Consider the following 127,591-nt stretch of genomic DNA (forward strand, 5'->3'; position numbering starts at 1 on the left):
TGTCTGAAATGACGATGTACAAGTCTCTTCCAAGCATCAGCGCGGACACTGACCCACTGGCATGGTGGAAAATGCATGCTGATGAAATGCCTCTTCTGGCAAATGTGGCCAGAAAGTATCTTTGTGTCCCTGCCACGAGTGTACCTTCGGAGAGGATGTTTAGTACAAGTGGACACATTCTCTCACCTCAGCGGTCAAGAATGAGCCCTGAAAATCTCAACATGCTTACATTTCTTCATCATAACCTGACCTGAAAAAAAGCAGAGAAATGCATGCTGCTATGATAATCTCAGGAAAATATTAACAAACATGACCCTGCACATTTTTCTCTCCCATATTAAAGAGGAAGGACAGTTTGGTTTATTGTTGTCTAATATAAAGAGAAATAACTTATTCCTTATTTTGTTCAAATGGGAGATGTGCAGCTTTATTTTTATTTTTATTCCAAAAGGTAGATTCATACTTCCATAAAGTTTTCTTATTTTCATAAAAAAAAGTTTGTTACAATAAACCATGTTCAACCAAAAAACATATCTGTTTTCATTCATTTAAGGGTCATTGTAGCTGATGATTATAATAATAATGATAGTTTAATATCGTATACCGTGAAACCGTGAAACCGTGATATTTTCTGAGACGATTATCATACCGTGAAAATCTCATACCGTTACAACCCTAGAAAGAAGTGCTGCATTTTATCATTTAAACGTGACTTTTCATGAAAATTCTATAATCCAAGATGGCCGCCACTATATGACGTCATAATATGCTAATTAGATGGGAAAATGTAATCCCTACATAAACTTTGGGTCATCCTTAATATTTCTCTAATTTACAGAAAGTCTCTATCTTTTATCACTTTTAAGCCTTTTGAAATTAAGACGTCAAAATCGAACGTTTTAGGAAAAAACCTCTGGCGCCTAAAGGGTTAACCCCTGACAATAGCTATGTAGGATAGATTGAGAAAACTAACGTTACCATTACCTCACTGGATTGAGATTGTATTTTACTATTACCCCAATCATATCCACACAAACAGAAACCAATGAACAAACAATGTTTTATTTAGCACATACTATGATAATTATTTCATATTCACTTACCATTAGATTTTTTGAAGACTGTGGTTAAAATAACGGACGCGCTCTGTCGTCGAAGGAGAAAGGAGCGGGAAGAAGCTGCTTTTGGGCAGATAAGACCATAAAATTAGATAATTTTACACCAATTAGAAAAAAAAAACAATAAATAATACTTGATATTTTGTTTAGGTGATTTAAAATAGTTCTATGTATGCACAATTACCGTCGATTTCAGTCAGAATTTCAGTGAAAACGCAGCAATCCTGTCAGCAAACACCTCGAAACTACATTTGGAAAAAAACAAAAACAAACAAAAATACTTTATTCATCAACAAGTTCGGATAACTCATCCTGTTATGTTATGATAATTAAAAATTGTTCAATTAGTGCAAACGTACCATTTTACTTCTTGTCAGGCTCTCGTAAAACTTGACATCGCTCGTCAGTCGTGCGCTCGTCCCCGCGGGAGGCGGGAGAAACTGAAGGAGGGGGAGGGGAAGAAAAGTGTCGATTCCAGAGAAATCGTCGATTCAATGGCTTCTATAATTGAGAATCTACTCCATCTACTGAAGTCACTGTAAGCCAAGGCATGTCGTGCGTGACATGACTAATATTGGGAGAATTTCCCCAATTACTAAACTAACTATTACCACCATAACACTAAGAGTTTGTTCAATTCTGTTCTCCAAGAAGACTCATTCTCTGATTCATTCGGTGACTCTTTCCGTAGATTACAGCATTATTACACCAGTAGGTGCAACCAGTGGGTTTCTCAGTATCATGAGGGAATTCTTAGAATAAATGTAATTGGTTCGTTTCAAACGCACATGGAACAAATTTACAGAATCATTTCAAATACATATTAGGACGTAATAATTACTTAACTGATCAGTGTTACTTGTGTTTTTAAACAACAAGGAATATGTGAACATGGGGGCATTTATAACACTAAATGAGATTACAAAGTGTATTAATTTTAAAATGCTTACATAAAATAGAATAAAAGAGATTCATGTCTAACAAGATACCTTGACATTTCCTAGCAATAGTGTAAATGATTCACTGCATTGATTATTATAATACACTTCACTGTTTTTTTCTTAAGAATCAATAAAATCATTATGGATTTACTCCAATGCCAGGTCCCATGAGATGCAGAATCCTTTTATAATATAAATAACCCTTTGGCGCTACAAAGAATCTTTTGTACAATGAAAAGGTTTCATTGATGCTATGGTTCTTCATGGGATCATATAGCCCAACAAAGAACCATTTAAGAGCCTTTATTTTAAAGAGTGCAATACTTATCAATCTGAGGTAAAAACACAGGGTTGGTTTTCCCGGGCAGAGTTTGACCTCTTGCATTGTCAGTCTTCGATTAGGCCTGTATTTTAAGGTTAATTGATCCACCAGGACGTCCAATTGTGGCTAAAACTATTCTCTTTAATCTCCCTTAAACCAGTATGTTGATTTTTTAACTAAATCGTTTGTTCACTTGTACTATCTTCTATTAGAGATTCTACCAACTTCATCAATAACATTTCTGTGTTACATGATTTACCTGAAACGTCTTTATTATTAACTTTGGATATGAGAAGTCTATACTAACATCTCACATGAGACAGGGCTTAGGAATGTGATTTTACCACAGTAACTGTAGCTCAATCCTGTTAGTAAAAGCCCACTGACCACATCACTTACCATTTTTTTACAATAGTAAACATAGTTTTACTGTGGTATTTGTAGTTAATGCACAGTAACACAACACTTACCATGGTTTTACCACAAATATATTCAAAGAATGTTATATTGTGAGTAAATAAGGTTTAAGTTTGTAACATTTAACATTGTAATCACAACGAGAGAACTGGACATTTTCATGTTTTCTTTTTAAACATAACCAATGTAAACTGTCTTAGATTCAGCAGGGGAAAATAATGTAGTTAAACAAAAATGACAAAATAATGTAGTTAAACAAAAATGACAAGAAAATAATATGATAAGACTTAACCAACTAACAGTGAACGATCTCTTATCTCTCAAAGTTATGAACAAACGTTATTAACGTTAATATAATGTTCGTTCAAAGTTATCTGGTCTTTAATAACGTTCTCAAAAACGTTACAACATTATTTATACATCGTTCATGCGTTTATTCTGAGACATTTTAGTTAAGCGTTAATTTGTTAAAATGTTTTAAATGTTACTCCTTGTTTCAGAACGTTCAGAAAACATTAAAAAGTAACGTTCCCATAACGTTTGAAGAATTACACAATGGAATGTTCCATTAATGTTCATATAACTAAGAAAATTGAATTGTTTTGAACATTCAGGGAACATTCAGAAATAACTTCATGTGAATTTCAGCAAAAACATATTTTTGTTATGGTTTGTTTTGTCAGAACTGGTAATGTTTGTGAGTTGCATGGACTTGAAGTGCCCTTGGTCTGAAATGCCCCAGAATGCACTGCTTATTGAGCAAATCCACGTTTTAAAGCTTTGGTCTGTGATTTGCTGACCAGCTGCTGAGTTGAGTTTTTATGCCGGGAGCCAGGGGCCGTTTCACCGCTGATTACACTACTAAAGAGGAACAATACGCTCACGTGTCACTAATGCCATGCGCTCAGAGAATGGGACGTGAAGCACAGATGAGGAGCTGCTCTCGCTGTCATCAGAGTCTCATTAATAAGCCTGCTGTTTTCATGCTTGCCCAGTGTTACATTTCATTTTGATCCATAATTCATTCTTAATAAAAGGGTCCAATATAAACCCCAGACATTTTTTACGATGGAGACTGTAAATCACAGAATATCATTTGCTAGATCACTTAGGTTTCTAATAGGCTGTATATTTTTACTTTTTGGATATATTATGATTTGTTATTTGCTGAATGTATGTCTAGTGAGCGAGCGCACCTTTCATCAGTTCTGCTGGAAAAGGTCTTTGCATGAGCTTGCGTTTCTAGTCTCATGCGTTCGCATGAAGATATACCTTAAAGGGGACCTAGTATTCAAAATTCACTTTTAATGGTGTTTGAACAAATGTGTGTTGGCAGTGTGTGTACACAACAGCCCTATGATGATCCATCCACTCTTCTTTTTTCAATCATCATTAATCATCAGTGTCTGAGATCAAACCGTTTGCAGATTGTAGCTTTTGTGGCCCCGCCCACAACTGCTGATGGACTCCACCCTATTAGCATAGGCCCCACCCACAACTGCTGATGGACTCCACCCTATTAGCATAGGACCCACCCACAACTGCTGATGGGCTCCACCCTATTAGCATAGGCCCCACCCACAACTGCTGATGGACTCCACTCTATTAGCATAGGCCCCGCCCATAACTGCTGATGGACTCCACCCTATGAGCATAGGCCCAGCCCACAACTGCTGACGGACTCCACCCGATTGGCATAGGCCCCGCCCACAACTGCTGACTGACTCCACCCTATTAGCACAGGCCCCGCCCACAACTGCTGACTGACTCCGCCCTATTCGCATAGGCCGCACCCACAACTGCTGACGGACTCCGCCCTATTAGCACAGGTCCCACCCACGACTGCTGACGGACTCCACCCTGTTAGCATAGGCCCCGCCCTCAGTGAGCTGTTCACAGTCCGCCATGTTTATCTCCTCTCCAGAGCGTTTAACAGCAGCGTTCAAGTAAGACATGTATTCTTATTAAAGCTACTAAAGTTATTCAGTCGAGAGCAGTGAGTGATTTTCTGTTTTCTTTTGTTTGATTCATATTAACAGCAGATATAGCAGTAGGTTCTGTATATTACACTGCTGTCACTTTAATACACCGATACATACATACACATGCGATTGTGCCATATTATATCTGAGTGAAACGCTTCTAGAACAAGAGCAAGTGTGGGCGGAGCTTGATTTAGTCCGCGGGGAATTGATTTGATGGTTGTGGTTTGCTATTGGCTGATCTCATGTGAGTGACAGGTTACCAGTAAACTCGTCATCAGAGAAGGCTGCATCCAACATCACATACATACTTCCCTACTATACACATATTGTAAAAAAGATTATTATGTCTGAATTCACAATATAAAACAGTACTTTTCCTTTTACTATCCAATGAGAAGTTGTGAACGACAGTAAAGAGACACAACTGATGCAACATGGCGGATGTAGTACGTATGGATTATTCATACTACACATATTCACATAGAACATTAAAAAACGGTTAATATTGATTTCATGGGTACTTTAAGGTAAAAAAAAAATCGTAGTTATCATAATTAGGGGTAATATCAGTATTATTAGTTTTTTTATTTAACCTTAAGGAACGTGATTGCCAAGATGGATACACAGTACCAAATAAAATGAACAATGCACAAATACTTTCAGGTCAGATCAGATAACTGTCGCCTTATATTGTAAAATGTTTTTTGAAAGAACTAAAAAAAAATTAAAATCGAAAAGTAAGAGGAACGTGATATTTTTTCTTTCGAATATGACAAATAAATAAAAAGTCTCAAATTTCAATGTAATTGTACAGTGGGTGAACAAGAGCTGTAGCTCTCCTTTTATACGCAGGACAGTCACGTGGTGTCGCGGCCTAGCGTTGCCACGCCCCGCTACGCGTGCGTACGTGCGCGCTCACGTTCAACGCGTGGTTCTTTCACATTGCCGTAAGTAGGGAAGGCTAGTCCGTCGTTTTAAAGGTTCCAGGGGTTCTTTTACATGTTTTAATTGAGATTCGCCACTCTGCGTCTTAGACTGAAGCCCGTTTGGTCTAGGGGTGGAGTGGAGAGTGCGAGAGGCTCCCGCTGGAAGCACACACATCGTTCGCTGATCATTGCGGTGGATTTGAGGGGTGTTTGTTAGAGGAGAAATGGCCACTGAGGTGGAGACTCTCCTGCCGAACAACTCGCTGCTCAAGCCGGAGGAGCTCGAGCACCAGGCCGGCGGAGACGGAGGGTTTGTGGGGAAGGAGCAGAGCCTGAAACGGGCGAAGGACGAGAGCAACAGCCAGGCGAAGGAGAACCTGGAGCAGGAGAGCGAAGACGACGCGTGTAAGACGGAGTTCACGGAGGCTCCGCCGCCCAAGGTGAACCCGTGGACGAAGAAGATGAGCGGCGTCAACGGACAAGCGCTGCACGGTCTGTACCTGTGTGTGTGTGTGTGTGTGTGTGTGGTTTAACACAACAAACCGTTGGCAACGAGCGAGTTCATCATCATGAGGCACATCTGTGAGGGAACATGTTGATTAATAACGTCAACAGAAGGTTCTGGGCTTTAATAATGCTCTCCAAACGTAACCCTCATGTGGCCGTTAAAAACGTTTCAGTTGGACTTTTATCTAACGGTTTTTTAATTATTTAAATGTTGCAAGTTGTTTCAGAACGTGAAAATGTAACATTCCCACAATGGAACGTTCCCTCAAAACATCCAGAAATACCGTTTTCATGAGTTGATGGGAAGCTGGTTTTGTCCGCTGGGATGTCAGATGATGTTTATCGTGTTTCTCACACACATGACAGCAGATTGTAAGCACTAAGTTAGTAGGCCTCGAATCTGCTCCAGGACTCGTTCATTCAACTCGTACATGAGTGCATTGATATGATGCCAAACAAACCATATTTTTTTAAAATTATAGTCGCAGATGAGACGCAAAATGTCTTGTTGTTCTTCACCTTCATCGCTTTTCCGAACAAATGGCTATCGGGTTAGCATTAGCATTAGCGGCCTGTGGGGCTCGAGCTCGTCTGACAGGCCGGCGCGGATGCCGCTGTACTGTACATCAGCTGCAAACAAAATCACGATTATTTATCGTTTTACGTGATGTTGTCAGACTAGATGAGATGCATTTGTTTACAGTGTTATATTGCAATCGCTGAGCGTGTGATTATCCGCTTTATGCTATGGCACGACACGTGTGAGATCCACGTGTTTGTCACGAACTCGCTCGGATTCGCGTAAACGCGTTTTTAAACGCATATCTTGTTAAATGCTGTGTTTTATGAATGGCGCTCGTGACAGTTTGCCTCTCCCGTGGTGTTTAATGCACGTGCGTGCGCCAGTCCGGCTGTTAGCCGTTAGCAGTTAGCTACTGATCACTCCTCTTTTATTAATATTCATATGCTCGATTGACACACGGACGGGATCGCGAGCATGGCATCGTCGCAGTGCTGGTGTTCATCAGCAGAGATGATGTAATGAAGGGCTCGTGGAGCTGCTATCAATCCCAGAGTTCCCCTGGATGAAGGCAACGTGGTGTGTGCCATGTGATCACGTGCGCGGATAGATGCGAGTCACTGCTCTGCTTCCAGTGTGTTTATGGGCTTCCCAAGCTAATGAAGCTAATGCATGAGGACAATTAGCGAAGGCCGACTGATCAATGTTGCTGTAGACTCATGACAGCTGACTACCACTGTTCCCCGGTCAGAGATCAGTCCACTGAGAGCTGGCCAGTGCTGTACTGTACATGCTGAATCAGGACTGATGGGAGAATTCAGTCATTTGCATGGATTGAATGAATGTCATGATTCTATACATGTCACGATACTGAACTCACCATACGATATTATTGCGATACTCCAAGACATATGATAAAAGGTTAATAACAAATGTACTGTTGATTAAAATGCTAAATTTGATATTACATTGTGTGTGTAAATGAATAGTCTTGGACTTGGTGCTGAAACCCAAAGCACAGGACAATAGAGACGCCAGAATAACAATATTCATGATTCTGAAGCTGAAAATACTGAATTATTGTAGATGAATATGCTTGATCTCTGTCACTGACTAGATATATTTATAATAATGTAGGACACTTTTTACACAAATATTCCCCCATTGCATTATTATACTTTATATTCAACATTATATATAGTAGTTTAATGCAGTACTGACACAAAAACTATGAAAACTTGCATTTTTTTATTTTGGGTGAACTATCCACGATACATATTGTTGAATTTTTTTTTTTTATTGCGTATTGTTACACCACACAATACATTAAAGGCAAAATATATATTAATATGCAACTTTTTTTAAGGTAAATTATTGAATGCCATCCTTCCTCTAGACTCTAGACAGCAGTCCCTGACTGAGACCGTAAACGGCATCAGGATGTTAAATAACAGAGACTGGGACTCTTCTCATGCGCTGGGTTTTATTCTAGACACTGTGGTATGTGCTGTTTCTGTCAGCTGGGGTCGGGGGTCGCTGGAGCTTTAACCATTACAAATTCAATTCCAATAAGGTATAAAAAAAAAACATGCAAAACATGTAAAAAATCTTATTGCAAAACATGTAATTATAACTGAATATCATGAACAGAAATCCACAGGCTGAAGAACACAAGGAGCGTTTGCCTGTGGTTTAAAAACACCGTAGAAGAACAACTAGCCTAATATAAACTTCAGGCATTATTAAAGACAAGTAAACACTGAGTAATTAAACAAGAACAAACAAAAAAATTAGCAATGGCTACAAATAGACACAGCTGAACAAAAGATTGGATTGAAATAAACAGTGTTTTCAGGTTCAGAAACTGTAATGAAATGTAAAATAACACTGCACTTTATAAATAATATACATTACAAATATAGTTGCTAAAGTTATTAAGTCAAGAACAGCGAGTGAATTTTCCCTGTCTTTTGTTGTTTGATTACTGTTATTATAGAGCAGGAATATTACTGTTATTATACAGCGGGAATATTACTGTTATTATACAGCGGGAATATTACTGTTATTATACAGCGGGAATATTACTGTTATTATACAGCGGGAATATTACTGTTATTATAGAGCGGAAATATTACTGTTATTATAGAGCGGGAATATTACTGTTATTATACAGCGGGAATATTACTGTTATTATACAGCGGGAATATTACTGTTATTATAGAGCGGAAATATTACTGTTATTATAGAGCGGAAATATTACTGTTATTATAGAGCGGGAATATTACTGTTATTATACAGCGGGAATATTACTGTTATTATACAGCGGGAATATTACTGTTATTATACAGCGGGAATATTACTGTTATTATACAGCGGGAATATTACACAGCGGGAATATTACTGTTATTATAGAGCGGGAATATTACTGTTATTATACAGCGGGAATATTACTGTTATTATACAGCGGGAATATTACTGTTATTATACAGCGGAAATATTACTGTTATTATAGAGCGGGAATATTACTGTTATTATACAGCGGGAATATTACTGTTATTATACAGCGGGAATATTACTGTTATTATACAGCGGGAATATTACTGTTATTATACAGCGGAAATATTACTGTTATTATAGAGCGGGAATATTACTGTTATTATACAGCGGGAATATTACTGTTATTATAGAGCGGAAATATTACTGTTATTATACAGCGGGAATATTACTGTTATTATACAGCGGGAATATTACTGTTATTATACAGCGGAAATATTACTGTTATTATAGAGCGGAAATATTACTGTTATTATAGAGCGGGAATATTACTGTTATTATACAGCGGGAATATTACTGTTATTATACAGCGGGAATATTACTGTTATTATACAGCGGGAATATTACTGTTATTATAGATCAGGAATATTACTGTTATTATAGAGCGAGAATATTACTGTTATTATAGAGCGAGAATATTACTGTTATTATAGAGCGAGAATATTACTGTTATTATAGAGCAGGAATATTACTGTTATTATAGAGCAGGAATATTATAGGGCTGCTCGATTATGGAAAAAATCATAATCACGATTATTTTGGTCAGTATTGAAATCACGATTATGTAACACGATTTTTTCACAAGTCTTTGGGAACGTGTTGCATTTATTAAAAAGACACCGTTCAACAATTCTTAAATCAAAATTTGAACATTGATTGTACTTTTTGAACTATTAAAATAAATAATATAACAGATAATTTCAGTGAGTATTTTAATAATTCCCGCAGGTCTACCACTTATAATGCGGGAAATTACCCCACAAACATTGATTCACTTTAAGCCTGTAGATTGTATGAGTCGCCTAAATTAATCCACACAGATTATAAAATCAAATCAATCATTTTAAAACTTTTGAAAAGATGTAATTTCACAAACCGCGTGAGTGTTAGCGGCGCTGCGTCTCTCTCTCTCTGTCTCTAACATGCACTGGACAAAGCAAATGCTGAAACTACAGTCTCGCGTTCAGGAGTCGAGACATGACGGGGCATTCACTTGCACAATCGGGCCAGCATTGCATCATAACTAAAGTTGATCATTTTCACTTCTTTTTAAGTCTTATCAGTTTAAACATTCGAGCTGAGAGAGTTTACGGCTTCGGGAGGGGCGGGTCATTCAGAAAACAAGACACAATAAGAGCGTTCTTTCAAAACAGAACATGGCAAAATAATCGTTTTTACTCGATTGTACCATTTTGGTGATCGCTGGGAGCCGAAGTCGAAATTCAATTAATTGCACAGCCCTAGAATATTAGGCTACTGTCCCTTTAAGAGCTGCACGGGTCCAATACACTGATACACATGAGAACAGAAAACCGTGCACAAGTCGTCTTGCGCTTCAATGGTTTAAAGTCATCTTAAATGCTCACAAAGGAATCGATAAGAGGAATCAACATTATTATTAACAAGTATTCGATTCCAGAATTGTAATAAATGTTCGATTCCCAGCCCTACTCTCAGCAAAGTGTTCTGAGTGTGAAACGGTGGGCTTCCGCGCTCTAACACAGCGCTAACCGGGCGTCACTCACACTTCATTACATAAATAAGCATATTGTGCAAAACTCAATGCTAAAGACCTTTGTGGTGTTCTGTGACGTGTGCGTTATGAAACTGATGGGCTTCCAGACTTTAGGTAATGAATGAGAAACACTGTAGCAATAGACCCTTCTCTGAGAGGACTGAGTTCAGAGCACACGTGTGTGTGTGTGTGTGTGTATGTGTGTGTGTGTGTGTGTGTGTGTGTGTGGGCTCTTACAGCTGGAACAGACTCAAATCACACAAAGCAAGTTACCAGTAATCCTGTTCACACAAACAGCATATGACCCTGATGAACATTCTTGGCCAAAACTTATACTAGTATTTGTTTTTCGATGACTATCAGTTCATAATCAGTCATAATCCTAGACACAACTTCATAAAGTTATTTACTGAAGCTTGTTTCGGGTCTCTAACCTTATTTCATTGAGAGCTTGGCTACTTTTTAAAAATGCAAAACTTAAATCTCTTAAATAATGTTAACCATATCAGAGAAACCATTCTTTATGGAAAACATGACTTTGCATATTAGACTGGTTGTAACTATAGATGTTTCTATAGATCACGGTTATTACGGTATTGTTCAAATGTGCTGGAAATGTTCAAAAGTACTGATACTACACTGATAATAATTTCTCTAAGTTTTATGTCGACAGCCAACCAACAGCTTTGCTTAGCACATTTATTAGCTTTTGTTGATCAAATGCAGTGAATGCTGTAGTCCACTAGTTTGATCACAGCGAGAGCGAGTGCAGGACCAGTGTCTCGACTCTCACGAGCTCTTGAAGTGACTCAGCTAAAGGGTTGCATAATTTGATTTCATCAGAGAATATATTCAGAGAAAATCATCTTCTGAAAAGCGTGAGTTGAAACGCATCACATGGCATGAGTTTTAAACGGTGTTCACCAAAATATTTTGACGATTGGTGTTTTTAATGTGGCTTTGCATCACAGGAACTTCTGTGAATCGAACAGAGATTCTCTTGTTGTGTGTTTGTGCCAGGCCGTACTTATATAAACCTTTCAGACGTATGTTTATTGCTCTTTCTCCACTCTAAAGTGTGCATGTTCTGCTTGTCTGAAATGTTACTCCTAGTGTCATTTGTTTTAGAATAATAATGTTTCCATAAGTGTGTAATTCAGCTTATTTGACCTGTCTTTAATTGTCATGCTCTTTTGCTTCTCCAGAGCATTCTGGTCCCACAAAGGTCGTGAAGGCGGGGAACACGCGGTCGAGGCGCGGGGGAAAGGTGAGTGCGTTCACTTGAGTCTCTCTACAGGAGCAGGACTGTTTGACCCACACTGGTTTACAGGTTTGCAACATTACATTCATTGAAGAAAATGCCTTGTAAAGACTGAAGGTCCATTCAGGCCAAGAGCGATCACTGTATCGGCACACACACCTGCGCTCTGGAGCGATCACTGTATCGGCACACACACCTGCGCTCTGGAGCGATCACTGTATCGGCACACACACCTGCGCTCTGGAGCGATCACTGTATCGGCACACACACCTGCGCTCTGGAGCGATCACTGTATCGGCACACACACCTGCGCACGACAGCGGTCTGGAGCGATCACTGTATCGGCACACACACCTGCGCTCTGGAGCGATCACTATATCGGCACACACACCTGCGCTCTGGAGCGATCACTGTATCGGCACACACACCTGCGCTCTGGAGCGATCACTGTATCGGCACACACACCTGCGCTCTGGAGCGATCACTGTATCGGCACACACACCTGCGCTCTGGAGCGATCACTGTATCGGCACACACACCTGCGCACGACAGCGGTCTGGAGCGATCACTGTATCGGCACACACACCTGCGCTCTGGAGCGATCACTGTATCGGCACACACACCTGCGCTCACACACCTGCGCTCTGGAGCGATCACTGTATCGGCACACACACCTGCGCTCTGGAGCGATCACTGTATCGGCACACACACCTGCGCTCTGGAGCGATCACTGTATCGGCACACACACCTGCGCTCACACACCTGCGCTCTGGAGCGATCACTGTATCGGCACACACACCTGCGCTCTGGAGCGATCACTGTATCGGCACACACACCTGCGCTCTGGAGCGATCACTGTATCGGCACACACACCTGCGCTCACACACCTGCGCTCTGGAGCGATCACTGTATCGGCACACACACCTGCGCTCTGGAGCGATCACTGTATCGGCACACACACCTGCGCTCTGGAGCGATCACTGTATCGGCACACACACCTGCGCTCTGGAGCGATCACTGTATCGGCACACACACCTGCGCTCTGGAGCGATCACTGTATCGGCACACACACCTGCGCACGACAGCGCTCTGGAGAGTCTAAGCGCTGCAGTTTATCGGCTGATGCTTTAAATGCTCGAGCTCCTCAAAGTTGGAAGGATTCTGATTGGCTGTCACTGTATTTATCGCTCATCAGCTGAAGAAAATGACTCTGGAAGTGACTCCAGCGATGTGTGGCGCTAGTTGAGGTGTGGAATCTGCTATTCTTGTACATTTAGAGCGATTTTAACAACTAGGCCTATATCGTTATCATCCTTGGTTTGAATGGGCCTTAGGGCTGTTTTAGGGGTGCAACGGATCAGCTTACCCCCACGGCTCGACACGCGTGATTCGCGGATTAACTGCTGAATTTAACATCACAGAGTGAAAGTTTATCATTTGGATGTGTTTTGTCTTGACAGTTTACACATTTAAACGCGTAAGAAGAGGCGATATCAGGACTGGCACGTTCAGACAGCGCTCGAACACCGAATTCATTCCTATTTCTTGCGTTTCCTTGCTCTAGAACGGACACATGCACACTAAATACCCGTCTACATATCCGTCTAGGCAAGTTTTCCCTCAGTTCTGTCAGAAGTGAACAGTTGAGAAAGAAACCGGATGTGTGTCGGTTTCTTCGGTCTTAAAGGGACGGCAGACTAATATTCCTGCTGTCGTCTGCCATTAATGTTAATAAAACAACAAAATACAGCTGTAACAAAGATGAACCTATATTTAATTTCTACAGTGAACAAATAGTGTTATTTGACATTTAGGGGTAATTATTCATTTTTATATATGAATACTACTGTTAGACTTTGTAACTTTTAGTATTCATCTCTGCTTGTAATTTGTGTATTATTTCTAATATTGTTTTTAATAATAATGTTTGAACTTTATCAGTCAGGCTAGCAGTTTCTGCTGGGGTATTGAAGTACTTTAAGTAAGCTTTAAGTAATAAATGAAAAGCAAAGTCCCCCCCCCCCCCCCCCCCCATATATAGTTTTTTGGTTTTATTTGCTGATCCGAAAAACGATCCGTAGCTCAAAAACCGTAAACGATCTGCACCGTGCGTTGTGTGATCCGTTGCACCACTACCTGTCTCACACCGCATGTTAAAGTAGTGTGTGTTTCTCAGATGCCCACAGCAATAAGAGTAGAGAATCAGCTCAAGGTCTTTATTAGCAGAGAAAATTACACGAAACGCAGCACAATGGACTCATCCGAACACTGTGTTCAGTTAATCTGACTGAGTCCAGATTATTCATATTCACGCACGTTTAGATGTAAATGTGGTCGTTCTCCTCACATAAATGAGATTTCGTGCCAATAGATGTGATTAGATTGATACTCAGTGTGTCGAACTCTAATACGATAAGCATGTTAGTAGTGTCCTCGTGTCTGTGAGTGTGTCAGCGTGAGGCGAGTCTGCTGTGGTGTTTACGCAGTTGCGTTGTGTGTGTGTGTGAGCTGCTGTCTAACGGGCTTAACGCTCATGTCGTTGAAGGTGGGGGATTTCGGAGACACGAACAACTGGCCGACGCCGGGAGAGATCGCCACCAAGGAGGTTCAGGTAAGAGCGCGCTAAGCTGGGTCTCTGCTCTTCTCCATCTATACCTCATCAAAGCTCAATCCTGACGTTACAGGGTTCGCACACGGTGCTTAGAGTGCTTGAGTTTGACTTTTGGAAATGTAAGTCCTGAAAAACCCTTGAAAACAGACAATTTTATGAAGAAGTCCTTAAAGTGCTTGAGTTATAGAAAGACAATATGTGGGAAATTTATTTCAAATTTTGATAATCTTTTCACACAAAATTAAAACTGCAGTTTTCTTGGCTATGAGTGTGATATTGCTCATAAATATCAAGTGTGTGATACCGCTTTCCTTCTTCAGCTCGATCATATATTCATGGGTCAAAGAATCAGTTTGAAAGAGGAAAGCGATATCTTTGTCATAGTGTCTTTTCAGTGGTTAAAGTTCCTATAGTCAGTGCAACTGCTGCACTTTATTTGTACCATTTAGTTTTAATTGTTTATTTTATCCATTTACCTTTTTTAGAATTTAAAAGATAATCAAGAAAGATATTGTTTGATAAATCTCTGATTGTAGTCCTTGAAAAAAAACTAAAAAGTAGTGCTTAAAGTCCTTTGATTTTACAGTATCTGTGCGAACCCTGAACTTAGTGCCTGTTTTAGGCTACAACATGTGCAAAATATTGTCCTTTAGGGGGAAGATTCATCATTAAAATTGGCTTTATAAAGACGGTTTCCTTTTCATACAGAGCCCATCTAGTGTAAAGTCAGACGAGTTTGTGAAAATGCCACATGATTGTTTTTACTCCTCTTGATGGACATGTCAGGTTGTGAAGAAGTCAACGGTCAAACGCGAGTCCAAGGGAAAGAGGGAGAATGAAGAGAGCAAAGAAAACCTTAAAGCCAAATCGGACGACTCTGGAGAAGAGAAGAACACTGACGAGGAGTCGCAGAAAAACGGACACAAAAAGAGAGGTGTTTAACACCAGATCCTTTACTAGAGCGTGAGAGGGAGGAAGTGAACGCTCTTACTGTTTCTTGTATCGATTTCAAAGGAGTAGTTCACTTCAGAATGAACATTTCCTGATAATCTACTCTCCCCCTCGTCATCCCAGATGTTCATGTCTTTCTTTCTTCAGTGGAAAAGAAATGAAGGTTTTTGAGGAAAACACTCCAGGATGTTCCTCCATATAGTGTCTTCAATGGGGTCCAACGGGTCGAAGGTCCAGATGTGAGTTTCAGTGCAGCTTCAAAGTCTCGACACGATCCAGCCGAGGAATAAGAGTCTCATCTAGACAAACCAGCGGACATTTTATAACTAAATACACATTTATATACTTTTAACCCACAAATGCTGGTCTTGCACTAGCTGTGATGCGACACACATTACGCAATCAGGTTGAAAGATGCTTTGAAGCTGCACTGAAACTCACATCTGGACCTTCGACCCGTTGGACCCCATTGAAGACACTATATGGAGGAACATCCTGGAGTGTTCTCCTCAAAAACCTTCATTTCTTTTCCACTGAAGAAAGAAAGACATGAACATCTTGGATGACGAGGGGGAGAGTGAATTATCAGGAGATTAATTCTGAGATGAGCTAATCCTTAAAGATGTGTTATGAAATGAATGTGTGTAAAAAACTAATGATGATGGTGATGATGTTGTAGGAAATAAGCACAAGTGGGTTCCTCTAATGATCGAGGTGAAGTCTGAAGGTCCGCGCGAGCGCTCGGCCTCTCGGAACAACACGCGCCAGTTTGACGCTCATCGAATCCCCCCCGGCAGCAGGAACGACCTGAGAGGTACGCACTCGCTTTCACTGGGTTACGTCCTGGCCACATCTGATGCAGTGAGACACGAACAGCCACTACACATGATCAAACACACCTTTACCTTTGTGGACAACATTATAAATGCACACGTTAAGTTTATGTGCAACATGCATGTAGCGGAAACATGCGTGCATATTAATGCATATAATACAAGACAAACAACAAATGAAGATTAAAACAATATATATTTGCAATTCAATCATGTTTCGCACTTGTTTGATCTTGTCTGCTTACATTAAAGTCAGCATGAAATAAAACCGCATCTATTCGCGAAAAGCAAATTATAGATCTTATTGTGAACAATTCATCTGTGCGTGCGTGTCATTTTCGTAAAGTTTGATCGGCGTCAGTCGTCTCTCCAGTGACGTGTTCTGGATTCTCCAATCATGCAGTCCGGCTTTAGCTCCGCCCCTGCAAGCGGGCGCTCATCTGCATACACTTTAAAGAGCCACGCCCACATCTCAACATCCAAACCCTTCCCTATATTTATTCTTTTCTGATAATCTGTTACATTCAGATCTATGTCACAAAGAAAGAAAAGATCTGACGCCACTTCCTTTTCATTGCGGCTTTAATTTCACATTATTTGATTTTTGCAACCGCATAGCAACCACACTGAGTACCTTAGCAACTGTATAGCAACACCCCATCAACAACCCAGAATACCCTACCAACCACATAGCAACCACCCTTGGTACCTTAGCAACGCCCTAGCAACCACCCAAAATACCCTAGGAACACCATAGCAACCACCCTGAGTACCTTAGCAACCACATAACACCTTAGTAACCACTCAGAATACCTTAGCAACCGCATAGCAACCCCTTAGCAACCAGTCAGAGTAGCCCATTAGACTCATTTAATATTTTATTTATCTATCTATCTATCTGATGTATATCTATCTGTCCATCTAATGTTTCTGATATCTATCTATCTATCTACCTATCTGGCTTTTAAAACTACTAAACTTAAACTGTTTCAAACTGAAAACCTTTTAAAGCTACTTCAAACTTTCTGGCTTGGCTTTTTCAAGCAAACTTAGTTTGTCTACAAACTTCTTTTATCTTGTATGATATGCACACCCACTATCTAGATGCACACTAGTATAAACTATACTTTCAGCTCTGGAGAGCCGCTGCCAGTCAGCCAGTTGTACTGTACCCTAAATGATCCCTTCATGGGGCATTTGAAAGAGAGACAGTCTTCAGAGAATAGGACATAGGGATGATCACTACATAATCAAGCTCCCTGCTCCCAGACTACCAGAACTCCTGACGACACTGGTGTCAGTGACAGGCACACCAACAGCTCTTCTGATGTGTGTGTGTGTGTGTGTTTGCAGATTGGCACAGTGGGAAGTACGATCAGGAGTTGAGGGATGACCATGACGAGGTGTCGAGTGTGAAGAGCGAGGGCGCGCCGTACAGAGCCGGTGGCCGGGGCCGAGGCCGGGGTCGGGGACGAGGAAGAGGACGAGGAAGAGGCAGAGGTAACAAACTCTTCCTGCATCTGCCATTGATTGAGCAAACACTGAGTCCAGGCTCAAAGTCACGCTCGCAGAACATTACAGCACTCACTAAACCAGCAGTGCTTCAGTCGCTCTGCCATTAGCATTAGGGCTGGGTATCGTTTGGGTTTTAATGATTCCGATTCTTATCGATTCCTAATTTCAGTTCCAATTAGGTAAAAAAAAACTTGGATATCATTCACATTTAGTCTTATTGCAAAACATGTAATTGTATCTGAATATCATGAACAAAATCAACAGGCTAAAGAACAGTTGTACAAGGAACGTTTGCCTGTGGAAAAACAACTAGCCTAACTAATATACATTTCAAGCATTATACACTCAGTAATTAAAAAAGAACAAATAAAAAAAAATTAGCAGAAATTAGCAATCGCAACAAATGGATACAACTGAACAAAGATATGATTGAAATAGTGTTTTAAGATTTTCAGGTTCAGAAACTGTAATCAAATGTAAAATAACACATACTTTATACATAAAAAATACATAACAAATATAGTTACAGCTATTCAGTCAAGAACAGCGAGTACATTTTCTGTCTTTTGTTGTTTAATCACTGTTATTATAGAGCAGGAATATTAGTGTTATAGAGACAGCAGCAGGAATATTAACTTTAACTTTAATGTCCCCAGGGGGAAATTCTTTTCCACAGCACTGCACTTGTTTAACACACACAACAATATAATACAAATTTCATTATGACTTGAATTAGTGTTATTATAGAGACAGCAATAGGAATATTAGGCTGCTGTCACTTTAAGAGCTGCACGGATCCAATATACTGATACATATGAACACAGAAAACAGAGTCTCTCGCGCTTGAATGGTTTAAAGTCAAAATGAAATGCTCACAAAGGAATCAATAAGAGGAACCCAGCCCTAATTATGATTTTAGGGGTCGACCAGTATGGGTTTTTTTGATGGGCGATGCTTATATCGTTGAGCAGGGAGACCGATATATTATATTACATTTCATTTAAAGATAAAAACACCTGCAAACAATTGCTGAAGTTACATTTATATTAATATTACATATATTTACTAAAATAGAACAGGCTCACATTCATCAAACATCAAAAACACTTTAATGTCCTCAATCTCCACTGCAGCGTCAGCTCTTTTCTCTCAGTGTCTGAAACACTTCCATCGAGGATTCAGTCTCTCTAAGCCCCGCCTCTCTGAGAGCTGCTCTGCTGTGATTGGTCAGAAAGCAAACGCTCATTATCATATCTGAATCTCAGCTCTTGATCACAGTGATACGAACAGTGACGATGGCGTGGGTTTTACCGTATCAATCTCAGAAAATAGCGTCTTCTCCACATGAACAACACGAACCAAACTCTTCCAGTCTCAGACACACTACAGTGTTTGAGGGCGGGGCTTAGAATCGCTGCTCAGCCAGTCAAGACCATAAACTGGAATTATGCAAATTAGTCACAAACCTACACAGGTTGAACAGGAAGTGAGACTGAATTGAGAACTTAATTTATCTGCAGTTTGACCTTTGAAACTTTAGACCTTCTACATCCACAAACAGCTCCATTATACACTACACGGGGGTCATTTCTCAAAGCGTAATGAGGGCACTTTAATCACGTGTTCCTGCTTGATTGTCCTGTTGTTGTCTCCTCAGGTCATTATGACTACTACTACGGCTATAAAGGCTTTGATGGGAAGGATGGAGCCTGTGGGCAGAAGTTCAACAGCACCGTGACGTACTATTATGACAACATGAGCAGTAATGACTTGTACACTGTGGACCATGACCTGCTCAAGGACTACATCAAGAGGCAGATGTGAGTAACACCGTCCGGCGAGAGGAATAGATGTGTTTGCATCTGCGTTTGTGCATGTGACAGCTCTAAAGCAATGTCAGAGCCGACAATATTCATCATCTGTACAGTGCCGGAATAACTCGACAGCTAGAGACACGCAGAGGGGAAATCGTGTGTGTGTGTGAATACTTCAGCAATTATGACGTGTGATTACTAGTGCTGGGTTTATCGCATCCAGTTTTACATAATAAATGTGTGTGGACTGTGTATAGGAATTATTTTGTATATATAAATACACACACATTCATGTATAGTTAAGAAATATTTGTATGTATATACTGTATATATTTATACTAATTTATATCTAAATATTTTATATACAAATAACATTTTTCTTAAATATATATGTGTGTGTATTTATATATACTAAATTATACACAGTACACACACATATATTATGTAAACACACACTTTTATTTTGGATGTGATTTAATCGTTGCCCAGCACTAGTAATTAGTGATGCAAACGAATCATTTGTAATAGAGCTGCACGACTCTGGGTACATTGAGGATCACGGTTATTTTGTTTAAAATAGAGATCATGATTCAGGATGGACAACTAAACAAAATAACATGTAATTTACTAGAGGTTCTGACAAAATGTTAATTGCTGCAGTCTATTTAAAAAATATTTAAGTTGAATTATTGCTTTTTAAAAAGTTGGATTGAGCGAATGATTCAACGACTCACTCATAAAGACTTCGTTCCATTAGTGGACGAATCAGCGTTCTCGAGCGAGTCTGGCCTAATGTTTGTGTCCGCACTCGTTTGTGTGAGCTGTGAGAAACCACATGAACAAACACTGATTGACAGGAATTATGATTTAGTGATTAGGTCATGTAGTGATGGTGCTTGTTAAGCTTCGAAACCAGTCACTTGATCTCAGGAGACGAGGCTTCATGATGTCATTACCGTTTCGAAGAGTTTCAGGGGTTCGCCACTAGGGGGCGATGATCTCCATGACCCCTGAACCCCTGGACCCCTGGACCTGTGTCTAAATACATTTTTATAAATGTGGATGGACATTTAATGACACATTTGTATAGGGACATCCCGCGTGACGTCACGCCATTTGGAGCAGCCATTTTGACGGAATAGAAAATGCTAAACCGCCGGTGATACTCATAGACAGTATAAACAGAGACGGGCTCTGGTATAAACTACATTGATACTGCAGCTCGTCGCGATATTCTATCATGCCCGAGCGATGCTGTGCAGTTGGATGCGATCAGATACGTGATCATACAAAAGGAATAGGCCTATCTTTATACCGTATCCCGAAAGAAACAAAACGGAGAAACAAGTGGTTGGCGGCAATATACAGGCAAAACGCTGATGGTGGTGCTTGGCTTCCAACTGTTTGTGATATAAGGTACAAGAAGAAAAATGTAAACAAATAATAAAAGTGCTTGTAAAATATACAATAAAGTTGAGATGAAATTATACAAGGTTACTTGACTTTTTACGTCTATTCAGTTTTTGTAACATGTCCATGACAACCGATAGCCTGCTTTTGTATGCTTTTAATGAAGCTCTGGTGTAGCGTGATGGGAAGTGAATAAGGTAACGTCAGCTGTAAATGTCACCGAACTCAATGTCAGGAAGTTTTTCTACACATTAAATGCCTGTAAAAAGAACTTGCGGTGCTTCATATGGATCTATGATTCCTATCTTCCTCTTGTATACTTGATATATATTTTTGTGATGCTAATAAGTGCGATGACATGACGTGAAGAGTTAGCTGAAGCTAATAATAGTGGTGGGGGAAAACTCGATTCTGTTCAGTATCGAGATATTTTGCGCACGCAATTATATCAATACTGTAGCGCAAAGTATTGCAATATTTAGGCTAATTATAAAACAATTATACTAATAATTATATTATTAGTATAATAATATACTCCCTAATATATTACCCACCCCTAATAATAGATCTATTGCCATTAGACAGTCCATAGACAGTATAGCCAATGTGAGTAGCTGACGGATGTATACCGTCAAAATGGCTGACACACGGCTAGGGGTCACGTGACTGGGAGATCCCTATAATAAAGAAAAGAGTTAGTTAAGTCTCTTATCGGTCTGATTTAATAAAATAACACGCATTATAGAGGCACTTCATATTTAGTGGTATTAGATGAGATATATATTTTTGTTTAATTGTGTTTAATAGATTACACCTTTAATAAAACATCTGCAATTGTTTTGTAAAAGTTGTTTTTAATGCATGTTTTTACACTGCTCTGACCAGCGCTATAGGCGCTTCGGAAGCAGTCGGTTCAGCTCCGCTAGGCTGTGTGTTTCTCCCCGGTGTTGAGGTGCTGTGTGTGTTTCTCCCCGGTGTTGAGGTGCTGTGTGTGTTTCTCCCCGGTGTTGAGGTGCTGTGTGTGTTTCTCCCCGGTGTTGAGGTGCTGTGTGTGTTTCTCACCGGTGTTGAGGTGCTGTGTGTGTTTCTCACCGGTGTTGAGGTGCTGTGTGTGTTTCTCCCCGGTGTTGAGCTGCTGTGTGTGTTTCTCACTGGTGTTGAGGTGCTGTGTGTGTTTCTCACCGGTGTTGAGGTGCTGTGTGTGTTTCTCACTGGTGTTGAGGTGCTGTGTGTGTTTCTCACCGGTGTTGAGGTGCTGTGTGTGTTTCTCACCGGTGTTGAGGTGCTGTGTGTGTTTCTCACCGGTGTTGAGGTGCTGTGTGTGTTTCTCACCGGTGTTGAGGTGCTGTGTGTGTTTCTCACCGGTGTTGAGGTGCTGTGTGTGTTTCTCACCGGTGTTGAGGTGCTGCGTGTGTTTCTCACTGGTGTTGAGGTGCTGCGTGTGTTTCTCCCTGGTGTTGAGGTGCTGTGTGTGTTTCTCACCGGTGTTGAGGTGCTGTGTGTGTTTCTCACCGGTGTTGAGGTGCTGTGTGTGTTTCTCACTGGTGTTGAGGTGCTGTGTGTGTTTCTCACCGGTGTTGAGGTGCTGTGTGTTTCTCACCGGTGTTGAGGTGCTGTGTGTGTTTCTCACTGGTGTTGAGGTGCTGTGTGTGTTTCTCCCCGGTGTTGAGGTGCTGTGTGTGTTTCTCCCCGGTGTTGAGCTGCTGTGTGTGTTTCTCACCGGTGTTGAGGTGCTGTGTGTGTTTCTCCCCGGTGTTGAGGTGCTGTGTGTGTTTCTCACCGGTGTTGAGGTGCTGCGTGTGTTTCTCACCGGTGTTGAGATGCTGTGTGTGTTTCTCACCGGTGTTGAGCTGCTGCGTGTGTTTCTCCCCGGTGTTGAGGTGCTGTGTGTGTTTCTCCCCGGTGTTGAGGTGCTGTGTGTGTTTCTCACCGGTGTTGAGGTGCTGTGTGTGTTTCTCACCGGTGTTGAGCTGCTGTGTGTGTTTCTCACCGGTGTTGAGGTGCTGTGTGTGTTTCTCACCGGTGTTGAGGTGCTGTGTGTGTTTCTCCCCGGTGTTGAGGTGCTGTGTGTGTTTCTCCCCGGTGTTGAGCTGCTGTGTGTGTTTCTCACCGGTGTTGAGGTGCTGTGTGTGTTTCTCCCCGGTGTTGAGGTGCTGTGTGTGTTTCTCACCGGTGTTGAGATGCTGCGTGTGTTTCTCACCGGTGTTGAGATGCTGTGTGTGTTTCTCACCGGTGTTGAGCTGCTGCGTGTGTTTCTCCCCGGTGTTGAGGTGCTGTGTGTTTCTCACCGGTGTTGAGGTGCTGTGTGTGTTTCTCACCGGTGTTGAGCTGCTGTGTGTGTTTCTCACCGGTGTTGAGCTGCTGCGTGTGTTTCTCACCGGTGTTGAGCTGCTGCGTGTGTTTCTCCCCGGTGTTGAGCTGCTGTGTGTGTTTCTCACCGGTGTTGAGCTGCTGTGTGTGTTTCTCACCGGTGTTGAGCTGCTGTGTGTGTTTCTCACCGGTGTTGAGCTGCTGTGTGTGTTTCTCACCGGTGTTGAGGTGCTGTGTGTGTTTCTCACCGGTGTTGAGCTGCTGTGTGTGTTTCTCACCGGTGTTGAGCTGCTGTGTGTGTTTCTCCCCGGTGTTGAGGTGCTGTGTGTGTTTCTCACCGGTGTTGAGCTGCTGTGTGTGTTTCTCACCGGTGTTGAGGTGCTGTGTGTGTTTCTCACCGGTGTTGAGCTGCTGTGTGTGTTTCTCACCGGTGTTGAGGTGCTGTGTGTGTTTCTCACCGGTGTTGAGCTGCTGTGTGTGTTTCTCCCCGGTGTTGAGGTGCTGTGTGTGTTTCTCACCGGTGTTGAGGTGCTGTGTGTGTTTCTCACCGGTGTTGAGCTGCTGTGTGTGTTTCTCACCGGTGTTGAGCTGCTGTGTGTGTTTCTCACCGGTGTTGAGCTGCTGTGTGTGTTTCTCCCCGGTGTTGAGGTGCTGTGTGTGTTTCTCACCGGTGTTGAGGTGCTGTGTGTGTTTCTCACCGGTGTTGAGCTGCTGTGTGTGTTTCTCACCGGTGTTGAGCTGCTGTGTGTGTTTCTCACCGGTGTTGAGGTGCTGTGTGTGTTTCTCACCGGTGTTGAGCTGCTGTGTGTGTTTCTCCCCGGTGTTGAGGTGCTGTGTGTGTTTCTCACCGGTGTTGAGGTGCTGTGTGTGTTTCTCACCGGTGTTGAGCTGCTGTGTGTGTTTCTCACCGGTGTTGAGGTGCTGTGTGTGTTTCTCACCGGTGTTGAGGTGCTGCCTCCCCGGTGTTGAGGTGCTGTGTGTGTTTCTCACCGGTGTTGAGGTGCTGTGTGTGTTTCTCCCCGGTGTTGAGGTGCTGTGTGTGTTTCTCCCCGGTGTTGAGGTGCTGTGTGTGTTTCTCACCGGTGTTGAGGTGCTGTGTGTGTTTCTCACCGGTGTTGAGCTGCTGTGTGTGTTTCTCACCGGTGTTGAGGTGCTGTGTGTGTTTCTCACCGGTGTTGAGCTGCTGCGTGTGTTTCTCCCCGGTGTTGAGCTGCTGTGTGTGTTTCTCACCGGTGTTGAGGTGCTGTGTGTGTTTCTCCCCGGTGTTGAGGTGCTGTGTGTGTTTCTCACCGGTGTTGAGGTGCTGTGTGTGTTTCTCCCCGGTGTTGAGGTGCTGTGTGTGTTTCTCCCCGGTGTTGAGGTGCTGTGTGTGTTTCTCACCGGTGTTGAGGTGCTGTGTGTGTTTCTCCCCGGTGTTGAGGTGCTGTGTGTGTTTCTCACCGGTGTTGAGCTGCTGTGTGTGTTTCTCACCGGTGTTGAGCTGCTGTGTGTGTTTCTCACCGGTGTTGAGCTGCTGTGTGTGTTTCTCCCCGGTGTTGAGGTGCTGTGTGTGTTTCTCCCCGGTGTTGAGCTGCTGTGTGTGTTTCTCACCGGTGTTGAGGTGCTGTGTGTGTTTCTCACCGGTGTTGAGCTGCTGTGTGCGTTTCTCCCCGGTGTTGAGCTGCTGTGTGTGTTTCTCCCCGGTGTTGAGGTGCTGTGTGTGTTTCTCACCGGTGTTGAGGTGCTGTGTGTGTTTCTCACCGGTGTTGAGCTGCTGTGTGTGTTTCTCACCGGTGTTGAGCTGCTGTGTGTGTTTCTCACCGGTGTTGAGGTGCTGTGTGTGTTTCTCCCCGGTGTTGAGGTGCTGTGTGTGTTTCTCACCGGTGTTGAGGTGCTGTGTGTGTTTCTCCCCGGTGTTGAGCTGCTGTGTGTGTTTCTCACCGGTGTTGAGCTGCTGTGTGCGTTTCTCCCCGGTGTTGAGCTGCTGTGTGTGTTTCTCCCCGGTGTTGAGGTGCTGTGTGTGTTTCTCACCGGTGTTGAGGTGCTGTGTGTGTTTCTCACCGGTGTTGAGCTGCTGTGTGTGTTTCTCACCGGTGTTGAGCTGCTGTGTGTGTTTCTCACCGGTGTTGAGGTGCTGCGTGTGTTTCTCCCCGGTGTTGAGGTGCTGTGTGTGTTTCTCACCGGTGTTGAGGTGCTGTGTGTGTTTCTCACCGGTGTTGAGCTGCTGTGTGTGTTTCTCACCGGTGTTGAGGTGCTGTGTGTGTTTCTCCCCGGTGTTGAGGTGCTGTGTGTGTTTCTCACCGGTGTTGAGCTGCTGTGTATGTTTCTCCCCGGTGTTGAGGTGCTGTGTGTGTTTCTCACCGGTGTTGAGCTGCTGCGTGTGTTTCTCCCCGGTGTTGAGCTGCTGTGTGTGTTTCTCACCGGTGTTGAGGTGCTGCGTGTGTTTCTCCCCGGTGTTGAGGTGCTGTGTGTGTTTCTCACCGGTGTTGAGGTGCTGTGTGTGTTTCTCACCGGTGTTGAGCTGCTGTGTGTGTTTCTCACCGGTGTTGAGGTGCTGTGTGTGTTTCTCCCCGGTGTTGAGGTGCTGTGTGTGTTTCTCACCGGTGTTGAGCTGCTGTGTGTGTTTCTCCCCGGTGTTGAGGTGCTGTGTGTGTTTCTCACCGGTGTTGAGCTGCTGCGTGTGTTTCTCCCCGGTGTTGAGGTGCTGTGTGTGTTTCTCACTGGTGTTGAGGTGCTGTGTGTGTTTCTCCCCGGTGTTGAGGTGCTGTGTGTGTTTCTCACCGGTGTTGAGGTGCTGTGTGTGTTTCTCACTGGTGTTGAGGTGCTGTGTGTGTTTCTCACCGGTGTTGAGGTGCTGTGTGTGTTTCTCACCGGTGTTGAGGTGCTGTGTGTGTTTCTCCCCGGTGTTGAGGTGCTGTGTGTGTTTCTCACCGGTGTTGAGGTGCTGCGTGTGTTTCTCCCCGGTGTTGAGGTGCTGTGTGTGTTTCTCCCCGGTGTTGAGCTGCTGTGTGTGTTTCTCACCGGTGTTGAGGTGCTGTGTGTTTCTCCCCGGTGTTGAGGTGCTGTGTGTGTTTCTCACAGGTGTTGAGGTGCTGTGTGTGTTTCTCACCGGTGTTGAGATGCTGTGTGTGTTTCTCACCGGTGTTGAGATGCTGTGTGTGTTTCTCACTGGTGTTGAGGTGCTGGGTGTGTTTCTCCCCGGTGTTGAGATGCTGCGTGTGTTTCTCCCCGGTGTTGAGATGCTGTGTGTGTTTCTCACCGGTGTTGAGATGCTGTGTGTGTTTCTCACCGGTGTTGAGGTGCTGGGTGTGTTTCTCCCCGGTGTTGAGATGCTGCGTGTGTTTCTCACCGGTGTTGAGATGCTGCGTGTGTTTCTCACCGGTGTTGAGATGCTGTGTGTGTTTCTCACCGGTGTTGAGGTGCTGTGTGTGTTTCTCACCGGTGTTGAGGTGCTGTGTGTGTTTCTCACCGGTGTTGTGTGTGTGTGTTTCCGCAGTGAATATTACTTCAGCAGCGACAATCTGGAGAGGGACTTCTTCCTGCGCAGGAAGATGGATGAGGAGGGCTTCCTTCCGGTGTCTCTGATCGCCAGCTTCCACCGTGTGCAGGCGCTCACCACAGACGTCAGCCTCATACTGGAGGTGTGTTACACACACACACACACACACACACACACACACACACACACACACACACACACACACACACACACACACCTGATCGCCAGCTTCCACCACGTGCTGGCGCTCACCACAGACGTCAGCCTCATACTGGAGGTGTGTTACACACACACACACACACACACACACACACACACACACACTTGATCGCCAGCTTCCACCACGTGCTGGCGCTCACCACAGACGTCAGCCTCATACTGGAGGTGTGTTACACACACACACACACACACACACACACACACACACACACACACCTGATCGCCAGCTTCCACCACGTGCTGGCGCTCACCACAGACGTCAGCCTCATACTGGAGGTGTGTCTCGCTCTCACACACACACACACACACACACACACACACACACACACACACACACACACAGCTGCTGTAAGATCTACTGCGTCTGTAACTGAGGTTTGCTCTTCTCTCAGGCCCTGAAGGACAGTAAAATAGTGGATATCACGGATATGAAAATCCGCTGCAAGGAGGAGCCGGAGAAATGGCCCCTGCCGGGCCTCGCTCTGCCCGACCAGTCGCAGACAGACTTCTCCCAGTTCATCAACTGCCCGGAGTTTGTTCCCAGGAACGTTGTGAACAAAAACACAGGTGAGCGCTGACTCGACGTTCTGGGCCCTTTTAAGGTGTGTTTCCCGAAAGCATCGTTAGCCAGCTGTGGTCGCTAGTTCTGTCGTTATCATCATAGTTCAACGAGTGTTTCCCGAAACCATCGTTCCAGCGAACATTCTCAAACAGCGTCTCAGAGTTGTGTGTGTGTGTGTGTGTGTGTGTGACAGATCTCGACCTGTGGTTAGAAGAAGAGTTTCTAGTTTTCATGACATGTGGACTCAATAAATCCTGATCTTGAGCAAAATAATCAAGCTGACATTCAGGACAACCTGTGTCTTTAAATCTCTTGAACTAAAAGACGTAAATGACATTTGCATGTATTCTGAATTAAAGCGTAGTGTGTGTGTGAACGAGCTCTAGTGTGTAAGAACGAGTCTATGATCGAATCTGGAAATAAAGCAAAATAACTGAGAAATATTCCTCAGATGCCAGTCCGTAATTTATAGCAAAACATCTCTCATTAATTCGATCTCAAACAGATTCATTAACAGTAGTTATTCCTCCTCCACATGTGTGACATCATTAACCAACGTGGTTGAATGTCCAATTTGCGCCAATACGGTTTCGGGGAACAGTCGTGACGAGCTAGTGGATTCTTCATCGATGATCATACTGTGACAGTGAAGCATGAGTTACAGCGCTGTACGGGACACACACCCCTGACTGACCCTTTGACCCCGACAGGTTCCCCGAGATCCTCCACACCCCAGCACCACAAGACTGATGACGTCAGCAACCTGAAGCTGATGCCCAAGGGCCTGTCTGCCAGTCTGCCGGACCTGGACTCGGAGTCGTGGATCGAGGTGAAGAAGAGGCCGAGGCCGTCACCCGCTCGACCCAAGGTAGGAGGAGCAGGTTTATGAAGGAGTAGTTCACTTCCGAGTTAACATTTCCTGATAATCTACTCTCCTTCTCCACATCACCCATCGATTCTTTTCTGATTGGAAGATTATTTATGAGATCTTGGATGAGTGAGATTGGCCTGTTTTGTTATTGCCGGAGTATCCGAAGCTTGTGTAAAGGCTCCGCCCTCTTCTGAACAAATATGACATGATGTTGGGTATTTTGAGCTGAAATTTCACACTCATTCTGGGGGACACCGTAGATTTATATTAAATTTCGTGAAAGGGGCATAAAAGATCCCCTTAAAGTCGGCATGAAACGGAAGTTGAGATTGTAATTTTTTCCTTGTTGTGACGTATATCCGAGTGAAACGGCTTCTGAAATTAGAAAAAAATGTAGGGCGGGGCTTGATTTCGTCCTTCGGGAATTGATTGGATCGTTGGAGGTTGGGCGTTGCAAACAAAATGGAGGCAGATTTGAATGCCAGTTTACATTCAGTTGTGGAGGATTTCTCTCCACCGGACTCCCCACCGTTACCCTCCCATGAAGGATTTTTTATTTTATTTTATTATTCCCGCGAACCAAGATGAGTCAAGTCAAGTTATCAGCCTTATTAGACATTCTCTGTTATCAGTCAAGTTCACCCTCGAGAGCATCTCGATAGCCGCACCCTCATGGGCTCTGGCCGCACCCTTTCGCCATGGCACGTGACCGAAAGAGAAGAGAGGTCGTTTCGAGGGGGGAGGGAAGGGTAATGTATTTGATTAAAGATTATAAGGGTACATGAATTTTAAAAAAATAATGAAGTGCACAGATAAATCATTTATAATAAACACTACAATATTACATATAAAAAGAAGATTTGTCAAATTTGATTTCATGCCGACTTTAAATGATTAGCTCTGTTGAACTGGAAAAGGCTCTTGAAGAGGAGTCGATTTCCCTGGATTGAATCGATTCCAGCTGTTGGAATCCACACCTCAGAATCAAGGGATTGATTATGTTTGGCCCTCCTGAACCCGTCTGGGTCGTCTGTCCCACCACAATCAAAAGGACAAATGAGAAATTTGATTTATTTGCAGCAACAGCCATGACAACATGACATAACACAGATGTAGTTGAGCTTTAATAGTTTAACAACGATTATCAGTTTAAACTAAAGTTTGGACTCGATATAGTGTTCCTTATATCTTACCAAAGATCCAGTGATCATGGATATTGACATGCAGCAGGGATCGTGTCTCCTAAACATTTATATGAGCCTGATTTCGATGACGGGGAAAAACATAAAGCAAAGCCTGTGAACGCTTTATATAAATACAATATAGGTCTAAATCCATGTGATCATTCATATCAGTGTTAAATATATCATCATATCGTCCAGCCCTAAAACTTGTGTAGTTTTTTGTCAGTGTTTATTTAAAAACATCAAATTATGCAGAATATACGATGGTAAATATTTAATTGAGTTGTCAATACAATATATAAGTTACTTTACCCCTAAATTCAGAATATTGACACAAAAATGTCTGGATCCAGTTGTTTCTGTGAATCACAGCGATCCATTTGCTTCTGTTCTGTAGCTTTCGGCTTACCTGTCTGTAAAAATACTAGAGCCCGACGGATATATCGGCAGGCCGATATTATCGGCCGATATTAGGCATTTTCAAAACTATCGGTATCGGCATTTATAACGGCCGATAAATGAATATTTCAAAAATAAAATAAAAACGGACGAAACACCCTTCAACCATGTTATGAGTGTTGGCGTTGTATAGTTAGTCCACCAGAGGGCACTCTACACCGTCCCTGTTGGCAACACTCGTGTATAACGCCCCACACATTCTGCAACCTGCTGATCCAGCCAGAGTCGGGCAGAGAGAACCGCGAGTGAGATCATCGGTGAGTTGGTAACGACTCACGAGACATACATTGCTTGAATAACAATTAAAAGAACATCCCTATCAGTTCTCTTAACTCAAATAAGGATGACAAAATTCGTGACTCATGTCCAGTTTTGCTGCGGTTAAATAAGCCGAGAGTGAAGCGGAACAACGCGACGTAGGCTATATTCACATAAAATGTTAACACTGCAGTTCACAAAAGTTCATAATGTGCATGTGCTTTAATGCTTTGTCGGTTAAACATTTAATTTTAAATGCTGATGCGCTGTTCTAACGTTTGCGTTTCTCAGCGCGTACATGTGAAGCTCACATGCACTAAAAGCCTTTCTATCAGCGCCTGGATACTGGACTAAGTTATCTTTCGAGTATTATTGTGCTAATACTGTTAAATACACACAAGATTTACATAAACAAAGTCGGTTGTCTAAAGTGAAGGCAAAATTGAGAGAAAATCTGCTTGTCAAATGCGTGTACATTAGACGTGTCGTGCTCAGCTCTTAAAGAGACAGCAATTGTAAACACATTGCCGCTTGTCCTTAAAGGGATAGTTCACCCAATAATAAAAATGATCTCATTATTTACAGGCACTCTAATGTTTTAATTTCCTTCTAATATTTTTCTAATATTAATAGTTTGAAGAATGTGGGTAACCAAACAGTAGCTGGTCCCCATTGACTTCCAAAGGAGAAAAATATACTATGGAAGTCACTGGGGTACATCAACTGTTTGGTTACCCACATTCATCCAAATAACTTATTTTCAACAGAAGAAAAAAACAACTTGAGAGAGTAAATTATGACAATTTGAATTTGTTGTCAATTTGAATGTGAAATTGTTGTTTTTGTTCAAAGGACTAAACGTTTAGTCTTAAAAAAAAATCTTAAGTTTGTATTTTTATACATTTTATTTATCAGAACTTTAATGTATTTTGATGTTCCTCTGTTCTGTTGTGACAATAAAAGAAACAAGTTTCTTTTTAAAATGCATTATCATATTATTTTAGTTAAAACTCATAAATAACTACAAATAACTAATGTTAGGGAAATTTGTTAATGTTTTGTTGCGCGTTTCTGAAAAAAAATTAAAAATATCGTCCGGAATATCGGATTTTAAAACCAACAAATATTTGTACCGGTATCGGCCTTCAAAATCCTTTATCGGTCGGGCTCTAGTACCCATCAAAAGTTTGTACACACCAATTGTAAAGCGTGTCCAAACTTACTGTACTATAATACACATAAATAATATTGCTACTGTATTATAATATACACATAAATAATATCGGCCGATATATCGGTATCTGGCTTTTTTTAATCGGTATCGGCATCGGCGCCCAAAAATCCATATCGGTCGGGCTCTAAAAAATACACCTCAGATTTCTTGTCAAATGTAGTTGTTCAGGCAATCTCAAAGCTCTTTCCCGTTTTAGGTGTGTTTTGTGTGTTTTTAGCCTCTATATCTGTCTGTTGGTGGCTGCAGCATCATTAACCCTCTGGTTACGCTCGGCTGTGTTGCAGAAAGCGGATGCGGTGCGTTCGCCGGCTCAGACCGGCCCGGCGTCAGGCGAGGAGCAGGACGAGCCCGAGGAGCTGGACTTCATGTTCGACGAGGAGATGGAGCAGATCGACGGCCGGCGCAACACTTTCACCGACTGGTCGGATGAGGACTCGGACTGTGAAATCGACGATCGAGACGTCAACAAGATCCTGATCGTGACTCAGACGCCGCCGTACCTGCGCAAGCACCCGGGAGGAGACCGCACGGGGAACCACACCTCCAGGTCCAAGCTGAGCAGCGAGCTCGTGAAGGTCATCAACGACGGGCTGTACTACTACGAGCAGGACCTCTGGGACGACACGTACGAGCCCGAGTATGCCATGATCAAGGTGAGCTGGGTATTCCCGTCAGTCTTGCATGTGAGGGAGAAATGCACAAGAGCTATTCAAAACGATTCGGTTAATTTGACTTTGGTTTAATGTTGTGTTTTGGCATGTTTGAGCATTTCCAAATGATCAAAATCAGTAATGGAGAGAAAGCAGGATGACATCCTACTGTAGTGCACTTACACTCATCATAAAGGGGAGTTTCGCTGGTCTCTTCTCCTCTATTGTGTCGTATATGCGAGTGAAACGCTTCAGGAGCAAGAACACACGTGGGCGGGGCTTGATTGTGTCTGTGGGGAATTGATTGGATGGTTGTGGTTTGCTATTGGCTGATCTCATGTGAGTGACAGGTTATAGCCCCGCCCACATCATCAGAGAAGAGATGCTGCAAGAGGAACTTATTCTGATTCAAGATTATTAAAACAATCCATAAATATAATTGTCAGTTTTGATTTCATGGAGACTTTAAAGCGTTTTAGGCGGCTTGACGAAGAGTGAAACGTTTTTTAAAATTGCATTGAGAGCAATTCCTTCAGTTTTTCATCCACAACATTTAAATATCTTAAAGTCTCCCTGTAGTCAATACATTTGATCACTTAACTCATCTTTGATCACTAAAATTACATATTTAATTGTTTTTTCCTCGAAAAAATGTCTTCATGCCTTAAAATATCTTGAATGTAACTCGACACCCTTGCCTCATTTAGTATGCGTGGTTCTATGAATATGCTAATGAGCCCCGCCTCCACGCACTCACTCAGCTCAGAGATCCACTGGTTGACGATCACACGTTGATCTGATTGGTTACAAGGTAGTTTGTGACGTCAGAAACACCAGCGATTTCAAAGCGTGTTTTTGAGACTGTCTTTGGTTCACTGCAGTTTTAAGGAGGAAACACTCAGCAATGCTGTCGACTTATGAACTTACACATGGTTTGTCTTAAAGCAGATTAAAAACACCACATAGACACATAAACAACATTAAAAGCTGGATTTTCACCACAGTGGGGCTTTAAAGTTTATCAGTAGTGAAGGGTCATGTGACGTGGCAGAAATGTGTGCATTGATGTGTTATGAGCGGTGACAGCTGATCTGAGGTGGTGTGTGTGTTCATTGTGTCGGCTGTCATGAGATGAGCTTAATTCTGTCAGATTCTGGGTGTGTGTCCATTCTCCAGTGCTGCTTTTCTTCTCGTGTGCGCAGAGAGTGTGTGCTTTAGCGCAGTGTTTCTGGACCCGGCCGGACAGAATGGTCTTCCACCAGAGTGTTTGTTGTGGTCTTTTGTGCTGTGCTCTTTGTGCCGCTCACGTGCGAGTCCTGGAAGGCCAGCAGAGCCGCTAGAAAAGCCAGATAGTGTTAGCTTGTTCAGTTTACTGGTGTTTGACGAGCAGCTCGGGGGTTCATGGCTCTTTTCGGCGCACAGGTACGAGCGAGATGTTGTGTATCGTCATGTGTTGCTGTTGTCAGTGAGTAGCATTGCTGTTTTGCTTGTACCGTTGTCCTGCTGGATTATATGGAGTGAGGATGACTGTGTGTGTGTTCTGGTTTTTGTTTCAACGGCATGTTGTTGTAACTCTCTTATCTGTTTTCGCAACAGCAAGAAGTGGAGAACTTCAAGAAAGTGCACCTGATCAGCAGAGAGGAGTTCGACTGTCTGACCCCGGAGCCGCCCATCGACCCCCACCAGGAGGTTCCCCCGGGCCCGCCGAGACCCCAGCAGAGTGAGTGTGTTACTGCACCGTGACTCGTGCTCCAGTCCTGTGGGTCGTCACGGGTTAAAAAAATAAGTGTTCATTAATTTACATCCCAACGGTTCTAACAGTACAGTGTCTAAAAACATTCAAATAACGTCTAATTTATGGGCAGAATAACCGGTTGTAAATTGACACACAACATTATAAGCTTAACATCCGCAGCGAACAATATGTGCATACTAGTGATGCTCCAATATGAACATGTTGGCCTATTATGATAACCGATAATTCTTCATATTTGAAAGCCGATATATTGGCCGATAAATCTAAACTTGAATTTTTATATAATTTTTGAGAGCCTGGTTACAAAAACAAGGGTCTCACCATTAAAAGCCATGTCCCAAACACACAATTATAATGTTCTCATGATAATTTTATGTAGCTGATATGACACATGTTGCACTGAACTGTATTTCCCTTTTTTTAAGGGATTCCAATCATATTTCAAGCAATTTAAAGCCATCACAACAGTGCACAGCTGAAGGAAATACTCCATTATTTATTAGCTTTAATATATAGGGCAAATTTTCTTATTGGGCTGATATCATTAACGTTAAAAATGAACATATATTGGCCGATGCCGATACATCATGCATCCCTAGTGCATATGTATATTAATAATGTTTATTTTAACAGTTAGCCTAGCCTTCAAGTGTTCTACAACATTAGCCTCCTAATACAACATCTCACAGGTCTTCTTCAGCGAGAACAGTGACGGACCTGTACTCGCATCACTCTGACCGGCTCAAGAGTTGGTATTGAGCAACAGACCACATGAGTTCTGTCATCGTCCTCCGGCCTCATGTTCTCTTCACTCACTGGTTTGAGTTAATGAATGAGTTAACCATTCAAGTTCACAACTCCATTGCACGTATGCAGGAAAAACTATTCTGGGCATTAGTTTTGACTGAAGAAGAGAGAATTGTGATGACTCAGAAAATCCTATTTTTCTTCTTGGGAGTTTTTTTTTTTTTTTTTGCGTGTTGAACTCATTCTCAATACAATACAAAAATGAGTCCTCAAAAGCATCTTGTATGACTTGACCTTCTCCAAACCTGTCATGTGGGCTTTAACCGCGAGTGTTTTCTCTCCCATAGTCCCCACGGAAGCCTTGGCCAACAAGCTGTTCGGCGCCCCTGAACCGTCGGCCATCGCTCGCTCTCTCCCGACGACAGTGCCTGACTCGCCCAACTACCGCAGTGCCCGAACGCCCCGGACCCCCCGCACCCCCCGGCTGAAGGACCCCACGCAGACGCCACGCTTCTACCCCGTGGTGAAGGACGGCCGGCCGCTCGATGCCAAAGTGCGTATGAGCTCCGGTCCTGCTTAGAGAAGTTCACTTCAGAATTAACATTTCCTGATAATCTACTCTCCCCCTCATCATCCAAGATGTTCATGTCTTTCTTTCTTCAGTGGAAAAGAAATTAAGGTTTTTGAGGAAAACACTCCAGGATGTTCCTCCATATAGTGTCTTCAATGGGGTCCAACGGGTCGAAGGTCCAGATGTGAGTTTCAGTGCAGCTTCAAAGTCTCGACACCATCTAGCCGAGGAATAAGAGTCTCATCTAGACAAACCAGCCGACATTTTATAACTAAATAAACATTTATATACTTTTGACTCTTATTCCTCGGCTGGATCGTGTCGAGACTTTGAAGCTGCACTGAAACTCACATCTGGACCTTCGACCCGTTGGACCCCATTGAAGACACTATATGGAGAAACATCCTGGAGTGTTTTCCTCAAAAACCTTCATTTCTTTTCCACTGAAGAAAGAAAGACATGAACATCTTGGATGACGAGGGGGAGAGTGAATTATCAGGAGATTAATTCTGAATTCCTGAGTCTCACTCCTGCTTCTGTCCTCTTCCAGACCCCTCGCAAGAGGAAGACGCGACACAGCTCCAACCCGCCCATGGAGTGTCATGTGGGCTGGGTGATGGACTCGCGAGAGCACCGCTCACGCACCGCCTCCGTCAGGTGAGAGAGTGTGTGTGTGTGTTTCAGATGATGATGGCGAATCTCTCTATCTATCTATCTATCTCTATCTATCTCTATCTCTATCTATCTATCTATCTCTATCTATCTATCTATCTCTCTATCTATCTATATATATATATATATATATATATATATATATATATATGCACTAAATTACAACAGAAATGAACCATCACTGAGCTTAATTAAGCTGGACTGTGATGCTATTTTCTTCTAGAAACAAACTTTGTTACACTATTCTCCTGTTATCTCTGTAAAGCTGCTGTGAAACGCTCTGTGTTGTAAAAAGCGCTGTATAAATAAAGGTGTCTTGTCTGTAGCTCGACCGCGAGCCCGTCGGAAGGCACCGCAGCGATGGGGAACTACGGCTGCACGCCTCAGTCTCTCCCCAAGTTCCAGCACCCGTCGCACGAGCTCCTGAAGGAGAACGGCTTCACACAGCACGTCTACCACAAGTACCGGCGACGCTGCCTCAACGGTGGGTTATCACTGTTTACTTTGATGTTTTGAATGGCTTTATACCAGTGGTTCTCCACTCGTTTGGCCATTGGACCCACATTTCCTCTGGTCATCAAGCCGTGACCCACTTTTTTAGGAATATATACAGTAGTCAACATTTGAAGTGGATCAAAAAAGTTCTTCAGAGTTGTCCTAAGACAAGAACGGGTATTGTTCAAAGTTCATGTATAACTTTGATGAAAGGTTTTGATCCACTTCAAATGTTGACTACTGTCTGTATATGTAGGCCTATTATAATACATTTGTTTACACAAAAATGAACACGCACAAGTATTGTCCCCCTTTACTTAACATACACATACAAGAATATAACTAATACTGATAAATAAACAGTAGGCCTCTGAGGTTAAGCTGTTAAATAGCGGTCCCAAACTAGTTTTGTTAATATAATGTTGGTTTGAGCCACCACAATCAATTAAAAATATACAAAATAACACAAAGTAAAAATGGTGTAATTTTGAGGTTATGGAAACAACAGTTACCATGGTGATACACAATACTAACAAGAGCTGTTAAAGAAACATGGAAACTGCTCCCGATGAACAGAATGAACATCAGACCTGCATGCTAATCCTTCTCAGCTAACACACGACGTACCAGTGACGAGATGTATTGGTATTTTACTTTTATTTCGTGATTTACAACGTTTCATGCTCATAGTTTCTTTTGCGCTTTATATTTAGTGAAACGATACAACATGCTCTAAACACACATCTTAAGCACGCAGAATGTAAGTGGACTTTTTTTGTAATCGCGGCTTTGAACGATTACGTAATCATGGCATCCGTAATTGCGATTAGAAATTGGATTAAGTGTGCAGTGGTTCTGATCTGTGGTCGTTCTGGTCCTGCAGAGCGCAAGCGTCTGGGCATCGGCCAGTCTCAGGAGATGAACACGCTGTTCCGCTTCTGGTCCTTCTTCTTGCGGGATCACTTCAACAGAAAGATGTACGAGGAATTCAGACAGCTGGTGGTGGAGGATGGGAAGGAAGGATACAGGTATGAACATAATGCTTGATGCTTTTTATTTGAACAGGAATGTTTGCTCGAGAGCGGGGTGTAAAGTCACTTCAGTGTTACCAGTGATTTTATTTGCTGTCTGAATTAAATGTTGGCATTTGGAGAAAATTACAGGCAGAATTACCCGGGTTTTTTAAGGCAAACTCAAAGATGTGGCAGTTCAGTTCTCAGCAGTTTTGAGGGTGGTCAACATTAACGCATGCGGTTAATACATTAAAATTAATTAACACCAATAAATGACTGAAGCATGCAAAATTGCATCATTAACGTAATTTACATCGCGCAGTTTGATAAACTACTGAAGTCTGAAATTCTTGTCCAAAATTTGCACACGTTAAAAAGTAAATGCGACCTCATGTTGTGCCAATCACATTTACACACTGCCTCCGAAACCTTCGTCCGTCATATTTGACCGGATTTGATTTTCTGCGTTTTTCGCATCCGTATCAAGCATTTTGAGAAAGTGTTTTGACAATTCAGAGCCAAAATCCAGAACTGTTCAGGATCAATTGGTTCACAGAAATTGGTGGTCGTCTTTTTAATATGTGGATCCAGTATCGCTAGCAAAGCATCAAACTGAGCCACTGACTCCCTGAAGTAAAGTTTGAATCATCCAGGATAATCCCGCAGGAACTCTCCTTCCTCTCTACGCAGTCTCAGGATTGGAAGGACCCAATATTTCCTTCTTTTTTTATATAAGAGAGAGGACAACAAAATCATCTTTACAACTTGAAGACTTCATTTTGTATTTTGCGGGTTTTTTTCCACAACGGATTAATTGATACGCATCGGACTCGGTGTGCAAGGTTTCTGTGCGTGGTGAATTTTTAGGATGACAAACACGAACAAACACATATGAAAATGTCTGACTCCGTGTGCAAGGACCCTAACCCTTTAACCCGGTTACACTTCTGTTTGTAATCAGATCATTTTAAGACGCTAAACTCCTGAAAAGTTTTCAGTTTCATTATCTAGTAAGTGAATTAATTCAAACAATCAATCCATGATAGCGCTAATGTAAAGAAAACCAAGCTGATTACATCAGAGATTAAAGTCAAAGTTTGTTTATAAAGCACTTTTTTAAAAACAGCAAGTGTTTATCAAAGTGCTGTACACACACATCCCATATCAATGATACAAAGTCAACAGCACAGAATAAAACATTAAGACAACTCTCAAATGCCAAACTATAAAAATAAGTTTTTAAAGCTAGTTTTAAAAACAGCAAGTGTTTGAGCCTGTCTAATGTAGAGGGGCAAACTATTCCAGAGCTTGAGAGCCGCCACTGCAAATGCTCGGCCACCCCTGCTCTTCAGCTTTACCCGTGGGACAACTAAAAGCAAATGGTCAGCAGACCTAAGTGCTCTTAGCGGAGCATACAGCTTGATCAGGTCAGAAAGATATTCAGGTGCTAAACCATTAAGAGATTTAAAAACAAACACCAAAATCTTAAAATGAATCCTGAAATGGACAGGTAACCAGTGAAGAGAGGCGAGAACAGGGGTAATGTGTTCCGAGCTGCTGCATTCTGGACCCTCTGCAGTCTGGAGATAGAGGCCTGACTAATGCCTATATAGAGGCCATTACAATAATCCAGACGAGATGAAATGAAAATGTGAACAAGTTTTTCAAAGTATTTTAAAGACTGGTTAGATTTCACCTTGGTGAGTTGTCTCAATTGGAAAAAAAAACTAGTTTAAACTACCGAGTTAATCTGTTTGTCCAGTTTAATCCATAAGTCAATCCACTTCACAAGTGGATTCAATTCACCAAGGTCCAAATCTAATGACTCATAAGTGCCTCTCGGCGTAAACAGCATAACTTCTGCTTTATTTTCATTAAAACTAAGGAAATTTAGTGCCATCCAGGCCTTAATATCCTCAAGACACTGCATTAGAGGCGCTAAAGTGCGAGTGTCTTTTCGTTTCAAAGGCAGATACATTTGCGTATCTTCTGCATAATAATGAAAAGAAATACCAAATTTCCTAAAAATATGTCCTATGGGGAGCATATACAGGGAGAACGAAATAGGCCCCAAAATAGAGCCCTGGGGGACCCCACACGTGAAAGAAGCCGTTGAGGAGCTGAAGTCTCCAAGACAAACTGAGAAAGCTCTTTCGGACAAATAGGATCTAAACCATGGCAGCGCAGTGCCCTTAATGCCAGCACATTGTTCCAAGCGTGTAATCAAGATCTTGAGGCCCACAGTATCAAATGCAGCCGAAAGCTCTAGTAAGTCATGGCAGAGAAAATAGACTCGTGGCCAGATTTCACTGAATTATTCATGTTGTTCATATAATCATTCATTCATATAATAATTAATTATTCATTCCAGTGTCTGTTTAGCTTTAAAACACGAGCTCTGTCATATTCTGTGATTGTTTCTGAAGAGCGTGAGCCCTTATGCATCGCGCTGTGTGAAATACAGACTGAGCGGAGCCGATCAGATGATACGCAAACAGCGTTTCTCGGCTGGATAAAGCAAACAGCGTCTCGCTAGTAAAGTTCTGCGGGATGTGGATATAGCAGTCAAGGTAAAGATTGCGGTGACGTACAGGAGTCGTATAGTAGCACGAGTGAGTCTGTTATATTAATGTGCTAAACTGTGTGTGTGTGCTCTCGACACACTGATCGCACGTTGTATTTATAAACAGACACATTTCAGTACCTTCACGTTATTTCCACACACATTCAGGATAATGTTTTGATTCGTCATGTTGCTGTTTAGTAATTCTGAATGGATCTGTGTACTGTAGTGCAGTCAGATCAAGGCCATGTGGTTCTGCGGTGTGTTCCCCCGAAAGCACCGTTAGCCAACTATGGTCACAAGTTCTGTCGTTATCATCATAGTTCAACGAGTCTGTGTTTCCCCAAACCATCGTTCCAGCGAACATTCGCAAACAGCGTCTCAGAGTTGTGTGTGTGTGTGACAGATCTCGACCTGTGGTTAGAAGAAGAGTTTCTAGTTTTCATGACATGTGGACTCAATAAATCCTGATCTTGAGCAAAATAATCAAGCTGACATTCAGGACAACCTGTGTCTTTAATTCAGAATACATGCAAATGTCATTTACGTCTTTTAGTTTGCCAAGAGATTTAAAGCGTAGTTGTTGAAGAGTGTGTGTGTGTGAAACACCCCTGTTCGGTATCCAGTCTCCAAGTGTCCTTTTCTGGAAAGACACAAATTTACTTTAAAAAAAAAAAGCTTGCAGAAATTAGTTTTGTGAGAATCACCCTTCAATCTGACGGTTTACTGTGCTGGATATAGCAAATGACGACAAAATGAACATTAACCAAGATAAATTATGCTTAATTTCACTATAAGTATGTGATTTAATCAATTAAAAAAATGTAATCTATTGACAAGCTGTACTGTTTACAAGGAGCAAATGATATGAAAAATATATTTTTGTTTCTCTTATTAAAAGCTGATAATTTCAGCTGAGAATTCTGTGCTCTCAGTATGACGTTGCATTCCCAGTGTGATCTCTTGTTTTTGAGCGGTCAGTGATGGTCAGTGATGTTCTGAATTGACAGCGCTGTGTTGTTTCTCAGGTACGGTCTGGAGTGTCTCTTCAGGTTTTATAGCTATGGACTCGAGAGGAAGTTCAGGCCGGACATATTTAAAGATTTTCAAGAGGAGACCACTAAAGACTATGAAGCAGGTCTGTCTTCGCAAACAACAGATGCATTTGTGAAGTGTGTGTGTGTGGAGCTCTTGTTTATTTCTTCTTCATACGCCCTGACAGGCCAGCTGTATGGACTCGAGAAGTTCTGGGCTTTTCTTAAATACTCGAAAACAAAGAACATGGAGATCGACCCCAAGCTGCAGGTGCATCTCAGCAAGTTCAAGCGTCTAGAAGACTTCAGAGTGGACGTGAGTCGTGCATTTCTCCTCATTTAAGCATGGAATCATCATGGTTAATTTCATAATCACATTGATTGCATTTTTCTGAATGAAAAAGTTTGTTTTTGGATTTTTGTCATGTTTGAAGTCACTTTGTCAAACTTTGTTGCTTCTTGGTTGGCGTCACATGGGTCGTGTTTACAGCTGGTTTTAAGATGTGTTTTGGTGGATCGGATCACAAGTAGACGAGGGAGACACATTCCTGTTTACACCTGGTGTTTAATCCCTCTCTTCTGTCCACTTTAAACCACTTCTGTCCTGATTTCTTCAGGGGAGGGTCTATGGGCGGGTAAATGTGTGGGCTTTTTCAGATCTTTCGATCTAATGGTCGAAATAAGCTCACGCAGTTTACATATAAACATACGGAGAACATCAGCTTTCATTTCTGCTCTGACAGACACAAGACCACCCGAACGCTGTGAGTGTGTGTTAGAAATCAGGAACGGTGAGAGAACATCGAGCTTGGCTCAGTTTTCATCTTCAAACCAAACTTGTGTCTCCAGCCGATGAAGTTTAAAACCTGTCTGGCTAGAGCTCTTCCCATAATGTTCACGCATTCGGTCAGTAGACGGAGAGAAGACGGTCTTTAGTGGCTGTTTGAGCACACTCGACCACAGGAGCGTTTACACTACGAAAGCAAACTGGACGAATGTGTTTTCAGCTCCCTCTGGAAGTGGAGAAAGTGGACAAGCTCAAAACGTTTTAGACCCGTTTACACCTGTATTTATTAGGGGTGTAACGATACCCTGAACTCAGATACTCCAAGACATGTGATAAAAGGTTAACAAAAAATGTCCTGTTGATTTATATTGCTAAATTTGATATTACATTATAGGTGTAAATGAATGAACAGGATAATAGAGACACCAGAACAAAAATATTCATGATTCTGAAGCTGAAAATACTGAATTATTGTAGATGAATATGCTTGCACTGTCACTGACTAGATATTTAAAATAATGTTGGACTTTTTACTGGTAACATCAGACATTTGGCATTATCAGGACACACATATATTCCCCCATTACTACTATGATATAATCTATAATAATGCAGTTTATATGTAGAACTGACACAAACTCTGAAAACTTGAATTTTTTACTCGCACAGTAATTTTTATTTTAGGTGAACTATACATAAAACAGATTGTCACTATCCACGATACATATTGTTGCATTTTTGTATTGCGATGTATAGTGACGCGATATATTGTTACACCCGTAGAGTGTCGTCCACTTGTGATCCGATCGACCAAAACACATCTTAACACCAGCTGTAAACAGGGCCTGAGAGATGCTTCAGGTTCAGGAGTTGAAAGGTTGTGCTTAAGTACCAAACCATGTGTTATTTCTTGCCTTCAGCCGCCAATGGAGGAAGGTGGGCGTAAGAGACACTCTTCCAGCGGAGATGGCCGTCGCCGTCACCCTTCCCAGCAGTCCAACCGAACCCAGAACCAGGCCGCTTCCGGCTCCGCCCCCCCGGCTGGAGCTCCTCCCACCAGAGATGCTGCTTCAGGCTCCGCCCCCCCTGCCGGAGCTCCTCCCACCAGAGATGCTGCTTCAGGCTCCGCCCCCCCGGCTGGAGCTCCTCCCACCAGAGATGCTGCCAACACCCCGAGCCAGCGAACCGCTTCAGACGGCAAGCCCCCGAAGTGAGCGCCTCACGGGCCGCGGGTCCGACCGACCGAACACAAGCATGACGCAACGGCTCGCCAACGAACGGCTCACGATTGTCCAATCTAGGCTCTTCCATCTTCCCCTCGTTCACAGCATTTGTGCATCAGAAACGGACAGCAGAGGGCATGAGAAATACTTCCATTCTTCGTTTTATTAAGACTTTGAAGTTTTATTCCTGTTGTATCATTGGGGTACAAAAAGGCTTTTGTTGAATCTTTCTGCTTTATAATCCTCAGTGGACTCACTGTTTTATTTGGCTGAACGACGCGTGATTCCACCATGATGATCTTCTTTTTTTTTTTCTTTCCTTGTTAGAGATTGTGTTGAACGATGATAAGATTGCTCTTGACTAGACTAGGTACTGGATGAGGCAAACGCGTAACACAGAAAATAATGCAAATACTATAGATCTGCAGTTGTTTGAGCGAGATGATGATTTTGTTACCAGTTTTTTTTTTCCCGGGAGTGGACGCTAAATTCTATAGCTAATAACTTTTAGCGTACCGTAAGCTTGGCCATCACTGTGACACTAACGTCCCGCCTGCCAAATCCTCTCGCTTGCTTCCGAGTGTCACGGTCTGTTACAGAAGACGACGACGACTACCTTCACATGGACGAATCATTCCTCCGCTCATCACCGCTGTCGAGGACGACCCGAGGCGCGCAGCCGAGCTCGTTCACCGGCACAATCACACCGTCTCCTGCCAACGGGAGTCTTACCAGAGTGTTGGTCCTAGTGTACATATGAATTCAAGAAATTAAGAGACATTACACCACCTTGGCTGTATGTGTCATTTATTGTTTATAGAGATATATTTGCCTTACGTGTTCACCTTTTTTATGCTCGCCCTAATGCGTTTTGAGTTATTATGGGTATGTTTTAGTATCACTTCTTGCTTTTCTTCATACAAACAGCATGTCGGTCTGAGTAAAGGGAAACTGACCTCAGGGTTTCAACTGGAATCATGTGAAGAAAGGCAAACCTTGATTATGATGATTTGAGATGCATTTGAAAACTTTGCCCGACTGCCTTTGGATCATAAGCAATATTCCAATCTAATTTATGGGATTTCACTTTTGAATTCGGCTGCCATATGAACGTCTGAAATGTTTTGGGTCATGCTCTCTCTCTGGTAATATTTAGATTTAAATTTTATCTCATTTTAACTCTCGGCAAACATTAGCAGTTCCCGTTCCCCCTCGGTGGGCTTCTTCATTCACAGTAGCGGTGGTCAAATCCTGATGAGAACATTCTTGTGATCACTGATATAATTAAAAGGCTTTTATTCAACTAAATGGTCTTTTCCATTGTGCGAGTTCATGACGGGTGTTGGCGCTGCTTCAGAGGTCAACGGCTCGGATTACTGGGAACAGACAAAATAGTTCATCAAGCCATATAAATAACTGTATGTGATCCATTAAAACTGTTAATACTGCATTACCATGACTCGCATATACATTCGGCTTATTGAGAAAAGAAAAATGGAAACTGTAAAATACTTGAACCAAATCTTGTATCATAACACTTCATCTGAATTATAGGCAGATGTGATTTGCTATTAGTGTGATTTGTAATTTTGCTTTTAATAAACGGGAAAAAAAACTTTAAAATGATCAAAAACCTTAAATCAGCTGTTGAGCTTTTCTTATAAACCCAAATCATTTTCACAGGTGTTGGGATAGCGCCGATAAGCACGTTCCCACTCTTGTTGAGCCCAGCAATTTTTAGCGATGTTCTTTCTTCAGGTGATGTAACTTCCTCTTGGTGTGGCTGTTGCTGGATGAAGCGTCCTCTGCATGTTTGAGGTCCTCCACTGAAATCATTTCTAAGATGAGGTTTGACTTCAGTTATTATTCTGTCATCCCTACTGAAACATCCAGCATTGCTGGTCACCAACATGAGGAATGGTTTGCATGCTGGGAGCTGGCTCCTGGTTGGCTGGTCTTCAGAACGGGAAGCAGGAGCTGGTGGATCAGCTCAGTTCTGCTGGAGAACACCGTGATTATGCTGGTCCGCCAGCTACGCCAACACTATACCAGAACTAACCATACTAACATGGAATTCATGCTGGATTTTTCAGCAGAGAGCAGATCGTCATAAATAATGTGTGTCAGGTTTTTCTAAATGAAGAATTGAATTAGCGTACTTTTGTCTTGGGGATCAATGAGCGAAGCATCTTTTCGAACTCATGATCCATCCAGAAGCCCTTTCAAGAGAAGAGTTCAGTGAATTTGTTGACACGACTGAAGTCATGACAAGGTATCTTCATTTGTTCCTCAGGAAAGCAGGGCCAATTTAATTCAGAGAGTTATGGACTGTTCAACCATCTCAGATGTAACAAGTTGCATGTTTTGCACTTTATTGTTGATGTATGTTTTGAATCGTGCTGTCATTTCATGAGTGGGATCAAGTGCTTTCTCGATGTCTCCATTTCTCAAAAACATCTCCAATATTCATCCACATTTTAATATGCCTCTAGTCTTAGAGCTTCTTAGATGGATGCCAAGGCTTTTTGGGTCTGGAAGAATCTGTTTGCTGGCTACCATGGCTGCAATACGCTGGATTTAACACGTTATGGTATTTTCATGCTTTATTATAGGAAATAAATGACATACTGTTTAGTTTGTCTTCGAGCCATTCGTCCCAGGATTTCATGAACCCGTTTGGAATCTTGATGTTCTGGCCACATGTGACTCAATCCCAAAGCTCCTATTGAATTCTCCTGATATGTCAAATCATGACTTCACATTTGATCAGATGACTTTTCAGACCTCTATATCCATGCCAAGTTTCAGGTCATGGTTATAGTGTAGGGTGCACAGCCGACCCATTTCCAACCCGCTTCAGCTCACCTCTCCGGTGATTTATCAAGCGACCCTGAAGACCTTGATTAGCTGGTTCAGGTGTGTTCAGGGTTGAGCTGAGCTCTGCAGGACAGTGGGTCTCCAGGAACTCAGACTGGTCTAGACCAGGGGTTCTCAGCTCTGGCTCTCGAGGTGCACTGTCCTGCAGAGTTTAGCTCTAACCTTGATCAGACTCGCCTTTCTAGTAATCCTGAAGACGTTGATTAGCTTGTTGAGGCGTGTTTGATAAGTGAGGATCTCGAGGGCCATATAGTGTTTAAAGAGACTGTGTTGCCAGATCTGTCTAGGGAAAACCACAAACAAGAAAATGCCAAAAATAAACCTAAATGAGTGTAAATGATTTATATTGGAAATAAGACCAAAAATGCCTACTTTATTAAATACTAAGTTCTGTCATGAAACACTAGATGGCGCAGGCTGGTCCCAGACAGCAACATAGTGTCAGCCCAGATCCAGCCCACATCTGGTACATGTGGATTGAACGTGTACCAAATGTGGATCGGATCGGAGAACTGCAGATATTCAGAGATTCCTATTCTTGCTGCTCGCCGTTCTCAAGTAACGCATTTGGACATTGACTTGAGCTCTTTTATATGTTAATGACATGAATACAGCGGTGTTAATAAAGCGGAGATCTGAAACCAATCAGATGAGCACAATTTCAGGATCATTTGTGATTTATAGATTTCACATCTGGAAGAGAGATTTACAGTTTTTTTTTTTGCGAACATTTGTTCTCTGAATCACACAAACGCTCTTTTGAGAAATGATCGTAATAGATCAAACGCTGGAGGGTTTCCACGCAACATTTTATAAATGAGTCCCCAGGTGACTTATTACATATTTTGGGCCTTATGGAGGGTCCAGGCCCGTATGACAATGGATTTCTTCATGCATACTCTGGTTCCAGAGGACAAATTGAACAGCAAGTGTCATTATTTTACTCTGCGCATCAGAAATATTAATGATGCAAACACACCCAGTGCAGCAGATTAGTTTTAATGAGTGAAAAATCCAGAAACTGATCTCATAAAGAGTAGATGAATAGGTGAACTACAGTACAGTCATGGACATGTTCAGTTCCAAGAAACCAGCACCAGATTTTCAGTATTAAAATATAGCATTGATCAGTATTAAAATCATTTATCAACTGTATAAATGTTGGAGGTATTCTGACACGATATGAGAACTCAGACACAGATTAAGAACAATAAAAAGGACTGTATAGAGGAATTGATCGTCTCTGTACGACACAAGTTCATTTGACAGCATTTGAACCCTGATCCCAAACAACGACTAGAGCAGCTTCAGATAAAGTAAAGTGCGATACAGTAAATTAGCCTAGTCCTGCATGTGTTAGTACAACGCTTTAGGTTGAATGAACCTTAATCCAGTGATATTGAACCCAGGAGTGAGTGTCCATACTCCAGATCGATTACACTGCTTATGTAAGAGTTATCTTTACTTAATCAGTAATGTAGCCTTGCAGAGAATACAGGAACACGTCTAGCGCACACGTGGGTTCTGGTTAGTCTTGCTCTTTCTTGCCGTGTTCGGGGATGCTCTGGCTCAGCGGGGTCAGACCCAGCAGGACGGTGTGCCGATCGTATGCCTTTGAGTTACGGAACTTGTCGTCTGTCCCGTGAAGCCTGTCCAGCACACCCAGCACCCCATAGCACTGATTAAACCTGCGGGCGGAGAGGGTCAGAGGTCAGGCGAGAACTTGTGCTAAAGAGCAGGGTTTGACTGTGTAGTAGGTCTATCCAAACTGATGATGCCATCATGACACACGTCATGTTTAATGTATTGCCTTTGATTTTCCTCCAAGAAAACATTGCTTTTTTTTTTTTTTTTTTTACCGTATTTGTATTGATGATTTTTAAGCAAACAGCATTAAGAAAAACAGAAAAAAAGAGGGGGGAAAAGAAAGAAGCAAACAATAGAGCAGGGGGTTCTGTTTTGGGGAAAGTATAGATCCACATATACAGTCATTGATTGTTAACATTACAGTACTCAATCCATTTCTTCCAGTATTTTAGAAATATGTCCTTTTTAAGTCTCAAAATAAAAGTCAATTCTTCCATATTGTATATTTCTTTAACAATTTCTATCCATTCTCCAAGTAAGGGGAGGCCTGCTTACACCAATAGAAAACATTGCGGAACACCAAAGGAAATGACATATACATAATCACAATCTATATTTAGCCTCTTTGCGATACCTGAAGCCAGTGCTGGAAACCCATTAGAGCAAGTCTGCAACAATTAGGGAATAAGTAGCTTGTTATTATGAAGCCATGCAGTGTGGACAATGGACTACAAAATGGTGCACATTTCAGTTTAGGCTCACTCATCCTAACTGATGTCAAAGAAAGCACAAAAAGCTGATAGATTTTTTGCAAATGAAAAATGAAGAGGCGATCATTTACTAATAAGCTAGTTGCACAAAACAACTGCAAATGGGTACGGGGGACAGAATTTGCAAATCATTTTCATAAAGAAGAATTGCCAATACATTGAAAGTTTTGACTCTGTTACATGATGCATCACCAGTTTGCATGTGTGTATCCTCACATGGACAGCTATCAGCTGGCTGAACAGCTCCCAGAGTTTGCCGGTTATCTCATGAGAACAAAGTTGACTGCGTGAGTTGAAAGTAGAGCACAGTTGAAAGGCTCATTGATTGGACAACAGCACAGATCAACTCTACCTCACAGTCATAAACATGTCTTACTGCACACTACCAGTACGCTTATAACTACAGATGCACCGCTCGACCGGCCATAAATCCCAACCGGTTTTATTTCTGCTGATCTCTATTCTGGAATTGTGGAAAAACTGCATTGCAATCATTTTCCTAAAATGTAATTTGTGTGGAAATGTTCCGAAGTCTGTAAACTGCAGTATAGCGGTCACCACAGAAACTGCTGCTCCTCCATAAGCGCCACCTACTGGCAGAGAGTGGATCTGCATTTTCATTCAGTCCATCTGCTGTTTTTGTTTTGTGTAGGTGTGTCTTATGTAGCGTCTTTTCACAACTATACACTCAGACCACTCGGTTTTTGCTTAAAATCATGAAATTATAAAATCTCATTTAAATAAAAAACAACTGCTCATGTTACATGTGTGCAGCATCTCTGTTTGGATCATGATTAAAATGCAGTGGTTCCTACTAACAAATAAAGTGGTTTAAGCAACAAATAAAATTGCTTGCACAAAGATAAACAAATAAATTAAATAAATACATTTTCAATCGGACTATTGGAATCCACCAATTTGCTTTAAAAAAAATAATTGGTGCATCACTACTTATAACCCTTAGTTAGGTTATTAGGTAGTTTCTGTGAACAAATATACAGGATTTACTTTCAACTTTCAGGAAAAACTTTCACTTCTGGGATATAACTTGTGAATATAACAAAACATTCCTCATTTACTTCTAATGGAACCACAAAGACTAAACAACATAAAAAAGCATATAAGTCAACATTTGGAACCACTGTAAAAGTGACTAACATTCACACACACACTCTGTTATTTATTTAAAGGAGTCGTTCACTTCAGAATTAACATTTCCAGATAATTTACTCTCCTCATCCAAGATGTTTGTCTTTCTTCAGTGGAAGAGAAATTAAAGGTTTTTGAGGAAAACACTCCAGGATGTTCCTCCATATAGTGTCTTCAATGGGGTCCAACGGGTCGAAGGTCCAGATGTGAGTTTTAGTGCAGCTTCAAAGTCTCGACACCATCCAGCCGAGGAATAAGAGTCTTATCTAGACAAACCAGCGGACATTTATAACAAAATAAACATTTATTTTGTTTATTACTCTGCATTTATAGACTGGAACACGCGTGACATTTCAACCTGATTGCGTAATGTGTGTCGCATCACAGCTAGTGCAAGACCAGCATTTGTGGTTAAAAGTATATAAATGTTTATTTTGTTATAAAATGTCGGCTGGTTTGTCTAGATGAGACTCTTATTCCTCGGCTGGATCGTGTCGAGACTTTGAAGCTGCACTGAAACTCACATCTGGACCTTCGACCCGTTGGACCCCATTGAAGACACTATATGGAGGAACATCCTGGAGTGTTTTCCTCAAAAACCTTCATTTCTTTTCCACTGAAGAAAGAAAGACATGAACATCTTGGATGACGAGGGGGAGAGTAGATTATCAGGACATTTTAATTTTGAAGTGAACTACTCCTTTAAGATAAGCCTATTATTTAAGGCTCTGATTTACTTTAAATCGAAGAACGAACTGGTGTGACGTCATTTCAAACTAAACAGATTGGTGTTGACCTCAGCCCTTCGTGGACACACTGAGCGCTGGCCTTACTTGAGATGGTGGTAGTCGTGAAACTCTGGCGAGGGCAGCAGGGGTAAGTGGTACCCGCAGTGGGAGACGGTGGTCACCAGCAGAGCGATGGTGAACCAGAGGCTGGTGGTGGAGACGTGCGAGCCGAGCAGAACCGGACCCGCCAGAGCCGGCAGCATGTTGGACAACTGCACACACACATCGAGGGCTTACAACACACACACACTGTACGGATCACATGATCACACCTGAGCCGGATCTTACCACGTGCTCCACCGGATGAGCGTAGAGCGCCACCACTCCCACCGGAGCCGTCCACTCGTGGTGAATCTTGTGGATGCTCTTGTAGAGCGACGGATGGTGGACCAGCCTGAGAAAGGAGAAGATGAGCGTTCATGAACGTGAGGAATATTCAGTCTGATCCATCAGATTCTGCGTGTGATGGAATTATGGCAAGCCGTTTAGACTGTTATTCATTCCCGGGATATGAATTCTTGATATCAACAAATGAATTGCTACAAGGGACATGTTCATTTCTGTTATATTCATGAATGTGATTGTTTCTAGTAAGAAATCTGAAATTACTAATGTAATAATTACAAATGTAACATGCTGAAATACATTCACAGATATCAAGAATTAATATTTCAACTAGTGACAATTGAGTTAATGATATCAGAAATACATATTTTTACTAGTAACAAAGAAATTATTGATATCAAAAATGATTTCTACTAGTAAGAAATCAATTCTTGATATCAACAATTGAATTTGAATGACAGCTGATGGTGAAAATACAATTACAGACATCATTTATAGTTTAAATTAAATTCCTGATATCAGAAATTGCCATTGTTACTAAAAGAAGTCTAATTCTTGATATCAAGAAAATTTGCCTTGAAGTCAAAATTAGACGTTTGTAGCTTTCAGCCTGTGTGTGTGTGTGTGTGTGTGTGTGTGTGTGTGTGTGTGTGTGTGTGTGTTTCTGTGCAAATGCACGACAGGGATTTTGTCAGATCAAATTCCCCACAACTACTGATGTTCGATTCTTGAACAAATCTGTGTTTTAAGCCAGTAACCGGTCGAGCCGGTTCACGGAATTGAACTGAATCGTTGATTGACGGGTTGATGATGTAAGACGCACACCATTTGCAGCAGTGAATGAGCCAATGAGAACGTCCAGATGGATTATAAGCTTCTGGATTTTAACTACATTCACAAAAAGTGAAATTGTTGGTTTTTGTCACTCTTAACTCTTCCCTAACGACTGCAGCAGATCCCGTCTACGGAGAGCCTGGCCACTCCCTATTAAGTCCTATTGTACCAAATGTTGGTTGTAGTTCCACCAGAGTTCCACTGGGGGCGATCGCCAGGAGTGCAGAATGAATGGGAGTCTATGGAGCTAGACGGCTAAATGTGTCTCTTTCACCCGATTGCCGTTGAGAAATCTCAGATTTGATTGTAGGTTTTGCAAGTTCAACATGGGTTATAGGTCGAAAGTTGAATGAACGAGTACTTATGTCCTTTCGGTTTCTTACAGGTTGAGTTGTTGTTGCCCATAACACGCTAGCATTCTGCTAATGAACGCTGATTGGTCAGTGAAGGACTGATTACGACCAGAGACCGCTTGATGGTCTTTTAAAACAACTAAACAAAAACTCTTCTAGCACGTGTGTTTACCTGTCTCAGCTGTGTTGTGTGTTTACCTGTGTCAGCTGTGTTGTGTGTTTACCTGTGTCAGCTGTGTTGTGTGTTTCCCTGTGTCAGCTGTGTTGTGTGTTTCCCTGTGTCAGCTGTGTTGTGTGTTTCCCTGTGTCAGCTGTGTTGTGTGTTTCCCTGTGTCAGCTGTGTTGTGTGTTTCCCTGTGTCGGCTGTGTTGTGTGTTTACCCGTGTCGGCTGTGTTGTGTGTTTACCTGTGTCAGCTGTGTTGTGTTTACCTGTGTCAGCTGTGTTGTGTGTTTGCCTGTGTCAGCTGTGTTGTGTGTTTGCCTGTGTCAGCTGTGTTGTGTTTGCCTGTGTCAGCTGTGTTGTGTTTACCTGTGTCAGCTGTGTTGTGTGTTTACCTGTGTCAGCTGTGTTGTGTGTTTGCCTGTGTCAGCTGTGTTGTGTGTTTCCCTGTGTCAGCTGTGTTGTGTTTACCTGTGTCAGCTGTGTTGTGTGTTTCCCTGTGTTAGCTGTGTTGTGTTTACCTGTGTCAGCTGTGTTGTGTGTTTGCCTGTGTCAGCTGTGTTGTGTTTACCTGTGTCAGCTGTGTTGTGTGTTTGCCTGTGTCAGCTGTGTTGTGTGTTTTGCTTGTGTCAGCTGTGTTGTGTGTTTGCCTGTGTCAGCTGTGTTGTGTTTACCTGTGTCAGCTGTGTTGTGTGTTTGCCTATGTCAGCTGTGTTGTGTGTTTCCCTGTGTCAGCTGTGTTGTGTTTACCTGTGTCAGCTGTGTTGTGTGTTTGCCTGTGTCAGCTGTGTTGTGTGTTTGCCTGTGTCAGCTGTGTTGTGTGTTTACCTGTGTCAGCTGTGTTGTGTTTACCTGTGTCAGCTGTGTTGTGTGTTTGCCTGTGTCAGCTGTGTTGTGTGTTTGCCTGTGTCAGCTGTGTTGTGTGTTTCCCTGTGTCAGCTGTGTTGTGTTTACCTGTGTCAGCTGTGTTGTGTGTTTGCCTGTGTCGGCTGTGTTGTGTGTTTGCCTGTGTCAGCTGTGTTGTGTGTTTCCCTGTGTCAGCTGTGTTGTGTGTTTCCCTGTGTCAGCTGTGTTGTGTGTTTGCCTGTGTCAGCTGTGTTGTGTGTTTCCCTGTGTCAGCTGTGTCGTGTGTTTACCTGTGTCGGCTGTGTTGTGTGTTTGCCTGTGTCTGCTGTGTTGTGTGTTTACCTGTGTCAGCTGTGTTGTGTGTTTCCCTGTGTCAGCTGTGTTGTGTGTTTACCTGTGTCGGCTGTGTTGTGTGTTTCCCTGTGTCGGCTGTGTCGTGTGTTTACCTGTGTCGGCTGTGTTGTGTGTTTACCTGTGTCAGCTGTGTCGTGTGTTTCCCTGTGTCAGCTGTGTTGTGTTTCCCTGTGTCAGCTGTGTCGTGTGTTTACCTGTGTCAGCTGTGTTGTGTGTTTCCCTGTCAGCTGTGTTGTGTGTTTACCTGTGTCAGCTGTGTTGTGTGTTTCCCTGTGTCAGCTGTGTTGTGTATTTCCCTGTGTCGGCTGTGTTGTGTGTTTACCTGTGTCAGCTGTGTTGTGTTTCCCTGTCAGCTGTGTTGTGTGTTTACCTGTGTCGGCTGTGTTGTGTGTTTACCTGTGTCAGCTGTGTTGTGTTTACCTGTGTCAGCTGTGTTGTGTGTTTACCTGTGTCAGCTGTGTTGTGTTTAGCTGTGTCAGCTGTGTTGTGTGTTTGCCTGTGTCAGCTGTGTTGTGTGTTTCCCTGTGTCAGCTGTGTTGTGTGTTTCCCTGTGTCAGCTGTGTTGTGTGTTTACCTGTGTCAGCTGTGTTGTGTGTTTGCCTGTGTCAGCTGTGTTGTGTGTTTGCCTGTGTCAGCTGTGTTGTGTGTTTCCCTGTGTCAGCTGTGTTGTGTGTTTCCCTGTGTCAGCTGTGTTGTGTGTTTCCCTGTGTCAGCTGTGTTGTGTGTTTCCCTGTGTCGGCTGTGTTGTGTGTTTCCCTGTGTCAGCTGTGTTGTGTGTTTCCCTGTGTCAGCTGTGTTGTGTGTTTCCCTGTGTCGGCTGTGTTGTGTGTTTACCTGTGTCAGCTGTGTTGTGTGTTTCCCTGTGTCAGCTGTGTTGTGTGTTTACCTGTGTCAGCTGTGTTGTGTGTTTGCCTGTGTCAGCTGTGTTGTGTGTTTCCCTGTGTCAGCTGTGTTGTGTGTTTCCCTGTGTCAGCTGTGTTGTGTGTTTGCCTGTGTCAGCTGTGTTGTGTGTTTCCCTGTGTCAGCTGTGTTGTGTGTTTCCCTGTGTCAGCTGTGTTGTGTGTTTACCTGTGTCAGCTGTGTTGTGTGTTTCCCTGTGTCAGCTGTGTTGTGTGTTTCCCTGTGTCGGCTGTGTTGTGTGTTTACCTGTGTCAGCTGTGTTGTGTGTTTCCCTGTGTCAGCTGTGTTGTGTGTTTACCTGTGTCAGCTGTGTTGTGTGTTTCCCTGTGTCAGCTGTGTTGTGTGTTTACCTGTGTCAGCTGTGTTGTGTGTTTGCCTGTGTCAGCTGTGTTGTGTGTTTCCCTGTGTCAGCTGTGTTGTGTGTTTCCCTGTGTCAGCTGTGTTGTGTGTTTACCTGTGTCAGCTGTGTTGTGTGTTTCCCTGTGTCAGCTGTGTTGTGTGTTTCCCTGTGTCGGCTGTGTTGTGTGTTTACCTGTGTCAGCTGTGTTGTGTGTTTCCCTGTGTCAGCTGTGTTGTGTGTTTACCTGTGTCAGCTGTGTTGTGTGTTTACCTGTGTCAGCTGTGTTGTGTTTACCTGTGTCAGCTGTGTTGTGTGTTTACCTGTGTCAGCTGTGTTGTGTTTAGCTGTGTCAGCTGTGTTGTGTGTTTGCCTGTGTCAGCTGTGTTGTGTGTTTCCCTGTGTCAGCTGTGTTGTGTGTTTCCCTGTGTCAGCTGTGTTGTGTGTTTACCTGTGTCAGCTGTGTTGTGTGTTTGCCTGTGTCAGCTGTGTTGTGTGTTTGCCTGTGTCAGCTGTGTTGTGTGTTTCCCTGTGTCAGCTGTGTTGTGTGTTTCCCTGTGTCAGCTGTGTTGTGTGTTTGCCTGTGTCAGCTGTGTTGTGTGTTTACCTGTGTCACACTATTTCTACTTCATTACGCTATTTCTACGTCATTACGCCATTTCTACGTCATACGCTATTTCTACGTCATTACGGTATTTCTACGTCATTACACAATTTCTACGTCATTACGCTATTTCTACGTCATTACACTATTTCTACATCATTGCGCTATTTCTACGTCATTACACTATTTCTACGTCATTACGCTATTTCTACGTCATTACACTATTTCTACATCATTACGGTATTTCTACGTCATTACACAATTTCTACGTCATTACGCTATTTCTACGTCATTACACTATTTCTACATCATTACGCTATTTCTGCATCATTACGCTATTTCTACGTCATTACGCTATTTCTGCATCATTTCGCCATTTCTGCATCATTTCGCCATTTCTACGTCATTACGCTATTTCAACGTCATTACGCTATTTCTACATCATTACGCTATTTCTACATCATATTTCTACGTCATTACGCCATTTCTACATCATTACGCCATTTCTACATCATATTTCTAAGTCATTACGGTATTTCTGCGTCATTACGCCATTTCTGCATCATTACGCCATTTCTGCGTCATTACGCTATTTCTACGTCATTACGCTATTTCTAAGTCATTACGCTATTTCTACGTCATTACGCTATTTCTACGTCATTACGCTATTTCTGCATCATTACGCTATTTCTAAGTCATTACGCTATTTCTACGTCATTACGCTATTTCTGCATCATTACGCTATTTCTACGTCATTACGCTATTTCTACGTCATTACGCTATTTCTGCATCATTACGCTATTTCTACGTCATTACGCTATTTCTACGTCATTACGCTATTTCTACGTCATTACGCTATTTCTACAACATTACGCTATTTCTACATCATTACGCTATTTCTACGTCATTACGCTATTTCTACATTACGCTATTTCTACATCATTACGCTATTTCTAAGTCATTACGCTATTTCTACGTCATTACGCTATTTCTACGTCATTACGCTATTTCTGCATCATTACGCTATTTCTGCATCATTACGCTATTTCTACGTCATTACGCTATTTCTGCATCATTACGCTATTTCTGCATCATTACGCTATTTCTACGTCATTACGCTATTTCTACAACATTACGCTATTTCTGCATCATTACGCTATTTCTACGTCATTACACTATTTCTACATCATTACGCTATTTCTACGTCATTACGCTATTTCTGCATCATTACGCTATTTCTGCATCATTACGCCATTTCTAAGTCATTACGCTATTTCTAAGTCATTACGAAATTTCTACATCATTTCGCTATTTCTACATCATTTCGCTATTTCTACGTCATTACGCTATTTCTACGTCATTACGCTATTTCTACATCATTACGCTATTTCTACATCATTACGCTATTTCTACATCATTACGCTATTTCTGCATCATTACGCTATTTCTGCATCATTACGCTATTTCTAAGTCATTACGAAATTTCTACATCATTTCGCTATTTCTACATCATTTCGCTATTTCTACGTCATTACGCTATTTCTGCATCATTACGCTATTTCTACATCATTACGCTATTTCTACGTCATTACGCTATTTCTACATCATTTCGCTATTTCTTCATCATTACGCTATTTCTACGTCATTACGCTATTTCTACATCATTACGCTATTTCTACATCATTACGCTATTTCTACGTCATTACGCTATTTCTGCATCATTACGCTATTTCTGCATCATTACGCTATTTCTGCATCATTACGCCATTTCTAAGTCATTACGCCATTTCTAAGTCATTACGAAATTTCTACATCATTTCGCTATTTCTATATCATTTCGCTATTTCTACGTCATTGCACATGCGCAGTCCTTTAAGTTTCGGTTTTCAATCTGATGAAGTGTTCACATGTTCTCTCTATCGGATTAGAAAAGGAATAAACCGCCCCTTTCAATCCGATCGAGATGTCATTGGGATCGAGCTCAGTCGGCTTGATTAAGGTGTTTTACATGAAGGCTTTTCAGTCCGTTTGAGCCGTCAATCCCATTACTAACGGATTATTTGATTGCATGTAGACATAGCCAGTGATTCTGCTGTATGATGTGACCGCTGACCTGTGTGTGTAGTGTCGGACCGCTGACCTGTGTGTGTAGTGTCGGACAGCTGACCTGTGTGTGAAGAGTCGGACCGCTGACCTGTGTGTGTAGTGTCGGACCGCTGACCTGTGTGTGAAGAGTCGGACCGCTGACCTGTGTGTGTAGTAGAAGAGCACCTCCTCCATCAGGCCGCAGACGGACAGCTCCAGCAGGACCCAGTGGAAGCTGGGCAGCTCCGGGCCGCACGGGTCCCCGCGCCACTGCATCAGCATGAAGGTCAGAACCACCACCGGCCCCGACAGACACACCTGGTTAAACAGCACCGTCTTCACCGCATGACGCAACCGGCCCGCGTCCACCTGTCGGAAACACTCATTATACCTCTAAAATGTAGTTTACTGGAGTTGCTAACACTTTATTTTCATGCTCCGCAACAGACATTCTACAGACTATAAGGGCCCTATTTTATGGTCTAAAGCGCACGGCGCAAGTGCACTTTGGGCGTGTCCGAATCCACTTGTGCTAGTTTAACGACGGGAAAAATGGTCGGCGCTCCCGGCGCTGGTCTAAAAAGGTTGTCCCAATTCTTATAATGAGTAATGGGTGTGTTTTGTCTCTATTCTCTTAATGAGTAACGGGTGTGTTTTGGGCGTAACGTGCAATAAACCAATCAGAGCCTCATCTCTCTTTCCCTTTAAAAGCCAGTTGCGCTCGCGCAGTGGCGGATTCGCTATTTACATGGAGGAAATTACAAGCGGAAAAACTGAACGCTCCTCCAGAGAGTAAACGGATTTGCTCATGCGCGAGGTTAAAGCTGTGAGTGTGTGTGTGTGTGTGTGTGTGTGTGTATGTGTGTGTGTGTGTGTGTGTGTGTGTGTGTGTGTGTGTGTGTGTGAGGTTGAAGCTGAAGCAGACCATCTACGGGACAAGCTGGATTCACCATATCTTTATGTACACAATAATAACATTTTACATTGTAATCCTTTTATGTGTAATATTTGACTAGTTTGTGTGATACATGTGTGATACATGTCAACTTATTCTACTAACTCGAACCCTAATTTAACAGTCTACTAATACTCTAATGAGTTAGTTGACATGTAGTTGTTAGTTATATCTCTAAAGCGGAGGTTACTAAAGGGTAAAGCATTATCTGATGTGACAACACTGAGAGAAAAGGAAACGTTCAACTGTACAGATTATTATTATCAGACTTTTAAAAACCTGTTGCTTCATATAATGACTGAGACTGTCATCGGTGAACTCTGAACTTTATCATAAACAGGGTATTATTGAGCTTCTCTCTTTGCTTTAACAGCCAGACATTATTATTATTATACACTACATAATCGAAACATGTAAGTGTTTACGACTGATATTTTAAGATTATATGTGCTGTGTAATCTAAATTCATGCAATGCGTGCTAAAATTGTTATCAGTGCAGAAAGTTATCACTTTACAGGCCAATATTTTCATTCAACTGCATTTGGACTATGAGCTACAGTACAGACAGAAGAAACAAAGAAGTATATTTACTCTAATATATCAATACATAGCGATATTTGCAGATATTTTACTAATACACCCTAAACATCTTTGAGCGGTGCTGCAAACGAGTCACAAAATTAAGAGTTTTGAATTGATTCACAGAAATGACTTGGAAACTTAGAAAACATGGCTTTTCGTGTTTAAATCAGAGACGCTATTGAAACATGTCTGCATTATTAGTGAGTCACAAAATAAGGAAGGATCATGTAATTTGTCTAATGACAAGGTTTTTAAGAAACTTACTGGTCAAATAGTAATTGCATTCAAATCAGTGCAATGTTCAATAATGTTGCTTAATCTTTCATTATCAGCTAAATAATTGTGTGAATATTAAATATATTTCCCATCCTCAGCAAGAGCTAATCAGTGGGATTGGGTCTTTTCTTCATTATACTAGGGCTGCCACTATCCATTATTAGTCATTGTCCAATTATTGTGAAGATTAATCGAGCAATCATCCATACAGTCTCAAAAGAATGTAACATACTAGGTAGGGATGCACTGATATCAAAATGAGCTTAAAATCAGCTTAATATATCGGCCAGATTTTCGGCCAGAGACGATAACATTAAAAATGAACATATATCGGCTGATACCGATAAGGTGGCCAATATATGGTGCATCCCTAAAGCATACATGTAATATGCATGAACATTATCCAAATTAATCTAAATTTAATTTAAATCATTACGTCATGATGTCACATCATGAACTCTATTTAATTAATTTATTTTATTTTATAGTGCAATTGTAAAATTACAATACTAATGTTTACGCCTTAATATCTTTCTCAAGCGTTAAACCATCAAGCTCTTATTTTGAGGGAAATCCTCAGAGTCCTTAAAGCTTCTTCTTTAACGTGTTTATAAACGCTTGTCTTTACAAATCTGGTCGAGTTAGTAGCGTATGTTGCGTTTCCAAATGCACGTCAGACTCTGAGTAGAGTTTGTAGATGATTTACAGTGAATCGAGCGGCTGAAAACATGAGCCGCTTCACTCTGAAACACACAGCGCATGCGTTTCAGGAAATCACAGCCGTACCGTGATTTGATGATCACTAACGCCAACAGTGATTTAAATGTATATAGAGCAGCCCTCGCATAAAATGGTCTAATAATGTAGGAATGTTTTTTTCATGTACACTACCAGTCAAATGTTTTGGATTTAATAATATTTTTTTTTTTTTCTGCTCACCAAGGCTGCCTTTATTTGATTAAAAATAAAAACAGTAATATTGTTAAATATTATGACTATTTAAAATAGCAGTTTTCTAAGTGAATATACAGTAAAGTGTAATTTATTCCTGTGATCAAAGCTGAATGTTCAGCATCATTACTCCAGTCTTCAGTGTCACATGATCCTTCACAAATCACTCTAATATGATGATCTGATGCTCAAGACACATTCATTATTATTATCTTTTTTTTTTCAGGATTCTTTGATGAATAGAAAGTTCAAAAGAACAGCATTTATCTGAAATATAATCTTTTGTAACATTATAAATGTCTTTACTGTCACTTTTGATCAATTTAATTAATCCTTGATGAATAAAAGTATTGATTTCTTTTATTTATTCCACCAAAAAATTAAATAAAAAATCTTACTGACCCCCAAACTTTTGAACGGTAGTGTTTAATGTTACAAAAGATTATATTTCAGATAAATGCTGTTCTTTTGAACTTTCTATTCATCAAAGAATCCTGAAATAAAAATTTAAATAACTGATAATAATCATAAATGTGTCTTGAGCATCAAATCTTCATATTAGAGTGATTTCTGGAGGATCATGTGACACTGAAGACTGGAGTAATGATGCTGAACATTCAGCTTTGATCACAGGAATAAATTACACTTTACTGTATATTCACATAGAAAACACTGTTTATTTTGAAATATGATTATTTTTATCAAATAAATGCAGCCTTGGTGAGCAGAAGAACATTAAAAATCTTACAGATCCAAAACATTTGACTGGTAGTGTACGTCTCAGTCACTTCTGGCATTTATAATTACTCGACACGGGTCAACTGTATTGGAGGATTTTTACAAATGGAGTGATGGGATGAGTCCCGCACCGTTAGAAACAGGCAGTGATGATTGAGAGCTTAAACAGGACGATACCGGATTGTTTTTGTCAGGCTGAATCCTGTAGCGTGTGATGAAGCTCGGCTTCCCCGTGGTGTCGACCAGCATCAGCAGGGCGTTGAACAGCCAGAAGGAGAGCGTCGGCACCAGCATGGTCCCTGTTCAACACCACACACAACATGCAGGATTCATCCACTGTTCATGTTTGGCAGAAACCACTTTGAGCTCTTAGCATTGTTGGGAAGAGTTAATTAAATAAAATTGCCTGATGCAGAATACAGTGGCCTTTGCCAAAATTATGCCATTTAAGTGAAGTTTTGAGAGACTGACACTAACAGAGATCGATTTGTTTCTGTTTTGCACTTTGAGGCAGTCAGTTCAGTCTAGAACAACAGATGCGAGAACACTTCATGATCCGTGTCCAGAGGGGAAGCTGCATAAAGGTTAAAAAACAAGTTTTGCTGAATCTCTGACCGGTAAAGAACAAGGCGGCCTCATTTCCCCCCATGGCTTGGTGAAGCTTGGTCCACTGCGTCTGCCAGAAGTCTCCAGACGCTCCCCAGAACCTCTGCAAGTGCCTTCAAAACACAAACAGCTCATTAATGATTAATGCTCAACCATAAAGGACACAGCGAGCACAAGGTACAGATTAGCAGGATTTGAAATGTAAAGCAAGACTGTGAAAATGAAGATTGTTCACCATGTCACGGAGTTTCTAAACCCGACCAGGAAGAAAAGCCCAGATCCGATGACGAAAGCTGCTTTCTTCACCGAGTCCCAAAGCCCTCCAGTGTTCTCCTTTAGAGAGATGAAGACAAAATGCCACATCATTGTTGAAGTTCAACTAATGTATAAAGTGCACCATAAGAGCATTTAATGAACTTATACACCACCAGTGAAAAGCACTGTGACATAATAATAGAATAATAGTAAAGTCATCAAAACTACGACATGACAGTATTTCTGACAGGATTGACAGCTTGTAAACTAGAGAGTTAATGGTGCAGAAACAATTCAGCATTTATTATTATTACGTTATTATATATCTTTTCGATTTGCAATTACAAGTTATTATATGCTATATGTTTGTTTTCATCACATTGAAATAGCAGTTTTAATCTTTTAAATAGTTTCTTTGTAAACTTCAGACTCGTTATGCAAAATAGCACGACAGCGATGATGTAACAACAGTGACACATCTATAGTTACACACACATTAAAGTAAGAGTTCAGTGAGACAGAACAAACCCACGCAGTGAACAATAATGCAGTGACATGACTTACTCTGTCCATGCTGGCTGTGTGAGATCAGGAGCTGACAGTCATGTCTGTTTATACTGTACATGTTTACAGCCTCGTCTGCGTCACCAGCTGTCCTGTGATTGGCCGAGCGCTGATCAGCTGACGATCCGTGCACAATGATTGCGGAGGAAACACCAGTCAGTCAGTAGCCGCTCCTTTCTTGATTAAAATATGAATAATGTAAAAATCTTGAATACAAAAATAATACCTAACAATAAAATTGCATCTTCTATCATAGACACAGCAGATTGTATTAATTGAGAGATATATTTGTGATATGAACAGTTTGTTCGATACTGTTAATGATTATTCTTTATATTTGAAAGCCGATAACTGATATATTGACCCATACATCTAAATCCACATTTTTATATAATTTAAAGATAAAGACAGCCTGATTACAAAAACAAAAGTCTCACCATTACAAGCCATGTCCCAAGCACACAATTATAATGTTCTTATTATCATTCTATGTAGCCTATATGACAGACTTGTGCTGAACTGTATTTTCCTTTTTTTGAAGTGATTCCGATCATGTATTAATTTTTATGTATGCCTGTACGTGTACGGTGACCTTGAGTGTCAGAAAGGCGCCTTTCAAATAAAATGTATTATTATTATTATTATTAGTCATCATGTTGTTTATCCTAGGAATCTGTTTTTCTCTTTTGTAGTCATTCCTGGAAAACCTGCTGAAAAGAAGGATGCCAGAAGGAAACAAAAACAGCAATGGTCTCCACCTGAAATCGCAGCAACAATGAGACACTTTAAAAACCACATTACACAGGGAAAACTCGCCACTAAAATTGATTGCCAGCAGTGCAAGAATGCTGAGCGTCCTGCTTTGGCTAATTGGCACAAAATATCAGAGACTTTGTTCGGAATAGGGGTTTGATATATATATATAAATATATATATATACACAGTATATATATAAAACAAATGGCCTATTGACTCGCAGTACCTGGATAAGCCTTGTGTTACCAGTTTCAGCATGAGAATGTTGCCTTTACTTTATTAAACTGTTTGTCCTCATAAATCACTTTTGTCCTTATAATACACAACATTTTCACTTTGTGTTTGTGTTAAACCGTTTGTCCCCATAAATCACTTTTGTCCTTATAAAACATTTTTATGTTTGTGTTTGCGTTTTTAAAGGTCCCGTTCTTCGTGATCCCATGTTTCAAACTTTAGTTAGTGTGTAATGTTGTTGTTAGAGTATAAATAATATCTGTAAAATTATAAAGCTCAAAGTTCAATGCCAAGCGAGATATTTTATTTAACAGAAGTCGACTACAGTGAACAGCCGGTTTGGACTACATCCCTCTACATCCTTCTTTGATGACGTCAGGAGAACAGTGTTTTGACTAACCTCCGCCCATTACTGTGTTTACTCAGCTCTTACGGTGATTTTCTGAAGTAAAACTGGCGCTTCATCTTTTGTGTGATGATGTACAATAAACTTTATTAAACTCATCAGTATATGTTTAATCATAATTCGGACCTGGTCCGAAACAGCAGACTTGTAGGTTATTAATAAATAATGGATACATACAAGCAATGACAAATACGTTATAATAACCGTAATTAAACTACTAAACTATACCTGTTTCATCTCTATATACAGCACTCTGACTCTGTAGGCATTATTGTCCGACTCGAAATGAACACGTTACTGAGAGTTTCTGATATTATCATCATTCCGTGAGATGAATTTGTCCTGAGAGACTGAGCGCGAGCTCATGAAGCTCCGCCCCCTGTGCCGGCAGCAGCAGCTCATTTGCATTTAAAGGGCACACACTAAAACTGTCATTTTTTGGGGCTCAGAAAAATGCTCTATTTAAACATGCTGTAAAAAATGATCTGTTGGGTATTTTGAGCTGAAACTTCACATACACACTCTGGGGACATCAGAGACTTATTTTACATCTTGTGAAAAGGGGCATAATACGGGACCTTTAAGTTTTCAATTAAAGGTGTTCCTGGGGGTGCATATAAAAATATATGGCTTGGTTGTCCAAGGATAAGACATTGGAAGACAAAAAGCTCACACATTCACACTTAGTGTAAAAGATGAACAGAAAAATAATTACTCTTGATTCTGATTGAGCTCATTATTGAAGCATTAAATTGTTTTTGCATTGAATTATGTGTAGGCTATGCTTAGTTAAAGAGATGAGTTTGTAAACTTAAACTGATCAAGTGTGTCTAAATTCTGAACAGGGCTGTGGTGGCTTTCAAAGTTTAGGAGCTAAGATATTCAGGGCATTATTAACAGACCAGAACTTTGTGACCAGAAGGTTTGACTGACAGTAGTCTCATAAGGGTTCACAAATATATTGAAGTGCTAAGCCATTTGTCCTCAGGTCAGTGATGTCATTTTAATACACAATGCCTTTATTTTGTGTCTGTTTAGATATGTCCTATTAATACATGTGTGTCCCTTTAATACACAATAATGGCATGTGTGTGTGTGTTATGGCTACTGTCCTTATAATAACGGTTTGTGTCATGGGCGGGGCTTGCATGTAATTATAATATGTCCTCATAATTGTGTATTTTGTCAGGTTGTTACATTTTCACTTGTGTAGAGTGTAAACAAATTCTGAAGTGAAATCTGTGTTGTGTGGCTCAAACTAATTTTTTTGATGTGCACCACAACTCTGTAGAGCAAGTGGAAAGGGGTGTCCCCCTAATACAGCAAAAAACTGGTTTGGGCTGAAGTGTCCTTGTAATACACAAAAACCCGTATGTGTGTGTGAGTGTGAGTGTGTGTGTGTGTGTGTATTTGCCCTGTCAGGAAGAGGTGTCTAATGTTCACGTGTGTGTGTTTGCCCTGTCAGGAAGAGGTGTCTAATGTTCACGTGTGTGTGTTTGCCCTGTCAGGAAGAGGTGTCTAAGAAGCACACGCGGCGCGCGGTGAAGTTCCAGCGGGCGATCACCGGTGCGTCTCTGGCTGAGATCCTGGCCAAGAGGAACCAGAAGCCTGAAGTGCGTAAAGCTCAGCAAGAGCAAGCGATCAGGTGACGACCCTCACGATTCACACACACTCATGATCTATGATTAGGGATGCACCGATCCACATTTTTCACTTCCGATCCGATCCCGATACCTGAATTTGGATATCGGTGCGGATGCGGTCCGGCAATGCGTTCCAGGAGCGGTGCGTATACAGCAGCGCAGCGATCGTTTCAGCACCGAGTCTATTTCTGCTGTGCTGCTCGCGCTGAATTAAAGTGACAGCGCTGGTTCGTGGTCAAAGTGAACACAGATTGACATGAAAATATAATAATCATTATCTCACCATAAATGCATTTGATTAAATAAAATGTAGTAATCTCACCATAAATGTATTTTTGGACTTGCAGACTTGGAGGAGTTCCGTTTTCACGCACACACACGCCTTGTTTAAATACATTTACATTTATATATATATATATATATATATATATATATATATAGAGAGAGAGAGAGAGAGAGAGAGAGAGAGAGAGAGAGGTATACACTATTAATAATGAGCAAAACTTGGCCACTAAATATTTAATATTCAATTATTTTAATGATCACAATTAAAGTTTTATTATTTTTTTATATTATTATTTTTTATATCACTATTATAATTTTATATTTTATTAAATTGAAGAAGCGCAACATTCAGCATTCAATCAAATATTATAAAAGACTTATTATTAATAATAATGTTATTTCAACATAATATCTCGTTATTTCGACATAATATGTGTGTGCGTGCAACAAGCAGGATGTGCATTTGTAAATCCGGTGGCGCTTGCATCCTATAGAGAGAAATGCACATCATGGATTACATAATCAGAGAGTAGCCTATTTCTTTTAGTTTTGAATTATTTCGTTTAAAGACATTTCAAGCTTTGTGTATTTGATTTATTTCTCATGTCTGTGTGAGGCATACACTGAGTTTCAGTTAAGTTAGGATGAGATGCGCTCCACTTAGCGTGCAGTGCAAGTGACCGCGCGGGCGCCTCCATGATTATAGACCTGCTATATTTGCTTCTTATTTATTTGATTTATTTGAAAATTTGATTAAAATTAAGATACAATTTATCCAAAACGAAATTCACTTTATAGAAAGACTTTCTACAAAACAAAACTTAATGAAGTGGTCAAAATCATGTCTGACCCACTCCATGTCTAGGCTACATATACTTTTCATAATCAACATGGAAAAAAACCAAACATTATAATATTTTAACAAATATGAAACAAAATGCGTTTTTTATAATGGCTAACATATAGTAGCCCTACAGACTCTCTATTTGTACAAATTGTTGCACATTCATTTAATTCAAAATTTTGCACACACAAGTTGAAAGGCATTTGTTCAAATCAAGTTCACGGATAATTGTGCGTGCATTTATTCATCATTATGATACTAAAATCCTAACGAAGTAGGCTATGATACAAAAATCAGATGAGCCCAGAATATGAACCTACACTTTAAGCATTTTCTACTCATAGAAAACCATTATAAGAACGCTTAACGTGGCTTAACGCAGATTAGAATGCCCCCCCCCCCCCCCCCCCCTACGAGTTATTCGAAATAACGAGATAGTATGTCGAAATAACGACTTCTTATGTAGAAATAACAAGGTATTATGTTGAAATAACGACTTAATATCTCCAACAAGATACATTTTTTTTTCTTTTTTTTCTTCAAAATGCGGTTCAGGGCTTCCATAGAATACAGCCTGAATATAATTGCTTATTTTTGGGGGTGCTATCCTGGTGCTTTGGTCTTTCTTGGGGGTGCTGAAGCACCTGCTAGCTCCTCCCTAGCGCCGCCCATGCAAGAGAGTACTGGCACCTGTTTTTCCCCACTTCAAGCTCTGGTTATTATTATCATTATTGTTTATTTTATATGATGCTGAAATAAACAGGCAAGTATGATATGTACGTATGTATGCATGTATGCCCCAAAAGGCAACTTGAGGTAAGTATAAGGTCAGAAAAGGAAGTCAGAAAAAACAGGAAATCCTGTTAACAGGAAAAATCCCATTCTGAAAACAAATATAAAATATGTATATAATATATTGTGTGTGTATATATATATATATATATATATATATATATATATATATATATATATATATAATAACTGTAAGGCTTTCAAATTGATTGTCATGTCAATATTTATTACATTCCCAAAATGTCAAATACTTCAGTCTTGAAATATAAGAAAAGTGCAAGTGTAAACATCTTACACACACACACATTATCTGAAGGGTGATCCTCGCTCAGATGCGGTAACTCTCTCGGGTTAATGCTTGATCAAAATCTTGCAAACAGACAAGCGGATTTGGCATCAGACGTGCGTCAATTTCGCTTCAAACTTTTGCTATTTGCGCGCGTCAATTTCGTTTTGGACGCGCGAATGGATTCAAAATATTCAAGCGTCCAACTAGACGCGGTAGACCAGAATTTTACGCGCTATTCGCGTTCGGTGTGAACGCACAGTAACGTGGTGCTTTTTTAAATGTTTGATTGCGTTCGTTGTTTTGTACGACGCGAGGGAGCTTCAAACAGCTCTGAATTGTGGCTTTGCAAACATTGTATTTTGCTGTCTTGCTCTGTGGTGTTTCCAGTGTATTTCGATTTCCACACAGCAGTCATGTTGGCTAGTCGCAAACTGCGGAGTGGATTTCCTGAGCGGGGGTGTGTCTCTTAACTGTCTCATAATGTGTCTCATAACTCTGTGTCTCATTGAGCCGCGCCTCCGTTCGGGAAATCCATTCCACAGTTTGCAGCCAGCTAGCAGACTAGCCGGTGGGAATCACTTTTGGAGTCATTTCAGCAGACATCTTAAAGCGCAGACATGACTCATGGATATCGGATATCTCTGCAGGTTGGATCGAGAAAATCCGATACGTGAATTACGCTGGTATCGGTCCCGATACCGTATCGCATCGGCCCCATCCCTATCTATGATTGAACCTTAATTTGGTCTGACTGCAGTTTTGCACGTTCATTGCTCTTACAAACATGTACTGTATGTTGACCGGTCAAAATTAATGGTCAAATAAATATTGTAAGAAGAGCTTGAGGTGTGCTGGGATTAGGGATGCGGCTGGTTAATCGGTGTGACAGCGCATTTTGCTTTCGACTTGGTGGCAATTCGGGGACGTCAGTTGCTTGAATGATGGGATTTGGTGCTGGAGGGGCCCATGTAATATTCTGAAAATGAGGCAGGCATCTTGAAACTGTAAGAAACTCTCAAAATCAGTCAAGGGTTAGTTATCAGTCAAGTTAACTTTTACTTTATTTACCCAACAAACATAAGGATATACTGATAATGCATTTTTACTTCTTGCGTACTCAATCTATGGCAAATTGTTGTGAAGGAAGACAAGCATGTGAAGTTTATCTGGTTTCAAACTGAAGCCAAACACTGTCTGAAGGTTTCCTGAAGAACTGAAAAGCTCTTAAACCTGTTGCACCGGCGCCAGTAAAGGCATGCAGAGAGCAGATTTAAACAAAAAAATCAAGTGCAAATACAAAAATAAGATTTGTAAAGAAAACTGGGTTCTTAATAATCACCCTTTATTAAATATAGGATCATAGAAACCCCCTGTTAACAGGTTAATGTCACGTTTCCCATTCCATGACTAGTAAAATAATAGCAATTTACTCTCTGTGAAGTGGCGTAATCCGCAGGGTAATGGACACGGAGATGGGGAAAGGGTTGATGGCTACACATTCTGTCTCGGACAACTCCAGGTATCGCACACCAGACGCGCACTTGCTCAGTTTATGGCCAGCAATATTCTTATGTTTAAGGACATTATGAAATTGAGATAATGTCTGTACTATGTTATGATTGTACTGTACAATTAAATACAATAGTTGCTGAGTGTGTGATCTGAACACTTTACCTCAGAGCGTCCGTTAACTGAATGAATTGAGAATCTCACCTGAAAATCCGATAACATCAGCAGTTTTCATTCAGTCATCTGATTTCTAGGGCTGCTCGATTATGGAAAAAATCATAATCACGATTATTTTGGTCAGTATTGAAATCACAAGTATGTAACACGATTATTTCACATGACTTTGGGAACGTGTTGCATTTATTAAAAAGACACGGTAACACTTTACAATAATGTTAATTAGTTAACAATGTATTAACTAACATGAACTAACAATGAGAAATGCATTTGTTACAGTATTTTTTAATGTTAGTTAATAAAAATACAGCTGTTCATTGTTTGTTCATGTTAGTTTACAGTGCATTAACTAATGTAAACAAGTACAACCTTTCATTTTAATAACGTATTAGTAAATGGTGAAATTAATATTAACTAAGATTAATAAATGCTGTAGAAGTATTGTTCATTATTAGTTAATGTTAAATAAGGTAGTTAACTAATGCTAATTAATGATGAACCTTATTGTAAAGTGTTACCAAAGACACCGTTCAACAATTCTTAAAAAATCTAAATTTGAACATTGTGCTTTTTGAACTATTAAAATGAATAATATAACAGATAATAGGCCTACTTCAATGAGTATTTTAATCATTCCCGCAGATCTACCACTTATGCGGGAAATTACCCCACAAACATTGATTCATTTTAGCATGTAGATTGTATGAGTAGCCTAAATTAATCCACGCAGATTATAAAATCAAATCAATAATTTTAAAACTTTCTCCAAGACGCAATTTCACAAACCGCGTGAGTGTTCAGCGGCGCCGCGTCTTCTCTCTCTCTCTCTGTCTCTCTCTCTGTCTCTCTGTCTCTCGAAATGCGTTGGAAATTAACATTAACAAAGATCAATAAATTATGTAAAAGTGCAATTCATTATTAATTCAGGTAAACTAATGTAGTTAAATAATGTATAAACCTTATTTTAAAGTGTTACCGAAATTACAACTGGAAAATTTGCGAGATGTCTGAACGAAGGGATTAGGGGACTGTCCGAGGTGCTGAAATAAAAACTGTTTTCTCTAAAAAAAGTCTGTTTTCTCTCTTTCCTCTTTTTCTTCTTCTTTTTTAACCAAAATGATAACTATTGGATTATAATAATTCCCCAATTATAATCCTCTCCTCTGTCAATTTTGCCATCGATAATTCCATGTTGTTTTGCTTGGGTTTAATGATAATACAAGAGTCCTTACAGACTCGAGCAATGAAGCATTCGACGTGCGATAGGAGAACACTATAGGGAACGAGCACGTTCTTTTCGCCTGTTTGGACACTTCACACACGTTTGCACTGCCTGTTTGGTTTACCTGTTTACACGTTCATAACGTGCGCTTTGTCCTGCTCAAAACACACGTTTTCGACGCCCATTTTTGTTACGATAAACGCGCGTCAAAAACATGCGTTTTCCGTGACCACAAAGCGCACGTTAAGAACGCTCTTGACGTGTCAGTGTGCAATCAGACGCCTGACCAGGCGTTTATGAACACTTTGGCTTGCCATAGAAACTACACTTTCGCGTTTAGGAGTCGGGACATGACGGAATTGTCAGTTGCACAATCGGGCCATTATTGCATCGTAACTAAAGTTTATCGTTTTCACTTCTTTTAAGTCTTATCAGTTTAAACATTCAAGCTAGAGTTTATGGCATCGGGAGGGGCGGATGTGCGCGTGTCATTCAGAAAACAAGACAAAATTAGAGCGTTCTTTCAAAACAGAACATGGCAAAATAATAGTTTTTACTCGATTGTAGGCTACTATTTTGGTGATCGTTGGGAGCCTAAATCGAAATCGAAATTCAATTAATTGCACAGCCCTACTGATATCTGTGAATAAATGTCAAATAAAATGTATATTGCAGCACAGGGTGAAGTCATTCACGATGATTTGAGACAAATATAATGTAAATTTGATATAAAACTATGTAAATGGCGCTCTGTGTGAGGATTTTGAACGCGCTCCTGAGCCGTAGCTGGGCGCCGCGGACAGAGCCGAATGAATGCACCGCCGGTGTGTGATCACTCAGAGAGAATAGTGTGTTCGAATCTTAAAGACATGCCGCTGCGCTTCTCGTCCGGTGGGCGACCCCCTTTAAGGTGCTGTTTTCTTTGAAGCCGAAGAACTCCACACTGAAGAGCTTACTTGTTTCGGCTGTGGACAGTGTTTCACTCCAGCTGCGCGGGCGTTGCGTCATTCGACAGGTGTCCGCGGGTGCGATACTGCCACCTGAGAGGTCAACCAGGCACTGGCGCTGGAGGATCTACGGGTCATGTTATCATAAGAGTGCTATTCATTTTAAACATTGTGTTTATCGCCAATACCGGTATATTGTCACACTCCAAATGAACACGATGTCGATATTTCATGCTTTGAATATCACGATTGTCGTCCACACCGGTATATTGCGACACCCCTAGTCTGAAGTCAGCCAGGTTGTCTCTGATGGTATTACCCAGCAAACATTGGTCCGACGGCAACGTCGTGTCCCTGGCCAAAAATAGTCGCGGTATGACGGCATAAATCGGTAAAAATATGTAACACAGAACATTTCCTAAAAATGCATTCAGATACATTTGTACATGTCTACAGTTCTCTGGGGTTGCATGTATAATTGTTATTTTGACTTTTAGCTACGTGTAGTTCAATATAGTGTATCGGGTGAGAGGACGTCACCTGGCGACGTCTTTTACACGTGCATTTATAGTCCATCATGACCCTCCATCATGGAATCCTTGTGAAATATGCAAAAGCTGTGCTTAATCCTTGCATGGTTAATACTGCAAAAATTAATTTAATTGCCCAAGTAGTTTTTAAGAGGTTGTGAAGACGTCCACTGACGTCCTTTACACGTCAAGGCTGTGAATAGACGTCCACTGATGTCTTTTACACGTCTAGTCAAGCAAGACAGAAAAAAAACAGGAATTATCTTTATGAAATACACGAATTGTATACAAAGTAAATATATTTACTTTATCTTGTTTAAATAAATTATAATCACACAGTTCCTATGTGGTTAAGTGAATGCAAAGCCTCTGCATTCTAGTCATTATTTCAACCTAGCCTACCTGATACGTTGTGTGGTTTTTTTTATGGAATGTATGCATATACATGTAAAACAGAAATATATCTGGTCACCATTTATGTCTGAGTTGGATGTAATTGCCAAAACTGTGCTGCCAAGATGTAACAAAAGATCTCCCGACATTACCAAATCCCGCGATAGGTTAGATTATCTCACGAGATGTTAACGCGTTTTCCCCATAGACTCACTCCGGAGAACACTGAAGTTTGAACAACCACGGAGAGAGGAGGAATTGAGGCCCATATTATTAGAAATCTACTGTTGGGTACGTACATTTTGTATTATTAGATTCACGTGCTAGAGTTTTACTTGTTTGACATGAATGAACCGAAAGAAATGATGCCCACATTGTCAACTGAAATTGGCTAACTGAGTTTGGCTAAAATTAGCTAGTAGGCTAAAAGTTACTTTGAACTTATACAACGGTATACCATAGTATAAAGTATGTTTAATGATACAGTCAAAGTTATTACTGTAAATTATTAATGTAGCCTTTTGAGAGTTTCTTTCAGAAAGTAAATTATCTGAAGTAGAATGAAATTAGCTGGATTTGAACATGTATGTTTTCAGTAGCAGCTTTAAAAATATTTTGTAATTTTAGAATTGCTAAACATGTCTATTCAGGGGACATCACAGCCCACCTGTCTTTATCAGAAATGTCCTGTTCACTTTCTCACTGTTACACACCTAGTTAAGGCTCTTTCTCAAGGGCACCACAGTGGTATTGAAGAGGCAGGGGACAAATGCTGTTTTGAATTTAGCTGAAGACCATAAAAATATTTTGAAAATAAGTGCATGTCATTTACCTCAAATTTTAAATTTTCATTTATTTTAAAAAGAAATATATTCTCTTCCCTTAGATGCTGTGAAGAGGTGGAGCCCACATGCTACAGACACTGAAATTGATGTAGCAATGGCAGAACACCTGAAACACGCTCCAGGATGAGTGGGGGTGGTGGATACAAAAATGAGCCAAACAATGTGTTTAAGGGATAGTTCACCCAAAAATGAAAATTGTCATCATTTACTCAACCTCATGTTTCAAACCTGTATTCTATGCTAAACACAAAGATATTTAGAAGAATGTTTGTAACCAAGCAGATGTCGCTTCCCATTAATAATCATTTTTTCTCCAATAATGGTAGTCAGTGGATGCTCTATTTGCTTGGTTACAAACATTCTTCAAAATATCTTCTTTTGTGTTCAGCAGAAGAAAGAAACTCATACAGGTTTGGAATTTGGTGAGTAAATTACATAATTTTCATTTTTGGGTGAACTATCTTTATATAATAATTCAGTATTTTGCTATTGGTATTTAGTTTGGTTAACAAATCGAGAGCTTAGAATTATAAGGTTCTATCTCCGTTTATTGTAGTTTATTGAGGATCAAAGTTTTTAAACTCGGTTTATGTTTTGTGAGATGGAACCTTTTATTTTATTAATAACTACTAACAAAATATTTTTTTTTACAAAAATAACACCACACAGGCATTAATAAACACCTAATGAATCAGATTGTCAAAAACTCAATTTCGACCAAAAGTGGAGATAGAACCTTATAATTCTAAGCTCACGAAATGTTAAACATATAAAAAATAAAGAGAAATTTTGGCTGTTCAAGATCAATAAAATGTTGTGCTTAATCAGAACATGCTTCTTTTTTGCTTATGTCCACAAATAATGTGTTATTGTTTTTGATGTACACGTGATTAAAACGTTTTATTGACGTTCAGGTCTGACTGGACCAATTTTGGACCTTTTTAGAACCTTTGTCAAGATGTGTAGGCTAAACCTCAAGACTTGATTGTCTTTCACGATGTTACACAATAGGTGTGTGATTATTTTATATGCAGGCTTATACACTTAAATTATGCAGCAACACATTTAAACACATATGACGACGCATTTAGACGTCCAGGGACGCGCAGAAGAGACGTGGAATTCACGGCCAGAAAAGACGTGGAATTCACGGCCAGAAAAGACGTGGAATTCACGGCCAGAAAAGACGTGGAATTCACGGCCAGAAAAGACGTCGGTTCAACTTCCATTTTGGAACTATTTTTCAACCATGACGGGACGTCTCGGACGGACGTCTTTTCAACGGTCATTAAACGTCCAAATGTTTGCTGGGTAGCCACCCAAGCAGAACATGCTTTTTAAGTTAAATTAGTCTAAAATAATGGCGAGGTATTTAAAATTGGACCCAACCATGAGCTTTTCTCCTGCTGTACACTCGTGGACCTCTCAGAGAAGAACACGCAGACTGTTCTGTTAATGTTAAGATGCAGATCTGACATTTCTAGCCAGTCAGAAACGCGCACCAGTGCTTCCGCTAGTTTAGGTGCAGCCTGTTGTCTGTTCTCAGTATGCAGATAAAATTATTTAAAAAGATGAAAGCGATGCGAGGGTGCCACAGGGGGGCGATGGTGTAACCGGTGTAACGGCTCTGAGCTTTTGTTGCAATTAATTAAATGCTTCAAATTTCCCCTAAAGATGTTGATTTTGTGGTTACGGACCCATTGTGTGGCTCTGCATGAGCCTATTAGTGACTGTTAGTGTTTCAGACTCTAGACTTCAGATCTCGAAGCTTTAGTGCTCAATCCCGATTAACTGCTCGGATCTGGTTCTCTGGGTATCACTGCTGATTCACATTGCCAATATTAGATTCCAGTGTGAACAGATTGTCCTGAACTGACTCGCACACACAGTCATGTGGAAGTGAACAGAGGACAGTAAAGTGTGTGTATAGTGCGAGTCTATAAGCTGAGCTCTTTCTCACACGGCTGTGACTGAGAGCTAAGCTGAGTGTTCCTCTTCTCACTGTGATCTCGATCTGATGTTTCAGGGCGGCTAAAGAGGCCAAGAAGGCCAAGCAAGCGACGAAGAAGCCGTCGGCTCAGAGCACCAAGGTGAGATCCTCCTTCTCCAGTCTTCAGCTCAGAGACACCTGGTCATGTGATCATGTTTTGCCCCTTGAGGCGTTGCAGTGTGACTGATTCTGTCGCGTCTGTGTCGTGAGGTGGCAAAGAGCAGAAGGGCTGTGTCTACACCTGGTGCTCAGTGTCATTTATAGTCCTACACTTTATTACGATCTACACTACTGACTGTGAGTCCTCTTCATGTCGTCAGTAACGTGTTGTCTTGTGTTCAGGCCCCGGCCGAAGCAGAAGATCGCCAAGCCCATGAAGGTCAACGCTCCTCGCGTCGGTGGCAAGCGCTAAACTCATGTTTCGCTGTGTGTGTGTGCTAATAAAGGTTTCCCATCAACTCGAGTCTCCTGGAATTGATTTCAGTGATGTTCAGTGATCGTGACATTAACTCCACACAATGCTATTGATGGTTTGTTGATTTTAAAAATGAAAACTGATGCTCGTTAATTATATTTTGCAGAACCCTTTCATATCAGTAACATGTTTCAGTCTTTGACTTGAAGTGAGTGTGTGTTCTTACACAGCTCAGGGACATCAAGCATTAAATGTGTGGTTGGTTTTTGATAAATCTTGAGTTGTAACCCTTCTATCAATCTTGCCCAGTGCGCTCGTCTAACCCGTTCTGCAAACACCAGTGGGACGTGTTCGAGCTACTGACGCCATGTTGGGTTAGTGGTTTGAGAATCAGATGAGGAGGGCAAATGGCTGAATTCAGTCTTGAGTTCTGCTAGTTTCCCGCACTGCTGAATGCTAATAGACTTGTGGCCTGTCGCTACCCAGGTAAGTGTGAGATTAGTCGAGCAACCTTTTCTATTGTAGGCTCTAGAAGGTGGATTGGTGTTTAACGGTGGTAACGTGCGCTACACGGTTAACCTCAGGAGCAGGATTACTCTGGGTTAGAGGTTAGAGATTGCAAACCGAACTGGACCAATCAGCTGCGAGTGAAGGGAAGCCACGCCCCTTGTGTCTCTTGCTCCAAATTAAATCAGTTTATAATAAATTGAGACAAAATTTGCTCATCATTTGCTGCTAATTTATTATATATTATAATTTTAATTCATATGTTATAATCATAGACTATTGACAATATCAAACTTTGCTTTTAAATTAATAAGACAAGTATTCATATATATCGCTTTTAAACGGGTATTCATTTGAGCTCTTTGTGACTCTATATTAGGCCTATTTTTTTTTATTTTATGCACATGCGTTGATGCTGTTAGATATTTTCTTTTAGTTTTTTGCCCCAAAGTCAAGTCACCTTTATTTAGTTAAGAAAATGTAATGAATTTTTAACCCTAACCCGATATAATATCAACATTGGCTTACAACTGTAATGAAAACTTTAATCAACCAAACTATAAAATATTTCCACAAACCTTTACGTCTGTAGTTTTTTTCTGATTTCAACAAATAGTACAAATAATGAATGTACATTAAGGGATATAGCTTATGTTAGTCAGTTGGGCTGAGCCGTGAAGACTTCGGATGACGCTAACACTGAATCAACACACCAATGCTAGACTTTCTAAGTATACATTAATTCAATGAGCTCATTGTTTCTCCATTAAATTACTACATTGTTTAAATTAATACATTTTTAGCTAACTGTGATTTTGTACATTTCTAAAATACATAACTAAGACAGTTCCCTCTGACAACAGATCACTGTAAACTAATGTGGACTTTCTGTAAAGCTGCTTTGAAACGATGCATGTATTGTGAAAAGTGCTATAGCCTACAACAAATAAACATGAGTTGAATTTAATTAAATGTCTTTGCCATTCAAAAATTTAGGAACCGAAATGTCATATATATATATATACTCTGTTGGAGCTACATTAGTTTGCTTTCAGTAGTGGTAATTTTGTTAATTGATTTGTTTACTATTATAATTTTGCTCACATTAGTAATATATATTTTGGTAATATTCTTTTGTTGTTTGTTTAGTTAATTGTTTTATTTATATGTTTAGTCTTTATTTTTTGGTTAGTTTACTAACTACAATGTTTGATTTAGACACCTGAGGGCAGTAGTGGGCGCAGGTAAAGGTGAATATAGGTAGGAAGTGGGAGTTGATCTGTAGCACCTGGGTGATGGGCATATGGTTTTTTACCAGCGTGAGAGATGATGTATTGTTTTGCTCAGTTGGAAAAATAAATCAGCCACAACTTTGAATCAGCCTGGAATTGGACTCCTTTCTTGCCTGCGTGCATCACCTGCCCAGGGTGCTATAAAGGTTGTCGTTTGAAGTTTGATTTAAGTTTTTTTTTTTTTTTTTGACAAACGGCCACTACAAGTAAAAAACCCGTCCATTGATTAAAGAAAGAAGAAGAACTTTCCTTGGAATTCGCTTCGGATATTATTGGGATACCCGATGGAAAATCAGCATGGATTGTTTTATTCACCATTCATGGATTATCTGCTGGCATGAGACAGAGGCCTGGCCCGAGCTAAGAAATCTCCAGTTGGTATGTACTGCTAGAAATGCCGTATAGGAAAACGGTTTCATGAAAAGTTACATGAACTTAAAACTTGGACTGCTTTCTTTTCTGTGCGCTTTGTTGAACTATCAACGCACCGGGTGGCCTACATTCATAAAAAAGTAAAGCCAGCGCAGTGTGCGCTTGTGTGGATGAAGAGGTTTGTTGGTATAGAACAAAGTTGTTTCAATAAACGTTGCCATCTTTGCTAATCTTGTTGCCCGATTGTGAACATTCACTGATATTATCAACAATTTGGCTATACGTTTGCAGCAAAATGACAGATGTGGAGAGGCCGGAATCAAAGCGGTCAATTAAATTGACTTCTAAAGGAATGTGCTTTTGCATACAAACTTGTCAAGAAAAACGCACTGCAAAAACTAACCAGGCTAAAAAGCTTATGGATAAAATCCGTGCCCTAATAGAATTATGTTTAATTATTATCTTTGTTCATTAAGTGTTATGAAGAAGCACTTGATATTCATGAAACATTTATGGAATTGCCTCTACCAGAAGATAAAATACTCACCACTAAAACTAAAAACTTTGAGGAGAAAATGAAATCATGTCATGCATTTATTGAAGATGTGAAGGAGTGGCTGTCTAAAGCTGGTTATCCATACTCACCGCCAAAAGAACCTATCGACGCAGGATGCGTTGATGATGGAATACAACCTGAAGACAGTATTTCTAACGTCTTAAGTGTAAGAGAAAGTTCTGTAAAATCACGTGCCACCGGCATATCAAAGACTTCTGCAACATCCGCGGCGCGCATTAATGCGGAGGCCGAGAGAGCAGCTCTTCTTAAACGCTCCGAAGCTTTAAAAAGGAAACATCATATAGAAGCGCAGGAGGAAAGGCTTCGTAGAGAAAAAGAGCAATTGGCGCTTGAAACAGATTTGGCAGCTTCAACGGCAAGGCTTCAGGTTTTAGAAATGAACTCATCACAGCGTGGTTCAAGACGATCTGATGGAATGAACTCTTATTTGGAGAGGAGCAAAGCTCAAAGATCCATCGGTTTAGATCCTCTTGCCAAAGCTTTTGTTCCACCTGAAAATGATGTTCTTGCTGTACCTGATCCTGCATCAGTTGTTAGGCCAAGACAAGGATTTGCTGAACGAATGTATGGAAGGCCGTTTGGGCCAGAAGCTCCATATCAAGAAGTACAGACTGCAAATGGACGTCAAATGGGACATATATTAAATTTTCAAACTCAAAGCGGTAACAACCAAAATGACATGGTGGGCATTATGCAAAAACAAAACGAAATCACTGCAATGTTGGTTCAGCAAAATATATCCTCTGTTCTTCCTCCAAGAAATCTGCAAATTTTTGATGGAGACCCTCTTCAGTATAAATCCTTCATTAAAGCTTTTGAAAATGTAGTGGAGAAGAAAACGAATAATCCCAGCGACTGTTTGCATTTCCTTGAACAATACACTAGAGGGCAGCCAAAGGATCTCGTGCATAGTTGTCAACATATACCTCCAGATCAAGGCTATCACAGAGCCAAGAGTCTTCTTGCTCAGCATTTTGGAGATGAATATAAAATTGCATCTGCTTACATGGAAAAAATATCTAACTGGACACCCGTTAAAGGTGAAGATGTAAAGGGATTACAATCATTCTCTCTGTTTCTCCGAGGATGTTCAAACCTAACAGAACAAGTAATGTATATGAGGGAACTGGACTTACCATCTAACATGCGGAGTATCATTTTAAAACTTCCTTACAAACTAAGAGAAAAATGGAGGAACGTTGCATGTGACTTGCAAGAAAGAAGTGGACAGAGAGTTACATTCATTGATCTTGTAAATTTTATTGAGAGACAAGTGAAAATTGCTTTAGATCCAGTTTTTGGAAACATTCAAGATCCTCAACATCCTAACGTGAAGGCCTCCTGTAGCAGCCAGCTACGACAAAGAAGGAAGGGAAGCAGCTACGTTACGAATGTCACTCCTGTGAGGGAAGAAGCTATGGTACGGCCTGCAGAACATAGCACCCCCTCCACTCATTGCTGTCTTTTCTGCCTGCAGAGAAACCACACACTAGGTCAGTGTTCACAGTTTAAAGCCAAGACACACCGGGACAAGATCAACTTCGTTAAGGACAAGGGTATTTGTTTTGGTTGCCTGAAGGTAGGCCATACAAGCAAGGACTGTAGGAGTCGATTGGATTGCCATGTATGTTATCAGAAACACCCCGGGGTCCTTCATATAGAAAGACAGGATAAAGGCACATCTGTAGAACAAGCCAAACATCCTGTGAGCCTTCCAAGTGATTCAACTGTAACCTTTCAGACGTGTGGCCATATTGGGGCCGGTGTGGAAGATGATTCAACCTTCTCTATTGTTGCAGTAAAGGTCAGAAGTAATAAGATCATGCAGACATATGCTTTCCTGGATCCTGGCAGTTCCGGCACATTCTGTACAGAAACCATGGCGAAAAGGTTAAATTTGCGAGGTAAGAAGACAAGCATTTTGTTGAGAACAATGGGCCAACGAAAGGTTGTGAATGCTCATGTTTTGTCAGGTCTTGAAGTGTCTGGCATGGGTGCTGAAGATTTTATAGAGCTTCCTGATGTTTTGACTCAAAGAACTATACCTATGTCTACACTTAATATTCCACGACAAGCAGATATTGATCCATGGCCGTATTTGAAGGATGTAATACTCCATGATATTCATGCAAATGTAGATCTGCTTATTGGAACTGACGCCCCTAAGGTTTTGGAGCCGTGGGAAGTAATAAAATAGCCTAGATGAGGGCCCATACGCTGTCAGAACCAGGGTTGGCTGGGTCATTAATGGTCCTCTTCATGGTGGAAGCTGTAGAGGTAAGAGTGGCTATTCTGCTGTGACAGCAAATCGCATCTCTGTTGAACACCTGCAAGAAATGCTTGTTAAGCAGTATCACCATGACTTTAATGAAAAATCATCAGAAGAGCAGATTGAAATGTCCAGAGAAGATATTAAGTTCATGGATATTGTCAGTAGCACAGCAAAACTAATTGGAGGTCATTACTGCATTGACTTGCCATTCAGAAAGGAAAATGTAACCCTGCCAGACAATCGTTATATAGCAGAGCAGCGCTTATGTAGCCTGAAAAGAAAGTTTGACAGGAACAGTGTTTTTAAGGAGGAATATATCACGTTCCTAAATGAAATAACACAGCGACATGCTGAGCCAGTTCCTCTTGACCAGCTGACACAGAGCAATGGGAAAGTGTGGTATATCCCTCACCACGGGGTGTATCATCCTCAGAAGGGCAAGTTAAGAGTTGTTTTTGACTGTGCAGCCTCCTACAAAGGAACATCGCTCAATAGTCAGCTTTTGCAAGGCCCCGATCTCACCAACAGCCTCATTGGAGTTTTAGTCCGATTTAGGCAGGAGCCTATTGCAATAGTGGCTGATATCCAATCTATGTTTCACCAGGTTCATGTCTCAAATAAGCACGTTAACTTTCTCCGCTTCCTCTGGTGGCCAGATGGTGACACTGCACAGGCTTCGCAGGAATACCGCATGAAGGTACATCTATTTGGAGCTGCATCATCGCCAAGCTGTGCCAATTATGCCTTGAGGAAAACTGCAGATGACAACGCAGAACACTTCCCTCCAGAGGTTGTGAGTACAGGGAAAAACAATTTTTATGTCGATGATTGCCTCCGTTCAATGGCCTCAGAAGAGGAAGCTAGGAAAATGATCCAGGATTTAACTGCACTTTGTCAGAAAGGAGGATTCACTCTGTCAAAGTGGGTCAGCAATAGTCGTGCAGTGTTGCGCTCTGTCAGTGAAGGCCACAGAGCAAAAGACATGATGGAGCTGGATTTGGATACAGATCAACTTCCTGTTGAATGTACATTAGGACGACAGTGGTACGTTGAGACTGACCAATTTGGATTTAAGGCCTCAGCACAAGAGCAACCACAGATGAGAAGAGGAATTCTTTCGGTGGTCAGCTCCCTCTATGACCCATTGGGCTTCCTTGCTCCATTCAGCATGGTGGCTAAGTTGTTACTGCAGGAACTCTGTAAAAGAAATCTTGGATGGGACGAAGATATTCCCCATGTTCTCGCTAAGCAATGGGCTGGCTGGTTGGAAGATCTCCACAAGGTGGCAAAGTTCAAGATTGACCGTTGCATTAAGCCTAATGACTTTGGCAACCCTGTCACTGTACAACTTCTCCACTTCTCTGACGCCAGTGAGGTTGGGTATGGAGCTGTCTCTTACTTAAGACTGGAAAGGGATAATAAAGTGCATGTTGCATTTATGATGGGGAAGGCCAGAGTTGCTCCGCTGAAGCAGACAACAATTCCTCGCCTGGAGCTAACAGCTGCAGTCCTCGCTGTTAAAGTAGACCGCAGAAGGAGTTGCAACTTAGGCTGGAGAAGTCAGTTGTCTGTGACTACATAAAATAATTCAGTGTAACTTTGCAGAAGATTTTTATTAGGCTATGGTAGGGTGATGTTACAGTGGAAAGTAACGTTACCCCATCAGACTGTCCTATGAAATAAACGGGCAGGATGATTTTACAGTGCAAAATACCCCATCAGATTGTCCTACCAGTATGAAATAAACAGTTGGGATGATTTTACAGTGCAAAATACCCCATCAGATTGTCCTACCAGTATGAAATAAACAGTTGGGATGATTTTACAGTGCAAAATACCCCATCAGATTGTCCTACCAGTATGAAATAAACGGGCAGGATGATTTTACAGTGCAAAATACCCCATCAGATTGTCCTACCAGTATGAAATAAATGGGTAGGATGATTTTACGGTGCAAAATACCCCATCAGATTGTCCTACCAGTATGAAATAAACGGGCAGGATGATTTTACAGTGCAAAATACCCCATCAGATTGTCCTACCAGTATGAAATAAACCGGCAGGATGATTTTACAGTGCAAAATACCTCATCAGATTGTCCTACCAGTATGAAATAAACAGTTGGGATGATTTTACAGTGCAAAATACCCCATCAGATTGTCCTACCAGTATGAAATTGTAAGAATTGATAAATTAGGAAATTCCAGACAGTCTGTTTTGGGGGTGACCAGGCCCTGAGAGAACAAAAGGACCTCTCTGGAGATTAGCATTTGAACTGGCTCTCATGCACCATTGAGACGAAAGTCTCACCCCCGAGTCATCTAATCTACATCTCCTTCCCTCTCCCTTCACCCCCTTTCTCTCATGCTCAGGTGACTACCTGATTTCACCCAAGAAAATGTATAGTTTAATGTGAATGATTATCACAGAGTATATTCATGTTTGGTATCGTTTAAAATGTCACAGTGCGACTGGTACAATTCTCTCATCTCAGAATAAGTAAAACACAAGATAATAAGGTTTTTGAAGGTTTATGGATAACTAGCATACAGAGCACGTGATAACCTTCCCCGTGTATTGGCGGACCGGCAGATTGGACCAATATATCGGGCCTTACAAAGTGGTGACCTCGACGTGATCTCGCAACACAGACGAGAAACGTCCTTTCCAGCAAGTATTGGGATTTTAAAATCAACAAGAGGTTTGAACATATTCTCTTTCTTCTGCAGTTGTGGTAAGTCAATTTTCTTTGCATTTTTAGAAGTGTTGAAGAAATGTTTGATGTGGCAGCCAGATGAAGAATGAAAAACCTTGTGTATTAGATTTTAAAGATCGCCTTGTTTTTGCCTAAGCAACAAGAAACGAAACCTAAGGTGAGAATAGCATCTTCCAAATAATTAATAACTCGATGAAGAGCTGAAAATGTAAAGCCTAAAAGTTTAAAAAATCAGCCGCATGTTTTCCGGCCATTGTTGTATGGGGTTAAAACTAACCAGCAACATGTGAAAAGAATGAGCAAACAACAGAGAAAGAAAAATCTAAGTTTGTAAACGATCGGAAAACACGTGATTTTATAAATAAAAAGGCAGATCGATGCATTGTTTATGGAAGGAAAATTTTGGGAAAACAGGATGATATGATTTACAGGCTAAAACTCAAATATCAAGGTAGTGCTAAATGCTATTGTCCATGTTGCTTTCAAAACGCTCAAGGCTATGCTAAATGCTAAAGCCATGCTGCGCTCAAGGCTAATGCTAAATGCTATTGTCCATGTTGCTTTCAAAACGCTCAAGGCTACGCTAAATGCTAAAGCCATGCTACATTCAAGGCTAATGCTAAATGCTAAAACTTTAACACCGATGGGATTAAAAAGTATGCAATAATTCTGTGAATTTTCAAATTTGTAGTTGTGATTAACACATTGTGCTAGAACACACTTTATAGTTGTTTGTGCTACGAAAATGTGCACATAGGCTAGTTGAGTTTATTCTTTAAAAACACAAGATTGCTTTACTGTAAGTGTTGTAGAAAACACTTAGGTAAAAAAGGTTGTAGATGCCATGCATGCTAGGCCACGTGTCTTGTGTAAACTGGATTAAATATCAAGTGTGTTTGTTGAATTTGTTTGTCTCCTAACAGGAGCATAGGATTGCCATGTGGCCACAATGTAAATCATAAGACAAACAAATCGGAAAATCAAACGAATGCATCTCATTAATCCTGAAACAAAAACCTTTTTATATTTAAGGCGTCAGAGAACTAAATATTGTTATGTTTGAATGTATTCTGAATTACTCTGAGATTTGTTTTTTCCAAAGTAGATTAACGGATTCGTATATTACCACAAGATTGCGTCAGAGATTGGCGACAGCTAATAACTGATATCAGGGAGTGTGCGGGCGACTTGGATGAGAGGATGGGTTAGTCCGACTAGGATCAGCTTTACGCTGGTTGATTAACCTAGCTTGGACGCTTCCGATGACTTCTGTTCTAATTTAATAGTTTTGAAAAACGGTTGAATTAAGTTCCTGAAGGGCATCCAAGGGGGCTATTGTATATATCTTTGATTGTTGCGCGTGTACGGCAAAATCCATAGATATTTAGCCAACTGCCTCAGCTTCTGATCTTCGGGACTGACCACTTGTGTCGTGCATCCTTGGGAAGGACTGCAAAGCGATATAGTTTTCCTTATCTATAAACGGAAAAATATAAAGTAAGAGTAAATAGAATAACCAAACGTTAAAATGGCCATTTAAAAAGACTAATGAGAAGAAAATGTATTTGAAACCTAGCAAAGAAAAAAGAGAAACAGCAAATGTACATCTTATCAGCCCTGAGCCAGAAAAGCCTTTTTCATATTCAAATGTATTGACATGAGAACAAGTAGAGATTTGACCATGCGTTAAGTTGTTCCAGAGACTCTTCAGAGACTGAAAACAATATAATTTGACTTGTATTGTTAAAGAATATAATTATATTATAACTTGAATTATAATAAACAGTATATTACACTCACAGAGTAGGATAATAATTGGAGAAGTGTGACTTTCGTCATGAAAACTGAATTTCTGAAACAGAATTTCATTTGTGTGCTACCCAGTGCCAAAAGGGGCGGAGTATGCCTTTATTTTTCACCGTTAGAAAACACGGCTAGAATTGTGGCACAGGTAATAGCAAACCAAATTGTGCAACAACTAAAATGTAATCTAATCAGAGAAGTAAATTTACAATTAGGGTGTGAAATGCTAAACAGCAGACAGAAGTACCACAGTTTTTTGCAGGTCAAAAAATATCTGCACTAACTAAAATGTGTGAACGACACCATAAACAGCAAATGCTAACCAGACAACCCAGAGATCTGGCTGTAATGAGAGAAAGCAATGAGCATTGCACATGCAGCAGACTAAAGGCTGAACTGAAAGAGCAGCTTCAGGTGTCACAACACACTGAGACAACAGCAACAATTCAGACTTGGTCAATGAAACTCGGTTTCATGTGACATCTGGAATTAAAAATTGCAACTGACATGATAATGGAACAAGTAAAAGAATTCCACACGTCTGAATTTAATGTTTTTGAAATATTGGAATTGTCTGTGGTTCGCTCTCCTCTGTTTTCTGTCTCAGGCTTACTTCCGCAAATTTCTCAGAAGATGGATGCCAGGAGCCCACCTGGAGCAAATCCAGGACAGCGGAATTGTTAGAACATAACCTGAGACTCGGGAGATGGGTGAAAAGACATTACAAAAGGCCTTTTCACACGTCACACTATCACATTAATGCATAAATATGGCCTCCCAGTTTAGAACTGGATCGAAATTTGCAACACAATTGTTATAGATTAGACCCCACCCATCTCCTAGACATAAACACTGAACACTACACATCATACGAAGATGTGTCATTTTCACACAAACAGATTCAGATAGCTTCACACACATAGGATGGTCATGACAGTCTAAAAGAGACACACATAGCATACACTATTCACAACACACTGCCAACTCCTTGGAAAACACTGAAATATACATATGAAAGACTACAGTCACAAGTCAATGATGCAAAGTATAAAGCAGAGACAGACCTGCTATAAAATTTCAAAATGTTCAAACTTTCTGATTGTTATTGAGGTGGTTGGAAAATCAGAGGGCCCCTGATTTCTCAACTTACCACTAATAACAGAAATCTCACTGTGAGCACTTCAATCAATTACAAAATTTACAATTTAACCCTGTCATCGACTGTGACTTAGCCAATCTCACACACACACACACACACACACACACACACACACACACACACACACACACACACAACACTGTTGCAAGGAATGAACAATCTCCATTCTTGTATGCCTAAACATGTTCCAAGTCACTTCTTAGATCTGCATTGGTGGCTTGCACTGGAAGATTCATGAACAAACAAAGTGATTATTCCTAATGATATTAGGAATTGAATGTGATTGATTATTATTGCTGGTATTACAAGATTAATTGATGCATACCATTGATTTTATTATTTAGGTTACACCGACCTCTTGCTGCATTTCCTTTGAATAATTCAGATCAAGAATATTAAAATTCCACTACCATTTAACATCACAGTGGTAGTGAAGAATTGGATATTTAAAACAAGACCATCCTACATGACCTTGAGAAACACTTGAGACTAGATGTACCATTCGCACTCGCTGACATGAACATGATATTTTATATTAGACATGATATGATTTTGTTTTGTTGCATTATGTGTTCCCATGCATTTCCATACGACTTCAAGTTCATAAGTGCTCAATCGTGAAGTGGACATTTAAGATGCTTTTCAGGTGTCTCAGGCTTTTCACACAAAGCAGTGTGAACCAAGGAGAAGCCCTTCATCCACTGAGGTCTGCCCAGACAACCGTACCGCTGGAGGTGACAGGATTAGTCAAGAAGGGTCAGATCATCATCGTGGAGAAGGTGCCAGAGAAGCAGAAGTTTCTCCATGGAGGAGTGACACATCAACTGAACAAGTCACAAAGGTCCAGATTGACTCTGCTCACGTCCCAGGATTACAGGAAGAGAACCTGAATGCATTCATCCACCTGCTGGACTCAAGCAACATACACCTGGTGAGACCAGGTGTTCTGCAGGTGAACACAGCCCTCTGCAAGCTTCTACAGATGCTAACATTGAAAAGACAATTTTCGGGTGAACATCTCAAGAATGACAACAGACGTTTATCAGTGACTCCATAGGAGCTCATTTGAATTTGACCCACGGAGTCAAGGAGGGAAAACTGTAAGAATTGATAAATTAGGAAATTCCAGACAGTCTGTTTTGGGGGTGACCAGGCCCTGAGAGAACAAAAGGACCTCTCTGGAGATTAGCATTTGAACTGGCTCTCATGCACCATCGAGACGAAAGTCTCACCCCCGAGTCATCTAATCTACATCTCCTTCCCTCTCCCTCACCCCCTTTCTCTCATGCTCAGGTGACTACCTGATTTCACCCAAGAAAATGTATAGTTTAATGTGAATGATTATCACAGAGTATATTCATGTTTGGTATCGTTTAAAATGTCACAGTGCGACTGGTACAATTCTCTCATCTCAGAATAAGTAAAACACAAGATAATAAGGTTTTTGAAGGTTTATGGATAACTAGCATACAAGGAGGGGTTGGTCTCTCAAGCAAATGGTCACACCCCCCCAAGAGGTGCTACAGTGTACCTCCGAATGCAAATTGACTATTGTTAGCACATGTTTACATGTGAAAGAGGTCTGGCTATTTAATGGAGTACAGCAGGGAGATCGGGGCCTTTTCTGTACTTCAGATCGGTCCGTGAGGCTGGGAGTGAGAGCTCTCAGCCTCATGTATTGCTTAATGTTGGGTATGCATCTCTTTCCTTTATTCCAGAGAATTTGATGTTTTGTATCGATTATCTTTGAATTGATTATGAAATTGGCATGATACATTTACCTGACATAATAAATTGTTACATGTGATTATTCTAAATGATCTTGACGTTGTTCATTTAATGGTTAAAAGGAATAGTCAAACATTCGCTCACTTTTAGTGAGGCACAGATATTATTAAAACCTTTTCATTTATGGAGTCAGATGAAATAAACGAGAGAATACATAACTAAATGTATTGTAAATTTAACCAACCAATACTCTGCATGAGTGAGGACAGAGCACGTGATAACCTTCCCCGTGTATTGGCGGACCGGCAGATTGGACCAATATATCGGGCCTTACAAAATAAATGGGTAGGATGATTTTACGGTGCAAAATACCCCATCAGATTGTCCTACCAGTATGAAATAAACGGGCAGGATGATTTTACAGTGCAAAATACCCCATCAGATTGTCCTACCAGTATGAAATAAATGGGTAGGATGATTTTACGGTGCAAAATACCCCATCAGATTGTCCTACCAGTATGAAATAAACGGGTAGGATGATTTTACAGTGCAAAATACCCCATCAGATTGTCCTACCAGTATGAAATAAACGGGTAGGATGATTTTACAGTGCAAAATACCTCATCAGATTGTCCTACCAGTATGGAATAAACAGGCAGGATGATTTGTAAGTTTTTAATCTGTAGTCCCTGGACAGACGTTACAAACTTACCCAAAAACAGATGATAATGTAAAGTGATTATGTAAATTGAAATAAGATTAGTTATTGAGATAATTTATAATCAAGCAGAACAATATAGAAAAGAGATAATTAATCAAATTAATTTCAAAAATTCAAAATCGTTCAACAGAGGCACAATACAAAACATGTAAAATAATAAACTTAGTTATTAATATAAATATGAACTAAATAAGACCACATTGTGCTGCAGACTGTTATCAATGCAAACCACACATTTTTTGCACATGAACACATTTAGGCTGTTGAAGTTGCAACATTTAAAATGTGCCCATCTATATATGTTTTTGTGTATAATTGTCACCACCTTTCACCCCACTAGCGACGGCCCTGTTTGTAACATCTGTCCAGGAACTAAAGATTAGACTGTCAAATCATCCTATGTGTTTATTTCGCAATGGACAGTCTGAGGTAACGTTACCATGGCCAGAATCTGCGGCAACGTTTCACTGAATTATTCTATGCAGTCACACACAGACGCACAGCAGGAGTTTACGATGTGGAAGGATGGACCGATAGATATGGCTATAATTTTGCGCTACTGTAGGGAAATCTGACAAGGTAGGGCAGATTGACAGGACAGCCGACCTTTGGACCCGGAAACAGTTAGTATTCTCCGAGAGGGGTTACGTCACGACGCTCCACAGGAGTCGCTTAGCAACACCATCAAACAAACAAAGTTTAATACGGTTTACGCGCGTTATCCACATAACGTTACAAACAATAGAAGAATATGGAAAGCATGTTAAATTACAGTCAGAACCCTTAGCACAGCGCTGCTATGTTAACTTACTCTCTGAGGATGAGGAAAACGCCGGCGGCAATCCAACAGACGCGCCTGCGCAGGACACGACAGGTAACGAATACAAATCAAAATATCACATATCACATGCAGAAATAACAGTCCCACTGTCCCAGGTACGCTAGTCTAAAAGACGATGGACCAAATCATATGCTGAGAGTGTCACATCTCCATCTTCAAGTGGACGATCACTTCTCTGAGTTCGACTCATTTTCCACAACTGAGGGCTTGTGGCTCAGACACTGTGGTGTCGAAGACTGCTTCATCACAGGCTCTGTGAAAGGGAAGAAGAACTGATGTAAAATTAACCAATTATTAACATTTTTGTATCCAAATTTAAATATAAGTATAATAATATGCATAGAAATGCTTCAGATTTCCGTTGACTTCTCAGTTTACCTTTCAAAGCTTTGGCTATATCCTTAAAAAGCAGTAGCCTATACCAATTATTGCACCATGCTTTCACTAAAGTAAACTAAAAAAAATAGTGTTTAGTTAGGCTACCAAATGTTCTGACAATCACAAACATGAACTTACATGCAAAACCTGCTAATTATTAATATGTGTCAATGTCGGCCTGTGTCCTGATCTTCACACTGGTTGGTTCCTCGCCTGATCTCCACAGGTGTGTTCAGTCATAAGCAGTTCAGTCTCTCATGCTGTTGTGTGTTTTCCAGGATCCTTTGAATCTTTTTATGAAGTGGGAAGGAAACTGGCATCTAAACGCCATGGCATTGTCTATGAAGGATTTCGAAGATCAGATTACACAGATGTATGTTGCTCTTTCTGGATACAGCAAACTTTTTGCCTCTTGTTTCCTTCTGTCTGTTTTATTCTGACATGTTTTAAAAAAGATTGTAGATTATCATGTAAACAACAAAAATGAGTCAGTTCACTTACGTTTGCAAATATTTTCTTTATTTTTAAGGTGATCATCAAATATGTAAAGAAGGGCCAGTTTGATTTCGACGTAAGTTGACCTGATTTTGTTCTTCATGAAAATGACTATTATGTAGACAGCATAAGATAAAACTGAAATAGACAATCAAAGAAGCATCAGTTGTAAAGTACATGTAAAAGTTCATTGTTTTTCTTCTTGAATTTCGTTCACTCTTTAGTAAGGAGGTTTGAGGTTAGGAGTCAACTAACCCTTTGGTCAATCTCTTCTTTCAGATTGGGAATCCCAAACCTTGTTGTCGAGAGGCAGCTTTAATGCTGATGATGGAACATAGCAACCGTGTCTTAAAGTTATATGATTGGATAAGCATGGAAGATCACGACATCCTAATTATGGAATATTCAATATTCCACCAAACCTTGTGTGATCACGTCAAACTATACAAAGAGGTAATGGGTGAAGCAAAAGCACAAGACATGAAGAAACTCATCGCTGCGTTACAACACTGCAGTGCACAGGATATTTATTATAAACACTTCAGCCTGAGAAAGGCAGTCATCGACCCATCCAACGGGCAGATCAAGTTAGCCGGCTTTCACGGAGCACTGCACATCCGAGAAACACGTGAGCTTGCTTTTTGTCACAAGTCACTGATTTATTATGCACAAGATATGAAAATAAGGGCTTTTTACTGAAAACTGAAAACTTACTGCTTACAGGAAAAGGCGATAGTAAATCAATAGAAGAGAGGAGAATTCACGCTTTAATGGCAACAAACAAAGGTTTATACAGAGTGCTGAAGGAGATGGTCGGAGGAGATTGTCTTCTGAAACTTTGGCTTCCTAGGAAAAATACACAGTTGTCCAAAGGTGAGACCAAAAACAAGAACGAAATGGAAATAGCACTGCTTGAAAACATGTAAAGCTCTTACACAATAAAATTACCTTGATGACAAACAAGCAAAGTGTAAAACACAGCGGATTGACAGTGAATGTTTAGCCATGAATAAATGTTCCCTTTCGAAAGCTACAGTCGATGTTGCGCTGCTTAACGCTTTGGGAACGTCTTTAAACGTGACCAGCAGTGAATATAGTGTGTAAACACGTCAATAGAATTGACCCGGAGGTAATATAGCCTCGGTCGGCGACGTCATCGGCGCACACCCGCGACACGAGGCTATAAATAGATGAGCCACAGGTGCATCGTCAGGTCTTTTGTTTTCAGACCACTCTGTGTATGTGTGTCAAGCAATCTCTCTCTCTACAAAACTCGCTTCAGATCTTTGTTAGGAGTTAGTGTTCAAAACTGGCAGTGTGCAGATTTCTCTCTTTCTCATCTCAACATACAAGTGAAAGGAGTTCAAGTTAAAAGAAGTCAGCTGATTTAAAAGTGTTCATGTTCTCGTCCTATGTCAGAACTGGATACACACAATTACTGCTTTGTTTGTTTGGGGAAAGAACATGCTGCCCTTGCATTTGAGCATGGTGATTGCGAGCACAGTGGAATGTTCACAGTTAAAGTGATTCGCGTTCGCTTTGCTTATTTCAAGTGCCCACAATGGACAATGATTTCGTCATGGAGGATCTCACTCCACCAAAGGGGTCGCCTCCATCTATTTATAGCCTCGTGTCGCGGGTGTGCGCCGATGACGTCGCCAACCGAGGCTATATTACCTCCGGGTCAATTCTAATAACGTGTTTACACACTATATTCACAGCTGGTCACGTTTAAAGACATTCCCAATGTGCTAAGCAGCGACTGTAGCTTTCTCAGGGAACAAGGTTACAGTTAAGTAACCGGAAATGTTCTTGGGCATCCAGAGAATGCCATAGTAACAGCAACACTACTGTACATAAACTACATATCTCAAAACCAAACAGGACTAATCAGCTCTCTTCTGGAAACTTTTACAGAATGCCTGGATCTACTTCAGAAACTTCGTGACAGAGAGTCAGGGATCTCCTTACAGAACATTTTAGACCATGACTGGTTTAAAAAAAAACTACAGCCGAAATTCTGAGTCTCTAGTTATTACCTCTCTGAATCATTGTTCTGAATCATCAATTCAGCCTGATGTTTCTGATGTCACGCAACATGCAGAAAGTAAACATCATGCACACTTTCCCTGAAGGAATGGATCGCAGCAATAGGGATGTGTAAATAACAGTGGGACACATGGGGGTGTGCGATATCACAATATTCAATCGTGGACGATTAAAATGTCTCCACGATCTGCTTTTGAAGAAATGCTGTAGAGTATTGTGTTACTTGCGCACATTCTATCAGCTGCAGTTCTGTTACATTCACATCACATGCTCTCTATACACTCACGGGACACTGTCATTCACAAAAGTTGCCAAAAGTTTACCTTCTGTCTGTCGTCACTATACAGAACTCTATGAGTTACACTCAACATGAGATTAGAAGAAGCCCAACACAACTTACATTGAGCAGAGTTCAATAAAAAACTCACAGACTTATTTACAGCAATAAAGCAACCTGTGAGTATTAGTGGGCATGTTGTGTATTCATAATTGTGGTTTATTTAAACCTAGGGTATTCCCCATGAACGTGTCTATTGTGCTCATGCTAACATGCTCTCTCTTCACCTCTGTTGCAAAGATTTGAGGAAATTTGAAGTTGTGCAAAATATTGTATGCTAGGACAACTAGGACAAGTGACTTGCAGCTTAACCAAAAAATACGAAACCAAACACTACGTTTTCTATTAAATAGTCTCTACCCCCCACCCCGCCAAATAAAAATCTAAATTCTGTCATGATTACTCACCCTTAAGTAGTTCCAAACCATTTAAGACTTTTGTTCATCTTCGAAAGAAAAACTGACATATTTTAATGAAACCTGAGAGATTTACATCCCTCCGATAAACGATTCACCAGATCTTTTTCACGTTTCAGAAAGTTAAATCGCAAAAAACATCACCTAATCCATATGAGTCGCACGGTTTCCTCCTAGTCCTCTACAGGGACACGATCGCTCTATATATTATAACAGTTTAAATTTAGACTTCTAAATCTAATCACATTCAAGTAGCATACACACGCACAGCATATATCTGATAAACAGAAGCTCTGAGTGAGGCACGAGGCGAGCTCATTATCAAGAACCAATCACAACCATTCAACGGCTCTGGAACCAATCAGGATAATCAGGAAAATTCACAATAGGGTCACTCACTTTAAAAGGAAAGTTCACCCAAAAATTTTAATTCTGTATTCATTTCCTTCTTGGGCTGAACACAAAATACGATATTTTGAGTAATGTGGCAAGGCAAGTTTATTTATATAGCACATTTCATACACAATGGCAATTCAAAGTGCTTTACATAGAAGAAATTAAAATAATAAAAAAAAATAAGAATAATTAAAACAGTTTAGAAAAATAAAATGCAGTACAGTACAAACAGTCGGACGAACATTGGCACAGTGCTCATTCAGTAAATGCATGGCTAAACAGAAGTGTTTTGAGTATGGATTTGAAAGTGACTATTGTAGGAGCACATCTGATCTCCTCTGGAAGCTGGTTCCAGCTGAGGCTGGCATAATAGCTAAAAGCGGACTCGCCATGCTTAGGCCGTGTGTCCACCAAAGCGTTTTTTTCACGCGGCTGGCGTGTTTTTTCAATTGATTTGAATGGGAGCGCCGCGTTTTTAAAACGCCATGGGCGTAACGAGGCGCGAGGCAAAACGCCCACGGCGTCCACAACTAGGCGTTTTCAGCAGAGCGCCTAGCGTTTTCAGCTGCCTAAAAATGCTTTGGTGGACACACGGCCTTAGAGTGAACCCTTGGTATTTCTAGCTGATATGATTCTAATGATCTGAGTGATCTGTTGGGTTTGTCTTCAGTGAGCATATCTGCAATATATTGAGGTCCTAGGCCATTGAATGATTTAAATACCAGTAATAATACTTTAAAATCAATCCTAAATTTAACTGGCAGCCAGTGTAAAGACCTGAGGACTGGTGTGATATGGTCATATTTTCTGGTTCTGCTCAGCGTTCTGTATGAGCTGCAACTGTCTTATGGTCTTTTTTTGGGAAGGCCAGTGAGGAGTCCATTACAATAATCCACCCTGCTGGTGATGAAAGCATGCACAAGTTTCTCTAAGTCTTGTCTGGAAACAAAGCATCTAATTCTTGCAATATTTTTCAGATGATAGTATGCTGATTTAGTTATTGCTTTGACATGACTACTGAAACTAAGGTCTGACTCTAGTGTCACACCAAGATTCCTGACTTGATTTTTAGTTGTTTGACCCCTAGAGTGAAGGTATACCTGAACCATTTTAGGACTATCCCAGAAAGCCCCACCCAGTTTTCCAGCCTGTCCAGAAGTATGTTATGATCGACAGTGTCAAATGCAGCACTGAGGTCGAGTAGTACCAGCACTGATAATTTGCCTGAATCAGTATTTAAGCGAATGTCGTTTATTATCTTTATGAGTGCTGTCTCCGTGCTGTGGTGCGGTCGGAAACCAGATTGAAAATTGTCAAAGGATCCATTCGAGCATAAGAATTTGTCAGCTGATTGAAGACAACTTTTTTCAATGATCTTGCCTATGAAAGGAAGATTTGAGATCGGTCTATAATTGCTTAATATGGTCTTATCCAGATTGCTATTTTTCAGGAGGGGAAAAAATTGCTCTTTTTCTTGACTACTGCAGTTTTCAGGAAGATTGGAAAACTCCCAGAGAGAAGTGAGGCATTTACCACTTCTAGAAGATCTGCTTCTAAACTGTTTAACACACTTTTGAAAAATGATGTGGGAAGTGTGTCAAGAGCGCAGGTTGATGTTTTAAGGTGCTGAACGGTTTCTTCCAAAATTTTGCCATCAATTTCTTTGAGATCAGACATAGTAACTACTTTCTCAGGTGGTCTGATCTGACTGACCCCAGAGCAACTCAAGGATGTGCTGATCACCTTTCTGATAATATTGATTTTCTCAGAGAAGAAGGAAGCAAACTCACTGCACTTGTTGTCTGAGAGCATTTCACTGGGAATCTGGCTTGGGGGGTTTGTCAGTCTCTCTACAGTAGCAAAAAGAGTGCGTGTGCTGTTTAAATTGCTGTTTATAATATTTGAGAAGAAAGTCTGTCTAGCTTTGCCTAGTTCCATATTGAAAGCATGCAGGCTGTCTTTGTAGATGTTATAATGGACTATTTGTCTTCCGCCACATGCGCTCTGCTTTTCTGCATTGTCTTTTCATATTTTGCACTGCTGTTGAGTTTCTCCAAGGTGCTTTTTGTCTGCCACTCTTCTTCCTGACTTTAACAGGAGCAATATCATCAATTACACCTTTAACTTTTGAGTTAAAAGAATCAAGGAGAAAATCAACAGAGTCTGCAGATATGCTTGGTGTTAAGGATATAGCCTTCATAAATAGTACACTGGTGTTCTCATTTAAGCATCTCTTCTTGACAGACACAGATCTAGCTTCAGTGGCAGGAGAGATCAATATATCAAAGAAAATACAGAAATGATCAGACAGTGCTACATCCTTAAAAACAATCGATGAAATGTTTAGACCCTTACTGATAAGTAAATCTAGAGTGTGTCCACGATTGTGTGTGGGTCCATGTACATGCTGAGTCAGATCAAAAGTTTTTAAAACAGTTTTGATTTATTTTGCCATATTGTTTTCTGCACTATCTATGTGGATGTTAAAATCTCCAGCAATGGCAAAACAATCAAACTCTGAGGTGATTGTTGATAACAGTTCTGTAAAGTCCTCAGCAAAGGCTGGAGAGTATTTTGGAGGCCTGTAAATAATAAGTAAAATGCGTGGAGCACCTTTCAACACAATACCCAGATATTCGAAAGAAGGGTAATTCCCAAATGATATTTGCTTACATTGATAGATATCTTTAAAAAGAGCAGCTAGACCCCCACCTCTCTTAACAGCTCTGCAGACACTCATAAAAGTAAAGTTAAGAGGGGCTGCTTCATTGAGGACTGTTGTGTATTATTAAAAATATTAAATATTAGAAAGCATTTTGTATTATCCATCATTATCCATTTTTAAAAATCGTTAAAATACTGTTAACCTAACCCCTCATTATATAGGCCTACTAGATATTCATTTTAGAATAAGTGATTCGTTTTGCTACTGTTGGTCCTTTCTATTCATTGTCAACAGTTTTCTATAAATATGCAACCCTCAACAAACCACCTGTCTGGTCTTCATTTTCACCGCTTCTGCATAGCCACGTGAACCAGAATTATCCCTACAATGTTTGATCTGTAGAGAGGTAAAGGGAAGGGAAGGAGGCCTTCTCAGGGGAGAGACTAGTGACAGTTCAGGACTGCGCTGTCGTCATGTCCAGGCGAAGGTCCTTCATCAGATCTGGATTGCGGTAAACCTCGGGATAAACAGAGAGAATATTGCTGATTACTTACAAAGCATTAAATGGTTTAGCGGTACTTGAGCGAGCTCTTAACGCATTATAGTCCTTCACGTCTATTGCGATCTCAAACTTCCGGCCAGTTGATAATACCCTGAATATCAAAATCAACTGCTGGCGGTAGATCCTTCTCCTATTTAGCACCAACACTCTGGAACAGTCTTCCTACCGTTGTCCGGGAAGCAGACACACTTTGTCAGTTCAAAGCTACACTAAAAACACATCTCTTTGACCTAGCATTCACATAATACATTCTAGACTTCTATAATTCAATGTTAGGCTGCGTAGATCAGGTCAGCCGGAACCAGGGAACACTTCCCATGAAATCCTGATGTAAATGCGAAATACCTCTAGTTTTGTTTTCTTCCCATTTGCGCTCCATTTTTCTGGCTGCTCTCTTAAGGTCCTTTTTTTTTACAGATTTTACAGATACTAGACATGTGACTTTCAAATGAAAGATTGGTATCAAAGAGCACACCCAGGTTCCTAACCGACAACGAGGACTTGACAGAGCAGCCATCAAGTGTCAGACAGTATTCTGAATTTTTACTTGAAGTTTTTTTTTTGTCCAATAATTAGAATCTCAGTTTTTTCAGAATTAAGTAGTAGGAAATTACTAGTCATGCAGTTTTTTATGTCAGCTATGCATTCCGTTAATTTTGTGAATTGTTAAGTTTCGTCAGGGCGTGAAGAAATATAGAGCTGAGTATAGTCGGCATAACAATGAAAGCTAATGCCATGCTTCCTAATGATATCTCCCAAGGGTAGCATGTACAGAGTGAACAGCAGCGGTCCTAGTACTGAGCCTTGTGGTACACCATACTGAACTTGTGATCGATGAGACATCTCTTCATTTACTGCTACAAACTGATAACGGTCAGATAAGTATATTTAAACCATGCTAATGCAATTCCACTAATGCCAACATAATGTTCGAGTAGGGCTGGGCGATATGGCCTAAAAAAAAAATCCCCGATTTTTTCACAAAAAATTCGATTTACGATTTAAACCGATTTTTTTTTCTTCCCCTACTTAAAATCAATCTGCAGATGACAAAGAAATTGTTCAAAACAATTTTTAACTTTATTTTGTTTTGATTTTCCCTTCTGGGATTTGATTTGGATTTTCCCCTTGGGGCTAAAGTGCAATCAGAAACAACAAGCCAAAAAGACAAGATGGCAGGCCCTGCCTTTGTAAACAGAGAAAATGTAACAGAACAGAACAGAACAGAACAGAACATGAAATGGGTGGATTAGGATTGGTGAGGAACGTGAAAAAAAATGTACATCACAATAAAGTGTATTGTGATTGTCAAAACATTTGGTAACTAAACAGAATTTTATTAAGTTTAGTGACAACACAATGTTTACATGGTACAATGACTGGTATGCTACTGTTTTTATTATTGCTTTCACAATTTCAATTCAATTCTTGTGATTTGATTCTGATCTTGATTCAATATCGATTCCTTTGGATAAATACTAGGTACAGTAGATACATGTTAATTTAAAGCCCTGTCAGCTGGTATTATTATTAAAGGTTAAAAATAACATCTCAAATTAAATATTATGCGTTTTTTAAAAATAACAAGTTCAACATTATAATATTTTAATGATATAGGTAAAAATATAATTAATATGTAATATAGTTATCATATTTAGCAAAATACTACTCTCTACAGCAATTATTTTAAAGTCCAACTAACGTGCTATGGTCATTAATGGGCTTTCCAGAGGTAAAAGTAACTTTACGTGACATATTGTCCTCTAGCTGTTAGACCTCTTTCCGCAGTTGAAAAACACAGATCGATCGATTTTATTTCATTTCGGTAAGTTGAACTGTATCTTTCAAATTACCTATTGATCATTCGTGTTTATTTAGTAAAGAGTAACAGATGATCGGTTCACGTGCCGCTTGAACTCTGTCAGCGATCTGTCAAGCGCCAAAACGGTGTTTATTGTTTGAATTTCGTAATTAAATCGACAGAATCTGAGAGCTGAGAATTTGTTTCATAGCAATAGTAACCTTCTCTGTCTTGTCTGTCGGTGTCAGTGTCCTCTTTGCTTCGCGATTTTTCTCTGCGTAAGAAAATGGATGTGTAGCTTGAGAGCGTGTAAAAAGTGACGATTGCGTGAGTCTCACGGTGAATTCGTGAGAGTTGGCAGCTCTGCGGATTCAGTTTATAAGACTGTAGATTGTTTTTTGGCGGGTGTGTTTGTGCTGCCGCGGTCTTGCCGTGTTGTTTGTGTATCTCTATGCCAAACGCGCGGGGGAAGAGCTGAGCCCGTTCGGAGCTACGGGAGCCCAGAGGGGAGCGTCGGCGAATGTTAAAGAGAAAACCGATTTTCATTCTAAAAAATCAACGTAAACTGCACATTCGAATTAATCGATAAAATCGATTTATCGCCCAGCCCTATGTTCGAGTCTATTTAAAAGAACGTTGTGGTCAATGGTGTCAAATGCAGCACTAAGATCGAGTAACACTAATAGAGAGATACAACCATGATCGGATGATAAGAGCAAATCATTTGTGACTCTAATGAGAGCAGTCTCAGTAATATGGTACGGCCATAATCCTGACTGGAAATCCTTGCAGATATAATTTCTTTCTAAAAGTTGGTATTACCTGGGCCTATTACCTTCCGGCCAGTTGATAATACCTAGAATATCAAAATCGACTGCTGGCGGTAGATCCTTCTCCTATTTAGCACCAACACTCTGGAACAGTCTTCCTACCGTTGTCCGGGAAGCAGACACACTTTGTCAGTTCAAAGCTACACTAAAAACACATCTCTTTGACCTAGCATTCACATAATACATTATAGACTTCTATAAATCAATGTTAGGCTGCGTAGATCAGGTCAGCCGGAACCGGGAACACTTCCCATGAAATCCTGATGTACTTGTTACATCATGAGAAGAATGGCATCTACGCTAATTTTAGTGTCTCTGTTTATCCCGAGGTTTTCCCGCAGCCTGCCGGATCCAGGCCGTATCCAGATCTGATGAAGGATCTGCGCCTGGACCCGATGTCAACACAGTGCTGAAGTGCCAACTAGTTTCTCCTTATGGAGGATCCCTTTACCACTCTACAGATAAAGTGTTGTTGGGAAAATTCGGTTCGCTTATCTACCCTGAAGTGATATAATTCCGTATCAAAATGTTAAGGCCAGACAAGTAGTTTTTTAAGGCTTGGTTTGTAGGGAATTACAAACCTGCGCACATATATTCAAACGCGCATACCAATAGACTGAACTCGTAATACGCATGTGCACGCCATCAGCGTTCTCACAGGTTTCACGTTTAAAGTCTGTGTAGAGTTTCCTGTTAAAACGGTGTCGTGTTAGCGGCCCCTAATTTAATAACAAATGATTGTTGCGACCGAAGTGAATCAATCAAAATAACTTTAGCTGGAAAATAACATTATTCAAGAACTGCTATAAAGCCAAAACAATCTCTGTTACTTTAAACTTTCCTTGTATCTCTGTAAAGCCGCTTTGGAACAATCTACATTGTTAAAAGCGCTATATAAATGAAGATGACTTGACTTGACTGGACTGAAAAGGAACACAGTTGTGAGGATACCGCCTTGTCTAGTATCTTTGGCAGAAAAGGAAGATTCGAGATCGGCCTGTAATTGACTAATTCTGTACGATCAAGTTGTGTTTTTTTGACAAGCGGTTTAATCATAGCCAGCTAAAAAAGGTTTTGGTACGTATCCTAATGACAAAGATGAATTACTGATATTGAGAAGAGTATCTGTGACCTCTGGAAGCATCTCTTTCAGTAGCTTAGTCGTTACAAGGGTCTAACATACATGTTGTAGATTTAGATGATTTAACGAGTTTAACGAATTCTTCCTGTCCTATAGCAATAAATGAATCAAATTTTTCTTTAGGGAGACTACAGTGCACTGCCTGATGCGATACTGTTGTAGACGTTTGCATGGTTATAATTTTCTCCCTGATATTATCAATCTTATAGGTGAAGAAGTTCATAAAGTCATTACTGCTGTGCTGCTTGGAAACTTCTGGGCTTGAAGCTTTATTTTTCGTTAGTTTAGCCACTGTTTCAAATAAATAGCTAGGCTTTTGTTTTATTTCTTCTAATAGGCTTGAAAAATAAGCAGATCTAGCAGCTTTTAAGGCCTCTGAGGGCCCTATCTTGCACCCAGCGCAATTGACTTTGTACACCGACGCATGTATCATTCCTATTTTGCACAAGCGCAAAGCGCGTTTTTCCCTCCACAGAAGCACGTCGCTAAACTAGGGAATGAACTTGCGCTCCCTGGGCGGTTCAGCGCAAAAAAGGAGGCGTGTTCAGGCGCAAACGTTCCTTCATGCTATTTTGCAGGTTTAGAAAACAGTTGCGCCACTAACCAGGAAAAAATAGTTTAAAGTCAGTGGCGCGTTGCGCATGTTATTCATATGCTATTTTAAGGGCGCATGCTTGGCCATAATCAATGTAGCGTGTGCACAACACGCATACACTTTGATTGTCTCATCTACACAGAAACAGCAGTTTTCATTTTTGCAAATCATACATTATTACGATAGATAGATAGATAGATAGATAGATAGATATAGATATACAATTTATTATAAAAGCATACATCTAGCTTACACATTTACCCAAATTATCATATGCCTTTTTAACCGAAGTTAATTTGGGTGGGTTTCTCCATCCCCAACGTCCCTGACGAGAGCGTTGCTCTCCTTGGCTGTGAACCGATCCTGGCGCGCACCTGGCAAATCCGCCGTTATGATAGGAATCCGCTTTAGAACAAGCGCGCCTGCTCTTAAAGGGAATGTGAGATGACGCTCTGATTGGTTTATTTCACGTTACGCCCAAACCACACCTATGAATAATGAAGCTACTTCAGACCAACCCATTTTAGATTTGCGCCTGTCGCAAGAGTCATTTATCCCGCCGGGAAAATAGCAACAGCGCCAAGACCCGCCCACAAAGTTACTTGCGCTTTGCGCTTTGACACTTGCGTTTCAGATCGTTAAAATAGGGCCCTCTGTGTTCAATCGAGCTCTCTTTCCAAGAAATGTGAAATACCTCTAGTTTTGTTTTCTTCCCGTTTGCGCTCCATTTTTCTGGCTGCTCTCTTAAGGTCCCTTTTTACAGATTTTACAGATACTAGACATGTGACTTTCAAATGAAAGATTGGTATCAAAGAGCACACCCAGGTTCCTAACCGACAACGAGGACTTGACAGAGCAGCCATCAAGTGTTAGACAGTATTCTGGATTATTACTTGAAGTTTTTTTTGTCCAATAATTAGAATCTCAGTTTTTTAAGAATTAAGTAGTAGGAAATTACTAGTCATGCAGTTTTTTATGTCAGCTATGCATTCCGTTAATTTTGTGAATTGTTACGTTTCGTCAGGGCGTGAAGAAATATAGAGCTGAGTATAGTCGGCATAGCAGTGAAAGCTAATGCCATGCTTCCTAATGATATCTCCCAAGGGTAGCATGTACAGAGTGAACAGCAGCGGTCCTAGTACTGAGCCTTGTGGTACGCCATACTGAACTTGCGATCGATGAGACATCTCTTCATTTACTGCTACAAACTGATAACGGTCAGATAAGTATATTTAAACCATGCTAATGCAATTCCACTAATGCCAACATAATGTTCGAGTCTATTTAAAAGAATGTTGTGGTCAATGGTGTCAAATGCAGCACTAAGATCGAGTAACACTAATATAGAGATACAACCACGATCGGATGATAAGAGCAAATCATTTGTGACTCTAATGAGAGCAGTCTCAGTAATATGGTACGGCCATAATCCTGACTGGAAATCCTTGCAGATATAATTTCTTTCTAAAAGTTGGTATTACCTAGGCCAATTACCTTCCGGTCAGTTGATAATGCCTAGAATATCAAAATCGACTGCTGGCGGTAGATCCTTCTCCTATTTAGCACCAACACTCTGGAACAGTCTTCCTACTGTTGTCCGGGAAGCAGACACACTTTGTCAGTTCAAAGCTACACTTAAAACACATCTCTTTGACCTAGCATTCACATAATACATTATAGACTTCTATAAATCAATGTTAGGCTGCGTAGATCAGGTCAGCCGGAACCGGGAACACTTCCCATGAAATCCTGATGTACTCGTTACATCATGAGAAGAATGGCATCTACGCTAATTTTAGTGTCTCTGTTTATCCCGAGGTTTTCCCGCAGCCTGCCGGATCCAGGCCGTATCCAGATCTGATGAAGGATCTGCGCCTGGACCCGATGTCAACGCAGTGCTGAAGTGCCAACTAGTCTCTCCCTATGGAGGATCCCTTTACCACTCTACAGATAAAGTGTTGTCGGGAAAATTCGGTTCGCTTATCTACCCTGAAGTGATACAATTCTGTATCAAAATGTTAAGGCCTGACAAGTAGTTTAAGGCTTGGTTTGTAGGGAATTACAAACCTGCGCACATATATTCAAACACGCATACCAATAGACTGAACTCGTAATACGCATGTGCACGGCATCAGCGTTCTCACAGGTTTCACGTTTAAAGTCTGTGTAGAGTTTCCTGTTAAAACGGTGCCGTGTTAGCGGCCCCTAATTTAATAACAAATGATTGTTGCGACCGAAGTGAATCAATCAAATTAACTTTAGCTGGAAAATAACATTATTCAAGAACTGCTATAAAGCCAAAACATTCTCTGTTACTTTAAACTTGCCTTGTATCTCTGTAAAGCCGCTTTGGAACAATCTACATTGTTAAAAGTGCTATATAAATGAAGATGACCTGACTTGACTGGACTGAAAAGGAACACAGTTGTGAGGATACCGCCTTGTCTAGTATCTTTGGCAGAAAAGGAAGATTCGAGATCGGCCTGTAATTGACTAATTCTGTACGATCAAGTTGCGTTTTTTTAACAAACGGTTTAATCATAGCCAGCTAAAAAAGGTTTTGGTACGTATCCTAATGACAAAGATGAATTACTGATATTGAGAAGAGTATCTGTGACCTCTGGAAGCATCTCTTTCAGTAGCTTAGTCGTTACAAAGGTCTAACATACAAGTTGTAGATTTAGATGAGTTATCGAGTTTAACGAATTCTTCCTGTCCTATAGCAATGAATGAATAGAATTTTTCCTCAGGGAGACTACAATGCACTGCCTGATGCGATACTGTTTTAGACGTTTGCATGGTAATAATTTTCTCCCTGATATTATCAATCTTATAGGTGAAGAAGTTCATAAAGTCATTACTGCTGTGCTGCTTGGAAACTTCTGGGCTTGAAGCTTTATTTTTCGTTAGTTTAGCCACTGTTTCAATTAAATAGCTAGGCTTTTTTTTTTTTTTTTCTAATAGGGTTGAAAAATAAGCAGATCTAGCAGCTTTTAAGGCCTCTCTGTGTTCAATCGAGCTCTCTTTCCAAGAAATGCGAAATACCTCTAGTTTTGTTTTCTTCCCGTTTGCGCTTCAATTTTCTGGCTGCTCTCTTAACCCCCTGAGGTCGGCTATCGCGCCGGCGCGATAGGCTCGTTTTTTTCCTTATCAGTGAAAACAAATAAATAAAATAAAATATTACTTTTTATCTTATATGCTTGTGTTATACATCAATCGATCCTGTTAAGTGTGTATTATTTTTGTGTATACTCACAATAAAAACAAAGTGTTGTGCTTTTCGCCAAATAAAGAAAAATAAACATGATGCGAGTTCTGCCTTCTCTCTGTCAGTGTAGTCCATTCTGAAACGCGTCCGAAAATGAACCATAACTCAGCGAATACTCAGTCAAACAGACATACAGACACACAGGCATGAAGCTTGAATTCTCTTCTTTTAAATGAAGTAATTTATATAAAAAACAAATATTCTCATCTTGTGAAATCTGCATTAAAAGAGAGCGATTCCAGTCAAGCTAATTAGAGCTCATTCAGATGTAATGTGACTCCGCCCACGGAGAGCGCGCGCTATTCAAACGCAAATGTCTGAGTCAATCCACGCAAACTGTGAACGCCCACATCAGCTCGAGAAAACACATCAGATCATTGTACTTGTTTACACAGTCTCGCAGCGCTGTGAGGAATAATACTATAATGGAAAATTTACCTCAGAAGTACGAGGAGCAACAGATCCGAGGCTATGGAATAATGTAGTACGTTTTTTTTTTCATTCTCAAGTGCTGCGCGTATCTGTGCATGAATGAATGAATGAACGGCAGAGATGCCGCTGTTTACCACAACTGGCAAAAGACAGTTTAAATTTGAATCGTTTCTGTCTGTGAATGTTTCGCCTTTAGCAAACTGTATTGCTATAGGGTACTGAGTAAAAATCGAGTGAAATATGTTGAAATAAAATGTATTTGTATAAGCAACGTATTAAACTGCAAATTAACATTTATATTTCTTATAATAAAAACGAAAGTTACTATGTTACAGACATATGAAAGACAACATTTCATTGATTAGTTTTGGATAGATTATACATTTTTACTGTAAAATATCTGCCACCTCAAATAAGCTTTTGTTTGCCAATTTTTGCTCATATGTTAAATATAGTATGTTTTGTCAAAAATAATCAAATAATATGTTATAGTGTTTATTCCAATGTAGCCTAGGCTATATTCAAGTAATGAATCCTTAACTTTGAAATATGTATGATAAAATGGATACTTTAGTTTTTACAAAGAAAGATTACACTTGAATTGTTGTTGTAATTGTAACCTTTTTAATAAAAAAAAAATACAAGGTAGATGTAAACAAACTAATAAAAGGTAAATATAAGCATTTTCTTTAAAATAATTTTTTATTGTGTTTTATTAGTGACAAATTTGGGGAGAGGATAAATATTCCAAAACTGAAAATACAGTATGAGAATTAACTGCACAATTACTAGACATGTTTTCCTTTTGATATTATAGGCCAATTTGCAAGCACAATTTGTGGAAAAATAAAAAAAACACGAGATGCTTCCAACTGTTGCTCTTGCATTCTTTCTAGTGACACACCTGAATGAATGGCTCATTAAGTATGCGGACCCCATTGTCTCCAGGTGCGAACCACTAAATATGCATGATTGTTGACGCCCACTCCGCATATTGCCTTTCCAGACAGAAAGTGTTTTGCAAAATTTAAATCAATGCATTATGTTATGTGAATGATTAGGCAGGATAATTTTCACATCATTTTGAAGAAAAAACTCTAGGCGATTAGTCTAAAGTCTTATTGACACATATTTAGAATGTGTTTTATGGCCTTATTTCAGAAACTTTAGTTTTTAGTTTTTTCAATAACCATGCATAAAACATTATTCTCTCAAAAATACAAACATGTACATGCATGGTGCTCACATATGATGGTAGCCCTGTTTGTGCTATATATAGTGAATTTACACCTTTGCCATTAATATGTTTATAAGCAACTGAAAAAAGCAAAAATGTCAGGGCATGTCAGAACATCTCAAGGACCCCAAAAACACCTTAGACCCCAGAGGGTTAGGGTCCTTTTTTACAGATTTTACAGATACTAGACATGTGACTTTCAAATGAAAGATTGGTATCAAAGAGCACACCCAGGTTCCTAACCGACAACGAGGACTTGACAGAGCAGCCATCAAGTGTTAGACAGTATTCTGAATTTTTACTTTAAGTTTTTTTTTGTCCAATAATTAGAATCTAAGTTGTTTTTTTGTCCAATAATTAGAATCTCAGTTTTATCAGAATTAAGTAGTAGGAAATTACTAGTCATGCAGTTTTTTATGTCAGCTATGCATTCCGTTAATTTTGTGAATTGGTAAGTTTCGTGAGGGCGTGAAGAAATATAGAGCTGAGTATCGTCGGCTTAACAGTGAAAGCTAATGCCATGCTTCCTAATGATATCTCCCAAGGGTAGCATGTACGGAGTGAACAGCAGGGGTCCTAGTATCTCTAGCCTTGGCTATCGTATATAGACCGCCAGGGCCTTACGCTGATTTCCTTAAAGAGTTTGCAGATTTTCTCTCAGATCTATTGGTCAACGTCGATAAAGCATTAATTGTTGGAGATTTTAACATACACGCAGATAATTCAAATGATGCGTTAGGGGCTGCGTTTACAGATCTATTAAACTCCTTTGGGGTCAAGCAAAACGTCACCGGACCAACTCACCGTCTTAATCATACACTCGATTTAATTATATCATATGGAACCGATCGAACCGATATAGATATCATTCCACAAAGTGATGATGTTACTGACCATTACATGGTAACTTGCATATTACGTACTGCTGTAATATGTCATGCTGCGGCGCGTTATCGACCAGGCAGAACAATCCTTCCATCCACCATAGATAATTTCTCAAATTGCTTATCTGATCTGTCTCAGCTGCTGCCTGAACCCAAACAAACAGATGAACTAGAAGAACTAACTAGCACTATGAGCACTATTCTCTCCAGAACACTGGATATTGTTGCACCCATTAAATGAAAAAAGGTCAGAGAGAAAATTAAAGCACCATGGTACAACAATACTACGCATGTTCTAAAGAGAGAAACCCGTAATTTAGAGCGTAAATGGAAACAAACTAATTTAGAGGTCTTTAGAATCGCATGTAAAGACAGTATTTCACGTTATAAAAAGGCCCTAAAAGCGACCAGGGCTGAGCACCTCCGCAAACTAATAGAAAACAATCCAAGGTTTTTATTTAACACCGTGGCTAGACTAACAAATAAACAGACGTCACCTGAACAAAATATCCCCTTACAGTTTAGTAGTAATGATTTCATGATCTTCTTCACTGAGAAAATAGAAAGCATCAGAACCACAATTGTAAACGTTCAATCGCGCCTTATAATTCAGCCTCAATTATCACCCCGCAAGAACAGTTACAGTGCTTTACAACTATAGGACAAAAAGAGTTAAATAAACTTATCACTTCATCTAAAACAACAACATGTTTATTAGATCCTATACCAACTAAACTACTGAAAGAAGTGTTACCTATAGTGGAAGAGCCTCTCCTCAATATTATCAACTCATCTTTATCTTTAGGTCATGTTCCAAGAACATTTAAATTGGTAGTTATAAAACCACTCATTAAGAAACCACAATTTGACCCATATAATCTAGCAAATTATAGACCCATTTCAAATCTTCCATTTATGTCTAAAATATTAGAAAAAGTTGTGTCCGCTCAACTGGGCTCTTTCTTGCAAGAAAATGACATCTATGAAATGTTTCAGTCTGGATTCAGGCCGCACCATAGCACTGAAACTGTGCTCGTTAAAATCACAAATGATTTACTTTTAGCTTCTGACCAAGGCTGTATCTCAATACTAGTTTTATTTGATCTTAGTGCTGCGTTCGATACTATAGTATAGACCACACAATACTCTTAGATCGACTACAAAATTATACTGGTGTTCAAGGACAAGCATTAAGCTGGTTCAGATCATACTTATCTGACCGCTACCATTTTGTCTATTTAAATGGAGAAAAATCAATCATAACTTCAGTAAACTATGGAGTGCCGCAGGGATCTGTGTTAGGCCCTCTATTATTCTCAATTTATATGCTGCCACTTGGAAATATTATAAGGAAACATGGAATTAGTTTCCATTGTTATGCTGATGACACTCAAATATATATTTCATCACGCTGAAAAACGCTGATGAAAACGCTAAATTATCCAAATTGACAGAGTGTGTTAAAGATATAAAAGACTGGATGACGCGTAATTTTCTTTTATTAAATCCAGACAAGACAGAGGTACTACTTATCAGTTCAAAAACCTCTCACAATACAACTTTAACATAGTAGGATGTCCTGTTACTTTGTCCTCTACAGTAAAAGACCTGGGTGTTATATTAGATTGCAACCTGTCTTTTGAAAATCATATTTTATATGTTACAAATACAGCCTTTTTCCACCTTAGAAACATTGCTAAGCTATGTTATATGCTATCAGTTTCTGATGCAGAAAAGTTAGTTCATGCATTCATGACCTCGAGACTAGATTACTGTAATGCTTTATTAGCTGGTTGTACTGCATCCTCAATAAACAAGCTACAGTTAGTCCAAAATGCAGCCGCTAGAGTTCTTACTAGATCAAGAAAATATGACCATATAACACCAATTTTATCATCACTACATTGGTTACCTATAAAGTCCCGTATTAATTACAAGGTATTGCTACTGACTTATAAAGCCCTAAACGGCTTAGCTCCAGTCTATTTAACGGATCTTCTATCGCCCTATAATCCATCGCGCTCTTTAAGATCACTAAATTTGAGGCTTTTGGTCATACCTAGGATATCCAGATCCACCAAAGGAGGGAGAGCATTTTCACATTTAGCTCCAAAACTCTGGAATAGCCTTCCTGATACTGTTCGTTGCTCAGACTCACTCTCCCAGTTTAAAACTAGATTAAAGATGCATCTTTTCAGCCAGGCATTCATATAATATTTTTAATCTTACAGTTAAATCTTACAGTCTCTAGTTCATAAACGCCAGAGGAGAATTGGCCCCCGACTGAGCCTGGGTTCTCCCAAGTTTTTTTTTTTTTTCTCCATTAGGTCACCTGAGGGAGTTTTAGGTCACCATTAGGTCACTTGATGGAGTTTTAGGTCACCATTAGGTCACTTGATGGAGTTTTTCGGTTCCTTGCCACTGTTGCCTTTGGCTTGCTCAGTTGGGGATATTTAATTTAATTTAATCAATCAATAATACTATTGATCAGCCTTTTCCACTAGAAACAAACATTATTGTATTATTTTAATTTAATACTGTGAAGCTGCTTTGATACAATCTGTATTGTGAAAAGCGCTATACAAATATACTTGACTTGACAATAGATGATAATGGCAAATATTTATTACTACTATCGTTTTCATAAATAAAACTGACCCAATGACAGAAAGAGGACAGTCATACAGGATTATGGATAAGGTTCAAGGGTCATCATTCATTGGTGGTTTGGATGCAAAATCAAAATCTAAATGGTTAAAAAGATATTTAATATTGTACATCACAGGGTTATTTTATTATCTGACTAATAGTGGCAATAGTTTGTTTCAGTTGTTCTACAGTGGATAATTTGACTGTCTGTGTTTTACTGACAGGTTTAATGATTAATGATTCTGACCTTCTCTGGATCAGCTGATGGAGAATAAAGAGCCGCTATAGACACATCACATTCAACAGAATCAACACACACGAACCCATAATGATCATCATACACACATGTTTGTGTAACTTTCCAGAATGATCCAATGCTTCATCCAGAGTCAAACATGGAAAACTTTTGTTTCTTCTTCAAAACTGACATTTATACTGGTGCCCCATTTTACATAATATCTCTAGTTGTTTGTGAATGTGAAATATACAAATAAATATATAAATATGCTTTACATTGTAACAGTCAAACCTGTAAACATGTTTTTTTGGTTGTTGTAATTATGCTACACACCTTGAGGGGGCAACAAGGAGTAATACTCTCAGGTATAAAACGCGTGTAGAGAGTAGAAGTAGTAGATTTGTAATGGAGGAGTAAAGCACAAGGGGGTAATCCATCAGCCGGAAACCGAAGCTTCCCCGGGGCCACCATTGATTAGCAGACCATCACCTGCTGTTAGCATTCCATTGACTCCCACTCATTTTGGCGTCACTTTGACAGCAAATAACTTTACATCTGAGGCGTTTAAAGACTCCATTTGTCCATTATTTATTTCTAAAGAAACACGAAAATGTATAAAAGGCTCCTTTACCTTGTATCTTACATTATGGCCCCGTAGAAGCAGTTTTTGTAAAAATAGGCTAACGATTGCGTCATAACCACACGACTCTCTGTCTCACAGTAGAGAGATTACCGTATGGACGGGAGGAGAAGCTCGCGGGCAATCGGGGGGATGTGGAGGCAAAATGACTAAATAATTCATCAGAATACTTAGCAAAAGTTTTTCCTGCTCCTAGCTCATGGACAGCTCCTACTCACACTCTCCGTCTCTGCAAGTTTCGGAAGAGAATGATTCAGATTTCTCTTGGCACAGCTACTAGAAGACAGATAGGTTGCTCACGTCACACATACGTCGTTAAGCTCAGTTTGAGTCTACACAGTATGCTCAGCCATCAGGAAGTGAGTGCTTCTAATTGACTTCACTTTCTCCATTGAAGTCTATGGGGTCGCTGTGTCCATTTCTTTTACTGTCTATGGTAAAGCATGGCTTGATTCCAAACAATTAATAGTCCTGACTGGGAAACTTTGAGTTTGATGCTCAATCGGAAGTTAGCATTGTTTATTTTCTCTGTTGACTAAATGTTTACTGGTTGATGTATGAATAGTTATTTTCCTAATGTGATTATTTTTTGTAGAAGGACTCCACATTCTGTGGGATTTATCTTTCTGTTTCACATGCCTGTCTAGACCTCTTGTCTGAAAGATGTCTATGAAGTGAGTTTAGGCCACGTTTAGAAGCTGGATTATACCACATATGTGATTTGGTAAAGACATTCTGGTTTGCTGTGATTTGATATCAACACTAAGGTTTGCACTGGGAAGATTTGGGGTTTGCATTCTTGGACCTGAGCTTTCATGGACAATGATTCCTATAGTGTGGTCAATGAACTTTCAACGTCATTATCCTTGTCATCGTCGTCTTCGTTATCATTATCAAAAACAGATAAGACTTTCATTTCTATGTTACTGGTTCTTGAGTGGTTCCATCTATCTATAGGCCTTTATCTAATTTCCTGGTTTCGGAGCGTTCGAAATTGCCAAGCAGTGTACTCGCACTTCCGGTGGTTTCTTAATTAACCTTAGATGAAAAGTATGTCAGTAAACTTAAAGGGCACCTATTATGCAAAATTCACTTTTACATGGTGTTTGAACATAAATGTGTGTTGGCAGTGTGTGAGCAAAACCACCCTAGAATGATAAAAATCCACCCAGTGTTTTTTTTACAATCTCAATAAATCATAAGCACTGTCTCAGAATGAGCTGTTCTCAGATTGCTCTCACTGTGACGTAGAATTGCGCAAGCCCCACCGACGTGGTTTGATTGACACTGTGGTTACCCCGCCCTCGGCGATCTGTACACCATCGCCATTGTTTCAACGACAGCCGGTAATGTCTAAGAAATGTAGGTGTTCTGTTGTGGGATGTAAGAATGGACATAGTAGTCTTCACTGACATCAGAGCCACTGAAAGCACAGCGGATGGATTTTATTTATGAAGAAAAGGCGCCAAATATGTTTGCGCGAATCATTTTCTGACTGACTGTTTAGTGAACGAGGGTCAAAGTTAATCCTCAAGTGTGGATCGTTGCCTACTGTTCGCGATCCAAAGTCACCTCCAGAAGTAAATGTATTTTATGATTTTTGAGCAAATAGTCATTTCAATCGATGTCAGCCAGTTCAACAACAAATGCGTCTTATTGTCGTCTTCATAGGATGTCATAGGATGTCTCAACAAACAACGTCAGACAGTTTTATGTCACGTATTATTTTTTGCAGCAATTACAAATGTAAATAAATTAATACCAGCTCTATCTCCCTGCAGCATATGTTTTCTGGTTCTGTATCTTCTCACATTTGCCACATAAGCACTGTAGCAGCCCGGTTGAATAAAAGAAATTCGCTCTCTCACTGATAAAACAATCTTAAAGAGAGGATATGCTATGTAACATTATACAAATGCATAAATATACATGATGTATACCTTTGTACTCCTTTCCAACCAGGTGCTAAACAACAGACACAAAAATAAAAATAAAATAAAATAAAACCGCGACTAGATGCCTAAATTCACTTAAAGGTGACCTTAAAACTAGAATTCAGATCCGTGAATCCATGACCGCATGGTTCCTGTCTCCGTCTGTCAGCCATCTGTATGCGCGCTCTCTGTGCGCAAGCGATCTGTTCGCCTTTCCGGTAAGCCGCCTTTCAAAATAAAGGTCTCTAAATAACTAAGAGTGCAAAGGAAACTTCCAAAATATAATAAACACAATATTACGAATATTATACTAATATTAAGAAATATAGTTATTACGATAATATCAGAATAATATATTAATACCCAAAACTGAATAAAATAACTGAGGGTTATTTACAAGCACCTGTACGATAAGTAATGTCATGACGCAACAGCACCCCTCGCATAAATATAATCTCGTTTGTACTTAGCAAACGTTATCAACAGTATTTGTGTGTGTGTAGTTTAAAAAAATTGCGCAAACATTATCACAGTTTGTATGTGTGTGTGTGTGTGTTGCACATCCATAATTGCAAAGGGGACGCGATTAAAACTGTATAAGCACATAAATGTATCAAATAACCATTCCGAGACGTCCTGGTCCATTCTCATTCGTGTTTATTCTGATGGAGACTCTTCATCATCTGGGTCTGATTCCGGTTCATACATGTACGGCTGAATGCCATACAGAACAGCGGGTCTCTCACTCTCAGCCATTCTGCTTCTACCGACTGTTTATTGCCATAGGAGTTACGCCCTCATCCAAAAGCAGGGCGGGGATATGCAGCTCATTTACATTTAAGGTGGTACACACCAAAACAGCTCTTTTTAAAACAGGCCCCAAAAATGACATTTTCAAATGGTTATAATAAATTAACTGTGGGGTATTTTGTGCTGAAACTTCACAAATACATTCTGGGGACACCCAAGACCAATATTACATCTTGTAAAAAGGGGCATAATAGGTGCCCTTTAAATAAAATTGCGATATAGACCAGTGTCTGTCAATATTAAACCGCATAAAGACTATTTAAATAGGAATCATGCATGTTCTGCATGTCTCTGTGAATGAATGGCACAGACGCGCTGTTTCATTTACCACACACACACTGAGGCATGCATGACGCTCGCAATGTTTTCAGCCTATATGAGGACATTAATGCACTTCATCAACACCGCCGCTCTGAGAGTCACTTCAGCAGCATTTTAGCTTCATTTGAGAAAAACTATCGTCAATCATAAAACACAGAGAGACTCAAAGGTCTACACGGCAACCCGTCAAAATAAAAGTTTGGTTTAACCTTTGAAGAAAGTTTTGCTTAAATCATTACATTTTAAATAATTGGTTATAACAATTAGATTATTAATTAATTAAACCATTAAAATGGAATCAAGAAAACTAAAAAATAACGCAATAACTGGAAGACGCAGTACACTGCTTCAACAATTTTCCGCGGCTACTTCTGGCTTTCTGTTGTGATGCGATAAAGGCCTATTGAGTAATGTCAAGTTTAATACGTTGCTTATACAAATAGCCTACATTTTATTTCAACATATTTCTGTCTATTTTTACTCAACTCAGAATAGCAATACAGTTTGCTAAAACATCATCATTCATTCACACAGAGACGCAATTTAAATTTAAACTCTCTTTTTGCAAGCTGTGATAAACAGCGCGCATCTCTGCGGCTGCCGTTCATTCATTCACAGAAACGCGATTAACTTGAGAAGGAAAAAAAAACTTACTACATATTCGGATCCTCTCTCCTGCAATACCCACACTCTGAGGTAGATTTTCCATTATTATTATTCCTCACAGCGCTGCCAGATGGTGTAAACACGTAGGCTACAATGATTAAACTTGTGTTTTCTCGAGCTGATATGGGGGCGTTCACAGGTTTGCTTGGATTGCCTCAGTAATTTGCGTTTGAATAGCACGCGCTCTCCGTGGGCGTGTTCACATTACATTTGAATGAGCTCTAATTAGCTCGACTGGAATCGCTCTCTTTTAATACAGATTTCACAAGTTGAGAATATTTGTTTTTTATATAAATTACCTCATTTAAAAGAAGAGAATTCAAACTTCATGCCTGTGTGTCTGTATGCCTGTTTGACTGAGTATTCGCTGAGTTACAGTTCATTTTCGGACGCGTTTCAGAATGGTCTTCACTGACAGAGAGAAGGCAGAACTCGCATCACGTTTATTTTTGTTTATTTGGCAAAAAGCACAACACTTTGTTTTTATTGTGAGTATACACAAAAATAATACACATTTAACAGAATCGATTGATGTATGAAACTTGCTTGTAATATCAAAGTCAACAGAGCAAAATTAATTTCTTTTGAACTGAACTGAAAAAAAGCGAGCCTATTGCGCCGGCGCGATTGTCGACCTCAGGGGGTTAAAGGTTCATGAAAAAATAATTCCACAGTAAAAACTGCACTCATGTCCACTTTAACTCTGTGGTGGCCGAGAAACTGCACAACTAAAAGGACTGATGGCCCAATAGGTGGCTCTGAATGCATTGTCCCATTTAAAACTTTAACGGTCAATTAACAAATATCTGTACAGTAAAATGTGCCAATATTTCGTTTTCCACTAGATCAATTATGCTCTATTAATCCTTTTAGACAGATTTAACGCACCCTTACATGTGGCTGAGAAATGCAGAATTTCTTCATTTAATTCTAACAGCTTGCCATACACACAGTTTGTTTAAGGAAGCGTTGAGTCATTTAAGGGGAGATTCACGCGTCAATAAGTAACAAACGTTAATAAATAACTGGATTCAGCCTCGTGCCATTTTAGTAGATGTTCAGTGTTACATGCGCCATTTTACACCAGGACGGAAGATTTGGATCGGGAAAAAGGTATCTAATGCTAATGTATTTAGTATTGTTTGTCCTTGTTTATTTTCCTTTGTTTAACGTAAGTTACCACATATGAACTTAATGATTATCCAGATCTTATTATTGTGTTTTAATCGTCTTTTTGTTGGACATAGAGACCCTATTTGTTAAGAAATTACACTTTTTATATGTAGGCCTAATTTTTTATTACATCTAAATGTGTAACGTTCTAGAAACCATTATAACCCTTTTCGCTTTAAAGGGTTAGTTCACCCAAAAATGAAAATTCTGTCAGTAATTACTCACCCTCATGTTGTTCCAACCCCGTAAGACCTTCGTTCATCTTCGGAACACAAGTTAAGATATTTTTGACGTACAACACAGACGCGCTACGCTTAAACACTACGTGAAAAGACCAGAGACCCAGAGAGAAGGAAATGAAAAGTGGAATAAAGTCGTTATTTTTGTTTGTTTTTGCGCACAAAAAGTATTCTCGTCACTTTATAAACTTAAGATTGAGCCACTGGAGTCACTTGGACTATATTAACGATGTCTTTAATACATTTTCTGGGCCAGCAAGTTTCAGTCCCTTAGAAGCCTATGGAGGAGTGAGACAACTCTCAGATTTAATCAAAAATATCTTAACTTGTGTTCCGAAGATGAACGAAGGTCTTACGCGGTTGGAACAACATGAGGGTGAGTAATTACTGACAGAATTTTCATTTTTGGGTGAACTATCCCTTTAATGTTTGTAGTGTTGTTGTGTGTGTGTGTGCTGTGTCTCAAACCTTGATACAATTTTCTGTGTAAATTAATGGCAAGTACAAATAGTGCTGTTGTTACAACCCACCTATAAAAGGAAAACATTTTATTTAACAGCAAAGAAGTTGGGATAAATATTGAACACATATTTGTGCATGTTAGTCACTTTCACAGATGTACTAAATGTTGGCTCATACAATGACCACAGAGTGTTTGTGGGTCCAGTCGAAGCACATTGTTACAATCATCCCCATCAGCTCAGCTATAATAGTAGTTTATATGAGGGAGCTTGTGTCAAAAATGATTTATGGTTTTATGACATATGTTTATGACAGGATGTCCATAAATGGGGGTTTTATGACACCATATTCTTTTGAACTGAACCGAAAAAAAGCGAGCCTATCGCGCCGGCGCGATTGTCGACCTCAGGGGGTTAAAGGTTCATGAAAAAAGAATTCCACAGTAAAAACTGCACTCATGTCCACTTTAACTCTGTGGTGGCCGAGAAACTGCACAACTAAAAGGACTGATGGCCCAATAGGTGGCTCTGAATGCATTGTCCCATTTAAAACTTTAACGGTCAATTAACAAATATCTGTACAGTAAAATGTGCCAATATTTCGTTTTCCACTAGATCAATTATGCTCTATTAATCCTTTTAGACAGATTTAACGCACCCTTACATGTGGCTGAGAAATGCAGAATTTCTTCATTTAATTCTAACAGCTTGCCATACACACAGTTTGTTTAAGGAAGCGTTGAGTCATTTAAGGGGAGATTCACGCGTCAATAAGTAACAAACGTTAATAAATAACTGGATTCAGCCTCGTGCCATTTTAGTAGATGTTCAGTGTTACATGCGCCATTTTACACCAGGACGGAAGATTTGGATCGGGAAAAAGGTATCTAATGCTAATGTATTTAGTATTGTTTGTCCTTGTTTATTTTCCTTTGTTTAACGTAAGTTACCACATATGAACTTAATGATTATCCAGATCTTATAATTGTGTTTTAATCGTCTTTTTGTTGGACATAGAGACCCTATTTGTTAAGAAATTACACTTTTTATATGTAGGCCTAATTTTTTATTACATCTAAATGTGTAACGTTCTAGAAACCATTATAACCCTTTTCGCTTTAAAGGGATAGTTCACCCAAAAATGAAAATTCTGTCAGTAATTACTCACCCTCATGTTGTTCCAACCCCGTAAGACCTTCGTTCATCTTCGGAACACAAGTTAAGATATTTTTGACGTACAACACAGACGCGCTACGCTTAACACTACGTGAAAAGACCAGAGGCCCAGAGAGAAGGAAATGAAAAGTGGAATAAAGTCGTTATTTTTGTTTGTTTTTGCGCACAAAAAGTATTCTCGTCACTTTATAAACTTAAGATTGAGCCACTGGAGTCACTTGGACTATATTAACGATGTCTTTAATACATTTTCTGGGCCAGCAAGTTTCAGTCCCTTAGAAGCCTATGGAGGAGTGAGACAACTCTCAGATTTAATCAAAAATATCTTAACTTGTGTTCCGAAGATGAACGAAGGTCTTATGGGGTTGGAACAACATGAGGGTGAGTAATTACTGACAGAATTTTCATTTTTGGGTGAACTATCCCTTTAATGTTTGTAGTGTTTTTGTGTGTGTGTGTGCTGTGTCTCAAACCTTGATACAATTTTCTGTGTAAATTAATGGCAAGTACAAATAGTGCTGTTGTTACAACCCACCTATAAAAGGAAAACATTTTATTTAACAGCAAAGAAGTTGGGATAAATATTGAACACATATTTGTGCATGTTACAGTGTTTGTGGGTCCAGTCGAAGCACATTGTTACAATCATCCCCATCAGCTCAGCTATAATAGTAGTTTATATGAGGGAGCTTGTGTCAAAAATGATTTATGGTTTTATGACATATGTTTATGACAGGATGTCCATAAATGGGGGTTTTATGACACCATGGCATGTGACATTTGACCCTGTGTGGTTCCGGTGTGTTTATGGATGTGTGTTTATGACTGCAATCTGCTTGGTGTGACAATGAGGTGAATGTTTTTTCAGGGGGTGTTTTTATTATAGCAGGATAATGCCCACAGAATGATGAAATTATGAACATGAATAGATCTGTCATGGATTTGGTTTTCAGATGGCGTTGCAGAGTCCATAATGTCTGTGGGAGAGAATAAAAACGGGGGAAAGAAATAAAACTCATTGTTGGTAATAAAAAAAATAAATATATATATATATATATATATATATTCTGGATTTTTTCTGAGCAGAAGAAATATGTCAGAGTGAATTGTTTTCAGATTACACAGTCACGTTCATAAATAAACAATAGAAATTATATGAAACAAGATGTTAAATTATCAAGTATAAGTATTTTAATCTAATACACAACGAAATACTGCCTTACGTAGATAAATAAAACATAAAATAGTGAAATATAGTTCATATTATTTGAAATAAGATGTTAAATTAACAAGTATAAGCATTTTAATCTAATTACATCATGCTGGTCCCATGCTGGTGGAATGCTCTCCCCACCCTCATCCGGAATGCAGAATCCCTGACAACATTCAAAAGACAGCTGAAAACCCATCTCTTCCGTGAGCACTTAACCTCATAAAAAAAAATTAAAAAAAAAATTTCCTTTTCCTTTAAATCCTTGCTTATCGGGCTTATGCTACTCTGAATAATGCCTGAACTTCGGATTTTGAGCATTTCTTGCGTTGTTTTTGCCTCTTCACGATGACTCGCTTAATTTAGTCCTAATTTGTAAGTCGCTTTGGACAAAAGCGTCTGCTAAATGACTAAATGTAAATGTAAATGTACATCAGTGATATAGGGTCATCATGTGGACGCCACAATATTTATCATATTTTTACTTTGAACCTTTGTAGACATAAGAAATGTAAATTTTATAAAAGAAAAAGTACCAATGAATGACATTGTGTCAGAACACAGCAAATATGAAGAAATGCTTTTAAAATTTTGTTCAAACTTTAAAGCAAGATTATCCTTTGAGAAAAAGTGTAATACAAATTGTATACAGCAGTGGTTCTCAACTTCAGTCCTTGGGACCCGTTGCTCTGCACATTTTGTATGTCTCTCTTATCTGACACACTCAGTTCAGTTCATGGAGTCTCTCCTGACGAGCTGATGATCTGGTTCAGGTGTGTTAAATAAGGGAGACATACAAAATGTGCAGAGCAGCGGGTCCCGAGGACTGGAGTTGAGAACCTCTGGTATACAGTATTTTATTTTGGTAGGGAACACTGGAAACTAGTGTCTTTTAGCTTAATTTTTGGTTTTAAGGGAAATTAAATATTCTCAGGAGCCCCATTGACCCCTAAAGTTATGACTTCTGAAGACCTTAAGATGAGTACAATAAAATATTTACTCAAGACAAACTTTACTTATGCTGTGTCATGGACTACAGAGGCACATCTCGTCTCTGAAAATGTGTGCTGATTTTTTTACTGTAAAATTCTAAAACAATGTGCGATCTTCAAGTGTAAGGTGTCATCTTTTCAGAAAAATATGGCTTTGTGTGGTGAGTTTGTAAATAGAATTTAAATGGCTCCGATAATACCATTGTCATTTGATTCCAAATCAAACTAGATGTACCGCATGGCGGTACAAAATATGACCGCCGCTCAGGCCTGCACTGGCTTTCCACAAAAATAAATGACGTGGAGCAATTTGGCTGTATTGCGTGTTTATGTATATACCTAAAAAAAGTAGTAGTATGTGCATGTCTGTCTGTGTGTGTGTGTATGTGTGTGTGTGTGTGTGTGTGTGTGTGTGTGTCTGTGCGTGTATGTATGCGTGCGTACATGTGTGTGCGCGTGTGTGTTTGTGTGTGTGTGTCTGTGCATGTGGATTTGTATGTGTGTGTATGGGTGTGTGTCTGTGCGTGTGGATGTCAGTGTGTGTGCATGCTTGCGTTTGTTTGTATTCCTGCATGTGTGTGTGTGTGACAGTTAGGGTTGCCAACTTCAGAAAAGGAAAATGCGGGACAATCGTGGTTATTTATAGGAAAATGAGGGACTCTCAAAATATTTGTACTGTATCACACAGTGTACGTCATTTCAGTGTCTGCAGTTAAGTTTGTGTTTAAAAGGTTATCAGACATAAACACATTTGTATTGCTTAACCTATTTATGTATTTAATTCTAAAAACAATTTTAATGTCATACATGAAAAAAGTCACATTACAAACAAACCATAGTTCAAAATAACAGCATTTATCTAAAATAGAAAGCTTTTTTTTAACATTATACACTAGGCTTACAGTTCAAAAGTTTGGGGTTAGTAAGATTATTTTTTGGGAAAAAAAATAAAGAAAGTAATTGCCTACTTTTATTCAGCAAGGATGCATTACATTAATCAAAAGTGACAGTTAAGATAATGTTACAAAAGCTTTCTATGTACTTTCTAAAAGCTTTAAAACATTAATAATAATCAGAAATGTTTTTTGAGCATATTATTCCCTCAGGTAGATTACATGTTTTCTTGCGTGGCTGGATGTTAGACTCATGAACAATAATCACGTTGTTTGCATTCGCCAAAATTGATTAGCCGAAATCAAAACATGGACAGTGAAAGGAAATTACCGTTAGCGCGAGACGAGTCCGGCTTGAAGCGGAAGCGACCAGACGGCAGAGGATGTTCGCAAATCAAACAATGATTTGTCTCAAAACAGTGATTAAAAAAAGCTGTGATTGGATGATGACAGGTGTCGGTGATCATTCTCAAGTGTCGTGGTCAGCACTGCTGCTGTTGCTGTTGTATCAGTCATTGGTTTATCAGCTTGTCAAAAAACGGGACACGGGAGGTCACGCACGGGACAAATAAATTAGGCCCAAAATACGGGACGTCCCGCCTAATTCGGGACAGTTGGCAACCTTAGTGACAGTATCATCCTAAACCAGCAACCCTTCGCTCAACACCACCATCTACAGGCCGATGAGTGTACAGTCACTAAATGTGCACATAAATTAATTTATTTTATACCCCCCCATGGATGAAATTCTACGAAACTTAGCATACCCCCAGAGGATGTCAAGTTAATCATACACATGAAATATGGTGCAGTTCTGAACATCTCAACTGAAGATAGGGGCGATTAAAGAAGAATAATATTGCATTTTCATTTTTTATGGGAGGGGCACAAATCACAAATGAGTGATTATGGGCTAGGTTGATGTGGGCCCTTAAGACCAACATACCATAAAAATTTCTTCATCCTCGGTGCCATGGTTCAGGTAGTTATTTAGGAAAAACTGCATTTTTTGGGTTTGGGGGGGCCCAGCGCGGGGGGGGGGGGGGGGAGTGGCCCCCGGGGACCAAACGAAATTTTTCCGTAAAAGTCTAGTGGGGCTACATGCCCACCAAATTTCATGTTCCCTGGTGTTTCGGTGTCCCTGGTATCGTTGACGAAAAATTCAGTAGATGACGAAAAAAACAAAAAAAAAACTTTGACAATCCCTATATGACCGCTTTCGCTAGCTATGCTAGCGGCGGTCATAATTATAAAACTTAAGTGAACTGTTCATTTATTCTTTTGTCTTCTATATATACTTATATTCTTATACTAATACAACATGTCTGTCACGGTTCACAAATCCTTGTGTTCATTTTGTGGATCTGTTGGTGTGTTGTAGGTGTTGGGTCTATGTATGTGTCGCTTGTTTGTTGCCTAGCGACCAGCTCATCACTCCAATCAGTCACTTCAGCTGCAGCTAGTTTACTACCTATATTTGTTACGAACACACACAGGAACAGGTAAGATCCAATCGCAGTATGTTTATTTGGGAAATCCGTACTCACAAACTAGTCCAGGCAAGGGTCAAAACCATAAGAGCAATCCAAAACAAGAAAAGCAGAAAGACAGAACTTGGGAAGTGACGTGACATATAACAAGGACTCCGTAAAAAACACTAAACAGGCAGGGTATTTATACACACAGAAACTAACAATCATGATGGGGAACAGCTGGGTGCAATGAACAGTGATGAGTGCAGACAAGGATTGTGGGGAATGCATTTCCTAATGTGAATGATGCCGTGGGGGAAGAGGACCTCTAGTGGTTACCCAGGGAACACAAACCAGACACTGTGACAATATTTAGCTGGAGTGAGTTATGCTGGGTGTCGGTTCGTCACTCATGTCTGGTTCTCGTTGCCAGTTACCTCGTCAGAACTGCTTGCTGTGTTTGATCCCCCCGAGTCCTGTGTGGCGCTGGATTATCAGTTTCGGGAATTTACATTGACCAGTCTCTTGTAGTGCACCCTGAGTATTCCTATTATGGTATCGTCTGTCAAGTTTCATCAGTCTCCTGCATCTTGTCTGATCTGAGTACTTTCTCTGTCTAATAAACTTGAGTTACTTGCATTTGGATCTGGAACTCGTTCTTGTGACAATGTCATTATTTTATGTAATCTATTTTCACAGTGTTGCAGAAACATTATCACATTAACACACTTTAACAGCATTACTAGTTTATAGTACTTTAAGTGTTTACAAATGACATAATGGGGAAAAAAGGGAGAGAAATATGGTGAATGTGAAACTTCTGTGTTTGTGTCAACTTCTCAAAGACACACAGGACATCTGTGTCATAAATCTGCTCCTCTGTCCTCATATATTACATATGAAGGTGAAATACTTTGTCAGTGTGTCTGAATCACTGTTTCTGACTCTTCAGACTTACCTGTGACGCTCCATGAAGACTGAATGAATCATGGAGGACAGAGAATCATTCAGAGATGGAGATGTTTCTCCAGCATTCAGGTACATCACAATCTTCATATGACCTTAATGTTATGGATAATACTGTGTATGTACATGTTTGCCATGATTGGGAAGGTGTTCTGAGAGCTAGTCTGGTGCCGTGAGTGGAATAGATAGATGGCTGGATTTATCCTTGTGTAATGTCTTCACTCTTCAACTTTTGTGAAGCTTCTCTTGGATAGATTCCCTATATGAGGTTTATCTACATGTAAAATTATCTAAATGAAAATGAATTCTCCTATTCTGATAAAGTCAATTCCATTTGGAGAGATCAAACTCACCGGAGTCCAGCTGTGTGTCCATGAAGAGTGACCAATCTATGGGAAAACCAATAACATTTACTGGAAAACACACACCAACTGATCTGAGGTACAACCTTTCTGTCTAGATAAATAGATAGATAGATGATGCTATCATTATACAATCATTGATGCAATCATTATATAATTTTTGTCTATTCTGTTGGCTCCATTATGTGAAAATACAATACAACATTTGTGGATGTATGGATAACATTATAATGGTACAATTTAAAATTGTCAAGTTAACTACATTAATTCTTGTTACTATTTCTTTTAAAGTCAATCACACAGTCAGAGATCAAACTCACCGGAGTCCAGCTGTGTGTCCATGAGGAGTGATTGGTCTATGGACACACCACTAGTATTTAAGGGAAAACATACATCAACTGATCTGAGGTACAACCTTTTGGATGGATAGATATCATGGTGCAATGTACTATTGTCAAGTTAAAGGGATAGTTCACCCCAAAAAAACAAAAAAAACATGATTTACTCACCCTCAAGCCTTCCTAGGTGTATATGACTGTCTCCTTTCAGACGAATATAACCGATTTATATAACAAAAATATCATTGCTCTTCCAAGCTTTATCATGGCAGTGAATGGAGGACAAGATTTTGAAGCCCAAAAAAGTGCATCCATCATCATAAAAGTAAATCCATATGGGTTACCATGGGGTTAATAAAGGCCTTCTGAAGTGAAGCGCTGTGTTTGTGTGAGAAAAATTTCCATATTTAAAACTTTATCAACTACAATAAGTAGCTTCCGACAGACGGCCGTACGTATTGATTTACATTGAAAGAGTAAACCTTGACCTGACACATGACATACTGACGAATGCGGAAGCGCTGAGGATTAGGGGTGTGACGAGACGCTTATCTCACGAGACAAGACAAGTGTTAAATGTTTTAAATAATAATCTTCTAATGAATGTCATTTCAGTTCTACTTTATTAGAGTTATCAAATGCATTGAAAGACAACAATATACAAGCACTGTAAAAGGTTTTGCCACAAACTCAACTGACTGGCTTTTCTCCGGTATGATTTCACATGAGTCTCTTCAGACCTTACTGTACATGATTTATGAGCTTCCAGAACTTCTGATTGAGGCTGTGTGTGATGTCCTGATTGAACTCCTTTCCACAAATTGAACTTAGAAAAAAAACAGTATAAATAACAAAAATAAATCTGTGGCGTGTGCACAAACTGTGATTGACAGTAAGATCTCACACAGCCCTGCATTGATTGGACCAGAGGAACCGGGAGCGGTGGATTTTTGCAAAACAAATAACAGGCTCCAGGTGGAGGTAGAAGCGCGGGTGTAGTACGGTTCAATATGTAGGGAAGGAAGAGGACAGGGTCGGCTTGGGAGACTGTGGGGTTTATTCCAAAATAAAAATACGAAGAAAAGGTGCGCACCAAGTAGGCAGCGGCATACGCAGCATGGGGCCGGAGAATTTGGTCCATGAGGCGCTGAAACGTGGCTGGAGCCCCGAACAACCCGAACGGAAGTGTAACGAATTGGTGTAACCCGAACGGCGTGGTAAAGGCTGTTTTTTCTTTATATAAAGGCGATAAGGGGATCTGCCAGTATCCTTTCGTTAAGTCCTGTGTCGAATAAAAGCGAGCGGTGCCCAGCCGATCAAACAGTTCGTCAATCCGCAGCATTGGATATGCGTTGAACTTCAACACAGCATTAACTTTGCGGTAATCCATACAGAAACAAACAGAGCCGTCGGTTTTAGGCACTAAAACTATCGGGCTCACCCAGTTACTGTGGGATTCTTCTATTACCCCCATGTTGAGCATCGCCTCTAATTCAGACTGAACCACTTTCTTTTTGTGTTCAGGTAACCTATACGGCAGACAGCGTACGACCACGCCCGGCTTGGGCTCAACATGGTGCTGAATAAAATTAGTTCAAACGGGTAGGGGCGAGAACACGTCAGCAAATTCTGCCTGCAACCGGACTACGTCAGCAATCTGGGATGGTGAAAGATGATCTCCTCCCGGGGCCAATGTGAGTGATTGCGGTTTAATATTCGCCTCTGGCCCGAGATCCTCCTCCGCACTAATCACCGTCGCCAGCATTACTGAGTCCGCCTCACTCCATTTTTTAAGGAATTCGAGGTGGTAAATTTGACGAGCCCCGTTCCTATCCGTTCGAAGTACCTCTTAATTGAGATCGCCTACTCGCTGTGTGACCTCAAAGGGCCCTTGCCACTTTGCGAGTAATTTAGAACTCGACGTATGGAGCAATACATGGACTTTATCTAAATTCGGGTTCCCCTGTTGTATAACTGGGTCTGTCTGTCCTGAGCCTGTAACAAATTCTCCATTGAGAGCCGCCCCAAGGTGTGGAGTTTTGTTCTCAGGTCCAGGACATACTGAATTTCATTATGACTCTCTGAAGGTCCTTCCTCCCAAGTTTTCTTCAGGACGTCCAGCACGCTGCGGGGCTGACGTCCATAAAGGAGCTTGAAGGGGGAAAACCCTGTGGAGGCTTGCGGGACCTCGCGCACAGCAAATAACAGGGGTTCCAAACATTTATCCCAATTTTTGGCGTCATCGTGAACAGATTTACGAATCATGGTCTTTAATGTGCGATTAAATCGTCCGACCAGTCCGTCTGTTTGTGGGTGATAGACACTGGTACGAATCGACCTAATGCCCAACAACTCATAAAGTTTGCGTAATGTACGTGACATAAACGCTGTGCCCTGGTCAGTGATCTCTTTCGGTATCTCCACTCGGGAGATTAAATGAAACAGTGCATCCGCAACACTCTTAGCCGAGATGGTGCAGAGAGCTACTGCCTCGGGATGTCGGGTTGCATAGTCCACTATCACTAATGCAAACCGATATCCACGTGCGGATCATTCTAATGGCCCGATTAGGTCCATCGGAATTCTTTCGAAGGGCACTTTGCATTGAAGGAAGCGGGCGCAATGGTGCTTTTGGGGCGGCCAGTGGATTTACCAGCTGACATTCACGACGAGACGGGCACCACCTGCGCCCGTTCTCGTGAATGCCCGGCCAAAAGAAACGGGCCATGAGACGATTAAGTGTCGTACCTTGTCCTAAATGTCCCGCCATGGGATTAGAATGAGCCGCCTGGAAAAGCATTTCCCAATGGCTTTTTGGTACCAATAATTGGGTTGTATTCTGCTTTGACTGAGTGTCTTGTGTCACTCGATACAACCTATCTTTAATAATTGCAAAATAAGGATAGATGAGTGGACAGTCGGGTTGGAGAGACTGACCATCGATGGTATGGACCTGTTCAAAAGCGTGTTTTAATGACTCATCTTGAGACTGCTCCAGGGGAAAATCATCACGCCCCAAGAGAATCTGTCGCTTGTTTGCGCTTGGTTCCCCTGGATCCAGTCTCGAAGATCCCGGTTCAGCCTCTCCCATCCACACCGCCGCGCTTCTATCCTGTGCTTTCTGTACACAAGAGACATCCGTACATAAACCCCTCAATATCTCACTAAAAGCTGGCCAATTTGTTCCCAGGATCGGGTTAACTGCCACCTCTATCCTATGCTTTTGACCCCTAAATTGAATCACAGCTGACATTAATGGATAATTCACCACGTCCCCATGCACACACCTTACCCGAACCATGCGGCTCATATCCAATGCCTCAGGTTGAATCAGGCTTTGGTGGATTGAGGTTTGGTTACAGCCTGAGTCCACCAGAGCCTGATAGGTATCTCCCTTAATACTCACAGGTATTTGGTACCGGCCAGCCTGATCGTGGGCAGCCTGCTGGACGCCTGGGACCCGGATCATTGTCCCTATATCCATCACGGGACATCTATCAATGAAATGATCCGGGTCCCCACAACGCCAGCAGGCCGGCCCAGGCCTCCCCGCCACCCTAGTGGCAGGAAGTGGGCCAAGGGATTGGCGTGGAGAGAGCGGGGAAACATGAGGAGAAGCTTCCGCTCCGGTGGATGCGAACCCCCTGGGTTGTCCCCGTATGTCCCCTGCATGGTCCGGCGACATCCCACTCCGGCCTGGGGTGGGCTTCTGAAAGGTCCTCCGGGTCATCCTGGGACCCCATCTTGTTCATGGACAGGTGGGAGAGGTTTCCAGCTCCGAAACCTCTCGCGGTCCTCTCGCTGGCCCTGGACAAGGAGCTCAAAGCGACGTTCCATGTCGCTCCTCATACCCACCAGGGCCTGATGCTGCTCGTGGTGGAGGGCTGCGAGGGATGTTATGACGTCCGCAAGTGGAGACGTTGACGCCGTCGGCTGGCTGGCGGCAGCTTCCATCTTCCTCCCCGGGTTCAATATGTAGGGAAGGAAGAGGGAAGGAAGAGGACAGGGTCGGCTTGGGAGACTGTGGGGTTTATTCCAAAATAAAAATAAAAATACAAAGAAAAGGTGCAAGGTACACAACACTGCAACAAAACAA

General features: G+C 40.5%; 2 protein-coding genes and 1 pseudogene across 4 annotated transcripts; 2 read left to right on the forward strand and 1 right to left on the reverse strand.

Moving 5' to 3' along the window:
* Positions 1-5,684: 5,684 nt before the first annotated feature.
* larp1 (La ribonucleoprotein 1, translational regulator) lies at positions 5,685-44,926 on the forward strand. Its single transcript, XM_079898809.1, has 19 exons — positions 5,685-6,201; positions 12,011-12,072; positions 14,612-14,677; positions 15,464-15,611; positions 16,308-16,442; positions 17,815-17,961; positions 19,634-19,796; positions 26,986-27,130; positions 27,600-27,774; positions 28,480-28,637; positions 32,060-32,428; positions 34,022-34,145; positions 35,276-35,481; positions 36,050-36,156; positions 36,498-36,655; positions 37,550-37,694; positions 41,271-41,380; positions 41,465-41,592; positions 42,984-44,926. Exons 1-19 carry the CDS (start codon positions 5,934-5,936, stop codon positions 43,275-43,277), a joined length of 3,108 nt encoding a protein of 1,035 aa, XP_079754935.1. The 5' UTR covers positions 5,685-5,933; the 3' UTR covers positions 43,278-44,926.
* A 2,184-nt stretch (positions 44,927-47,110) lies between these two features.
* On the reverse strand, positions 47,111-62,300 carry faxdc2 (fatty acid hydroxylase domain containing 2). Of its 2 annotated transcripts, none has more exons than XM_079846769.1 (8): positions 62,205-62,298; positions 61,621-61,718; positions 61,395-61,498; positions 60,957-61,078; positions 57,440-57,645; positions 50,746-50,851; positions 50,503-50,669; positions 47,111-47,851 (listed from the first exon to the last, which is right to left on the reverse strand). In XM_079846769.1, the coding sequence occupies exons 1-8, from the start codon at positions 62,211-62,213 to the stop codon at positions 47,692-47,694; spliced, it is 972 nt and encodes a 323-aa protein (XP_079702895.1). In that variant the 5' UTR covers positions 62,214-62,298; the 3' UTR covers positions 47,111-47,691. The 2 variants fall into 2 exon arrangements, with proteins under 2 accessions (XP_079702895.1, XP_079702894.1); XM_079846768.1 differs by lacking the exon at positions 47,111-47,851 and adding an exon at positions 48,584-48,803 and having other exon boundaries at positions 62,205-62,300.
* Positions 62,301-65,078: 2,778 nt separating this feature from the next.
* LOC307174522 (large ribosomal subunit protein eL24-like) lies at positions 65,079-75,511 on the forward strand (annotated as a pseudogene). Its single transcript, XR_013824110.1, has 3 exons — positions 65,079-65,245; positions 75,103-75,166; positions 75,409-75,511. The product of XR_013824110.1 is annotated as a large ribosomal subunit protein eL24-like (transcript).
* Positions 75,512-127,591: the final 52,080 nt, after the last annotated feature.

This window comes from Squalius cephalus, assembly GCF_949319135.1.
Source record: "Squalius cephalus genome assembly, chromosome: 17".
Taxonomy (NCBI): Eukaryota; Metazoa; Chordata; class Actinopteri; order Cypriniformes; family Leuciscidae; genus Squalius; species Squalius cephalus.

Bases quoted from the DNA above. Each gene is read 5' to 3' on its own strand.
- larp1 (XM_079898809.1), top strand. From the start codon at position 5,934: ATGGCCACTGAGGTGGAGACTCTCCTGCCGAACAACTCGCTGCTCAAG. The intron at 27,775-28,479 runs GTGAGCGCTGAC...TGACCCCGACAG, and splicing joins CGTTGTGAACAAAAACACAG to GTTCCCCGAGATCCTCCACA. The intron at 28,638-32,059 runs GTAGGAGGAGCA...GCTGTGTTGCAG, and splicing joins CGTCACCCGCTCGACCCAAG to AAAGCGGATGCGGTGCGTTC.
- faxdc2 (XM_079846768.1), bottom strand. The intron at 61,499-61,620 runs GTGAACAATCTT...TGTGTTTTGAAG, and splicing joins TTTAGAAACTCCGTGACATG to GCACTTGCAGAGGTTCTGGG. The intron at 48,804-50,502 runs GTAAGGCCAGCG...CAACTCACGCAG, and splicing joins CACGACTACCACCATCTCAA to TCAACTTTGTTCTCATGAGA.